This window comes from Coregonus lavaretus, assembly GCF_964263955.1.
Source record: "Coregonus lavaretus genome assembly, chromosome: 31".
NCBI lineage: Eukaryota > Metazoa > Chordata > Actinopteri > Salmoniformes > Salmonidae > Coregonus > Coregonus lavaretus.
Genome location: NC_140018.1, coordinates 13511365 through 13655543, shown reverse-complemented (window position 1 = coordinate 13655543; position 144179 = coordinate 13511365). Strand labels below are relative to the sequence as shown.

Here is a 144179-nt window from a genome sequence, read left to right as displayed (position 1 = left end):
AACTGGGAAACTATGTGTGTTTTAATGTTGTGGGGAGAACACATTCCTTTGTCTCAATAATATTAACCCAGACCTGAACAGACCGTGGGATGAAGCGGTTAGTGGTAGAGTGGACTGCGGAGATGGGGTTATCAGGGATCTTGACCATCACAAGCTGGTTTGATCCAATGGAAAGTCTTGTTTTGATTGTTTTCATGTTATTACGCATAAGCTGGAACTGACCAGACATAATAAACCCACTTGTCATGTTCCCCCCAAGCCATCAATTTATGGTTCAAACCTATATAGTTTAGTCTGCTCTGTCCCCAAGCAGGAACCATAGCTTGCTGGTCCCTAGTACAAAAATCATTTGAGAAATCTAACTGACACCACAGGATGTAGGGGGCCCAGGTATCTGATTAAAAGCTCTGGCCTACAGTATGTGAAGGTCCTCGGGCTCTCTCTCTCTCGCTATCTCCCCCCACATTGCTGTCCATAAGGCCTGTATTTGTCTGGCCTCTTTCCATCACTCCTGTTATGTCTACACATACTGCACTATTTTTGGCAACCTGTCATTTTAATATAAATTTGAAGTACCCTGCCAGGAGAGAGGGGGAAAGCGAAGGGGAGAGGGTGAGGGGAGAGAAAGGGGGAGAGTAGCCTCTTAAACAAAGTGGGGTGTGGAGGTTTGCTGTTTGGCTCTCCTGTTGCAAGAGTGTTTTGTGGCGATGCTTGGTTTGGTTAGTGGGATCCATGCAGCTGTATTTGGACAGTGCTCAGGGCTACAGTACCAAACAAAAAGACCAGGCCTGTCACCCCCCAGGTCACACCAGCTGTCTGTCTGCTAGATGGATAGGGGTTTAGACTAGGCCTACCTAACGCACACACTTTTTTAGCACACACACTTGTTTTACCCGTCGCACACTCGTTTTAACACGCGTACAATACGTAACACCTACTATATTACCTAAACATTTTATACCGGTTCTTAGGGACTGGATGTTATTTATATTGAGGGATATTTGGAGGTAATCTGACCTCTAAGAAATGAAAATGGATGGCCCTCCCCCTGAGGAAAATATATTTTTACCTGGGCCTCCCCCTGAGGAAAATATATTTTTACCTGGCCCTCCCCCTGAGGAAAATATATTTTTACCTGGCCCCCCCCCTGAGGAAAATATATTTTTACCTGGCCCTCCCCGAGCGTTTGAAAAAACAAATGTGTAACCCTCCCCCTCCAAAATGATAATTAAAACAAAATAGCAGGGAATATTAAATCCGTTTTTAGTAGGCTATCAATGTTGCAGTCGTGATTTCTATCAAATCAACCCGTGGTTGAGAACCCCTGCTGTATTCATACCATGTTCATGTTATCCGCTAGAAGGTGGCATTTACCAATGTAAGCTTTAAGGGCCAATCCACACCAAGGACGATAACTATAACGATAAATTATATATGAGTATAAAACAATGGCGAGCATACACACTAGAGGAAAATGTATCGTTCTACAGTAGCCTACACTGTCAATCAACTGATCAACTGATCCTACTTCACACTGTAGGCCTATTAATAAGGTGGTAACACAGATCATTTAGTGCTTCAGGGTGTGGTCATTGTCATAGTGACAACTGCAAATAATACTTCAATGTAGGCTACATGTAGCCTAATGAAAAAAATTATATTAGAAACTCGTATTTAAATTAAATGTAGAAATTCAACAACAAACGCGGTATAGCCTGCGCATCTTTTACATGTTGCTCAAGTGGTTTGCAAGCGATTTCCATCAATTCGTTTGGATATTTTTCACTGTGCTCCTCAGTCTGTCATGTGCAACCATTTCAATAGGCTACACAAGTGCAACAATGTTATTATCACTGGCCAGTGATGCACTCTCTCTCCGCAACTTTCCCCGGCAGTTCATTTGGCCTATTTTACATTCAGCTATTAGTAAGAGCAGCCTGCTTCTCTACGAAAAGCCTAGTAGGCCTAGTATAAAAATGGCAAAAAAGTTCATCTCCTATAGCTTTTGTAGCATATAGCTTTTGTAGCCTATAGCTTTTCCTGGGACTTCAGGAGAAGAGGAATAGCGGATGCTTGTGTTTGTAGCCTATAGCCTAGAAGAGCGAGGCGAGAGTTGTGTAGCCGAATAAGCAAAATATTAGCTAGATATTAGGCCACTAATTAGTTAAATATTAGGGCTATAAATATTTACCTGTGAAAGTGTAAGAAAAAAAGTTAGGTTATGAAATGGTAGAGCTGTGCATTCCTCCAGGCTGCGCTCTGCAGCAGTCGGGCATGCAAAGGCCTATGTTTTTAGACAAAAACATTATTCTACCTAGGCTACAACAACACAGTGCAATGAGGAAAGTATTATTGTTATCAAGTGAGTGCACAATTATTGTCTAGGGCTGTAAACTGCAGGGATGTAGGCTAATTTCGGTTTGTATTTTTTTATTCAATACGTAAATTCCAAAATGTTGACAAATACTGACATTTAATCGCTTACAAATTACATGATCCTCGCCTAAAAAAAAAACCTGCCCCTGACTGAAATTGAAAAAGCATGACCCTCTCCCATTTTCTTCGGGTAACAATTGCGTAAGTTTCGACCGGCCCCTTCGAAGTAATAAATGTGCATTCTACTACTAATATGGAATCCCTGAAGGCCCTGTTGTGGTGTACCATACATGTAAAGGAACATTCCAGGTTTAGACGGGGGTAAAGGTGAGGGTCCCACCTGTACCTCCTCCTCCTCCTGGTTTCATGTTAAAAGGCAGTGTAGGGCTGTCATCACCATCTCCGTGTTAAGCAGATCTGTCAGCGCTGTGCGTGTCCCGACTCTGGAGTGACACCAGCATTCTAATAAGGAACATTCCACAGAGAAGGGAATAGAATATACTTAATGGGAGGGGGGATTCAATGTAGACATGTAGTGTATCTTTGAGAGCTGGGAATGTGATAATATGAAATGTGCACTGTCGTCTGGATTTAAAAAAAGTAAACAATTTAATTTTCAAGATGCTGTTTTCAGTATGTTCTGGAGAGGATACTTAGCTATGAGTTGCACTTGTGCTTCTCAGAACATGTGATTGTATTGAATGTGTTTGTGACAGTATGCTGGGGGCTAGAGTGTTCCAAGAGGGGGTTGGTCACCCTTACTAAAGTATCCTAGACGGGACACAAACATAAAAGTAATTTATTTCACAGAGAAAAGAAAGAGAGGAACCCCCCCCCCCCCCCTCTCTTGTTTTCCTTTTTTCCTTTGGCTTCCCCTTCACCCCCCTCTACCACTCAGCAGCTGTTTCTCTCACTTTCTTTTGCCCCCGCCAACCCCCTTCCCTAAATCCCTCCCTCACCCCCTCTCTCCCCCCTGCCTGATGGCTTTGTGTGTTTGGCTGGAAACCCCCTCACTACGGCACAGGGGTCCAGTAACCCTCAGAACACTGGGCTGTAGCTGGTCTGTAACGGTGTTTATGAAGAGATAAGCAGAGGATTAGCACAGAGATGGAGGTTTGGCGTCTCTGTGGTGTTGGAGCTGTTGCATGTAACCCCTCTTTGGCTAAACACCTGCTTTATACTTTCATAGCTGGATTCATGATATTGTTGTATTGCGTTTTTGTTCAAACTTGAATTTCCGGTTACATTTGTGCACCAGAAATGTCAGTTGAAACATGTCAAATGAACGTGTTTTAAATGTATGGCCCTGGGCCGTATCCAGAAAAAGCAGTTTGAAACGGGGAGGTAGCCTACTATCCAACTTGTCCAATATGAGCCTACTGAACACAACCCTGATGTTGACTAGATGTTAGTGTTTGACACCCAGCTCTGTGGTTGTTTCAGTGTTGTTTATGGAAAAAGGGACTCATGAGTTCCGCTAGTCAGTGCCTAAATTGGAACTATTATAGTGGATTGGCTCAACTGATAAGACTGTTACACATTATGCCTAAATATCAACTCAAACTCAATGTTTTTTAGTACAACTTTGAAGAGGAAAGATGTAGCATATCCCTGAATGTATCACATCACTTTTCATGCCTCAGACTCAAACACATTGTTGTCATTGAAATATTCACTACAAAAAAAACAATGGACCGAAAAACACTCTCAGTTGAGGACAGGAAATACACAGCGGCTTCATCCGAAATGACACCCTATTCCATACATAGTGCACTACTTTTGACCAGAGACCCGTCTATGGGTCCTGGTCAAAGTATAGTGCACTACATAGGGAATAGGGTGCCATTTCAGACACACCCAGCGTTTATTTGTTGCGTATACGAACGACCATTTCCTGTACGGGGGAGGCAGAAACATTTATGGGGCCAAAAACAGCAGCCCTTCCTGCATTGCCAGCCTAGCAAAGTATCACCATGAAACACTAATGGTGTCTGTGGTGCTAGATGGGAAGGTTCCCAAGGGTGGTGTGTACGTACAGTATTCCCTCAACAGCTGATCTAGGGCCTGTTTGACTTGTTCTGCTCATAGTCGTTGAGGTTAAGTTTGCAATGAAGAGAGCTGATGTTGAAGTTGGCAGAGCTGATCCTAAATCTGGTGTTAAGGTCCCTAGTGCAGTGTTTCTCAGTCCTGTTCCTGGGGACACAAAGGGGTGCACATTTTAGTTTTAGCCCTAGCACTCACACACCTGATTCAAATCAAAGTCTTGATGATGAGTTTATCAGTTGAATCATGTGCGACCTTTTGCGTCCCCAGGAACAGGATTGAGAAACACTGCCTTAGAGGGTATCGGAAGCATTGTGACATGCCTAAAGACAGCACTCATTTACTGAGGTGGGTAGGTGCTTGGTTGGTGGGGAGTTCAGAGATTTTAAAAATCTGTACTCAGACCCTGTCCCACCCCTGGCAGTCTTAATGACCCTGGTGTTTACCCCACAGGGGCCACTTTGGGGCAGTTGCCCTCTCAAAGGAAATGACACAGAGTGGGGGGTGAACCGGGGTGGATGCCATTTTTTTGCTAATGGCTGGTGTTTCCACATTCACTGTGCTTTACATCTGTGCGTGTGCCCGGCTGTACACGTATGTATTTGCATAGTGACTGTGTACCCTGTAGTAAATGTGTGTGTCCCCCTAGGTGAAGGCTAAGCTACGGGAGGCTTTTTAAAGGCTTAAACTGACATCCTGTAATATTCACTGATATGAAACAGACTGGGGGTATAAACAACTGTCATCTGTGGCACTTAGCTAGGTATCCTACTGTACTAATACTAGCCACTGCTTAGCTGTGTGTGGTGTGTATGTGTGTGTCAGGGAGAGACAGAGATAGACGGAGCGAGAGAAGGGGAACGACAGTGAATGGTCAGTGTCAGTATGTAACAGGTGGCATCCGCTTTTGGAGTTTGTCAGTGCAGCCGAGACAAATAGCTGGGGATAGCTGTGAATGCTGGCTTGTCTGGCTCTTTGTGCAGCAGGAACCCAACAGATGTGTGTGTGGTGTGTGTGTGGTAGAGCGATAGAGGGAGGGAGCAATGGAGAGCGTAAGACAGAGAAATGATGGAGAAGTGTGGGTGTGGCCAGTGCTGTGGCCTGTCCATTGTGCCCTCAGCCCTCACCAGATGTGGCCTGAACAATGAACTGGGTCAATAAAAGGAAGTGGTGTATAAATAGCCTCTTACGTCTGCATGGTTGGAGTTTGTGTGTATAGTTTGTGTGTGATATGAATGAATGTGTTCTGGAAGTTCCCTGGCAGTGAGTGTTCTCTAGCTGCAGCATTCTAAACTAGAGTCAGGCAAATATGTACCATTTTTATGATGCCCTGCAGGTCTCTCCTTCCTGTCCTGTTCTTTCTCTCCCTCTCTGGATCTAAAGGTGGACACACTGAGCGGTAGTCAGAGGTGTTGGTTTTGCTTTCTCAGCCAAGGTCAGATTTCTAACCCCTCAGGAGGATGACACTTAGGGCTGGTTTCACAGACACAGGTCAACTAAATACATTTCAGAAAGCAAAAAAAATATTTTTGTGTGTGTGTGATTTACAACCGTGTCTTTTGGGCAACACTCACATTCTGACCTGTGACTGTATGAATAGGCCTAGTATAATATTTTCTACAGTAGCTAAGTGTTGTAGTGTAAGAGGCCTATTTATGAGCAGTGATTAAAGCCATGTTAGGAGCCTGGTCCTAAATCACATCCTGGTTATAAGTGTGCTAGGGCACACGGCTAAAAATACTCCTCACCCCCCCTTCTCTCCTTCCCTCTGTCCCTCCTTCTCTCCTTCCCTCTGTCCCTCCTTCTCTCCTTCCCTCTGTCCCTCCTTCTCTCCTTCCCTCTGTCCCTCCTTCTCTCCTTCCCTCTGTCCCTCCTTCCCTCTGTCCCTCCTTCTCTCCTTCCCTCTGTCCCTCCTTCTCTCCTTCCCTCTGTCCCTCCTTCTCTCCTTCCCTCTGTCCCTCCTTCTCTCCTTCCCTCTGTCCCTCCTTCTCTCCTTCCCTCTGTCCCCCCTTCTCTCCTTCCCTCTGTCTCTCCTTCTCTCTGTCCCTCCTTCTCTCCTTCCCTCTGTCCCCCCTTCTCTCCTTCCCTCTGTCCCCCCTTCTCTCCTTCCCTCTGTCTCTCCTTCTCTCTGTCCCTCCTTCTCTCCTTCCCTCTGTCCCCCCTTCTCTCCTTCCCTCTGTCTCTCCTTCTCTCTGTCCCTCCTTCTCTCCTTCCCTCTGTCCCTCCTTCTCCCCTTCCCTCTGTCCCTCCTTCTCCCCTTCCCTCTGTCCCCCCTTCTCTCCTTCCCTCTGTCCCTCTGTCCCTCCTTCTCTCCTTCTCTCTGTCCCTCCTTCTCTCCTTCCCTCTGTCCCTCCTTCTCCCCTTCCCTCTGTCCCTCCTTCTCCCCTTCCCTCTGTCCCCCCTTCTCTCCTTCCCTCTGTCTCTCCTTCTCTCCTTCCCTCTGTCCCTCCTTCTCCCCTTCCCTCTGTCCCCCCTTCTCTCCTTCCCTCTGTCCCTCCTTCTCTCCTTCCCTCTGTCCCTCCTTCTCTCCTTCCCTTCATCCCCTGGTCATCTCTCTGCGCCTCCTGTATCCAGGCCATATATAGTGCCATACACACTCACCCACACCTACTCAGTTTTCTAGGCCACCTCTTGAGCTGGCCTGCCCCAGTCGGGGAGCTTCTATCTGGGGCTGAACTAGCCAAGCCTCAGCCTGCCAACATCCACCAATGGCCAGTGCAGACATGATGATGGTACGGTATTGTATTATATTATGTTCATCTATAAGAGACAATGAGGTGGATCTCTCTCTCTCCCCCCTCTCTCGCACTCTCTCTAATTGTGGTAAATACTAAGTGGATCCCAGTGGGATGGTGACAAACGAGCTCCCAAGTCCTAATGAGCATTTAATTGCAGCTGTTACCGCAAACCCATACCCCCATACTAACACACACACACTCACACACTCTCCTTTCTGCATCCCTATATATCCCTCATTAATCCTGGCTATGCATTTCCTCTGGATCTCTCTTGCCCTTTCTCTCTCCCGTTCTGTCTGTCTTCCTTTCTCTCTGCAGGGAAGTTGCAGATTGTAGTGATAGAAGGTCTTTGTTGCCGAACAGATGCATTTCTGAGGCCGTGAACGAATTTCACCCACTATCTCGAGATGTTGACGGGGTGGACACACACCTCACGCGCACACACACACCTCACACACAAACAGCCACACACAGACACCCTTGACAAATGGATAAGGTTATATGGCTTCAACCATTAGTGCTACTGCTAAACCATACAGTCTTTTGTAGTTCTAAAGAGATATGAGTCATCTCGATGTATCATAAACGACCTGCTCTCTCAGACCAGGACACATCTATGATTGATCTCTAGGAGAAGTGGTTTAAATGAGGTCATACAGATCTGGACGATAGTGGGGGAGAGAAGGGAGAACAGTCAATGTGACCTGGAGAAATACAGGCCCTTGAAGAAAACTGGTGCATCAAACTATCTAGGTTCTACATGAAAACAAACAACCATGTAGTACTCAAATCAAATTTTATTTGACACATGCGCCGAATACAACTGATGTAGACTTGACAGTGAAATTCTTGCTTACAGGGCCTCCCGAGTGGCGCAGTGGTCTAAGGCACTGCATCGCTGTGCTAGCTGTGCCACTAGAGATCCTGGTTCGGGTCCAGGCTCTGTCGCAGCCGGCCGCGACCGGGAGACCCATGGGGGGGGCGCACAATTTGGCCCAGCGTCATCCAGGTTAGGAGAGGGTTTGGGGTATGTGCAGGGGTAATAGCTATATACAGGGAGTACCAGATCAATGTGCAGAGGCAAAAGCTATATACAGGGAGTACCAGTACCAGATCATTGTGCAGGGGTAATAGTTATATACAGGGAGTACCAGTACCAGATCAATGTGCAGAGGTAATAGCTATATACAGAGAGTACCAGTACCAGATCAATGTGCAGAGGTAATAGCTATATACAGGGAGTACCAGTACCAGATCAATGTGCAGAGGTAATAGCTATATACAGGGAGTACCAGTACCAGATCAATGTGCAGAGGTAATAGCTATATACAGGGAGTACCAGTACCAGATCAATGTGCAGAGGTACGAGGTATTTGAGGTAGATGTGTACATGAAGGTGGGGTAAAGTGACTAGGCATCAGGATACATAATAATAAGAGTAAAATATAGAACAGAGTAGCAGCAGCAAATGATAAGTGTGAAAGTGTGTGTGTGTGTGTATGTATGTATGTATGTATGTATGTATGTATGTATGTATGTATATATATATATATATATATACATACATACATACATACATACATACATACATACATACATACATACATACATACATACATACATACATACATACATACATACATACATACATGTGTATATATGTATGTATATATATACACACACAGTGGGGAGAACAAGTATTTGATACACTGCCGATTTTGCAGGTTTTCCTACTTACAAAGCATGTAGAGGTCTGTAATTTTTATCATAGGTACACTTCAACTGTGAGAGACGGAATCTAAAACAAAAATCCAGAAAATCACATTGTATGATTTTTAAGTAATTAATTTGCATTTTATTGCATGACATAAGTATTTGATACATCAGAAAAGCAGAACTTAATATTTGGTACAGAAACCTTTGTTTGCAATTACAGAGATCATACGTTTCCTGTAGGTCTTGACCAGGTTTGCACACACTGCAGCAGGGATTTTGGCCCACTCCTCCATACAGACCTTCTCCAGATCCTTCAGGTTTCGGGGCTGTCGCTGGGCAATACGGACTTTCAGCTCCCTCCAAAGATTTTCTATTGGGTTCAGGTCTGGAGACTGGCTAGGCCACTCCAGGACCTTGATATGCTTCTTACGGAGCCACTCCTTAGTTGCCCTGGCTGTGTGTTTCGGGTCGTTGTCATGCTGGAAGACCCAGCCACGACCCATCTTCAATGCTCTTACTGAGGGAAGGAGGTTGTTGGCCAAGATCTCGCGATACATGGCCCCATCCATCCTCCCCTCAATACGGTGCAGTCATCCTCTCCCCTTTGCAGAAAAGCATCCCCAAAGAATGATGTTTCCACCTCCATGCTTCACGGTTGGGATGGTGTTCTTGGGGTTGTACTCAACCTTCTTCTTCCTCCAAACACGGCGAGTGGAGTTTATACCAAAAAGCTCTATTTTTGTCTCATCAGACCACATGACCTTCTCCCATTCCTCCTCTGGATCATCCAGATGGTCATTGGCAAACTTCAGATGGGCCTGGACATGCGCTGGCTTGAGCAGGGGGACCTTGCGTGCGCTGCAGGATTTTAATCCATGACGGCGTAGTGTGTTACTAATGGTTTTCTTTGAGACTGTGGTCCCAGCTCTCTTCAGGTCATTGACCAGGTCCTGCCGTGTAGTTCTGGGCTGATCCCTCACCTTCCTCATGATCATTGATGCCCCACGAAGTGAGATCTTGCATGGAGCCCCAGACCGAGGGTGATTGACCGTCATCTTGAACTTCTTCCATTTTCTAATAATTGCGCCAACAGTTGTTGCCTTCTCACCAAGCTGCTTGCCTATTGTCCTGTAGCCCATCCCAGCCTTGTGCAGGTCTACAATTTTATCCCTGATGTCCTTACACAGCTCTCTGGTCTTGGCCATTGTGGAGAGGTTGGAGTCTGTTTGATTGAGTGTGTGGACAGGTGTCTTTTATACAGGTAACGAGTTCAAACAGGTGCAGTTAATACAGGTAATGAGTGGAGAACAGGAGGGCTTCTTAAAGAAAAACTAACAGGTCTGTGAGAGCCGGTTGGTAGGTGATCAAATACTTATGTCATGCAATAAAATGCAAATTAATTACTTAAAAATCATACAATGTGATTTTCTAGATTTTTGTCTCTCACAGTTGAAGTGTACCTATGATAAAAATTACAGACCTCTACATGCTTTGTAAGTAGGAAAACCTGCAAAATCGGCAGTGTATCAAATACTTGTTCTCCCCACTGTATGTATGTATGTATATGTGTGTGTGTGTGTGTGTGTATATGTATGTATGTGTGTATATATATATATATATATATATATGACATATACACTGCTCAAAAAAATAAAGGGAACACTTAAACAACACAATGTAACTCCAAGTCAATCACACTTCTGTGAAATCAAACTGTCCACTTAGGAAGCAACACTGATTGACAATACATTTCACATGCTGTTGTGCAAATGGAATAGACAACAGGTGGAAATTATAGGCAATTAGCAAGACACCCCCAATAAAGGACTGGTTTTGCAGGTGGTGACCACAGACCACTTCTCAGTTCCTATGCTTCCTGGCTGATGTTTTGGTCACTTTTGAATGCTGGCGGTGCTTTCACTCTAGTGGTAGCATGAGACGGAGTCTACAACCCACACAAGTGGCTCAGGTAGTGCAGCTCATCCAGGATGGCACATCAATGCGAGCTGTGGCAATAAGGTTTGCTGTCTCTGTCAGCGTAGTGTCCAGAGCATGGAGGCGCTACCAGGAGACAGGCCAGTACATCAGGAGACGTGGAGGAGGCCGTAGGAGGGCAACAACCCAGCAGCAGGACTGCTACCTCCGCCTTTGTGCAAGGAGGAGCAGGAGGAGCACTGCCAGAGCCCTGCAAAATGACCTCCAGCAGGCCACAAATGTGCATGTGTCTGCTCAAACAGTCAGAAACAGACTCCATGAGGGTGGTATGAGGGCCCGACGTCCACAGGTGGGGGTTGTGCTTACAGCCCAACACCGTGCAGGACGTTTGGCATTTGCCAGAGAACACCAAGATTGGCAAATTCGCCACTGGCGCCCTGTGCTCTTCACAGATGAAAGCAGGTTCACACTGAGCACATATGACAGACGTGACAGAGTCTGGAGACGCCGTGGAGAACGTTCTGCTGCCTGCAACATCCTCCAGCATGACCGGTTTGGCGGTGGGTCAGTCATGGTGTGGGGTGGCATTTCTTTGGGGGGCCGCACAGCCCTCCATGTGCTCGCCAGAGGTAGCCTGACTGCCATTCGGTACCGAGATGAGATCCTCAGACCCCTTGTGAGACCATATGCTGGTGCGGTTGGCCCTGGGTTCCTCCTAATGCAAGACAATGCTAGACCTCATGTGGCTGGAGTGTGTCAGCAGTTCCTGCAAGAGGAAGGCATTGATGCTATGGACTGGCCCGCCCGTTCCCCAGACCTGAATCCAATTGAGCACATCTGGGACATCATGTCTCGCTCCATCCACCAACGCCACGTTGCACCACAGACTGTCCAGGAGTTGGCGGATGCTTTAGTCCAGGTCTTGGAGGAGATCCCTCAGGAGACCATCCGCCACCTCATCAGGAGCATGCCCAGGCGTTGTAGGGAGGTCATACAGGCACGTGGAGGCCACACACACTACTGAGCCTCATTTTGACTTGTTTTAAGGACATTACATCAAAGTTGGATCAGCCTGTAGTGTGGTTTTCCACTTTAATTTTGAGGGTGACTCCAAATCCAGACCTCCATGAGTTGATACATTTGATTTCCATTGATAATTTTTGTGTGATTTTGTTGTCAGCACATTCAACTATGTAAAGAAAAAAGTATTTAATAAGATTATTTCATTCATTCAGATCTAGGATGTGTTATTTTAGTGTTCCCTTTATTTTTTTGAGCAGTGTATATACTACCATTCAAAAGTTTGGGGTCACTTAGAAATGTCCTTGTTTTCTAAATAAAATAAAATAGTCTTAAAATAACATCAAATTGATCAGAAATACATTGTTAATGTTGTAAATGGCTATTGTAGCTGGAAATGGCTGATTTAAAAAAAAAATGGATTATCTACATAGGCGTACAGAGGCCCATTATCAGCAACCATCAGTCCTGTGTTCCAATGGCATGCTGTGTTTGCTAATCCAAGCTGATCATTTTAAAAAGCTAATTGATCATTAGAAAACCCTTTTGCAATTTATGTTAGCACAGCTGAAAACTGTTGTGCTGATTAAAGAAGCAATAAAACTGGCCTTATTGAGACTAGTTGAGTATCTGGAGAATCAGCAATTGTGGGTTCGATTACAGGCTCAAAATGGCCAGAAACAAATAACTTTCTTCTGAAACTCATCAGTCTATTCTTGTTCTGAGAAATGAAGGCTATTCCATGCGAGAAATTGCCAAGAAACTGAAAATCTCGTACAACGCTGTGTACTACTCCCTTCACAGAACAGCGTAAACTGGCTCTAACCAGAATAGAAAGAGGAGTGGGAGGCCCCGGTGCACAACTGAGCAAGAGGACAAATATATTAGTGTCTAGTTTTGAGAAACAGACGCCTCACAGGTCCTCAACTGGCAGCTTCATTAAATAGTACCCGCAAAACACCAGTCTCAATGTCAACAGTGAAGAGGTGACTCCGGGATGCTGACCTTCTAGGCAGAGTTGCAAAGAAAAAGTCCAGTCTCTGTGTTCTTTTGCCCATCTTTTATTTTTATTGGCCAGTCTGAGATATGGCTTTTTCTTTGCAACTCTGAAGGTCAGCATCCCAGAGTCGCCTCTTCACTGTTGACATTGAGACTGGTGTTTTTCCGGGTACTATTTAATGAAGCTGCCAGTTGAGGACCTGGCATACTTCCAAAGTTGTGGCAATATGGCTTAAGGACAACAAAGTCAAGATATTGGAGTGGCCATCACAAAGCCCTGACCTCAATCCTATAGAATATTTGTGGGCAGAACTGAAAAAGCGTGTGCGAGCAAGGAGGACCCCCTCTCAATCAGAAAGATTTCTGGCTCCCAGGTGTCTTTTATACAGGTAACGAGCTGAGATTAGGAGCACACTCTGTCCACAGAATCAATCAATCAGATTCCAAACTCTCCACCATGGCCAAGACCAAAGAGCTCTCCAAGGATGTCAGGGACAAGACTGTAGACCTACACAAGGCTGGAATGGGCTACAAGGCCATCGCCAAGCAGCTTGGTGAGAAGGTGACAACAGTTGGTGCGATTATTCGCAAATGAAAGAAACACAAAATAATTGTCAATCTCCCTCGGCCTTGGGCTCCATGCAAGATCTCACCTCGTGGAGTTGCAATGATCATGAGAACGGTGAGGAATCAGCCCAGAACTACACAGGAGGATCTTGTCAATGATCTCAAGGTAGCTGGGACCATAGTCACCAAGAAAACAATTGGTAACACACTACGCCGTGAAGGACTGAAATCCTGCAGCGCCCGCAAGGTCCCCCTGCTCGAGAAAGCACATATACAGGCCCGTCTGAAGTTTGCCAATGAACATTTGAATGATTCAGAGGAGAACTGGGTGAAAGTGTTGTGGTCCGATGAGACCAAAATGGAGCTCTTTGCCATCAACTCAACTCGCCGTGTTTGGAGGAGGAGGAATGCTGCCTATGACCCCAAGAACACCATCCCCACCGTCAAACATGGAGTTGGAAACATTATGCTTGGGGTTGTTTTTCTGCTAAGGGGACAGGACAACTTCACCGCATCAAAGGGACGATGGACGGGGCCATGTACCGTCAAATCTTGAGTGAGAACCTCCTTCCCTCAGCCAGGGCATTGAAAATGGGTCGTGGATGGGTATTCCAGCATGACAATGACCCAAAACACACAGCCAAGGCAACAAAGGAGTTGCTCATCAAGAAGAAGCACATTAAGGTCCTGGAGTGGCCTAGCCAGTCTCCAGACCTTAATCCCACAGAAAATCTGTGGAGGAAGCTGAAGGTTCGAGTTGCCAAACGTCAGCCTCGAAACCTTAATGACTTGGAGAAGATCTGCAAAGAGGAGTGGGACAAAATCCCTCCTGAGATGTGTGCAAACCTGGTGGCCAACTACAAGAAACGTCTGACCTCTGTGATTGCCAACAAGGGTTTTGCCACCAAGTACTAAGTCATGTTTTGCAGAGGGGTCAAATACTTATTTCCCTCATTAAAATGCAAATCAATTTATAACATTTTTGACATGCGTTTTTCTGGATTTTTTTGTTGTTATTCTGTCTCTCATTGTTCAAATAAACCTACCATTACAATTATAGACTGATCATGTCTTTGTCAGTGGGCAAACATACAAAATCAGCAGGGGATCAAATACTTTTTTCCCTCACTGTATTTGTATAAGGTGTATATAAACTTCCGACTTAAACTGTATATAGCGAGTGTGCGTAAGGTCAGTTTAAGATGGTCTATTTAGCAGTCTGGCTATTTAGCAGTCTGGCTATTAATTGACTATTTAGCAGTCTGGCTATTTAGCAGTCTGGCTATTTAGCAGTCTTATGTCTTGGGGGTAGAAGCTGTCTCGGAGCCTGTTGGTCCGAGATCCGATGCTCCGGTACCGTTTGCTGGACGGTAGCAGAGTGAACAGTCTATGGCTTGGGTGGCTGGAGTCTTTGCCATTTTTTCTTCGGGCCTTCCTCTGACACTGACTGATATAGAGGCCCAGTCATGTACTAGGCTGTCCGCACCATACTCTGTGTAGCGCTTTGTGGTCAAGGGCCGTGCATTTGCCATACCTAGCGGTGATGCAGCCAGTCAAGATGCTCCCGATGGTGCAACGGTATAACTTTTTGAGGGGCCACACCGAGGGGGTGTGTGGACCATGTTATTAAGTCTGGGGTCTTCCTCTTGCTTACTTACTATTAAATTAAGAAAACATTTCCATGGTTACAGTTGCACAATATAAGATCGGTGTACGCTAAGCGGAAGCACAGCTCTGATCCAGAATATTTTTCCCAATAGCTGTCCAACGCCTGCTCTGTGATTTGGCTCTCGTTCTCTTTTTCTCTCTCTCGCTCGCCCTCTCTCTGTTGCTTGCCCTCTCTCTCGCTCGCCCTCTCTCTCTCTCTTTCTTAGCACTGGGTGTCCTAGATCCTGAGTTCTGTTACAGCACCTTAGGGAGCCAGGCGAGGAGGGGTGGGTTTGGGCTGGGAGAACTGGGTGTTGTCATTGAAGTCACAGTTGTCCTGTATTAGCGACACACTTCGGCTGAAACGTAATACAGGTAGCCAAGGCTGCAGATCAGTTTAATAAATAGTTATGGAGAGAATGAGGGGGAAGAGAGAGAGAGAAGTGTGGGTTATAGGTTGGAGTGGTGTCTGCATATACGTACTAACTACTGTATGTCCTTCTATTAAATCGTGACCACTGGTGTGATGGTGAATAAAGCCTTTGACTGTGTTCCCCCATATCTGTGTGTGCTTCAGAGTGAGGTTTGATGTGATGCAGTGCGAGAGCTCCTGTTCCCATTCGTTACCTCTAGGACTTGATCCAATTAACACATGCACATGCACACACACACTATCCACCCTGGCCACAGTGCTGCCTAGTTAATCTTACCCTTGACCTGCTCACACAGTAACTGTCAAAGGGGTTTTGAGTTCAGTGCTGGGCTCCTAGGAGAGGAGCAGTCTATCACATGATGCCTGTAGGAAATTAAGGGTCTGCATTGCATTAAGCTCTGACTCACTTCAGAATTAGACGTTCATCCATGTTTCTCAAACATCACATTTCGAAGTTGTTCCAAACGTCAAATTTCAAAGTATTTAAGGCTAAGTTTAGGCATTAACTCCGAAATCTTAAGGTTAGGCATTAACTTCAAATGGTTAAGGTTTGGGATAGGCTTAAAAACACAACAAAAACTTTTCATCACTGGATTCAAACATGCAACCTTTTGGTTTAAAGGCAGATGCTTACACCCATCCGCCATCCCCGTCCACAACTCCTTTTCAAAACCGAAACCTACTTGAAGGTAACAGCGCTCACTGTTGCCCCTTGTGGCCGGTTTCCAATTCATCTCCCGACGTCCTCAGACATGGATGGATGTCGAATACTGACTTGTATCACGGGTGACCTGGCTGCTGCATTGACGTTCTGTGTCTGAGGATTTGGGCTAGATTATTCTCAATCCCCCAATCCCTCCCCTCTATGGTCCATTTGGTTTAGGAAGTGATGTGTCAGGATATCTCCCCATGTTGAAGTGTTTTAATGCCCTTCCTCACTTAGACCTATTTACTGGATTTGGTTATGTGTTACTTCATCTGGATTTGGTTATGTGTTACTTCATCTGGATTTGGTTATGTGTTACTTCATCTGGATTTGGTTATGTGTTACTTCATCTGGATTTGGTTATGTGTTACTTCATCTGGATTTGGTTATGTGTTACTTCATCTGGATTTGGTTATGTGTTACTTCATCTGGATTTGGTTATGTGTTACTTCATCTGGATTTGGTTATGTGTTACTTCATCTGGATTTGGTTATGTGTTACTTCATCTGGATTTGGTTATGTGTTACTTCATCTGGATTTGGTTATGTGTTACTTCATCTGGATTTGGTTATGTGTTACTTCATCTGGATTTGGTTATGTGTTACTTCATCTGGATTTGGTTATGTGTTACTTCATCTGGATTTGGTTATGTGTTACTTCATCTGGATTTGGTTATGTGTTACTTCATCTGGATTTGGTTATGTGTTACTTCATCTGGATTTGGTTATGTGTTACTTCATCTGGATTTGGTTATGTGTTACTTCATCTGGATTTGGTTATGTGTTACTTCATCTGGATTTGGTTATGTGTTACTTCATCTGGATTTGGTTATGTGTTACTTCATCTGTGTGTGTGTGTGGGTTTAAGTAGGTATTACTCTGGTTTTTCTCTTGTTTTTTGTGTGTTCACTTATGTGTGTTCATATTAGTGCCGGGACAATACCAGTATCGCAATATTTCTTCCATGTCAAAAATGTAAACACGAAGCAGACCAAACTCTTTGGTCCTTTAAAAACCTGCTGTATGTAAAATATTGTGTGCTATAGCTTGGAAAATAAATACATGGGAGACTGGATGACAACATGATGTTTGTTTCCAACGTTAAGGCTGTTGTCCTAAAGAAGTGAAATCTGCTTTGTGTTTTTGTTTCCTTGCCACAATACTAACAAGTATCGCGATACTGATATCGTCCCGGCCCTAGTGCGTATGTGTGTTTTTATGTGTATGCATGCCTGTGTGTGTGTCTGTCAATGTCAGTGAGTATATGTGCTTGCATGGGGTGTGTCTTTGTATGTGTGTTATGCATGTGTGTCATAGAGTTTTTATTTGCGCGCGTGCAGTTTGTGTGTGTGTGTAAAAGTCTAAAAGTGGATCTTTAAGAGCAGTCTGGCCGTCTGTGTAGATAACCTCTCATTAAATAGACGTGTGACCTCACACTCAGTGGTTTGGTCTGGTCGCCCAGCCAACACACTGATGTAAGCCCATCAACTAGACATAAAGTACTGCTAGTCTACTGGAATACTGAGACCGATGGGCCTACTCTATAGCCTCTCATATACTGTATAGTCATTAGGTCTCTCAAAGGCCAGGCTGTTTCATAGAGGGTCTGTCTCTCTAATGGTGTTGGTTTCTCTTTTTTGAATGGCCCGCTGTTGATCATACTGTCACAATGGATGATGTGTGATGAGATTATTTTATGGTACTTGTGTGGTAAAACCAAAGGCTATTGTCTATATTTGGGTGGACAAAAAAGTGACATTCTACTTGTGGGGTAAGTTGAGCAATTATTTACATTGCGCATCACTCCGTCAAGGGAAATATAGTATTATTTCTAACAAAGTTATCTACATATAACACTGAGTGTACAACATATTAGGAACACCTTAACGTTGCAGTTCTTGACACACTCAAACCGGTGCGCCTGGCATCGATCACCATAACCCGTTCAAAGGCACTTAAATCTTTTGTCTTGCCCATTCACCCTGTGAATGGCACACATACACAATCCATGTCTCAATTTTCTCAAGGCTTAAAAATCATTCTATAACCTGTCTCCTCCCCTTCATCTACACTGACTGAAGTGGATTTAACAAGTGACATCAATAAAGGATCATACGCTACATGACCAAAAGTATGTGGACACCTGCTCGTCAAATATCTCATTCCAAAATTATGGGCATTAATATGGAGTTGGTCCCCCCTTTGCTGCTATAACAGCCTCCACTTTTCTGGGAAGGCTTTCCACTAGATGTTGAAACATTGCTGCGGGGACTTGCTTCCATTCAGCCACAAGCATTAGTGAGGTCGGGCACTGATGTTGGCCGATTAGGCCTGGCTCGCAGTCTGCATTCAAATTCATCCCAAAGGTGTTCGATGGGTTTGAGGTCAGGGCTCTGTGCAGGCCAGTCAAGTGCTTCCACACCGATCTCAACAAACCATTTCTGTATGGACCTCGCTTTGTGAACTGGGGCATTGTCATACTGAAACAGGAAAGGGCCTTCCAACTTTGTGGCAACAGTTTGGGGAAGCACAGAATCGTCTAGAATGTTATTGTATGCTGTAGCGTTAAGATTTCCCTTCACTGGAACTAAGGGGCCTAGCCCGAACCATGAAGAACAGCCCCAGACCATTATTCCTCCTCCACCAAACTTTACAGTTGGCACTATGCATTCGGGCAGGTAGCGTTCTCCTTGTATCCGCCAAACACAGATTTGTCTGTCGGACTACCAGATGGTGAAGTGTGATTCATCACTCCAGAGAACGCATTTCCACTGCTCCAGAGTCCAATGGCGGCGAGCTTTACACCACTCAAGTCAACGCTTGGCATTGTGATCTTAGGCTTGTGTGCGGCTGCTCTGCCATGAAAACCCATTTCATGAAGCTCCCAACAAACAGTTATTGTGCTGACGTTGCTTCGAGGTAGTTTGGAACTCGGTAGTGAGTGTTGCAACCGAGGACAGACTATTTTTACGCGCTACGCACTTCAGCACTCTGCTGTCCCGTTCTGTGAGCTTGTGTGGCCTACCACTTCACAATAACAGCACTTACAGTTGACCGGGGCAGCTCTAGCAGGATAGAAATTTGACGAACTGACTTGTTGGAAAGGTGGCATCCTATGACGGTACCACGTTGAAAGTCACTGAGCTCTTCAGTAAGGCCATTCTACTGCCAATGTTTGTCTATGGAGATTGCATGGCTGTGTACTCGATTTTATACACCTGTCAGCAAAGGGTGTGGCTGAAATAGCCGAATCCACTAATTTGAAGGGCTGTCCACATACTTTTATATATAAAGTGTAGCTTTCACCTGCATTCACCCGGTCAGTCTATGTCATGGAAAGAGCAAGTATTCCTAATGGTTTGTCCACTCAGTATATTTCATGATATTATTTGGTAAAATGATCAATTTTGTGTATGGTTTCCTAGAAGCAAGGGTGGCTCAACTTACCCCTTTGGCTCAACTTACCTCACTCTCCCCTACTCTGAATCATGGCTAACAAAGTCCACACATCAGCATAAGCATGTCTCTGTGCTGTGAATAACTTTGGGGTATATTGCTACTGCAGAGAAGGGCTTGCTCCCTCTGTGGCCTGTTCTGGTCAGAAAATCCACCGTTTCCCCCTCATTTGGGAGAGGGAGAGGAAGAATGAGAGCAGGAGGGAACGCTAAAGAGAGAGAGGGAGAGCAAGTTTCTTTTGGTACTGTAAATAATAGCCCCTGTTTGAGTTGGACAGCTTTCAGGGCTCCTTTTGTTCACAATGACATCTTAGGTTCCCTGAAGGCCTGGAGGGGAGGGCAGCAGAGGGCCCCCCCCAATACTGTAGGTGAAAAGCAAACTGACAACATTCCCCGGCTTCTTGATCTGAGGCATGCGCATACATGCATAAATACATGGGCGCACACACGCTATCAAACAGTAGCACACATACATACGGTTTTAGCTTTACCCCCTCTTCACCACCAGCAAATGGAGGAAGCTTCACCCCACCTCCCTAAAACTCGTTTTGGCCAGGATTTCTGAGTAGAAGGCTGTTTTCATGAGAACAGCTCTGTGGTAGCATTGTGGCCTTCTCTCTGTTCTACACTGTAATATAGACTTAAGGTTTTTAATTTTAATAGCAAACACATGGGTTCCCTCCAATGCCCAATTACACATCTATAGTGTGGTGGATTTGAGAGGGACTTAGTACTCCCTAGTTAGTAGTGGTTAAAAAAAGAAAATGTCCCCAAACTGGTGCTCTGTGATTTTCGAGCGTGCATGCTTGGCCTGAAATGGTCGACCACTTCACTTTAAACTTTGCTTACTCATTCAATGACGTTATCTCTTTATACTGCTATCACACACAGTCTAATTCCAAAGTTCATCATAATCTGACATGAGCTCATTCAGCAGAACCAGGAAGTAAACAATGAGACGTGTTAAACGACACCATCATCAGAACACAGCATGAGAATGGAAAATCCCAGATTAGACAGATAAAGGAGTGGGGTTTCGACTGACTCCTCCGGAGGGAAACTGCTACTAAACGGAGATGATTCATGTCCCAGGTGGATGACATCACTTCCTGTTTGACTCCTTAATCTCCAAACATCCGGAGCGGGACAGGAAGGGTTGGGGAGGCGTTTCCTGTGGAAGGTTGGGGCGAGTTCGAGGCTGTTATTCGCTCCTCATTACATCTACATTAGGGGTTTATTTTGACTGGCCACTGATTTTCCACCAATACCACCTCTAGTGTGCTGCAATGTCCCGCCTCTCTGTGACAAACACATGTGCGCAGCCAATGACGGTGGGTGCCTTTTACTCCTACACTCCTAACCTACTTTACATGGTAAATGCCTCTCCCAATGCATCTATATTCCCGGATGGTGCATGTGTAAGGTAGATCGTATGAAATAAGTAGTCAAAATATTGTGTAAATGAATACACTATCTGCCTCTCTGTAGGTCATTCTAGTATTCCCCTCATAATAGGACCCTTGGGGCATCTCCATTCCACCCCCCCAGGAGCAGTCCTTATTGTATTGTTTAGGTTATATAATCTTCACTCCCCATCTTTGGCATCCTGTGTTGTGCTAATACATTATTCTGTAGCCCAACCAAGGACATTGCCCAAGGATGTCATACGGAGCAGCTAATCTCTATCATCCTCCTCATCTCTAGTAGCTCTGGGGTATTGTGTGTCGTATAGGCCTGGCACAATTACCGTATCATCGGGTAACCGTTGATTATGGAGTCAAATAACAGTCATAACAGTCATTTTTTGGGGGGGCTTACAGCTGACTGTAGACGGGACGGCCCGGTATTCGTGCGGTTGAGTCCTTTTCCGCGTTAACATGGATTCTTTACAACGTGATGAAGCTTTGTTGCTCCTTGCTCAAACAAGCAAGGTATTGTAGCAAACAAGTCTTTGGTTGCCTAGGCACTGCCCCCTCCCTGCAGTCAGGAGTGGAGTCAGGAGTGGAGGAGAGGAGAAAATGTGCGTGGTATTCAAACGATTAATAACTTGACCGCGGTCATCTGGCTGACCAATAACAGTCATCCAAAATTCCATGAACGTCACAGCATTAGTGTCGTACACATATAGGTATATGTGTTTTTAAAGACAGTGTTTGTACTATGTGAGTGTAGGGTGTTGTGTATTGTGAGTGTAGGGTGTTGTGTATTGTGAGTGTAGGGTGTATTGTGAGTGTTATTCCCTGCTCTCTGGGTGTGGCAGCCTGGTGATTATACAGGTTAAGATAACAGCTGGTGACCCATATCCGACCTGCCCACAGAGTATGGATGGCCATGGTCGGGCACCACAGACTATATGTCATAGTCAATGGTTAACATTACTTACTGTAGTGAGTGTGTGTGTGTGAGACACACGCATGTGCGTACATACAGTGCATGAGTGATTTCCCCAGAAGGATAACATTGTCCATTCCAAGGACAGTTTCATATTCCTAGAAAATGAAAATCCTTCACAGAGAGGACATGGAAATGAGGAAGTGAACTGGTGTTGGGAACTGACAGGGCTGTGAGGTATCTGAATCCCAGGCAGCCTGGTTGAAGTCAGGAGTGAGGAACGCCATTGGCTCTCAGTGAGGGGACTTTCCTCTGGCCTGGCTGTGCACACTGCACTGAGGATCCAGAACAATGAGTCCCTACTACTCACACTCAATTCATTCAGATATGCAGGTATGCGTACTTACACACACTTATTCATATTCACTCACTCATCAAGTTGTAATGGATCTGAACAGTTTGCTCCTAACTCTGCAAGTTCAACTGTTCAAGTCCAACTGTCTAATGTAATCTTTATTTTCTAACCCTACACTCCAAAACTGAGTCAGGAATTGGGAGCAATGGTGGTAGAGAGACAGTGTTTGGGAGTGGTAGAGACCGATATTGGGACAGAAACAATGGTAGAGAGAGGGAGGGATTAGACTGATCTGGTGCCGTGTCTCAGGGTTCTGGGTAATGTGACCCAGTTGTGTTCTTTATTTTTAGGGGAGGAAGAGACTGCTGCTGCTCGTCCTGGGGCTGTCCTCGATATCTCTCACCCTCTCACCCTTTCTCACTACCGATCTCCATTTTTTATTTTTTTGCTATCCACTCTCTCATCCCTGACTTTTTAACTCTTATAACTCATTTGAAATCCTTCAATCCCTCTCTCCTTGTGCTTTCATTGACAACCTCTTTCTCTCTCACTGTAATTTATATCATTTGTGCCGCCTGCAGTGTTGGCTGTTCTCCAGTTCTCCCAATGATAATGAATCCCTTAGCGTGTGTGTGTGTGTGTGTGTGTGTGTGTGTGTGTGTGTGTGTTACGAACAGAGAGGGCAGCGAGAAAGACAGAGAGGGGGGGGGGGGGGGGTGAGTGAGAGAGGGGGAGTGTGAGTGCGAGAAGGAGTGTGTGTGTTAGTGAGGGAGGGGGAGTGTGTGAGAGAAGGAGTGTGTGAGAGAAGGAGTGTGTGAGAGAGGGTGAGTGTGAGAGAGGGTGAGGGTAAGTGTGAGAGAGAGGGTGAGAGAGAGGGAGGGTGTCTATTCTTTTGGAACTTTTGTGAGTGTGATGTTTACTGTTCATTTGTTATTGTTTATTTCACTTTTGTTTATTATCTATTTCACTTGCTTTGGCAAACATATGTTTCCCATGCCAATAAAGCCCATTGAGTTGAAATTTGAGAGTGTGTGATGGAGAGAGAGTGTGAGATGGGGAGAGAGTGTGTGATGGGGAGAGAGTGTGTGATGGGGAGAGAGTGTGTGATGGGGAGAGAGTGTGTGATGGGGAGAGAGTGTGTGATGGGGAGAGAGTGTGTGATGGGGAGAGAGTGTGTGATGGGGAGAGAGTGTGTGATGGGGAGAGAGTGTGTGATGGGGAGAGAGAGCGAGAGCTCTCTCTTGCAGCAGTAATTGGTCAGGATGTGGGCTGGCTGGACACGCGCTCCCTTTTCTCTTCCCTCCCAGTCCACTCCTTTCTGCTCACTTCTCTCTCTCTGAGCTGACTGACCTCATAGAGGTGGAGACCTGTCTTTCCACTGACCATCCCAATATACAGAATAGCTCTCCGCTTTAGAGCGTGGACGTGTTTTAGTGTGTGTGTGTGTGAGGCAAAACTTCCCGATGCATGGAGATGGAACTAAACAGTTAAAGGATACTGGGATATAATCAGCGGCTGGCTGCCTAGAGGAAAGACTAGCCGTTGGAACAGTCTCAAAGGTGAGGAGGGACTTCCTAACGCTGTTGTTTTGTAATATTGCTATATACTGTACACTTATGCTGTGTGACTATGAATCAGACTTTGTCAGAGAGATTCACAGCAGAGGTATTTTTGATACTGTGTAGCAGTTTTAAAGTAGTGAATTTGTAAGGCTGAAATATGTGATGCAGCTTCTGTGCTGAAGCTGATCTCAACATGACTCTCCTGTACATTAACTCTAGACATGGTTTTCCCCTTCCAGAGTCTCTGTGTTCATTTATTCATCATTATGGTGGTTGATGTGCCTGGGCTGCACTGATCTGAAATGACTCTGTCCAAGGTTTTAATTTAGCCTGGAGCTAATGGTAGTCTTGGATCCCCCTTTAATTAGATGGCAGTCCATTGGTCTTATAGCGATGATAGACGCTATCCTCTCTTCTGCAGATAAGGTGAAGGTGTGTGTGTTTGTGTATCACTGTCTAGTGTCTACTAGTTTCCAACAGTGTATACATCCTTCTGGTTCTCTGAAGCTTCATGTTTGTGTTTTGATCACGCGGGGCTGCAGTTTGGCAGGTACAGTATCCTATGTTTAGAGTGCCAGGATGTGTGTGTGTGATGGAGGGTTGTCGTAGGATAATATAATGAGATGTTAGTGGGTTTTCTGTCTTGTTTTATTGAAATGGAATGAAGATGTGGTTCTGGGTCTTCTACACGTTCTAAGCCCTCTATGAAAGAAATGTGAGTGAGTTGTTTGAAATTGTTGATTTTGAGGATGATGATGGATTGATAGGGGTTTGGGCTATTTTCGTCATGTTGAGGTTGTTGTTGTTGTCTGTCAATCCCAGACTCTAGTATCTCACCTTTTGAACACTAGTGTGTGTTTGTTTGTGGTTGTGTGTGTGTGTGCGCGCGGGTCCTTATTGTGAGAGGGCTAACTGGGACAACCAGCCTAACTGCGTCACACACGGAGGAGGAGAGAACAACTTGAAAAGTACTTTGTCTTTGGATCATATTTAGCCTTGATTTATTTTAACTTCTTTCATAATAATAAAACAGTATTGTTTTTGTTTACATTTTGATTTTCGTAAGCTTTTCCTCTCTCCCTCCCTCATTTCCACTCCTCTTCCGCCTGTAGTGATTTGTTTACTCATTAAGCCGTTTATGTGAATACTAAACACTATACTAATTACTACCTTTTATAGTATTGGATGTTGTAGTTTCTATTGTGGTCAAAGGGCTGCTGCTGCTGTTGTTTCAGTGGCAATGCTGTTTGTTGTTGCTGTTGTTTAGTCTGCTGTAAGGGAGAAGCTGCTCCTTGTTTTCCCGTGTCGGTTTTCCGGTTCCTCTGGTCATTCCGAGGGATCCCTGCTCTTATAGGAGTTTTATTCGCAGAGACGGAATTCTGGCCCCTGGACTCACATTCCTGGACTTGTCCCGGCACCGTGGCCAGACTGCTGCACGCTGCTCAGGGAATATGGGAAGCTCATAAGGCAGGAATCTTAGGAAAATAAATTAGACACATTATGGAGGCCACCAGGTGGAGGATACTGCTTTTTAATTGGTCTGTTTCAGTGTAGTAATTATTTTATTCACTGCTATTCATATGGACTTGTTGAATTGTTCTGAAAACCCATATGAAACTCTTGTTGCACTGTTAGGCTTAAGTGAGGAAGTTGAAGTGAAAGTTGATATACTGTATCAAACAGTACAGTCAAATCTCAGAGAGAATGCAAGAGTTGAGGTATGCAGAATGAATGATTGTTATGTTGGCTTTCCTACAGTGACATTTGGGGAATGTGGACGAGAAGAATGGAGCGTCCCTCAGATCTACAGGTGATCCATCTCTGGATTGACAGAGTGTAACAGGGTCACAGAAGGAGGAGAGGAGGGTATCTGTAAATAAATGAACCCTCCCACTCTATCTAGCCCTTTGTACATGAAGGGATTTGAACCCCCCCCCCCCCCCCCCCCCCCTCCTCTGCACCCCAAACTGGTTTACTGTAGAAACACACTGGCCTCATTGTGACTGGCACAGCTGGGAAAACGAAGGAGCTGTCAGGTCATCTGAGGAAGCGCACACACGCACTCTGTGCCGACTGCAATAACAACCACCCCCTTTCCCCTCTGTAGCCCCCCTCCTCTTGGGACAGATGCTCTGTTCTTGTAGTCATGTGGAGTACATACCACTTTTTTCCTTGGGCGCAGAACTTTTTCACAAAGTTTTGTTTGTCTCTTGTGTTCAAGCTCTCTGATTGTGTGTGTGTGATCGAACCCTTACCCCACTCCAAGTGTTTGTCTGTCTGAGTGTAATGAGGAATAGAGCGCTTTATTTGACGCTACGCTCTCGGAGCCACTTTTCACTCCCTTCCTCTTTTCCTCCGACTCGGGGGTGAGCTGAGCGCATGACTGTTGCCATGGTGACCGCAGCGCTATAGCCTCGATCATCCTGGCAACCACACAAACCCTCGAACCCTAAGTGTGTGTGTGTGTGTGTGTGTGTGTGTGTGTGTGTGTGCGCGCCCTGTGTTAGCCCTGAAGTGGAGAGAGGCCTTGTGATGAGCTGTTTTCTATTACAGGCCTTCAGAATAATCGTTTTGCTTCTGAAGAGCCAGAGGAAAAGGGGAGGTTATAAAAAGTTATATTAGTTAGGAGGAAACGGGGGTAAGAGACCTAAGAGCAGCTGTGCTGTAAGGTTGTCAGATAGGATAGGCTGTGACTGACTGTAGGGATTTGTCCTTAATGAACTGTCCAGACTTGGGAGCAGGAGCTCTGGTCAATGGTGTTGTCTATTTGCTTAGCTGGGGGTTCTCATTATGTGACAAGGGGAGAGAGCGGTCGATGTTTGGGGTTTGGGGTTAGGGGGAGAGGGTGGGGGCAGAGGCCTTCATGGGTCAGTGGGTTCCCTTAGTGCCAGAGAGGGGTCATGCTGCTGGAGATGGACTAGTTACTGGAGGCTGCCTGAGACCTGTTGGGGTGGGATGGGGTGGGGTCTCTAGTTAGAGTTCCCACTGAGATGGTTCACTGGCGTTGTACGGTAACCTACTGACCAGTGACCAGTAAGCTGCACTGACCAGTAGGGGGTAGGGGATGGGGGGTCAGTATTATTGTTTGGTCAGTAAAAGGGGGAGGGTTTAGGGGACGCCCTGCTGCTGGGACCAGTACCTCTCCTCTGGAGAAGGGGGACAAATAGCCGACATACTCGTGTGTGTATGTATGTGCGGCAGCAGCAGCTATTGTCTAAAACGTGTGGTCATCAGTGTGGTCATTAGCTGGTGTCTGTCCTGACGTGAGCTGAACTGTCCACAGACTAGGTGATCACTCAAGAGAATATATTGAAATTAAATATTTGTAACCGTTTGTAATAAACAAATGGTGTTCATTTGGAACATGTGGCGATTACCTTGGCTAATGATAGAAATGTACTTCCTGTTGCATTCCATTCTTGTTTGATGCACAGTGTACCTGCATGTGTGCATACGTACACTCTCTCACACTTGTCCCATTACAAACCCATTCTGCCTGTGAGAGAATGTGTGTATAGGGTGGAAAACTGAACACTAAACACAAGTAGTGGGCTGGGGGGAGGGGTCATTTTTTGTATTTTGTTTGGGACGGCTCCCAGCTATTGATCAGGGCTAACCCCCCTTGTAAAGAGTGTGTGTGTGTGTGTGTGTGTGTGTGTATTTGTGACGTTTGAGAGTTAATTCAGTTTTAGAGTACATTTCCTGCAATTCTACACATTTGTCAATGGGTCGCAGAGAAAATGTTGCAGTTTTAAAGCAAGTTTGCTGGAATTATACAACTTTTGCCATGGAGTGGAGAAAAGATTTGGCAATTTAACTAATTTCATGCAATTCTACTCATTTTGCCATGGGGCGGAGATAACAATTTGAAGTTTTACAGCTAATTTCCTGCAATTATACACATTTTGCCAATGCTTATGCCATGTTAACCATTTGACACATATGAACACATGGGTATGATCATTCTACAGTGGTCCCTGCAGTGTACGCTCAAACCGCTGTGATTAGAACACTTATTTAGAATGTCCAGTCAGCGTTTGAGGTGGCCACACAGAAACATTTTGCACAATGTTGGATGCAATGAATTGGTATTAGGATATTGAATTTGTATTTAATATTTTTGAATGTTTACTGCTCAAATTGAATCATTGAATTCATACATTGAACTTGTTTTTCATGATTTTAAACTGAATTGAATGAATATTGCGTTCAGTTTTAAAATCTAATGTAAATGTAATTGAATATTCAAATTCAATATTTATATATTCACTTTCAATATGGTAGATATTGCATTCATTGTCTATCAAGTTTACAAACCATAATTTAAACTTCTCATACTGGTACTTTGCCAGCCAGGAAAGGTAGAGGAGAAAATATAGAATCAAACACACTCTGTGGTAAACAGAAGCTTCTGGTGGTTTCTGAAGCCAATGTGGCATGTTTAATTTATTTTCTTCTTATGAATTTGGCTCTAGTGTTTGAAACGCTTTGGCTATGAGCTATTATGACCCCATTCCAGAAAGCTAAGACTCGTTGGAGCATGGATGTGCATTCTGTTTCCCTCTATGATGATCACAAGCCAAGTTAGAAGGGAGTGTCACAAAATAACGCAATTTGTCCCCCATAAGAATGAGGGCTGACCCCATTTTAGTCGATTGTTTGGTCAATAGGATGTTGGTCGACCAAGATTTTTTTTTTAGTCTAGCAGTCGCAAATATATCTTATATATATATTTTTTTATGGCACACGAGACACCTGTCTGATTCACGCCTGTCTCAGTGGACGAATCCATTGCGGAGGCCACGGTGATGGCATACCAGTATCACCATTAGTACATTTTACCGTTAATTCCCATAATTTCTAATCTACAGTGTTTGGTTACGGTAATTTCTGTTAATGCATTCAATATATTATTCGTCTTTTACCGTTCTCATTGTCAGAGTGGACACGTTGTTTGCGGACCGCACAACCTAGGCTACACTTGTGAGGAACAAGTTTTGGTTTATTTCATTCCATTTTTGAGTTGTCAATTCATTCACTGTCTTTTGTTTGTAGTGCTCCTGTCAATGTTGAGTAAGGACGCGCACCTGATTATACATAGAAGTAGGTCTAGGCCACCTGGCCCGCGTGCAAATGTAGGCCTATAAATGTGCCCATTTGGGGATCTGATAGTATTTCTGATTGTCTTAACTTACCACCACTGTGGAGCTTCTCAGTCGTTTTTTCCCCCACCTCAAACAGCAAGTAAACAGTCTGTTTTTACATCCATTGAGAATGACAGGAGTTCCTCACGTAGCCTATTTGAAAAATCTTTCCAGCTCTCTTTTGATAACCACTTGGCGTGAAAGGGGAAAAAAATATAATGCTCTGATCCAGTGAAAACTTCATAAAATAGGCCTACCCGGTTACTTCTTATCCCTTGCACAAATTGCCTACAGCTATGTCTGTCCGGAGCTCACTGCTGCAGGAAACTTTGAGGGCCCAGAATATTTTATACAATGTTGCAAGTTTGCTAGTGCCAGCATCAGGCTGGACCAAAGTTAATAGTTGATACAATGTTTCAAGTTCCCTGCAGACATCCATGCGTAGCCAATGTGATTTATAGGATATTTATTTTTAGCAGGATATTGTCTACCTGCAGGCTGCAATGCTTTTATTTGTTGGCTTTATGTAGGCTATTTTTAGAATTTTGATTAACATTTACATTTTAGTCATTTAGCAGACGCTCTTATCCAGAGCGACTTACAGTTAGTCACATGATAATGATTTTGAGATACCTGGGTAGCCTATTATCTACCTGCAACTTCAGGAGCGTAACAGCAGAATCTGCAAAGGCCAGCAGCAGCGGGAGGAAGAGGATCGGAAACAGTTTCTTTTTTTTTTTTTACTTCTGGTTAGGCTATCTTGATCTCTTGCTCCCTCTTCAGTCGTTTGTGTGTCTTCATTATTTAATCACAGTGTGCTTAAAGCATCAGACATGCTCAGTAGCCTACATATAGTTTATTTTATTAACAGATAGGGTGTGTCTATATAGGGAAAAATACACGTAAACATTTTTTTACCTATCGATTGGTCGAAAGGACAGACTACTCTAGGTCGACCAAGATTTAGTCGGGGACAGCTCTAATAAGAATATAGTTGAATAGCCCTTCTAAGGATAGCATTTCCACTCCAGATTTAATCTTGCTCTTGTGATTTGACTGGGTTCGAATCAGGTCTCCTGCATGTCACAAGACTGTGTTAGCCCACTTAGATAAAGCCCATAGGGATTAGATCAGGAAGCTAACACAAGTCTTCAAGTCTCCAGCAAGGTTCCTCAAACCACCTTGGTTACATTTCACCCCCCTTTGATTTCATACTCAGAGATCACGGCACCAATATAACTGACTGGGTTCGAAATCAGGTCTACAGCACAACAACACTTTCTGTGGCAGACAGAAGCAGAAGGATCTGTGCACCCCATTTAATGAGTGCAACAGGTGGTTTGGTGATCCATCCATATGATGAGTAGCCTCGTAATTACCAGACTGATTACCGTGTGTAGCGAACCATTCATGTAAGCTCGCGGGATCAGATGAGATGAGCATCCTTGGCTGAGACATGAAGACGTGTTAGTTTGACTGATGGGGTTCTACCTCAGGTCTCCTGTGCACCAGACAATGCAACTTTTCAGGTCTCAGACAAGTTAGATTAGATGAGTTTATTAGTCACATGCACAGCGTCACAGATGTAATTGCAGGGTACAGTGAAATTCCTAAGCTCCGAGCTCCAACAGTTACTCATCATATGAGTGTGGTCACTGAACCACCTGTTACATTTCACCCCCCTTTGACCTCCTCCTTGAAGAGACCCATCCAAGTCACAGGACCAATGCCTAGGCTTTAGCTCAACAGGCTAACACAGTCTTAACCCAGTCAGTCACATGTTAACCTTATAATGACTACCCTTGCCGGAGACTTGAAACTAGACTATGTTTAACACAAAATAACATGTCAAACTAACATGTCTTCAGGTCTCAGGCAAGGTTCTCATCACATAAGCATGGGTCACCAAACCACGCGAGTAACCTTGCTGGATCTTGAAGACTTGTATTAGTGTAGCAGATGGGAATCTGTGAACTCTGAAGTGTTGCCCCTTGCGCAATTGAAGAAGGCCTTTTTTAATAGCACGATGGGGTGGAACACTTCAGGAGGGCGGTCACGTGTGTTTGCGAGTTTGAGCTGTACTCGTTAAGCAAGCAGCGTGTCGTCCTTTACATGAACTTCCTGAACTTATCTCTATAGGCTTTAGCTAAATGGGCTAACACAGTCTTGTGATATGCATGAGACCTGTTTTGAACCCAGTCAGTCACGAGCAAGATTCAATCTGGAGTGGAAAGGCTATCCTTAGAAGGGCTGTGACGGGGCATTTCATCTATATTCTTTTGGGGCCAATTTTTTGTTTTGTGAAATTCCTTTCTAACTTGGCCTGTGATGATCATAGAGGGGACCAGAAGGCACGTCCATGCTCCAGAGAGTCTTAGGTTTCAGGAATGGGGTCATAATAGCTCATAGCCAAAATTGTTCAAATGCTAGAGTCAAAATCAGTGTAAGAAAATAAATTCAACATGCCACATTGGCTTTAGAATTAATGCAATATCTACCAAAATTGAATTTTAAAACTGAATGCAATATTCATTCAATTCAGTTTCAAATCATGAAATACAAGTAACATTTCTGGATTCAATTTTTTCATTACAAATAAAACAATATTACATTCAAATGTAATCCTAATACAAATTCTAAATTATGGAATTCAAATACAATTTCTGTTGGCACTGAAATCGCTCCGTAGGGCTAGCGGTGTTCTGTGCTGTACAATGTAGGCCTACAGTACAGGCTACATATGATGGCAGAGTTTACCAAACAAATGCCCTCCCGATTGATACAAATCATCATGATATCATTCTGCCGGGTAGGTCTACTTTGCAGTCAACATTTATTGGGAAGGTTTGTTGGGAAAGAAATGTTCATTCAAACATCGTATGATGACTGCATTGCGCATCGCAACGATTCAACCAAGACTTCGGACCAAACTTTTTCAATGCCTGGCCTGCATACCCATTGTTGCCTTAGTTGGCATTTACTGGTAGATATAAATTGAAACGTCTTTCCAATCCTACCGGGTACCGATGTTGTTCACTGTTCTACTTTGATACGCATCAGTCGGGATTAAGAAGTGAGTATACGCAATGCCTACTGAAAATAAAAATAAATAGCCCCCACTACACCACTGGCACGTGCCCTACATGCCCGGTTGATAATTCAACCATGATTACTACAAGTTTATATAGCTGGCTAGACTAATTTAACCAGTCTCAGATTATTTTGCTGACATGGGCTAATTGAGTCAGTGTCAGTGACTGACATAACGAGAGAGAAACTGCTAATGTACAACCACATTTCGAAATTGCACCTTGTATATTCTACTTTTCTAACTCTCAACAGAGACAATTGAGACACCGACTGAGTTCCCAAAAACATTTTGGGGGTCGGAGGGCCCCCTAGCGGCCGGGGCCCTAAGCGACCATTTATGTCACTTATACCTGGTGCCGGCCCTGGAGAGGGCACTTACTGTGGAACTCAGGTCCTTGTAATTTGCTGTGGGATAGGGGGGAGGAGTCAGGGGGAGGGGAAAGCCCAGTGGGGAGGGAACAGGGGAGCGCAAAGGCCATTCAGTCTGATACACACACACACACACACACACAGAGAGATATACACACATACACAGTGAATGTGCTACCACCAGAGAGAGAGAGAGAGAAATGTAGGCTGTCTGAAGGAGAGCGAGACCGAGAGCCCAATGAGACAGTTTTAGCAAGCCAGCAAAGGAGAAAGAGAGAGAAAGCTATAGAGAGAGCATCAGAGAGAAAGAAAAGGATAGCAAAAGTGGTCAGCTGCTGCACCAGTGAGAAGTCTGTGTGTGTGATAGGTGGCAGAGTGAGTGTGTTTGTGAGTGTGTTGGGAGCAGCGGATGGCACGCTTGCTCCCTGAAGAAGGAAATGTATTGGGCTGACTGAGAGAATGTGAGGTGTGCTATGGTAATTCTGCTGGCTGCGTGAACTGGGAATACTGCGATCAGAGTAGTCTGCTCCCTGTGGATATTTGAATTTTTCTGGACTGTTGTTTTCTTTCAAACCATTCACTCATCTTCAGGGGTTTGAACAAATCTGTTATTTTTGCTGAAGGAAAGTCATAGCCATTATGCCAACTGGTAAGCAGAATTTATTTAAGGTATTTCTACTGTAGACTGTTTTATGTCCTAGGCTATTTGAGAGCTCTTTCAACAGTAAAGGTTTAACATCATCAGTTTATTTTATTTTTTATTTTTATTTTTAATCTGCAGTCAAAAGGTGCATCAGAGTTTAGATTTCTTTATCTTTCATATCATTTTGTTTTTTTGTGGTAAACTGGGGGCCTTTTCATAACTGTCCTAGACCTCGTCTTTGAAAGTGAATGCCTTGATGGTGTGTCTGGTATGAATGAGTACTCCTGTTCATGTTTTTATTCACATGGATGTAAGAGCTGGCTCTGTTTTAGTTCAACATGTATTTCCTGCGTCTGGTAAAGGTCATTTGAATGAAACTTGTGTTGTGTGCTGTTATCGTCCTTGTTTGTTGGTTAGTTGTGTGTTGTATCTAGCCCTCTTATTGCTGTCAGTTGTGGTCTTCTCCCTGCTGACACTGTTGTGTGAAGGATGTGTGACCTCTTTGTCGAATGGTTCTCTCTCCTGTGCTGTGTGAAGTGTTTTCTAGTTGTTTTCCTGCTGTGGCAGTTGAATGGAACATGTTTGCTTTCTCGCAGGGTTGTTGGTTCTTGATATTGCTGCTATTCTATTGCTGATTACGAGCGATTTTAAATTTAGATCATCCTTAGTTCCTCTCCTGTAACTTGTCCCCCACAGTCGTTGTTCATAGGTAGAGCCTATTCTCACTGATTGAGAGGTAGAGATATATCCGGTATAGATACTTTCCTGTTAGTAAATGGAGGAAGCTTCTCACTGAGGCTGTTGACAGAGAAGTTTATACTCAAATATTTTTTTATATGTAAAAGTGTCTGGGCTAAATTGACATGGAGTTATTTCCATGCAACGTTGCTATGTAGAGTTTATTTTTCACATGGGCCATGAATGGGCTATGTCAGTGGTTTAGTAGTGCCTGGAGAAGTGGGTACTCTAATTTTGCAATAAAAATCCAAAACGGCTCGCCCGGCGAAGGCAAGGCGCCCTTGTGTGAAAACTTCTCTGACAAACAGTGACACACTCTGAATGACCTAAAATGATAAATCACATATTGGTCTTTCACAGTCAGGCCAACTCAAGCTGTACTGTGCAAGTGGGCTAATAGTATTGAAATAGATCAATGAGGCTGTCAGAAATTCAGAGGTTTCAGATGTCCTTTTTTAATAGAAAAACAACATAATTGGGTGTTCTAAGTCCACGACAAAGCTTAAACCACATTAGGGGACCACTTTTGAGGTCTTGGAAAAATCTAAGACATTTTTATTTTGGCATGTAGTTACCCTTTCATTAACTGTGCTGCAGGCACCTAGCACTGTTGTTTGGTTAGCATTGTTTCTGTAGCGCACATGAGATGGAGTTTGCTAAACAAATGGCCAGTGGATTGATGCAAATAATCATGATATCATTCTGCCAGGTAGGCATAGGCTACTTTGTAGCTAGTTAACATTTAATTTAGAAGGTTTTTGGGAAAGCCTTTCCATCTACCAGAAGATGGTTAGGCCTATCATTAGCATCTCTATATTTGACCTGTTACTTCATTGTTTGAAACCAGGACATTTTACTTCATAATATGAGGCATGTCTTACCTTGCTTCAAAGTAGCCTATAGCGTGGTGGCAATTATTTTATAAAGACTTTCTTGTATACGCTGTCCTGTTCTTTCATTGTCTAGCAGCCAAATACATTTTCCTAGTCATATAGCAACCCATAATAGTTGTTGCATCTTTAGATCTTTCCTCTTTCAAAATTTCTAACGGATATTTCCATCTTTGTCCATGAAACTGCTTGCAACCGCTTGCATGTGCGGTGCGCATTTTAGAATGGTGTTTTTCCGCAGTTGCATTTTGGAACATTTTGCGCGTGTGCATATTGTTGCTCTTAAACTATTATATATCTTTACATTTTATCAACATTTTAAGCTAAACGTTCTGATCTGTTCCATCAACCTTAGTAATTGATATGCGTATACCTCCACTACACTACTCTGATACGCATCGTGGGGATTAAGAAGTGAGTATACGCAATGCAATGCCGTATACCTGTGTATACCCTCCACTACACCACTGGACTATGTTGACTCTCTTTAAATTGTGTCTTATTTAATTTCTCCATCTCTGCACTCCTAGTATCTCAGAGGGCCATTTGTTAGTTGGTGTATGTTGGTTTCCTCTCCCTGCCTGCCTGTCTGTCTGTTTGACAGAGTAGCTGTTTGGCTAGTGCTGAGATGCCATTCTGCAGCCCATGACCCAAATTAGAGCCCTCAGGGGTGGCAGGAGGGGGGCGAGGGGTTGAGGCGGGGGGGCTAGAGGGGGGCATAATTACTATTGAGAGGCTTAGTGGACAATACACCTCCCTCCTACCACCACCCTACCCCAGCTCAGTAGGACATCTGCCCCCATACTTAGCTAGCCCTGCTGGGGTGGGGACGGGGGAGGGAGCATGGTGGGAGGGTGGGCGGTCAATTTGGGTGAAATCTCTCAAACAAAACAAATCAATATCTTCCCCTTTCACCCTCAAAAGCTCTCATGTCTATTGGTGTGTGTATTGTTAGAGGAGAGGTAGGGAGACTGAGGAAGGCTGAGGAAGGCTGTGGACGGCAAGCACAGGCTAGTGGGACAGATGCAGACATTCAAAATGTGAGAAGTTGTAAGGGATACTAGTGAGAGAGAGAAGTGGAAATCTATGTTGTCAGGCTTGATGAGAGGGAGGGATAGGATAGGAACACAACTATTTCAGTTCCTATGGTATGGATTTCTGTGGTGTGGTGAGATCCAATCACTTTTGAGAATAAGCCCAGCATGTCACATACTCATAGGAAGGGCGAGAGTGTGTGCCAGGGGGCTTGTTGGTGTCCCAAAGGTGGGTGTGTGTGTGTCTGAAAAAAGGGGGTGTGATTGGACTTTTCCCCACAGCGACTCTCTCTCCGCTTTCAGCTATGCCACACACACCCCCCTCTGAGCCCTGTCCCCCAGTTTTAATAACACACAATTAACACAATACTAATGTGTCCATATCTGAGGTGTTCATCTCTTTGGTAGGTGGTGTTGTTATACACTCTATACAGTGCATTCGGAAAGTATTCAGTCCCCTTGACTTTTTCCCCATTTTGTTACGTTACAGCCTTATTCTAAAATGTATTAAATAAATGTTTTCCCTCATCAATCTACACACAATACCCCATAATGACAAAGCGAAAACAGGTTTGTAGAAATGTTTGCAAATGTATAAAATAAAACAGAAATACCTTATTTACATTAGTATTCAGTCAGACCCTTTGCTATGAGACTCAAAATTGAGCTCAGGTGCGTCCTGTTTCCATTGATCATCCTTGATGTTTCTACAACTTGATTGGAGTCCACCTGTGGTCAATTCAATTGATTGGACATGATTTGGAAAGGCACACACCTGTCTATATAAGGTCCCACAGTTGCAGCACTCCACCAATCAGGCCTTTATGGTAGAGTGGCCAGATGGAAGCCACTCCTCAGTAAAATGCACATGACAGCCCGCTTGGAATTTGCCAAAAGGCACCTAAAGGACTCTCAGACCATGAGAAACCTAGATTCTCTGATCTGATGAAACGAAGATTGAACTCTTTGGCCTGAAAGCCAAGCGTCTCGTCTGGAGGAAACCTGGCACCATCCCTACGGTGAAGCATGGTGATGGCAGCATCATGCTGTGGGGATGTTTTTCAGTGGCAGGGACTGGGAGACTCAGGACCTCAGACTGGGGGAAGGTTCACCTTCCAACAGGACAACGATCCTAAGCACACAGCCAAGACAACGTAGGAGTGGCTTCGGAACAAGTCTCTGAATGTCCTTGAGTGGCCCAGCCAGAGCCCAGACTTGAACCCGATCGAACATCTCTGGAAAGACCAGAAAATAGCTGTGCAGCGACGCTCCCCATCCAACCTGACAGACCTTGAGAGGATCTGCAGAGAAGAATGGGAGAAACTCCCCAAATACAGGTGTGCCAAGCTTGTAGCATCATACCCAAGAAGACTCAAGGCTGTAATCTTTGCCAAAGGTGCTTCAACAAGGTACTGAGGAAAGGGTCTGAATACTTCTGCAAATGTGATATTTCAGTTTTTTTTTTTTTTATACATTTGCAAAGATTTCTAAAAACCAGTTTTTGCTTTTTCATTATGGGGTATTGTGTGTAGATTGATGAGGGGAAAAAAACGATTGAATCCATTTTAGAATAAGGCTGTGACGTAACAAAGTGGAAAAAGTCAAGGGGTCTGAATACTTTCCGAACATTCTCATTTACAGCAACGACCTGGGAATAGTTACAGGGGAGAGGAGGGGGGATGAATGAGCCAATTGGAAGCTGGGGATGATTAGGTGGCCGTGATGGTATGAGGGCCAGATTGAGGATTTAGCCCTGTGTGTGCCCGTGCGTGGCTTGCTTGGCTGCCTGTATAGAGATCTAATGAGTTTACCTTGTTGTGTCTGTGCCAGAGAGACAGTGATGTGGTTTATGATCAGTATCATCTCCAGTGTTTAGTCATGACAGGCCCTCTTCAGGTTGAAATACTATCGTGCAGATGTTGTTGCAACAGCATGCTTATGCAGAGCCGAAGAATTAAGTATGGAATGTTTTTTTCTTTATCCACTCTGACACACACGCATGCGAGTGTGCATGCACACACATGCAATCTCTGTAGTTCACTATGATTCTCTCCTCTGTCTCTCTCTTTCTGTGTCTAACGTCTGTTCTGTAATGAATTGCCCAGTCATTGTTCTGTAATGTATGGCCCAGTCATGGCAGGTCTGTGTGTGTCAGGTATTCTCTCCCCTTCTCTCCTCTCCTCCTCTCTCTATTCCTTCTGTTCCTTTTGGATTCATTGGGCTGCAGTGTGAAATCCTGAGTGACACTTTAAGTTGTTAAACGTCGGTGGAGATCAGCCCTGCATCTCTATCAGAGAGAGAGAGATACTTGGGAGGATGATATTTCAGAGCCACAGAGAGGAGAGATGATTGAGATCCACTCAGAGGTGTTTATTAGATGGATACTAGCCTAAATATCCTAATAGGTTGGAGGTAAGTCTAATAGTGCAAGAGAGCTTTTTCAGACTAAGTGAAACTTTCAAGGGAGGATTCCGAGTGATGGGAAGAAAGGGTGGGAGAAGGAGGGAACGAAGGAAGGGTGGTGTTTGACTGACTCTTTCTCTCCTCTTTTTTTTTCCCTCAGTCACTCATGTTCTCTCCCTCTTGGGTTAGTCCTTATCTGATTTAATCACAGTTGAAACTGTTACCATGACGTTGCTGAGCCGGAGAGACGGCCGTAACTCACGGCAACGCCTTTGGCCTATTACAGCTACTCATGTCCCCATGAGTGTCCTCCGCCCCTCCTCCCAGACCCAATACACACCCCACCTCTGGCACAATTTGTACTTGGATGTTGTTGTTACTTGTTTTTGTCTGTGTTCAACTCTCTTATTGCAGACATGTCAGACACCATCCATAATGATTGACTGTCACCATAGATTTAGCGCAATGAGTAGAGGGCAATAAACAATTGTGTGGCATAGACATTGCTACCAGTTGGCATTGTTGTTCTTCTCTATTGTCCATGCGGCAAACAAGAACACACAAGGTTGATGGAAGTGGAGTGTTTGTGGTCAGACCCTGCCCAGTCAGAGGTGTTCCTCTCTGGGGTGAAGAAACCACATTTGGCCCCTTGGTGAGAGAAGGGTTGGAATTCAGTCTGACTTGATTAAGAACCCAGTCCCAGATTCTCTCTACTTCTTTCTCTGTTGTCCCTCTCTATACAGTGGGGAAAACGTCAGAACTTCTGTAAAACATCACAGTACAGTTGAAAAATATTTTGCAAATAGAAATCCAATATGGATGGTGTTAAGAGATAGATGGGAGGTGTTGAATGGAGCTGAAGGATGGGACTAATAACAACAACTAATAACAACAAGATAACTAATGTAAAGCATACTGTCTCCATAATAAGTATATACAGTGGGGGAAAAAAGTATTTAGTCAGCCACCAATTGTGCAAGTTCTCCCACTTAAAAAGATGAGAGAGGCCTGTAATTTTCATCATAGGTACACGTCAACTATGACAGACAAATTGAGGAGAAAAAATCCAGAAAATCACATTGTAGGATTTTTAATGAATTTATTTGCAAATTATGGTGGAAAATAAGTATTTGGTCACCTACAAACAAGCAAGATTTCTGGCTCTCACAGACCTGTAACTTCTTCTTTAAGAGGCTCCTCTGTCCTCCACTCGTTACCTGTATTAATGGCACCTGTTTGAACTTGTTATCAGTATAAAAGACACCTGTCCACAACCTCAAACAGTCACACTCCAAACTCCACAATGGCCAAGACCAAAGAGCTGTCAAAGGACACCAGAAACAAAATTGTAGACCTGCACCAGGCTGGGAAGACTGAATCTGCAATAGGTAAGCAGCTTGGTTTGAAGAAATCAACTGTGGGAGCAATTATTAGGAAATGGAAGACATACAAGACCACTGATAATCTCCCTCGATCTGGGGCTCCACGCAAGATCTCACCCCGTGGGGTCAAAATGATCACAAGAACGGTGAGCAAAAATCCCAGAACCACACGGGGGGACCCAGTGAATGACCTGCAGAGAGCTGGGACCAAAGTAACAAAGCCTACCATCAGTAACACACTACGCCGCCAGGGACTCAAATCCTGCAGTGCAAGACGTGTCCCCCTGCTTAAGCCAGTACATGTCCAGGCCCGTCTGAAGTTTGCTAGAGTGCATTTGGATGATCCAGAAGAGGACTGGGAGAATGTCATATGGTCAGATGAAACCAAAATAGAACTTTTTGGTAAAAACTCAACTCGCGTGTTTGAAGGACAAAGAATGCTGAGTTGCATCCAAAGAACACCATACCTACTGTGAAGCATGGGGGTGGAAACATCATGCTTTGGGGCTGTTTTTCTGCAAAGGGACCAGGACGACTGATCCGTGTAAAGGAAAGAATGAATGGGGCCATTCTGGATTTTTTTTTCTCATTTTGTATGTCATAGTTGACGTGTACCTATGATGAAAATTACAGGCCTCTCTCATCTTTTTAAGTGGGAGAACTTGCACAATTGGTGGCTGACTAAATACTTTTTTCCCCCACTGTATATAGTATCTCTATGTATAGACTGGCACCTGACTCCTTGGTATGACAGGACAGCACATCATTGATTCAACTTCATAAGATCCGGGTGAAATCCCCTTTAACGTCTGATGACCAAGCTATGAGAGGAGAGGAGTCCATGGCACTCTTACGGCTCCCACACCACTCCTTTAGCACTTCATATCAATATCATAAATGTTTATCTGTCATATAGCTTCTTTAAAGTTTATGGACTGAAGATTTCAAGTGACAGTTGTAATTGACATGTTGTTAAGCAGTATAAGAGAACTCTTAGTGTGAGATTTGAGAAAGTGAACTAGACTTGGCCCACACATGTTCTCTGTATTCTATGTGCCCTGGTCTGTAAGTGTATATATATGCTCTGCCATGTGTGTATATTTTAATATGGTAAAGTATATGCTTGGAGCGGTTCGGAATGACTCTCAGAAACCCTCTGGAATCTCCCGGGCTACTTATAGGGAATGGTGGACTTGGCAAAGCTGTGAGGGGAGCCATTATATGACTTCCTAAACATCATGTCTCTATGGATGTCACTGACATAGAAGACCTGAAGAGGTGGCAGTTATATTTATGAGTTGGGGGAAAGGAGGTAGGAAGGAAGGAAGAAAGGAATGGAAGGAGGGAGAGAAGGGAAATAAGTCAGATGGAGAAAGGAAGCGGCCGAGAAAAGTGAGGAAGAAAAGAGGAGAGGGACACAGGGAGAAAGAAAACGAGGGAGGGGTAGGGGAGGCCTAGAGCTCACAGGCCAGACCATTGTCCTGAGTGGAGCTGAATTAAATTCCGTCATGTTTTAGAGTGAGTCTCTCAGCAGTAGCACTCAACAAGGGCGTTAGGGAAAGGGGGAAGGGCTCCCTCCATTTCTCCCTCGCTCCTTTTTTTATCCCCTCTTTCTTCTCTATCCATCTTAACTTTCTTTCTCTCTCCTTTTCTTGGGTTTAGACAGAGTTGATAGATTAGATATGAATGCGGGAGCTGCTTGTGGATGTTTTCTATTTTGGCGGGTTGAGGTGGGTGGGATCATGAGGGTAGGTAGAAAGGACGAGGTGTGCATGGAGGGTGGGGGGGTGGGTGCCCTTTGTGTAGTGAGAGATCTGACGGATGAAAGCTGACTCTGGCTGTATTGTGACAGAGGGGGGAGAGAGAAAAGAGAGATAGAAAAGAGAGAGAAAGAGAGGACAGCAGCTGCTCTATACACCCTATACAGACCTGTTTCTATCTGTGTCATCTGCTGACTACGAAGGCTCATACAGCATCCATAGGACATCTGACTGTCATTCATCCTTCAGAATCACCTTTATTCGCCAAAATACATTTGAATGTACAGGAATTTGGCTCGTGAAATGGTGCTGCCACTAAACAGAATATACGGACAGACAGTAAACCGAATATACGGACAGACAGTAAACCGAATATACGGACAGACAGTAAACCGAATATACGGACAGACAATAAACAGAATATACGGACAGACAATAAACAGAATATACTGACAAGATATATAGAGAGAGACTCTACAAAATCCACATACAGTATGTACACAATGAACACCAAGCTAAAAACTACAGACTACACTATAAACGCAATAAGCTACGTTATGAATTGTGCCTGTATATACAGTATGTATAAATGAGGCAATTTACAGGATGTGCAATAGAGTAAATATACTGTATAAAGGGTCTATTAGGATAAACTAAATGTATATTATGCTATAACATATGAAGCTTCATTGTGCTCCTGTAACTCTTACCACATTCATATAAGTGTTGATAATCTGTTATGAAGCTTTGTCACGTTCGTCGATAGAAGTGGACCAATGCGCAGCGTGATGAGTGAACATACTTTAATTATTATTCACCACGAAACAAAACGATACGTGAAGTCCTTGGTTTACAGACACAAACCATACACGGAACAAGATGCCACACCAAAACAATGCCAAACGGCTACCTAAGTATGGCTCCCAATCAGAGACAACGAGCTACAGCCGTCTCTGATTGGGAACCACCCTGGCCAACATAGAAATACCAAACTAGAACACAACATAGAAACTCACACCCTGGCTCAACATACAAGAGTCCCCAGAGCCAGGGCGTGACAAGCTTCAGTACTTGTAGATGGAATAGATGGAGCACATGAGGCTGTGAAGGTTGTGAAGAACGGGGAACCACGGATCTCATGGTTGTTTGTTGACCTCTCCCTGGTGAAGTGCACTTCAGCTGGCCATAGAGTGTGCGACTGAAGTAGACTTGTTACAGTGCCTTCAGAAAGTATTCACACCAATTGACTTTGTCCACATTTTGTTGTGTTACAGCCTGAATTTAAAATGGATTAAAGTGAGATGTTGTGTCGCTGGCCTACACACAATACCCCATAATGTTAAAGTGGAATTATGTTTTTAGACATTTTAACAAGTTAATAACAAAAGAAAAGCTGAAATGTCTTGAGTCAATAATTATTCAACCACTTTGTTATGTCAAGCCTAAATAAGTTCAGGAGTAAACATTTGCTTAATAAGTCACATAATATGGACTAACGGTGTGCAATGATTTTTGAACGACTACCTCATCTCTGTACCCCACACACACACAATTATCTGTAACGTCCCTCAGTCGAGCAGTGAATTTCAAACACAGATTCAACCACGAAGACCAGGGAGGTTTTCAAATGCCTCCCAAAAAAGGGCACCTATTGGTAGATGGGTTAAAATAAAAAAAAGCAGACATTGAATATCCCTTTGAGCATGGTAAAGTTATTAATTACATTTTGGATGGTGTATCAATACACCCAGTCACTACAAAGATACAGGCATCCTGCCTAACTCAGTTGCCTGAGAGGAAGGAAACCGCTCAGGGATTTCACCATGAGGCCAATGGTGATTTTAAAACAGTTACAGAGTTTAATGGCTGTGATAGGAGAAAACTGAGGATGGATCAACAACATTGTAGTTACTCCACAATACTAACCTAAATGACAGAGTGAAAAGAAGGAAGCCTGTACAGAATAAAACTATTCCAAAACATGCATCCTGTTTGCAATAAGGCACTAAAGTAAAACTGTAGAGAAATGAACTTTATGTCCTGAATACAAAGTGTTATGTTTCGGGCAAATCCAACACATCACATCACTGAGTACCACTCTTCATATTTTCAAGCATGTTGGTGGCTGCATCAGGTTATGGGTATGCTTGTCATCGGCAAGGACTATGTTGTTTATTAGGATAAAAAGAAATTGAATAGAGCTAAGCACAGGCAAAATCCTAGAGGAAAACCTGGTTCAGTCTGCTTTCCAACAGACACTGAGAGACAAATTCACCTTTCAGCAGGACAGTAACCTAAAACACAAGGCCAACTATACACTGGAGTTGCTTACCAAGACATTGCATGTTCAATGAGTGGCCTAGTTACAGTTTTGACTTAAATCATCTTGATGAACAACCAACTTGACAGATAATGAAGAATTTAAAAAATAATAATATGCAAATATTGTACAATTCAGGTGTGCAAAGCTCTTAGAGACTTACCCAGAAAGACTCACAGCTGTAATCGCTGCCAAAGGTGATTATGGTCCTTGTGGTCCTCTGTAGCTCAGCTGGTAGAGCACGGCGCTTGAAACGCCAAGGTAGTGGGTTCGATCCCCGGGACCACCCATACACAAAAATGTATGCACGCATGACTGTAAGTCGCTTTGGATAAAAGCGTCTGCTAAATGGCATATTATTATTATTATTATTATTATTATTATTATTATTATTATTATTATTATTATTATAACATGTATTGACTAAGGGGTGTGAATACTTATGTAAATGAAATATTTCTCTATTTAATTTTCAATAAACTTGCAAAAAAAATGTAGGCCTGGTCTTTGTGTCCTTATTGAGTTAGCCTGAATGTAGGCCAGATTCTGAGAGCCACTGGTTCACTGTGTTGCTGTTCTGGCAGGAAAGGTAGAGCTCACAGCACTAATACCAGTCTAATCCCTGAACACACACACAGGCACACACAGGCACACACAGGCACGCACACACAGACACACACAGACACAGACACTCAGACATAGACACATAGACATGCACACGCAACAGTACCAACCCGGAGGCTTTAGGCCCATAATTAGATATTATTTACACAGATCAGGTTGAACATTATCTGTGCTGAAGGTAACCCCAACCTCCCCCCTGCCCACCTCACTCACTCTCTCTACTTGTTCTAGTCCCATTTTACCACTATGTCACTCACACAGAGTTTGGGTGTGCGAGTGCGCGTGTAACAGGTTAAGTGTGTCCCAAACAGGGGGTCTGGGAGGTGCAGGGGAAGGTCTGGGTAAACAAAAGTTAGTAAGTCTTCGTCTGTTGTTTGGTTTTCACTAGGAGTGGAAACACAAATGGTTTCTTTGTGTGGATGTTGCTGGCCCTTGTCTAATAGCTCTAATGGCTAAAAGGAGTCCCACTAAAGCCATTAGCTCAGTTAGCCTTATCTCAGGGGTGATAAACCAAATGCATGTAAGAAACACACACACGAAACACACAGCGAGTTCTTCCAATCTCATGTGAGTAAGTACCGTGGAGTGGAGCAGCGTTGAGGCTGCCTCTCACCTGACTCACTGTCCCTCCATTCTCCCTCCCTCCGCTGAGAAAAGGGGACACAGTCTTCCAGCTGATGGCGAAACTCAAGTCGCACTGCATTATTTCTGCCTCATGCACCAATTCATGTTGTTACTCCTATGACCAGAGAAAGTGAAATATTCCTCGATATTAAAGACACAAGCTGCTAATAATAACAACACAAGCTTATCGAAACACTTTGCTATACTCATTCATTGCAGCTGCAGTGCTGGTTGTAGCATGAGTAGAAGTAGGGAGAATGCACATTTTATGGCTTATAAAAGTCTTGAACAAAGTTGACAGCACTGAATAGCAACTTAAACATGAATTTACTCATAAAAACAGCAGCTCTTTGCTGTATTCGTTGAGTCTCTCTAGTCATGGTTTTAAACGTTTTTAAATCTCACATTATCAACTTTGCTGTGCGTTTTAAGGTTTATTTTTATAGTCTATGGCTCGAGGAAACTGTGCAGACACGGTGATCTCAGCTATCTGATTGGCCAGAGGTAGGCCTATAGGTGCACTTGATTTGCTATCTGGGACTGCCTGGTAGGCAGAGTTCTACCTAAAGACACATGAAATGGTTGAAAATGGGAACACTGCCTTCCCGGCGCGAAACACATTTAAAAAAAAAATGGAACGCAAGGCTTTATCGTTATGTTTTTTAAAGAAATGTTTGGTGATCAACTAGGAATGCCTTGGCGATCGACTGGTTGGTGACCACTGCTCTAAGGCCTCTTAGTCAGGATGAGATACCAGATATACGGGGGTGGCATTCTTTGAGTGTGTTCACGGTTTCACATTTAATGTTTCTGATCGTGTGCCTTGAACTGCTTCTGATCCCACATGATCACGTGTTTTGATGTCAGATGGTCTAACTACCTGCCTAGGTAGAGACATGAATACATATACACACAGGCATCTTTATATCAGGGAGTTGATCTTCATGTTAGTAAAACATCAATGTTGCTGGGTAGCAAGATTTCCCATAGTAACAAAGATTGGTGTCGGGCATTTCCATCTAAAAGGACCCATGAGCACCAACATGTGAAGTTCATAGGAGCATGTCAAATTGGGTGTTACATGAAAGCTAAGAAAATTAAGGCATATATAAATTGTTCAACCATTTTCCATCTCTTTTTGAATAAGATGGAAAACAGATGGAAAAGGGGTCTTAGATAACTTCAACCTACTCATTCAAGGGTGTTTCTTTATTTTTACTATTTTCTACATTGTAGAATAATAGTGAAGACATCAAAACTATGAAATAACACATATGGAATCATGTAGTAACCAACAAAGTGTTAAACGAATCAAATTATATTTTATATTTGAGATTCTTCAAATAGCCACACTTTGCCTTGATGACAGCTTTGCACACTCTTGGCATTCTCTCAACCAGCTTCATGAGGTAGTCACCTGGAATGCATTTCAATTAACAGGTGTGCCTTGTTAAAAGTTAATTTGTGGAATTTATTTCCTTCTTAATGTTTGAGCCAATCAGTTGTGTTGTGACAAGGTAGGGTTGGTATACAGAAGATAGTCCTATTTGGTAAAAGACCAAGTCCATATTATGGCAAGAACAGCTCAAATAAGCAAAGAGAAACGACAGTCCGTCATTACTTTAAGACATGAAGGTCAGTCAATCCGGAAAATTTCAAGAACTTTGAAAGTTTCTTCAAGGGCAGTCTCAAAAACCATCAAGCGCTATGATGAAACTGGCTCTCATGTGGACCGCCACAGGAAAGGAAGACCCAGAGTTACCTCTGCTGCAGTGGATAAGTTCATTATAGTTACTTGCCTCAGAAATTGCAGCCAAAATAAATGCATCACAGAGTTCAAGTAACAGACACATCTCAACATCAACTGTTCAGAGGAGACTGCGTGAATCAGGCCTTCATGGTCAAATTGCTGCAAAGAAACCACTACTAAAGGACACCAATAAGAAGAAGAGACTTGCTTGGGCCAAGAAACACGAGCAATGGACATTAGACCGGTGGAAATCTGTCCTTTGGTCTGATGAGTCCAAATTTGAGATTTTTGGTTCCAACCGCAGTGTCTTTGTGAGACGCAGAGTAGGTGAACGGATGATCGCCGCATGTGTGGTTCCCACTGTGAAGCATGGAGGAGGAGGTGTGATTGTGTGGGGGTGCTTTGCTGGTGACACTGTCTGTGATTTATTTAGAATTCAAGGCACACTTAACCAGCATGGCTACCACAGCATTCTGCAGCGATACACAATCCCATCTGGTTTGGGCTTAGTGGGACTATCATTTTATTTTCAACAGGACAATGACCCAACACACCTCCAGGCTGTGTAAGGGCTATTTGACCAAGAAGGAGAGTGATGGAGTGCTGCATCAGATGACCTGGCCTCCACCATCCCCCGACCTCAACCCAATTTAGATGGTTTGGGATGAGTCGGACGGCAGAGTGAAAGAAAAGCAGCCAACAAGTGCTAAGCATATGTGGGAACTCCTTCAAGACGGTTGGAAAAGCATTCCAGGTGAAGCTGGTTGAGAGAATGCCAAGAGTGTGCAAAGCTGTCATCAAGGCAAAGGGTAGCCATTTGAAGAATCTCAAATATAAAATATATTTTGATTTGTTTAACACTTTTTCGGTTACTATATGATTCCATATGTGTTATTTCATAGTTTTGAAGTCTTCACTATTATTCTACAATGTAATAAATAGTAAAAAATAAATAAACCCTTGAATGAGTAGTTGTGTCCAAACTTTTGACTGGTACTGTATATATATATATATATATATATATATATATATATATATATATATATATATATATATATATATATATATATATATATATTATTATTATTATTATTATTATTTTATTTTTTTACTGATATCAAGTTTGATTAAAACTTGTAATTTTGTTACCAAATCAGAATTACTGCAATTGAATTGGCTACAATGGGAGATCATAGTAGTCACAAACCACAGTTGGGTCACCTGTTACTGTTCTCCCTTCCACTAGCATACTGTTATGTTCAGCTCATACGTTTTTTTTCCCCTTCTCTTTCAGTCGTCTAGTGGTCAAAACAAGACTGTTTCACAGTCTGGACAATCATTCCATCTTTCTCTCTCTCTCTGCCGCTCTCTCGCTCTTTTCTCTCCAGTTAATTTCACCTCCCCCGGCTCTTACTGACCACTACCATGACACCTACCACCTAACCTCTTTCCATTTACTGTAACAATCATCCTCACCCACTGAGCACCAGCGGACGTCCATGGACGTTGAAAAGTAGTTGAAATTTGGTCAGTCTGCCCTGGCAAGACCCAATCTGAACCAATCATAGACGTTTGTTTGATGGACAGTACAGTAGAGAACAGTACAGAAAAGTACATTAGAGTACTGTACAGTAGAGTTCAGTAGAGCACACTAGAGTACTGTACTATACTCTACTGTGCTTTACTGTGCTGTCTAAACTTGTGAAACATAGACGTATGATTGTTTCAGATTTGGTCTGGTCCGGACCAACCAAATGTGGGGGCGGAGCTCATTACAATAATAGCCAGTGTGTAGAACAATGGCCAAATATGCAAAGGAGGATATTGCATATTTCTACATATGTGTACCACATATTTCTACCTATTCAGGATACATCACCATGAAGAGAATGACATTTATATCCATAATTATGCATTTCTGTGTAGTACAGATCAGGGACCCATGATGTAATTCTGTTACCGTAGAATTGCCCTGTCACCGTCTACTGTACCTGGGATATAGAATCTCTCTCTCTTGCTCTCTCTCTCTCTTGCTCTCTCTCTCTCACCCCCTTCCTTCCTTCTCCCCTCACTCAAAGCTTTCTTTCTTCTGAGGGGAGAGACTCCAGTACAGTGCCAGTAGCAGAGAGACCCTGCCTGTGTGGTTTCACCCCCCCCCACACTAAATTGACCACCTCAGACAAACACACGCACATACTCACACACAGCCCCCTCTCTTCTGCAGAAATAGGTCTGTTAATCTGGTCATTAAACCACCTCTGTCTGTCTCTGGACTGGCTCCATCTTTCACACTCTCCCTCTCTTTCACTCAAGCACACTATGTCCCTCTTTCACTCACTTACGCTCTCTCCCTCTCTTTCAGACTGAATCCCAAATCACCCCCTCGCCCCTCAGCCCTCCATTTGTGCGTTCACGCTCCTCAGCCATTTGCACAAGTGTCCCAAAGCTGAGGGAGTGAAAATTATCTAGGCTGTACTGGCTAATTAGCCCCTCCGGTAGTTACTTCAACTGAGCCTGCAACGCTGCCGGCTTCATGGTGAAGTGGAATCCCATAAGGCACCTCGTTATTATTGAGTTTGCGCAATTTCACACAAAATAATGGAGAGGAGTGCCTAATTATATGACACGTGCATTTGTTTATGTAAAATATGAAATACCTCCCATATTAAATGATTAACTGTAACTGAGGTTTAGATTTTGTAAAACGACTGAGGATTTGTTCAGTTGAGGAGAGAGATGGAGAGAGAGAGGCTTCCAGTGTCCAGTTAGGCTGTGGCCTGACAAGCTTGCCACTTGGGGGTTCACATTTTAAAAACTTTTTAGGATGGTTGAGGCCTTCTAAGCATTTTCCTGTTTTGTGAGTATTAACATTGATTGCTCTGAACTTGATGAGAGGACAAGGATAAAGGTCTCAGTTCTCACTCTTCCTTTTCTCTCCCTCTCTCACCTCCTCCTTTCAGACGATTACACGGATGCCCTCCCTCCTCTCCCGGAGATTCCGGACGCCGGCTCGGTCCTGAGCTCAGTGGGCGTTCCGGGCCGCTTCCGCCACTCCCCCCTACGCTACTGCTCCGCCCACAGCATGGACTCCTCCCCAGACAGTGCTGAGCGCCCAATTAGCTACGGCTCCACCTCTTCCTCCGCCTCCTCCCGGGACAGCCACTGCTCACTGGGCAGCCGCTCCACCTTAGGCCCCTCCCCTCACTGTCATCCCGCTCCGGACCGCGACCGGGACTCCGGGGCGATCCAATTGGAGCTGGTTCCAGCCAGGCAGCTGGGATGTGGGGATGAGGAGGAGAGGAATGATGGAGGGACAGAGGCAGGAAGAGAGACCGTTAGACAGGTATCTGCCCAGACCCCCCAGTCAGACACCAAGGCTGGGGAGAGAAGCTCCCCGGGGCCCAGGGTGCAGTATGTGGACAGGGTGGTTCAGGAGATACTGGACACTGAGAGGACCTACGTACAGGACCTGCACAGCATCGTACAGGTAAGGAACATGGTACCACACAACACCACTGGGGAGACACCATGCATCACTGCACCTACATACAGCACAGGACTACATTTTCAGACCGTTAGGTGAGATGCAAACAGTAGGACAGCACATTAAGTATAAGTGTTTCCCAACTCCAGTCCTCCAGTACCCCCAACAGTACATATTGTTGTTGTAGCCCCAGACAAGCACACCTGATTCAACTTGTCAACTAACCATCAAGCCCTCAGTGAGTTGAATCAGGTGAGTTTGTCTGACCCTACAATAACAATGTGTTCTGTTGGGACTGCTGGAGGACTGGCGATGAAACACTGTTGGGACTGCTGGGGGACTGTAGATGACACACTGTTGGGACTGCTGGAGGACTGTAGATGAAACACTGTTGGGACTGCTGGAGGACTGTAGATGAAACACTGTTGGGACTGCTGGAGGACTGGCGATGAAACACTGTTGGGACTGCTGGAGGACTGGCGATGAAACACTGTTGGGACTGCTGGAGGACTGTAGATGAAACACTGTTGGGACTGCTGGAGGACTGGCGATGAAACACTGTTGGGACTGCTGGAGGACTGCCGATGAAACACTGTTGGGACTGCTGGAGGACTGGCGATGAAACACTGCAGTATAAGGGGGCAGGGGATGGTGGGGGGGTGGTGGGGGGGGGGGGGGCAGGGGATGGTGGGGGTGGTGGTGGGGGGGCAGGGGATGGTGGGGGGGGCGGGGGATGGTGGGGGGGGTGGTGGGGGTGGTGGTGGGGGGGGGGGGGGCAGGGGATGGTGGTGGGTGGGGGGGGGGGGGGGGGGGGGCAGGGGATGGTGGTGGTGGTGGGGGGGGGGGGGGGGGGGGCAGGGGATGGTGGGGGTGGTGTGTGAGTTTGTTGTCGGGGAAATAGTCTGTTTCCTCCTCCCTCCCGCCCTGTCAGAGGGACCAAGATTGATGTTCCCCCCATCCCTCCTCGCTCTGTTCAGGGTGAGGAAAAGAGGAAAAGGAGAGCGGTGCTGTAGGAAGAGGATTTAGAGCTGCAATAACAATGTCTAAAGTAGGTTAGCTAAACACTGAGCAGAGCTCACTTTAAAGATGTATACTCCCCTTACTTAGACCTGGACCCCCCTTACTCAACAAGACCCCCCTTATCAGATCTATGGGGCAGGACACCCTCTCTTCCACTACACTTTTAGACAGGACCATAATGTACCCCTTTCTCCACCCTTATTAATGTCAATCTCACTTAATGCTATTCATCACCATTGGATTACATTCAGAGCAGATTGCCCTTCTATATCTAGCACTTATCAGCAGGTCCCATATCACTTTACATTGAGTGGGTGTAACACATCGCACTCATTCACCACCATATTCACCACCACCACCAATGTACAGTATAGTGCTAATATCCACCGTGGCCACTCGGCATCAGAGCTTTCACCCTCCCCCCATTACCCAGAATCACTTGCGTGGCGCTTTCCGCAGGGTTAGAGGGGGTGACGGCCCAAACACAAATATTTAACCAGACTCCTGTGGGCTCACCTGCGCTCCACCTGTCAATGACTGACGGTGATGTGGCCTGCACAAGCAGTGTGTTTGTATTGGTATGTGCATTGATGTGTGTAGTGGTTTGTGTGTGTGTCACATGATGCATGTATATGCGTGTATATGGTGGTTGTGCTTGCAGCACATGCACATGTATGTGATGTATAGGTATGTATTCAGTGCATTAGGAAAGTATTCAGACCCTTTGACTTTTTCCACATTTTGTTACGTTACAGCCTTATTCTAAAATTGTATAAATTTTTATTTTTCCTCATCAATCTACACACATTACCCCAGAATGACAAAGCAAAAACAGGTTTTTAGAAATGTTTGCACATTTATGAAAAACATAAACAGAAATACCTTATTTACATAAGTATTCAGACCCTTTGCTATGGGACTCGAAATTGAGCGCAGGTGCATCCTGTTCCCATTGATCATCCTTGAGATGTTTCTACAACTTGATTGGAGTCCACCTGTGGTAAATTCAATTGATTGGACAAGATTTGAAAAGGCACACACCTGTCTATAAAAGGTCCCACAGTTGACAGTGCATGTCAGAGTAAAAACCAAGCTATGAGGTCAAAGGAATTGTCCGTAGAGCTCCGAGACAGGATTGTGTCAAGGCACAGATCTGGGGAAGGGTACCAAAACATTTCTGCAGCATTGAAGTTTGGAACCACCAAGACTCTTCCTAGAGCTGGCCGCCCGGCCAAACTGAGCAATTGGGGGAGAAGGGCCTTGGTCAGGGAGGTCCCTCTGACAGAGCTCCAGTGTTCCTCTGTGGAGATGGAAGAACCTTCCAGAAGGGCAACCATCTCTGCAGCACTTCACCAATCAGGCCTTTATGGTAGAGTGGCCAGACGGAAGCCACTCCTCAGTAAAAGGCACATGACAGCCCGCTTGGAGTTTGCCAAAAGGCACGTAATGGACTCTCAGACCATGAGAAACTAGATTCTCTGGTCTGATGAAACCAAGATTGAACTCTTTGGCCTGAATGCCAAGCGTCACGTCTGGAGGAAACCTGGCACCATCCCTACGGGGAACCATGTTTTTCAGCGGCAGGGACTGGGAGACTAGTCAGGATCAAGGGAAAGATGAACGGAAGCAAAGTACAGAGAGATCCTTGATGAAAACCTGCTCCAGAGAGCTCAGGACCTCAGACTGGGGCGACGGTTTACCTTCCAACAGGACAACGACCCTAAGCGCACAGCCAAGACAACGCAGAAGTGGCTTCAGGACAAGTCTCTGAATAATAATAATAATAATAATAATAATAATAATAATAATAATAATATGCCATTTAGCAGACGCTTTTATCCAAAGCGACTTACAGTCATGTGTGCATAAATTTTTACGTATGGGTGGTCCCGGGGATTGAACCTACTACCCTGGCGTTACAAGCGCCATGCTCTACCAATTGAGCTACAGAGGACCAGCCAGAGCCCGGACTTGAACCCGATCTAACATCTCTGGAGAGACCTGAAAATAGCTGTGCTGCGACGCTCTCCATCCAACCTGACAGAGCTTGAGAGGATCTGCAGAGAAGAATTGGAGAAACTCCCCAAATACAGGTGTGCCGTGCTTGTAGCGTCATACCCAAGAAGACTCGGCTGTAATTACTGCCAAAGGTGCTTCAACAAAGTACTGGGTAAAGGGTCTGAATACTTATGTAAATGTACTATTTCCGTTTTTAATTTTTAATACATTAGCAAAAATGTATAAAAAAAACGTTTTTTTGCTTTGTCATTATGGGGTATTGTGTGTAGATTGATGAGGGGGGAAAAAACTATTCAATCAATTTTAGAATAAGGCAGTAATGTTAAAAAAAATGTGGAAAAAGTCAAGGGGTCTGAATACTTTCCAAATGCACTGTAACTGTATGTGATTAGTGCATGGTAGATGCACCCTATGTATGGTGTCTGCCTGTACACTGTAATTGTCCTTCCCTGGCTGAATAACTGTGTTTTAATGAACATATCAGGCTTCTCCAAACAAACTCACAAAGAAACCTGGAGAACGGCTTTTATCCCATTTTGCCTGCTCCACTCCCAGACCTGGAACACATATTTTATCCCATTCCCCCTGCTCCACTCCCAGACCTGGAACACAAATGTTATCCCATTCCCCCTGCTCCAGCCCCAGACCTGGAACACATCGGAAGGCTGTTTGATGTTGACCAGGAAAAATCACAGCACCTCTGGGCATTCTCAGCAGAGGCTTGTGGGGTTCCAGAAATGGAATATGGATGTTTTGGAGTTAGCATGTCCTAGTGAACTGGCTTTCACATGGGCGTATGGAGTGAGGAGACGGTGTCTGTGTATGTTAGATTCAGAGAAATAGAGAGAAAGTGTGTGTGTCTTAATGTGTAACATGGGGAATCGTCAAATGCAGTTTATATTTAGTCTCAAACGTTTGAGAAGCTTAGCTGGGGGTGTGTGTGCGTTTGTTTTGGAATTGTGTGTGTTTTAAGATGTGTGTATGGTTTTGCTATCCTTGTGCGGACCAGAAGGGGTGGGGTTTAACACTTTGTGTGTGTGTGATCAGGCTCAGACTAGGCTGTGTTGATTGACTGGGTCAGGGCAGGTCACATGGCTAATAAAGTCTCACCTTACACCTTAACCATGGCCAACAACCCCAACCCTCAACATGACCCTGGTCCCCTACCGTGACTCCACCAACCACCATTATCCTAGCTGCAACCCAACTCTTACCTCCCAACCTGACCCTAAACCATTACCCCGAAACGCCCATATCTGCCTATTCACCCCGTGTAGCTCAGTTGGTAGAGCATGGCGTTTGCAATGCCAGGGTTGTGGGTTCGATTCCCACGGGGGGTCAGTATGAAAATGTATGCACTCACTAACTGTAAGTCGCTCTGGATAAGAGCGTCTGCTAAATGACTAAAATGTAAATCCAAACTGTCTCCTCTTACCTCAGAACCTTGACCCATGCTTCTCTTTTACACAATGGTTCAGTCAGAGTTCCCCCTCTGGGAGAGGATGACCTCACCAAACAATCTAAGAGTGTTGTGTGTGTTAGAGAGGGGGAGGGGGGTGTTGACGCAGTGTGTGTTTGGGGTGAGACGCAGGTTGGCTACTTTGTGTAGCCTGCAGATATAGATGGTATCAGTGTGAGAGAATGTACTTATCCCATCTGTCAACGAGACGGAGACGAGAGGAGAAACAGGATGAGGGAGAGACTGAAAGTGTGTATGCGCGTGCCGGACCGTGTCTGTGTACACGTGGAGAGAAAGCTGAGGCGTATAATCACTATTGGTAGCTGAACATGTCATGGCTGAGATGGTGGGATAAGAGACTGTCTGAACAGACACAGCTTCAGTTCCTTAAACACTTATCTACAAGCCTCTCACCAGTGTATCCTATCCTATTAGCTACTGTAGGCCCTAAGACATTTTGCTGTGCTGGTCAAACAGCCATCTGGACAAAGAGGAGTACCGACTGAATAGTCTCTAGTTAAGTAGGCGGATTAAGACTGGACTGAAGTCAGGGAGAAGTGGGCTGTGGGCCCAGTTGTTTTACTAGACAGGAACTCTCTTTATCTAAAGCAGATTGAATGTGTGCTGAATAAGTGTGAGAAGTGTGTGTGGTCTCAAAGAGTTTACGATGCTGTGTGTATCTATAAGTGGAGAGTATGTTTTCATAGTGTGTGTGTGTTCAGAGTGTGTGTTGGTGGGGGGTTGGCAGAGTGATGCCAGGGAGCATGTCAGGCACACTGTCCCTCTCGCATGGCTGTTGATGGGATATTCCTCAAAACACTTTGTTGTGGGTGTCATAACTGACCTCTCTCTCCCCATCGCTCTCTCTGTCTCTCTCTCTTGCTCTCTCCGTCTCTCTCTCTCTCTCTCTCTCTCTCTCTCTTGCTCTCTCTCTTGCTCTCTCCGTCTCTCTCTCTCTCTCTCTCGGTCTCTGGCTGTCTCTCTGGCTGTCTCTTGCTCTCACTTTCACTCAATTCAATATGCTTTTTTGGCATGAAATATATTCTGTCATTGCCAATGTATAAAACGATACATTTAGAAGTCGAAAGTACAATTGCATAAAGACACGTACATTGTTTCTCAGAAAACATATATTTTTCTCTCTCTCTGTAGGATTACCTGGAGTGTATCAGTAACCAGTCTTGCCTGGCACTGAGCTCAGAGGAGAGAGGCTCTCTATTCGGGAACATACGAGACATCTACCACTTCAACAGGTAAGCACACTCACAATCACCTACTGTACCACTTCAAAGAGGTAAACGCACACATACACACACACACACCCCTAAAACAAATACAGAGTGCGTTCTCCAAATAATCTACAGAATGAGGATAGTTTGTCTCACCTGTCGATATGTGGGGGGCCAGTGACCAATGGACATTGTGTGTCCATTATGTTTTGTCCATCTGAGGAGTGTGTGTGTGTGTGTGTGTGTGTTCAAGACCACCAGGCCTGCTGCAAGCCTAGTCACTCAGACTGTCAGCTGTCACATAAAGACACACAGCAACACAGGGACAGAGAGAAAAACCTAGAGAGAGAATTCACATAGTGGGGGAGTTTGGTTTGACACAAACTCCTTACAAACAGTCACAATGACCTCATTCCCTAGACATGTAACAATGGCTACACCAGTTGACCATGTTTCCATCAACCAAGAAGAATTACGGACACACGCACACAGAAACTATTTCAATTAACGGAAGTTACTTTTTGTTGTAAGCAGAGCACCCTAGGACCTAATACTGTGTCCCAAGTACATTTGTTCCTGAACATTTTTGTTGTTTATTACAAAGAGCAATGGGGAGCAGTTTGTATTCCAATGATTGAATTAAGTGTGTGGAGTGTGAGTGGTTAAAGTACTGATACCCTGATGTGATAAACATTTTTGTTTACAGAGATCTGCTTCATGACCTGGAAAAGTGTAATTCGGACCCTGTGGCCATCGCAGAGTGCTTCGTAGCCAAGGTAAGTCACTTCTTTCTTTCTTTCTTGTCGAAGCCTGTCTGAACAGCTGGTTCGGAACAAAAAAACACTCCAAGCATGTACGTACACACACTCAACCAAAACATTATTTAGGTTACAAACTAACCAAAATCGTAATCATACTTCGTCATACAGACAGAGAAGGAGAATTTCTGACAAAATTTAAGGGACGGCCAAATGTATAACCACCATTTACTGGTGAGGGCTAATAGTAATACTTCAACAACAACTGAGCAAAAAACTCTGCTCCTCTCGTTTCTCTTAGCTCTGTGTGTGTGGGTCTATAACTGTGTTTGGTCTTCTTTCCATTCCTTTTCCACATTAAATCATTATATTTCATGATAACTGCATATCAACACTTACTCAACAGACGTATCTCTATCAATACCACAATAAGTACACAGTAATCTGTCTGTAACAAGAGTTTATCAGTCAGGACATGCACAAACACACTAGTCATTTCACCATGGTCTGTGCCAGTGTGTACGATAGTAGCTCTTGTTGAAACACAAGTTTTATAGTTACCCAGTCCATGCTACACATATTCATTATCCCCATACCATTAATAATGCACTTCAGAAAGTATTCATACCCCTTGACTGATTCCATATTTTGTTCCCCCCCCCCCCCCCCCCCCCCCCCGACTTAGTCACAACTCGGCAAAGCGTTTGAAGAAGTGAAAAAACAGACCATAAATCCATCCCTCCCTCCTTCTCTTGGAGGTTAATCGTCTATCTGTCCTGATGTTCCTTACCCTGCTTTCAGTGAAATGTGTTGAGTAAGCAGCCTAGTCTTTATGGGTCCCTACATGCTGACTGCACCACTGTTGCACAATTAAAACAAGATCATAAAGTTTTATCATCTGGTAGAAAGAAATCTCTCCTCTTCAGCGTTTAGCTGATCTCCTAACCCCTAGCTCCTCAAGCCAGTCTAGACCTCTCAGCCTGCCAGCCGGTCAATACAGAAGCAAAACCAATTACTATATAACATCCCATAATGCTTTAGTCCTATCATGATGATGATGATGAGCAGCACAGTCTGGAGATGTACTATCTATAAATCTAAATCTATGGTAGCTCAGCAGAAATCCTCAGGTCCAGTCTCTGCCTTGCTGTTCTGAGATGATCTAAACTTCACTATCTATTAATTAAGGATGTTTAAAAAAAAAAAAAATTTCACTGTTTGAATAGTATGCTGAATTGTCGTCGCATATCCACATATTCGAAATACATGTTTGTTTTTTTAAACAGAAGTTTTTAACCTGAGCACTGCTGCAAAAGGGGGGAGTGGCTGGCGCTATATTGCTGCAGCTGCAGAGGTGGCGTTGTATGTAGCGAATAGACGGAGCGAGAGAGATGCCAAGGCAACTCGGCTACAGCCAAGAATAGCTAACTTGTAGCAGCCACAATGTTATTTATCATCCCATATAACAGTGCCTGTCTTGACTGGAGTAGCTGAGAGAAGCTAACTAGCTAAGCCAGCCAGCTTATGTCTCCTGAGTGGCGCAGTGGTCTAAGGCACTGCATCGCAGTGCTAACTGTGCCACTAGAGATCCTGGTTCGAATCCAGGCTCTGTCGCAGCCGGCCGCGACCGGGAGACTCATGGGCGGCGCACAATTGGCCCAGCGTCGTCCAGGGTAGGGGAGGGAATGGCCGGCAGGGATGTAGCTCAGTTGATAGAGCATGGCGTTTGCAACGCCAGGGTTGTGGGTTCAATTCCCACGGGGGGCCAGTATAAAAAGATATGTATTCACTAACTGTAAGTCGCTCTGGATAAGAGCGTCTGCTAAATGACGTAAATGTAAATGTAAATGTATAGCTAGCTAGGCTAATTGAGGCCACATGCTGCGCTTTCTCCCCAACCTCATTCAGATAAAACAACAGCCGTAACGGTTGGTTGCTTATTATAGCCTACTCCTTCTCATTTCGCAAACTTTTAATACCGTAATTTGATTCCATCTTGCAGTGCATTAGTGAACTCTCACTCCACTTGCTACACATTGAGCCTCTATGCCGCTTTGACAAATGCACAACATACACAACAACCTACGCACCTGAAGGCTACCTTTTTTTATGGGGCGCACCATGCATGTCATAACTACATTGGAAAGATTTTTGTTTTATTGACATAATCATTAGAAATGTCATGGTATATCCTTGTATGTACAGTGAAGGAAAAAAGTATTTGATCCCCTGCTGATTTTGTACGTTTGCCCACTGACAAAGAAATGATCAGTCTATAATTTTAGTGGTAGGTTTATTTGAACAGTGAGAGACAGAATAACAACAAATAAATCGAGAAAAAATTATGTTATAAAATGTTATAAATTGATTTGCATTTTAATGAGGGAAATAAGTATTTGACTCCCTCTCAATCAGAAAGATTTCTGGCTCCCAGGTGTATTTTATAAAGGTAACGTGCTGAGATTAGGAGCACACTCTTAAAGGGAGTGCTCCTAATCTCAGCTTGTTACCTAATTAAAAGACACCTGTCCACAGAAGCAATCAATCAATCAGATTCCAAACTCTCCACCATGGCCAAGACCAAAGAGCTCTCCAAGGATGTCAGGGACAAGATTGTAGACCAACACAAGGCTGGAATGGGCTACAAGACCATCGCCAAGCAGATTGGTGAGAAGGTGACAACAGTTGGTGCAATTATTCGCAAATGGAAGAAACACAAAATAACTGTCAATCTCCCTCGGCCTGGGGCTCCATGCAAGATCTCACCTCATGGAGTTGCAATGATCATAAGAACGGTGAGGAATCAGCCCAGAACTACACAGGAGGATCTTGTCAATGATCTCAAGGCAGCTGGGACCATAGTCACCAAGAAAACAATTGGTAACACACTACGCCGTGAAGGACTGAAATCCTGCAGCGCCCGCAAGGTCCCCCTGCTCAAGAAAGCACATATACAGGCCCGTCTGAAGTTTGCCAATGAACATCTGAATGATTCAGAGGAGAACTGGGTGAAAGTGTTGTGGTCAGATGAGACCAAAATGGAGCTCTTTGGCATCAACTCTACTCGCCGTGTTTGGAGGAGGAGGAATGCTGCCTATGACCCCAAGAACACCATCCCCACCGTCAAACATGGAGGTGGAAACATTATGCTTTGGGGGTGTTTTTCTGCTAAGGGGACAGGATAACTTCACTGCATCAAAGGGACGATGGACGGGGCCATGTACCGTCAAATCTTGGGTGAGAACCTCCTTCCCTCAGCCAGGGCATTGAAAATGGGTCGTGGATGGATATTCCAGCATGACAATGACCCAAAACACACGGCCAAGGCAACAAAGGAGTGGCTCAAGAAGAAGCACATTAAGGTCCTGGAGTAGTCTAGCCAGTCTCCAGACCTTAATCCCATAGAAAATCTGTGGAGGGAGATGAAAATTCGAGTTGCCAAATGTCAGCCTTGAAACCTTAATGACTTAGAGAAGATCTGCAAAGAGGAGTGGGACAAAATCCCTCCTGAGATGTGTGCAAACCTGGTGGCCAACTACAAGAAACGTCTGACCTCTGTGATTGCCAACAAGGTTTTTGCCACCAAGTACTAAGTAATGTTTTGCAGATGGGTGAAATACTTATTTCCCTCATTAAAATGCAAATCAATTTATAACAATTTTGACATGTGTTTTTCTGGATTTTTGTTGTTGTTATTCTGTCTCTCACTGTTCAAATAAACCTACCATTAAAATTATAGACTGATCATGTCTTTGTCAGTGGGCAAACGTACAAAATCAGCAGGGGATCAAATACTTTTTTCCCTCACTGTAACAACGTCACATGGATATTTTAATCTAAGTTAGAAAAGGCCTTTTCAGTGTTAAAATAGGACATACAAAAATTCTCTAAAAATGAATACTCACACTACTATTAATCTATATCTATGTTATATCAGAAGTGATTGATCATGTCATTTAGAAAATGTCCTCACTGATCAAAGCTGAGCAGAAATCCACAGATTCCATCTCTGCCTTGCTGTATGATGTCAGGGTTTCTACTGTAGTCCTTTCTAGCTCAGTTGGTAGAGCATGGCACTTGAAATGCCAGGGTAGTAGGTTCGATTCCCGGGACCACCCAATACGTAAAATATATGCACGCATGACTGTAAGTCGCTTTGGATAAAAGTGTCTGCTAAATGGCATGCATATATATATATATATATATATATATATATATATATATATATATATATATATATATATATATATATATATATATATATATACAGTGGGGGAAAAAAGTATTTAGTCAGCCACCAATTGTGCAAGTTCTCCCACTTAAAAAGATGAGAGAGGCCTGTAATTTTCATCATAGGTACACGTCAACTATGACAGACAAATTGAGGAAAAAAAATCCAGAAAATCACATTGTAGGATTTTTTATGAATTTATTTGCAAATTATGGTGGAAAATAAGTATTTGGTCACCTAAAAACAAGCAAGATTTCTGGCTCTCACAGACCTGTAACTTCTTCTTTAAGAGGCTCCTCTGTCCTCCACTCGTTACCTGTATTAATGGCACTTGTTTGAACTTGTTATCAGTATAAAAGACACCTGTCCACAACCTCAAACAGTCACACTCCAAACTCCACTATGGCCAAGACCAAAGAGCTGTCAAAGGACAAAATTGTAGACCTGCACCAGGCTGGGAAGACTGAATCTGCAATAGGTAAGCAGCTTGGTTTGAAGAAATCAACCGTGGAAGCAATTATTAGGAAATGGAAGACATACAAGACCACTGATAATCTCCCTTGATCTGGGACTCCACGCAAGATCTCACCCCGTGGGGTCAAAATGATCACAAGAACGGTGAGCAAAAATCCCAGAACCACACGGGGGGACCTAGTGAATGACCTGCAGAGAGCTGGGACCAAAGTAACAAAGCCTACCATCAGTAACACACTACGCCGCCAGGGACTCAAATCCTGCAGTGCCAGACGTGTCCCCCTGCTTAAGCCAGGACATGTCCAGGCCCGTCTGAAGTTTGCTAGAGTGCATTTGGATGATCCAGAAGAGGATTGGGAGAATGTCATATGGTCAGATGAAACCAAAATATAACTTTTTGGTAAAAACTCAACTCGTCGTGTTTGGAGGACAAAGAATGCTGAGTTGCATCCAAAGAACACCATACCTACTGTGAAGCATGGGGGTGGAAACATCATGCTTTGGGGCTGTTTTTCTGCAAAGGGACCAGGATGACTGATCCGTGTAAAGGAAAGAATGAATGGGGCCATGTATCGTGAGATTTTGAGTGAAAACCTCCTTCCATCAGCAAGGGCATTGAAGATTAAACGTGGCTGGGTCTTTCAGCATGACAATGATCCCAAACACACCGCCCGGGCAACGGAGTGGCTTCGTAAGAAGCATTTCAAGGTCCTGGAGTGGCCTAGCCAGTCTCCAGATCTCAACCCCATAGAAAATCTTTGGAGGGAGTTGAAAGTCCGTGTTGCCCAGCGACAGCCCCAAAACATCACAGCTCTAGAGGAGATCTGCATTGAGGAATGGGCCAAAATACCAGCAACAGTGTGTGAAAACCTTGTGAAGACTTACAAAAAACGTTTGACCTGTGTCATTGCCAACAAAGGGTATATAACAAAGTATTGAGAAACTTTTGTTATTGACCAAATACTTATTTTCCACCATAATTTGCAAATAAATTCATAAAAAATCGTACAATGTGATTTTCTGGATATTTTTTTCCTCATTTTGTCTGTCATAGTTGACGTGTACCTATGATGAAAATTACAGGCCTCTCTCATCTTTTTAAGTGGGAGAACTTGCACAATTGGTGGCTGACTAAATACTTTTTTCCCCCACTGTATACACACACACTACCATTCAAGGGCATGGCGGTTGGAACCATAAATCTCAAATTTGGACTCCAGACCAAAGGACACATTTCCACCTGTCTAATGTCCATTGCTCGTGTTTCTTGGCCCAAGCAGGTCTCTTCTTATTATTGGTGTCCTTTAGTAGTGGTTTCTTTGCAGCAATTTGACCATGAAGGCCTGATTCACACAGTCTTCTCTGAACAGTTGATGTTGAGATGTGTCTGTTACTTGAACTGGTAACCCTAATGAATTTATCCTCTGCAGCAGAGGTAACTCTGGGTCTTCCATTCCTGTGGCAGTCCTAGTGAGAGCCAGTTTCATCATAGCGCTTGATGGTTTTTGCGACTGCACTAGAAGAAACTTTCAAAGTTCTTGAAATGTTCCGTATTGACTGACCTTCATGTCTTAAAGTAATGATGGACTGTCATTTCTCTTTGCTTATTTGAGCTGTTCTTGCCATAATATGGACTTGTTCTTTTACCAAATAGGGCTATCATCTGTATACCACCCCTACCTAGTCACAACACAACTGATTGGCTCAAACGCATTAAGAAGGAAATAAATTCCACAAATTAACTTTTAACAAGGCACACCTGTTAATTGAAATGCATTCCAGGTGACTACCTCATGAAGCTGGTTGAGAGAATGCCAAGAGTGTGCAAAGCTGTCATCAAGGCAAAGGGTGGCTATTTGAAGAATCTCAAATATAAAATATATTTTGATTTGTTTAACACTTTTTTGGTTACTACATGATTCCATATGTGTTATTTCATAGTATTGATGTCTTCACTGCTGAAAAAAATAAAGGGAACACTAAAATAACACACCCTAGATCTGAATGAATGAAATAATCTTATTAAATACTTTTTTCTTTACATAGTTGAATGTGCTGACAACAAAATCACAAAAAAATTATCAATGGAAATCAAATTTATCAACCCATGGCAGAGCATATGAGCGGAGTGGAGCGGGAGCGAGCGTGGAGCGTGAGCGGACGGATTTTGAACAGAGCGCAGAGCGGCATTTTTAAAAGGACGGAGCGTCGCCCTATGTCCCGCTCCAATTTCGCTCGCTCACACCAAGAGTCTGAAGCATGCTCAAGCCTGACCCAGAATCCATCTGTTTAATTTAATTTGTGTCGTCCAAGAATTTGTATTTTATAGAGCGAGGAGCAGCAGCAGCAACAAGAGAAAAGCGTTGAGCAATTCAAAAGTTTATTCACTGCAGGCAAAGGCCCAACCATAACAAGGGAGAGAAAAAGAGAGCTGGATGTAGCATTTAAAAAAATGATTTTCATGGACTATGAACCGCTGAGTAAAGGAGAACGCGAAGGGATGCAACACTTCGCCAGCGCAGCTCAACCGGGCTACACCCCCCCCCCAAGAAACTATGATAAATCAGTACTTTACTTTGTCAAATTTACATCTGAGATGCCCCATTCACATGCTTCAGCTGGCGATCAAAAACGCCGTTAACGAGCACGACAACATTAATAGGCTGTTAGTGAAAGTCGGGCACCTGGTGAAAAGTGTACGCAAGAGCACAGAGGAAACCGACCAATTAGGTATCCGCCCCACAAATGCCTGCGCCATTCGATGGAGCAGCCAGCTGCGGATGATTCAGTCGTTCATCCGGTTGTTCCAAAAAGACCCGTTATGGCAAAACAAACTCAAGTCTAATGTTGCTAACATCACCCTGAATCAAGTACCGCAGCTGACGCACCTTGTCCGTGTGCTGACACCACTAGCAGACCTCACAGACAAAATGCAGAAGGAGCTGGGGAACCTGGGGATGATCCTCCCTGCTGTCACAGAAATCAAATCCCTGCTCACCGATTACACTCACGCTGCACTTCCAATGGGCATCGCTGCTTTTGCAGAAACATTGGCAAACAACGTGTCAATTCGCTATGGAATATACTATACTGATTAACATCTCATTTTAGCGTCAGTGTTAGATCCCCGTTTCAAGACAGAATGGATAATCCGAGATGAGTCTGTATGCAACAAATTCGGGGAGATAAAGTAAGGCTGTGGTTTAAGCTAAAAGTGAAATACATGCAGATTTCGTTCCTTTTTTGGAGTGAGCGGGGGCGATTTGAGTGGAGCGCGATGCAAACTGCGTTGAGCGCTGAGCGATAATGAGCGGACTGGCCTGATGTGGCTTTGAGCGGGGGGAGCGGAGGGGTGAACAACTCCGTGAGCGAGGAGCTGAGATTCTCACCGCTCCACTCCGCTCATATGCTCTGACCCATGGAGGTCTGGATTTGAAGTCACCCTCAAAATTAAAGTGGAAAACCACACTACAGGCTGATCCAACTTTGATGTAATGTCCTTAAAACAAGTCAAAATGAGGCTCAGTAGTGTGTGTGGCCTCCACGTGCCTGTATGACCTCCCTACATCGCCTGGGCATGCTCCTGATGAGGTGGCGGATGGTCTCCTGAGGGATCTCCTCCCAGACCTGGACTAAAGCATCCGCCAACTCCTGGACAGTCTGTGGTGCAACGTGGCGTTGGTGGATGGAGCGAGACATGATGTCCCAGATGTGCTCAATTGGATTCAGGTCTGGGGAACGGGTGGGCCAGTCCATAGCATCAATGCCTTCCTCTTGCAGGAACTGCTGACACACTCTAGCCACATGAGGTCTAGCATTGTCTTGCATTAGGAGGAACCCAGGGCCAACCGCACCAGCATATGGTCTCACAAGGGGTCTGAGGATCTCATCTCGGTACCTAATGGCAGTCAGGCTACCTCTGGCGAGCACATGGAGGGCTGTGCGGCCCCCCAAAGAAATGCCACCCCACACCATGACTGACCCACCGCCAAACCGGACATGCTGGAGGATGTTGCAGGCAGCAGAACGTTCTCCACGGCGTCTCCAGACTCTGTCACGTCTGTCATATGTGCTCAGTGTTAACCTGCTTTCATCTGTGAAGAGCACAGGGCGCCAGTGGCGAATTTGCCAATCTTGGTGTTCTCTGGCAAACGCCAAACGTCCTGCACGGTGTTGGGCTGTAAGCACAACCCCTACCTGTGGACGTCGGGCCCTCATACCACCCTCATGGAGTCTGTTTCTGACCGTTTGAGCAGACACATGCACATTTGTGGCCTGCTGGTCATTTTGCAGGGCTCTGGCAGTGCTCCTCCTGCTTCCTAAGTGGACAGTTTGATTTCACAGAAGTGTGATTGACTTGGAGTTACATTGTGTTGTTTAAGTGTTCCCTTTAATTTGAGAAAGGAAGGAGGGTATGGAGAGATGGACATTAGGTGAGGAGAGGGATAAGAAAGCTAGAGGGCTATAGACGGAACATGAGAGGGGGAAGTATGGAAAGATGGTAGGAGACATGTAATGGCATAAGTAGTGAGAGACTGTGATCAAGAGCGAAAGAGCGTGAACAGAAGAAACCGAGACATTCAGCGAGATGGAGGTAGAGAAAAAGGGATGAGGAGGAGAGCGAGGTTCATTCCAGCTTTGATAAGTCATGCTGCCTCTGATGTCTTTGAAGTACAGGGAGGCATGAGAGGTGGAAACGGCAAATTAAAGGGGTGGGTATGGGAATAAGAGGGCATTTAATCAGTGTCTACAGCATAGCGCCCCACATTGCCTTTAACGGTCAATAAGCAGTTGCTACATACATTTTGGTACTTATAAAAAAACGTATAAATTTGATTCTTGAAGAATATAACTTATAAATTCCTCATGAGTAGTTAAACTGTCGTACCCCATCAGAAATCAAAATATAAGCTTGTTTTACTCCAATGTTTGTTCATAAATAAAATGTAAACAAACACGGTATAGCCTCAAAACATGGTTAAACTATTCATTTGATATCATGGATAGCTCTGTCTATGAATTTGAGACTGGTTACATTTCTCCAACCCCGTCCCTCAGCTTTTTACCGAAACGGGCGGTGAGTAGCCTTTGTTATTGTTTCAACTGCTGATTGAAGCTTTAAGACATGGATACTGGTCATCAAGGTTCACTTTCATTCTCTGCCTTTAAACTGAGTTGAGAGGCCTCCTTATTCCCTGTTTCTAGATCAGTGAGCATAGCTCAGGAATGCTTGACCACTGACTCACCCAGTGCAACCTCCCCCTTCCCCTTGATACAAACACACACTCATCCATTTACTGTAAATGTAAACTCACTCTGTCTTCCCTTTTGGCACACATTTTACAAGGTTTTGAAAGTTCTCAAGTCAAGAGAGGAATTTAGGGAGGATAGTTTGTATCCTCTTCTGCTGTTACTGGTATGAGTGATTTCAGGGACTGATGCCATTGCAACATTAATGTAATTATTTGATCAAGGACTGATGCCAATACAACATTAATGTAATTATTTGATCAAGGACTGATGCCAATACAACATTAATGTCATTATTTGATCAGGGACGGATGCCAATGCAACATCAATGTAATTATTTGATAATGGACTGATGCTAATATAACATTAATGTCATTATTTTGTCTTTCTTTCCCAGAGTGAAGAGTTCCACATTTACACTCAGTACTGCACCAACTACCCAAGGTAAGCAACCCCAACTATGACTTCTGACACAAGATATCGGTTTTGCATATAGCACTTTTCATAAACACTGAGTATACCAAACATTAGGAACACCTTCCTAATATTGAGTTGTACCCCCCCGCCTTTTGCCCTCAGAACAGCCTCAATTCGTCGGGGCGTTCCTACAAGGTGTTGAAAGCGTTCCACAGGGATGCTGGCCCATGTTGACTCCATTGCTTCCCACAGTTGTGTCAAGTTGGCTAGATGTCCTTTGGGTGGTGGACCATTTCTTGATACACACGGGAGTGTGAAAAACCCAGCAGTGTTGTAGCTCTTGACACAAACCCGTTCGTCTGGCACCTACTACCATACCCCGTTCAAAGGCACTTAAATATTTTGTCTTGCCCATTCACCCTTTGAATGGCACACATACACAATCCATGTCTTGTCTCAAGGCTTAAAAATCATTCTTTAACCGGTCTCCTCCCCTTCATCTACACTGATTTGAAGTTAATTTAACAAGTGACATCAATAAGGGATCATAGCTTACACCTGGATTCACCTGGTCAGTCTATGTCATGGAAAGAGCAGGTGTTCTTAATGTTTTGTATACTCAGTGTAGTCTGCCCCACTTTCATTGTGTGTGCATCAGAGGATGCTGGTGGGAGGAGCCATAGGACGACGGGCTAATTGTAATGGCTGGAATGAAATAAATGGAACGGTATCAAACTTATGGAAACCACATGTTTGGCTCCGTTCCATTCATTCCACTTCAGTCATTACACTGAGCCTGTCCTCCTATAGCTCTTCCCACCAGCCTCCTGTGGTGCTTGTTTGACAGTCTGTAGTATGAACATATATACTAGTATTATCTTTCGCCTTGTTATCCAATGTGATCTGGATTTGCATACAGGTGAATCTCACGTTCACGTTCTTGATTCCCAGAGTGTCGTATATCTTTATAGAGCTACAGTACACCAGCCTCGCTCTCTGGGTAGCCCTGATATACAGCCCAACCCAACAGGAGTCTGTCTGTCTCTCCCTCTCTAATTCCTTCTTTATTTGATATGGAGCCTGTTGACAGAGTTACAGCCCCTACTCTGACAGATGGGTATTATACCCGTCACCTTATCATACTCAGTGGCTGGCTTTAATGTTTTATTTCACCTTGTGTGAACGACATCTTGTAATAGGAAACCATGTGCCCCTGTGACTGGGGGCCAAAAATGTGAGACAATGAAACCTAATGAGAGCAGTGTGTTTCACAATGGTTGTGCCACACTACAAGCAGCACACTTTTGGATGCGGCATGTCTGAAGTGTATTGTTTTAGCATTGTGATGAAACACACACATTACCCGCTACTACTGACAAGTGATTATTTAGTAGTTATCGATGATGGTGATTATGTAAGTAGTTAGAGATTGTGTGTTTGTGTGTGTGCGCGCGCATGTGTCCACATTCCAGTGCAGCTCCACACAGGCCTCACATTGTTGTCTCTGAGAAACCCGATCCGAGAGCTCAGAATGACCGAGAGACATCTACAGCCTCGGTTCCTACTGTAATTGTGTGTGTGTGTGTCGGTCGTGTGTGACCTTAGCTAGGGTCACCAGCTGTGTGGGGGGGTGGTTGACACACACACACACACACATACACACATACATACATACATACATACATACATACATACATACATACATACATACATACATACATACATACAAACAGTGCATTCGGAAAGTATTCAGACCCCTTGACTGTTTCCACATTTTGTTACGTTACTGCCTTGTTCTAAAATGGATTAAATATTTTTTTCCCCTCATCAATCTACACACAATACCCCATAAAGACAAAGCAAAAACTGGTTTTTAGACATTTTTGCACATTTATGAAAAATTAAAATACGGAAATATCACATTTACACAAGTATTCAGACCCTTTACTCAGTACTTTGTTGAAACACCTTTGGCAGCGATTACAGCCTTGAGTCTTCTTGGGTATGACGCTACAAGCTTGGCACACCTGTATTTGGGGAGTTTCTCCCATTCTTTTACTGAGGAGTGGCTTCTGTCTGGTCACTCTACCGTAAAGGCCTGATTGGTGGAGTGCTGCAGAGATGGTTGTCCTTCTGGAAGGTTCTCCCATCTCCACAGAGGGTTCTTGGTCCATCGGGTTCTTGGTCAACTCCCTGACCAAGGCCCTTCTCCCCCGATTGCTCAGTTTGGCCGGCCGGCCAGCTCTAGGAAGAGTCTTGTTGGTTCCAAACTTCTTCCATTTAAGAATGATGGAGGCCACTGTGTTCTTGGGGATCTTCAATGCTGCAGAAATGTTTTGGTACCCTTCGCCAGATCTGTGCCTCGACACAATCCTGTCTCGGAGCTCTACAGACTATTCCTTCGACCTTATGGCTTGGTTTTTGCTCTGACATGCACTGTCAATTGTGGGATCTTATATAGACAGGTATGTGCCTTTCCAAATTATGTCCAATCAATTTAATTTACCACAGGTGGACTCCAATGAAGTTGTAGAAGGATGATCAATGGAAACAGGATGCACCTGAGCTCAATTGAGTCTCATAGCAAAGGGTCTGAATACTTTTGCAAAATAAATTTGCAAAAATGTCTAAAAACCTGTTTTCGCTTTGTCATTATGGGGTATTGTGTGTGGATTGATGAGGGGAAAAAAATATTGAATCCATTTTAGAATAAGGCTGTAATTTAACAAAATGTGGAAAAAGTCAAGAGGTCTGAATACTTTCCGAATGCACTGTACATACATACATACATACATACATACATACATACATACATACATACATACATACATACATACATACATACATACATTACCGTTCAAAAGTTTGGGGTCACTTAGAGATTTCCTTGTTTTCCATGAAAACATACATGAAATGAGCTTGAATAGGAAATATAGCAAAATGCATAGGAAAGGTAGTCATTGACAAGGTTAGAAATAATGATTTTTAATAGAAATAATAATTGTGTCCTTCAAACTTTGCTTTCGTCAAAGAATCCTCCATTTGCAGCAATTACAGCATAGCAGACCTTTGGCATTCTAGTTGTCAATTTGTTGAGGTAATCTGAAGAGATTTCACCCCATGCTTCCTGAAGCACCTCCCACAAGTTGGATCGGCTTGATGGGCACTTCTTACGGTCAAGCTGCTCCCACAACAGCTCAATAGGGTTGAGATCCGGTGACTGTGCTGGCCACTCCAATATAGACAGAATACCAGCTGACTGCTTCTTCCCTAAAATAATTATTGCATAGTTTGGAGCTGTGCTTTGGGTCATTGTCCTGTTGTAGGAGGAAATTGGCTCCAATCAAGCGCCGTCCACAGGGTATGGCATGGCGTTACAAAATGGAGTGATAGCCTTCCTTCTTCAAGATCCCTTTTACTCTGTACAAATCTCCCACTTTACCACCACCAAAGCACCCACAGACCATCACATTGCCTTCTCCAGCATCTTTTCATTTGGTCTGCGTCTCACCAATGTTCTTCTTTGTGGTCCGAACACCTCAAACTTTGATTTGTCTGTCCATAACACTTTTTTCCAATCTTCCTCTGTCCAGTGTCTGTGTTCTTTTGCCCATCTTAATCTTTTCTTTTTATTGGCCAGTCTGAGATATGGCATTTTCTTTGCAACTCTGCCTAGAAGGTCAGCAACCCGGAGTCGCCTCTTCATTGTTGACGTTGAGACTGGTGTTTTGTGGGTACTATTTAATGAAGCTGCCAGTTGAGGACCTGTGAGGCATCTGTTTCTCAAACTAGACACTCTAATGTATTTGTCCTCTTGCTCAGTTGTGCATCAGGGCCTCCCACTCCTCTTTCAATTCTGGTTAGAGACAGTTTGCGCTGTTCTGTGAAGGGAGTAGTACACAGCGTTGTACGAGATCTTCAGTTTCTTGGCAATTTCTCGCATGGAATAGCCTTCATTTCTCAGAACAAGAATAGACTGATGAGTTTCAGAAGAAAGTTATTTGTTTCTGGCCATTTTTATCCTGTAATCAAACCCACAATTGCTGATGCTCCAGATACTCAACTAGTCTCAAGAAGGCCAGTTTTATTGCTTCTTTAATCAGCACAACAGTTTTCAGCTGCGCTAACATAATTGCAAAAGGGTTTTCTAATTATCAATTAGCCGTTTAAAATGCTAAACTTGGATTAGCAAACACAACGTGCCATTGGAACACAGGACTGATGGTTGCTGATAATGGGCCTCTGTACGCCTATGTAGATATTCCATTAACAATCAGCCGTTTCCAGCAACAATAGCCATTTACAACATTAACAATGTCTACACTGTATTTCTGATCAATTTGATGTTATTTTAATGGACATAAAAATTGCTTTTCTTTCGAAAACAAGGACATTTCTAAGTGACCCCAAACTTTTGAACGGTAGTGTACATACATACTGTCAATGATGCTGTAGGTGGGTGTGGTGGTGGAATCAGGCGCAGGACGCAGAAGTACAGTCCAAAGACTTTAGTGAAATATCCACAAGAGAAACGCACAAACTAGCCCGAAGGCGAAACTCCGCACGCAGGCGAAAACAAAACGGGCGCACTATACAGGTGCGACAAAACACTCCAACACAATGGAGAACAGCTCAACCGAGCAAACAGTAATACGTCCAGCAAAACGCACGACAGTAAAACAATCACACACAACACTAGACAAACACAACGAGAACTTATAGGACACTAATTACACTAAACGATAACAGGTGTAACAACAATCAGACAAAAGCAAACGAACATAGAAACATGCAACGGTGGCAGCTAGTATTCCGGAGACGACGAACGCCGAAGCCTGCCCGAGCAAGGAAGAGAGGCAGCCTCGGCCGAAACCGTGACAGTACCCCCCCCTTGACGCGCGGCTCCAGACGTGCGCCGACTCCGGCCTCGGGGACGACCAGGAGGACGCGGAGCAGGGTGCGTCGGGTGCCCACGATGGAGATATTGGAGACCCCCCATCCGACGTCTCGAATCCAAGATGGACCGCACGGAGTACGCCGGTGCCCCCTCGATGTCCAATGGGGGCGGAGGAGTCTCCCTGATCTCACTTTCTTGGAGTGGGCCAGCTACCACCGGCCTGAGAAGAGACACATGGAACGAGGGGTTAATACTTTTATACTCAACAGGTAGTTGTAATTTGTAACACACCTCGTTCAATCTTCTCAGGACTTTAAATGGCCCTACAAACCGCCGACCCAGTTTCCGACAGGGCAGGCGGAGGGGCAGGTTTCTGGTAGAGAGCCAGACTCGATCACCAGGTGCGTACACCGGTCCCTCACTGCGGTGGAGATCGGCGCTCGCCTTATGACGACGGAGGGCCCGCTGCAGGTGGACGTGTGCAGCGTTCCATGTCTCCTCCGAGCGCCGCACCCACTCATCCACCGCAGGAGCCTCGATCTGGCTCTGCTGCCAAGGTGCCAGAACCGGCTGGTAACCTAACACACATTGGAAAGGGGTTAGGTTAGTGGAGGAATGGCGTAGGGAATTCTGGGCCATCTCGGCCCAGGGAACGTACCTTGCCCACTCCTCCGGCCGGTCCTGGCAGTATGTTCTAAGAAACCTACCCACATCCTGGTTCACACGTTCCACCTGCCCATTACTCTCCGGGTGGTAACCCGAGGTGAGGCTCACCGAGACCCCCAACCGCTCCATAAAAGCTCTCCAGACTCTGGAGGTAAATTGGGGACCTCGATCAGACACAATATCCTCGGGTACCCCGTAGTGCCGGAACACATGGGTGAATAGTGCTTCGGCAGTTTGCAGGGCAGTAGGAAGGCCCGGCATAGGGAGCAAACGACAGGCCTTAGAAAACCGGTCCACAACGACCAGTATAGTGGTATTCCCCTGTGAAGGAGGAAGGTCAGTGAGGAAATCCACCGAGAGGTGAGACCATGGTCGTTGTGGAACGGGCAGGGGTAGTAACTTACCCCTAGGCAGATGTCTAGGCGCCTTACACTGGGCGCACACCGAGCAGGAGGAAACATAAACCCTCACATCCCTCGCCAACGTGGGCCACCAGTACTTGGCACTAAGACAGTGCACTGTCCGGCCGATACCAGGGTGTCCAGAGGAGGGTGACGTGTGAGCCCAATAGATCAATCGATCCCGAACCTCGAGCGGAACGTACTTCCGACCCTCCGGGCATTGAGGTGGACTAGGGTCGGTGCGTAACGCCCGCTCGAGTTCAGCATCGACCTCCCACACTACCGGTGCCACCAGACAAGACTCCGGCAGTATGGGAGTGGGCTCCACGGATGTCTCCTCCGTGTCATACCGCCGAGACAGTGCGTCTGCCTTACCGTTCTGTGACCCAGGGATGTACGTGATCTTAAATGTGAACCGGGTCAAAAACATATTCCACCTCGCCTGGCGAGGGTTCAGCCTCCTCGCTGCCCGGATGTACTCCAGGTTACGGTGGTCCGTCAAAATGAGGAAAGGGTGTTGAGCCCCCTCAAGCCAGTGCCTCCACACCTTTAGGGCCTGTACCACGGCTAACAGCTCCCTGTCCCCTACGTCATAGTTTCGCTCCGCCGGACTGAGCTTCTTGGAAATAAAAGCACAGGGGCGGAGTTTAGGTGGCGCGCCGGACCGTTGCGAAAGCACGGCTCCTATACCGGCCTCTGACGCGTCCACCTCTACCTGAAATGGTAAAGAGGGATCCGGATGCGCCAGCACCGGGGCCGAGGTAAACAGGTCCTTCAGCCTCCCAAACGCCCTGTCCGCCTCGGCTGACCACTGCAGACGCACCGGACCCCCCTTCAAAAGAGACGTTATGGGAGCTGCCACCTGTCCAAAACCCCGGATAAACCTCCGGTAGTAATTCGCAAACCCCAAAAACTGCTGCACCTCCTTCACAGTGGTTGGCGTTTGCCAATTACGCACGGCTGACACCCGGTCTACCTCCATCTTCACCCCTGACGCAGACAACTGATAACCCAAAAAGGAGACCGACTCCTGGAAAAACAGACACTTCTCTGCCTTGACATACAGGTCGTGTTCCAACAGCCTCCGCAACACTCGGCGCACCAGGGCCACATGCTAGACTCGGGTAGGCGAGTACACGAGAATGTCATCTATGTACACGACCACCCCCTGCCCCTGCATGTCCCTGAAGATCTCATCCACGAATGATTGGAAAACTGAAGGAGCGTTCATCAACCCGTATGGCATGACAAGATACTCGTAATGGCCCGAGGTGGTACTAAAGGCTGTCTTCCATTCATCACCCCCCTAATGCGCACCAAGTTGTACGCGCTCCTGAGATCTAATTTAGTGAAGAAACGCGCCCCGTGCAATGACTCCGTCATGGTCGCAATCAGCGGGAGTGGATAACTGTACTTCACCGTGATCTGATTGAGACCACGGTAATCAATGCACGGGCGCAAACCACCATCCTTCTTCTTCACAAAAAAGAAACTCGAGGACGCAGGGGAAGTGGAGGGCCGTATGTATCCTTGTCTCAGAGATTTGTCTATGTAAGTCTCCATAGCTCTCTTCTCCTCCTGAGACAGAGGATACACATGGCTCCGTGGGAGCGCAGCTCCTGCCTGGAGGTCTATCGCACAATCTCCCTGCCTATGGGGAGGCAACTGCGTCGCCCTCGACTTACTGAACACAATAGCCAAATCCCCATACTCAGGGGGAACGTGCAATGCGGGCACCTGGTTTGGACTCTCCACCGAGGTAGCCCCTACGGAAACGCCTAAACATCGACCCACACACTGGGCAGACCACTCCATCAGAGCCCTCTCCTGCCACGAAATAGATGGGTTATGGGTACTCAACCAGGGCATGCCCAGCACCACCGGATACGCAGGCGAGTCGATCAGAAATAGCTGGATCATCTCCTGATGACCCCCCTGCGCACACATCCTAAGTGGCGCCGTGACCTCCCTGATCAAGCCCGCACCCAACGGACGGCTATCTAGGGCATGAACGGGGAAGGGGACGTCAACAGGGAGAAGGGGAATCCCTAAGGCTAAACAAAATTTCTATCAACAAAATTGCCAGCCGCGCATGAATCTACCAGCGCCTTATGCTGGGAATGAGGTGCTACCTGTGGAAAACGCACAGGTAGACAGAAGTGTGCAACAGAGAGCTCTGGGTGAGTGGGGCGCCTACTCACCTGGAAGGACTCCCCAGTGCGGGACCTGTCGTCTTCTCCCCTAGGAGGCCATCCCCAGCACCTAGCCGCGGTGTGTGATTCTGTCAATGATGCTGTAGGTGGGTGTGGTGGTGGAATCAGGTGCAGGACGCAGAAGTACAGTCCAAAGACTTTAGTGAAATATCCACAAGAGAAACGCACAAACTAGCCCGAAGGCGAAACTCCGCACGCAGGCGAAAACAAAACGGGCGCACTACACAGGTGCGACAAAACACTCCAACACAATGGAGAACAGCTCAACCGAGCAAACAGTAATACGTCCAGCAAAACGCACGACAGTAAAACAATCACACACAACACTAGACAAACACAACGAGAACTTATAGGACACTAATTACACTAAACGATAACAGGTGTAACAACAATCAGACAAAAGCAAACGAACATAGAAACATGCAACGGTGGCAGCTAGTATTCCGGAGACGACGAACGCCGAAGCCTGCCCGAGCAAGGAAGAGAGGCAGCCTCGGCCGAAACCATGACACATACATACATATTATTATTATTATTATTATTATTATTATTACACATGCTCAAATCCTTTCATATGGCCTTTTTTTCTGTAAATCATGTCATAGAAAATACATCTACTTACAAACACTGATCTAACATTGGCCTTTACCTGACCTTGCACTGTTCTCTCAGACAGGACTGTGTGTGTATGTGATCTGTCATTCTGTATTTTAATTGGGCTACAATATCTGTCATTAATATCAGATTTCCTTTTTCCTTCTCTCCCTCCATCTCTCTCTCTGCAGGTCAGTGGCTGTGTTGACTGAGTGTATGAGGAATAAGGTGTTGGCCAAGTTTTTCCGGGAGCGTCAGGAATCTCTGAGACACTCCCTGCCTCTGGGCTCCTACCTGCTCAAGCCAGTGCAGAGGATCCTCAAGTACCACCTACTGCTGCACGTCAGTAACACACCTAAGCACACACACACTGACACCTACATCACACTAGCAAAACCCCACATAAGCCAAACACTCAGACCACAAAGAACTGTGTGTGTACAGTTATCTGTAATGTACTGTATATTAAGTTAGCCACCAGTCTATTTTTGAACAAGCTAACCCTACTGCCAAGAAATACCGAGCCAACATAGCTGGCTACTGCAGAAACAGATGGTACCCAGTCTAACGTACAGCTATCCGTGTACATTACCCACTCTAACCCTGGGTGTGTTTTCTGTCCCCTGTAGGAGATAGCCAACCACCTGGAGAAGGACACAGAGACATATGACGTGGTGCAGGAAGCCATTGACACCATGCAGAGAGTGGCCTGGCACATCAACGACATGAAGAGGAAACACGAACACGCTGTCAGGCTGCAGGTAAGACTACACTTGCAAATTAACATGCACACACACATATACACATAGGCACACATGCTCACACATACCTGCATATGCAGTCAGGACTCCGGTTTTTACTGTAGTCTGGTCATGGCAATTCACTTATGTAAAGCAGGTACAAGCACATACACACACACACCTGACATGTTACAAGTTGGTCAACACACACACACATTTATTCTGCTCCAACAAAGTACATTTGAAATAGTCTGCATCTTAGTGGTTTGAATTAGTTTGTGATATTAGTGGCTGTCCACAGATCCTCCCATTGTTTCCCTAGCTTTTACCAGTCTAGTCTGCTTCCCAAATGGCACCCTATTTCATACATAGTGCACTACTTCTGATAAAAGCCCTATGGATGGGTCAAAAGTAGTGCACTATATAGGGAATAGTGTGCCATTTGGGATGCACACTCTGTCTGTCTCCGCTAGGTTATGCAAGACATTGTTTTCCAGGGCTAATGATGGCCTTGCATAACACAGCCGGCAGATAAAAGAGAAAGTGTAGCTTTATTCTGTGGGGAGGAGGATGATCAGATGAGTGAAGAAATGTGTGCGGAAGTATTTACTCAGGATCTGAGGAAGAGTGCTTAGCTGACCTGTCTAATTCTCTCCGTCCTTTTTTGTCTCGCTCCTTTCCTTCCTCTCTTCTCTCCTCTTTCTCATGTCATTTCTTGTCCTTCTTTTGTTCTCTCACCTGTTTCTCTTAACTCATTCTCATCCTATTCCTCTCTCTTTCCCTCTCCTCACTCTCCCCCCTCTCCTCCTCCGCTCTCTCTTTCCCTCTCCATCTCACTTATTATTCCCTCTGTCCTCTTCCTCCTCTCCCTTTCCCTCCTCTCACTCACTCTCCCCCTCTCCTCTTCCTCCTCCCTGTCTTCCCTCCCCCTGTCTCAGGAGATCCAGAGTCTGCTAACCAACTGGAAGGGGCCTGATCTGATTGGCTACGGGGAGCTGGTTTTGGAGGGGACATTCCGTCTGCAGCGGGCCAAGAATGAGCGCACGCTCTTCCTGTTCGACAAACTGTTGCTGGTCACCAAGAAACGCGAGGAGGCCTTCACCTACAAGGCCCACATCCTGGTCAGTCACAACACTAATACCTCCCAAAACTTCCTAAGGTGTACCAGTCTTTATACTTCTACCCAAAGTGAGACATTCATCATACTAACCATGTCTCTGTCATTATATAGTGTTGTAACCTGATGTTGGTGGAAATCATTCCAAAGGAGCCACTCAGCTTCAGTGTGTTCCACTACAAGAACCCCAAACTACAGCACACTGTACAGGTAAAGCAAAATTACACCCCACAAACCCAAATTCTAGCATATTCCACAGTCGATTGTACAGAGGAAAAGTAGCCTGTACTATCCCACTTGTGCTCTGCCAAGCCCACCACTCCTACGTGCCCAGACATGTTGAATTGTTAATGGTGAATGAGAAGGGCTTGTTGTTTCTCAACATGAGTGTTTTTGAAGGGACTTCAAACACCACCATAATCTGTTTTATGTAACAAGATAAAAGAGTCGAAGGGCATATCCCACTATTGTTATGGGTTTGTCATAATCATGTTATACGTTGTTAAAGTTAGAATCCTTAATTTAAACAATTTCTCCCCGCTCCTGTTTAGCTAAAAAGCTAAGGGATTGGCCTGGAGAAATGTAACAACTCTCAAATTCATAGACCGAGCTATGGATGCAAGGACTGACCATCCATGATATCAAATGAATAGTTTAACCATGTTTTGAGGCTTTGTTTACATTTGTTGTTTCCAAACATTGGAATAAAACAAGCTTATATGTTGTGTTCTAATGGGGTCTGACAGTTGAACTAAGCTCATGAGGCATTTATAAGTTATATTCTTCAAGAATCAATGGGTATATATAATTAATTTATAAGTACCAAAATGGATGTAGCAACTAAGGATTCAAAATGTAAAGTCTAGTTTAATGTCTCTCTTCTTCTGTCCTCTCTGTTGTGCTCCGCCCCGCCCCCAGGCTAAGTCCCAGCAGGACAAACGCATGTGGATCCTACACCTGAAGAGACTCATACTGGAAAACCACCCGGCTAAAATCCCAGCCAAGGTGAGACACGGAGCAAGCAATGTGTGTGCTCACTAATGACATAAACACAACCCTGAGTGGGAGGAGGTGGAATGGTCTCACTCTCCCTCTTTCTTTTTCGATCACCCTCTCTTTCTTCTCTCCTCCTCTCCTTGGCTCTGGTTCATATGGAAAATTATGCTTTTGTCTGGAGGAAATCCTTGAGAGGGTTCATTGTAATTACAATAAAGGGATCTCTTGTTAAACTTGATGCTTGTAAAGTGGTCAGGTTCTGTTGGAAAAGACTACTGTCTGGCACCATCTAGTGTCTGGTAGCCCCATGTCCTCAACCTCAATTATAGGCTAACTGAACTCTGGAATATGGAGCTCACTTTAGTGTTTTGTTTTTTATCTTGATTTTCAGGCCAAGCAGGCCATTTTGGAGATGGATGCTATGCGTAAGTATTCATTTGATATTGGTTGAAGCCTCTTCTGACTATTGTCAGATCATTAAGTTTATTGGAGTTTATTTGGGTGTGTGTAACATTCCCTCTCTCCTCTGTCCTCTCCAGACCACCCAGGGTTCCACTACAGTCCCGACGGGGACAAGAGGAGCCCCCACACCAAGGAGGGCTCCAACCCTCGACGGGTCCGCAGGAAGTCAGGTGAGAAACAGGAGGGACAGGAACAAGGTACTGTAAATGATCAGTGCTGATGCCAATGGACGGGGCCAGTTTCTCTGACTGTGACTGACATGTCCTTTCCTGTCTGTCTCTCCTCAGAGCCTTTGTCCAAGTTACTGAAGAACGCTAAACATGGTGTAAAGGAAGATGGCTCAAAGGTGAGCTTAAACCCACATTAGTAATTTATGGATGGTGACACAATGCTACAGTTACACAAAGAAACAGTGTTATATCCATAGAGATCCTATTAAATTAATAGAGGGGCTATGTCATGAACCCCCAAAGTTCCAGAATGGTATGATAATGGCTGCTTTTGTGGTCAGGGAGAAATCCCTGTCTTAACATGCAGTCTAGACCGGGCACACGCGTGCGCCATAGCGCACATGTTGATTTTGTACATCCACACCAGACGCGATCCAGACACGCTGGTTGAAATATCAAAACGAACTCTGAACCAACTATATTAATTTGGTGGCACATGGACATTTAGCTAGCTAGCTTGCTGTTGCTAGCTAATTTGTCCTGGGATATAAACATTGGGTTGTTATTTTACCTGAAGTGCACAAGGTACAAAATCGTGTGTTCTCTACTCTGACATTTAATCCACAGATGATAAAATCGTTTCTAGTAATCTCTCCTCCTTCAGTAGTAGTCTTCTTCTTCTTCTTCTGTGGACTTTATGTCGGTTGGCAACCAACTTTAATAAATAATAATAATATGCCATTTAGCAGACGCTTTTATCCAAAGCGACTTACAGTCATGCGTGCATACATTTTTTTTGTGTATGGGTGGTCCCGGGGATCGAACCCACTACCTTGGCGTTACAAGCGCTGTGCTCTACCAGCTGAGCTACAGAGGACCATAATGCATTTAAGGTGCATTACCACCACCAACTGGACTGGAGTGTGGACCTCAGTTCATCTTTCAATCACCTACGTGGGTATATGCTCCTAAAAACCAATGAGGAGATGGGAAAGGCGGGACTGGCAGCGCATCTAGCGTTAAAAAAATATAACCAAATTCTATTTTAGCGCCTGGCTACGCATACGCTCGTGAGCAGTTTGGATGAAATGATTGAATAACATGTACACTAAATGTACACATCCATGTTATTCAATCATTGCATCCACACTGCTCGCAAGCGTCTGCGTAGCCAGGTGCTAAAATAGAACTTGGTTCTATTTGTGACACTTGATGCGCTGCAAGTCCCACCTCTCCCATCTCCTCATGGGTTTTTAGGAGCATATACCCACGTGGGTGATTGAAAAATTAACTGAGGTCCATTTGGTGGTGGTAATGCACCTTAATTAAACTATGAAATAACACATATGGAATCATGTAGTAATCAAAAAAGTGTTAAACAAATCAAAATATATTTGAGATTTTTCAAATAGGCACCCTTTGCCTTCATGACAGCTTTGCACACTCTTGGCATTCTCTCAACCAGCTTCACCTGGAATGCTTTTCCAACAGTCTTTAAGGAATTCCCACATATGCTGAGCACTTGTTGGCTGCTTTTCCTTCACTCTGCCGTCCGACTCATCCCAAACCATCTCAATTTGGTTGAGGTCGGGGGATTGTGTGTTGGGTCATTGTCCGGTTGAAAAACAAATGATAGTCCAACTAAGCCCAAACCAGATGGGATGGCGTATCGCTGCAGAATGCTGGGGTAGCCATGCTGGTTAAGTGTGCCTTGAATTCTAAATAGATTACAGACAGTGTCACCAGCAAAGCACCCCCACACCATAACACCTCCTCCTCCATGCTTTACGGTGGGAAATACACATGCGGAGATCATCCGTTCACCCACACCGCGTCTCACAAAGACACAGCAGTTGGAACCATAAATCTCCAATTTGGACTCCAGACCAAAGGACAAATTCCACCGGTCTAATGTCCATTGCTCGTGTTTCTTGGCCCAAGCAAGGTCTCTTCTTCTTATTGGTGTCCTTTAGTAGTGGTTTCTTTGCAGCAATTTGACCATGAAGGCCTGATTCACACAGTCCCCTCTGAACAGTTGATGTTGAGATGTCTCTGTGACTTGAACTCTGTGAAGCATTTATTTGCGCTGCAATTTCTGAGGCTTGTAACTCTAATGAACTTATCCTCTGCAGCAGAGGTAACTCTGGGTCTTCCATTCCTGTGGCGGTCCTCATGAGAGCCAGTTTCATCCTAGCTCTTGATGGTTCTTGCGACTGCACTTGAAGAAACTTTCAAAGTTCTTGAAATGTTCTGTATTGACTGACCTTCATGTCTTAAAGTGTCAAGGCGTCAGTGTAATGCGGTAGGACTAAGTCAGGCGCAGGACACAGAGCTGATCGAAAAACGTACTTTACTCGTAGGTATCTTAATGAACATACCTCCACGCAGGGAGGAACAAACCCGCTCACATACGACAACCAAAACATGAACAAACACGCACAACACACAGTGTGAGCCAGAGGGTTAAATAGGGAAGAAATGATTACATGATGGGAAACAGGTGAGACCAATACAGACAAAACAAGTAGAACATAGAAACATGGATCGGTAGCAGCTAGTACTCTGGTGACGACGAACGCCGAAGCCTTCCCGAGCAAGGAGGAGGGACAGCCTCGGCTGAATTCGTGACATAAAGTAATGATGGACTGTCGTTTCTCTTTGCTTATTTGAGCTGTTCTTGCCATAATATGGACTTGGTCTTTTACCAAATAGGGCTATCTTCTGTATACCCCCCTACCTTGTCCCAACACAACTGATTGGCTCAAACGCATTAAGAGGGAAAGAAATTCCACAAATTAACTTTTAAGAAGGCACACCTGTTAATTGAAATGCATTCCAGGTGACTACCTCATGAGGTGTGTCCAAACTTTTGACTGGTAGTGTATATTGCAACGCTCGCGCACGAAATGCAAGCGGTGTGGTCAGCATGTAAGGCTTGATATATCAGAAATTGTGTAATAGAATTATTGTCAACCTAAAATATTGTCATATAATTATAAATAGTTTATACTGGTTTTATATACAGTTCTGTATAAATAGCCTCTAAAATATATGTAAACATATATTTATATGAAAACTAAATTTGTGTTTTTTTGGAAAGCTGTTTTTTGCAGTGTTATTATATGATACAATATCAGTACATGTTGCATTTACAACTTGTCTAAGTCCTATCATCAACTGATTTCAGCCAGTGTATGGCTGTGTATTGACTGCGTTCTTTGAATGGAATATTGGCAGTTAATGTGAAACATTTATGGAATCATTCAACTTAAACTGGCTGGCTAGCTACCTAACAAACATACAGTGCAGATAATCTTCAAATTCATTGTTTTGCACTATATCTTATCACAGCACTGGCTGACCATGGTTGACCAACTCCCTTACCAAAATTGCTGACCTTATATACTGTCATAAGAAGGTTAATGTCCATTTTAGTATTATAATTCCTAATTCTATGATTATATTCCCATTATAGAGTAAAAGTTTCAGATAGTTTAGGTGTTATTTGCAACGCTTGCTAAACCCCTCAATCATGCACACATTTAACACTCTGGCTTATCACCCTCTCTCTGTAGCGGACGAGTCTGGGTGCCACCCTGCTCTCCCCCGTGTCCCAGCTGGCTCTGGGCACTATTGGTCGCAGCCGCAGCCTGGTCAACCAATCACAGGAGTCCCTGGACCCTGGCGACCATTTTGACCATAGCGACAGGGAGGATGGGGAGGAGCCACACCAGCAGGATGCCGACGATGAGGACGACAGTGGCCTGGTGAGTCTCTCCTACCTACCCACAATGCATCAGTTTGACCTTTTGAACCTCTTTCTCTTCATTCAAGTTTATCAGATTTGCCTGATTTGATTTCGATCCTTAGCCCCTTGCTCTAGCCCCTTTACAGGTATGAAGGGATTAGATAGGTAAAGGCATGTTCATTACAACATTTTCTAAATGTGTGTGTAGGGTGGGGGAAAGAGGCTGCGAGTCCCAGAGAAGTCTAGCAGGAAGAAGTTGAACCAACAGGCATCTATGGACAGCAGCATCGACCAATGGAAGACCTTCAACATGAGCGCTTCAGACCTACAGGTGACTGACCCGAACAGTGTGATGAGAATGACTAGTAGGAATAGTTGTGTACAGGACTTAACTCTAATTTAATAAAGTTCTACATCAACATTTGCACATTTACAAAATAATGTAATTTCTCCTCCCTCCATCTCTCCTCTCCAGAGGGCTAACAAATCTCTTCAGGGAGGTCACCACCCTCCTCTCCTCAGGACGCCCCGTGTGACAGAGGAACCCCCGGACACCCATGTCCCCTCCATGCTGGTCCCGGGGGGTGACCCGCAGACGGTGGGGAACATCTGGGCAGACCACCGTGTCCGCAGAGCCATGTTCCCCACGCGTCAGCGCACCATGAACCCAGACGAAGAGGACGAGGACATCTACCAGATGTTTGTCCCCACTGAGCTCGGCGGGCCAGAACCAGAACCACTTCCTGTTAGGTCAGAGGTCACATCGTCTCCCAGCAGGACCCAGGGGCGACCCTGCAGCTGGCACATGGAGCAGGTGCCCACGGTGCAGATAGACCCCCCGTCCACCGGGGACAGCAGAGGGCTGCGGAGAGCCAGCAGCGTGGGGGAGAAACAGACTGGCGGCCGACAGAGCCAGCCTGGTCAGGATGACGACCAGGAAGGGATGATCCACGCCGAATCCTCCAGCAATGACATCTCGGGTTCGTCGTCGGCCGAGCAGCTGATGATAGACGACATAGAGAACATTTACGACAACATCAGCTATGAGGACCTGAAGAGCATGGGGCTTATCAGGAGGGAGCAGGAGGATCGTGGGGCCCAAAGAGAGGCCCCTAGAGACACACAGGGGCCTGGGGCTCTAAACACTGGGGTCACTGGGGGTATTACAGAGCCTCTCATCGAGCCAGACTGCTTGTCTGACAGTAACCACTCCTCCACCGCCCAGGAGGGGGTGCCATTTGGGACGTGTGCGCTGAAGATCGTGGAGGAGGAGAACATCTATGACACTATCTGCTTTAGGGAACCCCCAGCCAAGGGTGACAGGGATGGGGACAGCCTGGGGGGCTTCGTGTCCGAGGAGAGCCTCCATTTTGGGGAAGACGAGGGGACGGCGGATAACTCCCACCCAGTCCACGGCACCTCCGAACCGGACTATTCCTCCTCATCTGCCTCGGAAACGTTCTCCCAACGTTCCCACACCGGTGACCAGATGTCGGAGCAGGTGGACGAGATCTGGAACGATTTGGAAAACTACATCAAGAAGAACGAGAAGAAAGCGGACCGCCTTCCTGCCGCGTTTCCCGTGAGTGCCAGTGAGGCCCCCAAGAAGACCTCGTCGGTCAAGAGCAGCCCCAAAAAGAACAGCTCCCAAAAACACAGCTCCCTTACCAAGAGCCCCCCAGCCCGCAATCCCAACCCCCCCACTGTGACCCCCCCTCACCAATTCACCATCCCCATCTTCCCAGAGCTGCTCAGAGAGGCTACCTTTGAAGAGGAAGACCATTACCCCTCCCCCTCTCCCCTCACTCCCCCGTCCCTCCCCTTGCCTGCCATCCCAGACCCTGCCCCTCCCGGGACAGTCAAGAGCATCCGTAACAGACTGGCCCGCCTCAGCAGTGGCAGCTTCCGTCTAGAGGATGATGATGAGCTGGGGGAGCTGCCCCAACGGGACCCCAGCCAGAGGGACCCCTCCATCAGGAACCTCCACAACCTGTTCCCTGGGGAGCTGACCGGGATGGGGGGTCTGGACTCCCCCCTGGCCGCCTCTTCTCTCCTTCCGGGGGACTCAGTGGACAGCTTCTCCCAGGAGCTCATGGACAAGACCAAGAACCGTGTGTTCCTGATGGCTCGCCAATACAGCCAGAAGATCAAGAAGGCCAATCAGCTGCTCCGCATGAAGAGCATGGACCCCGGCGACATGGGGTCAGGAGGACACAACAGGGAGGAGAAGAAGCAGCAGAAAGACCTGGAGAAGAAGCAGAAAGACCTGGCAGCCATTTTGGAGGATAAGAAGCAAGGCGGGGCTGCCATAGGTAACAAACATAATCAGTAGTTGTTTATCTAGTCATGATATGTACAGCTAACTACAGTCAGGTCCATAATTATTGGCACCTTTGATAATGATGAGCGAAAAAGACTGTATAAAATAAATAATACAAATACTGAGCTATATTGCATGCAACATTTTATTGGCACCCCTGTTTTCAGTACACCCTCCCCTTGCGAAGATAACGACACTGAGACATTTTCTAAAATGTTTTATGAGATTGGAGAACACATTGAGAGTGATCTTAGACCATTCCTCCACACATAATATTTTCCAGATCCTTGATATCTTTCGTCTGCGCTTATGGACTGCTCTCTTCAATTCAAACCACAGGTTATTAATGGGGTTCAAGATCGCCATTTGCTTCCAATGGTCCTGTGGCCCTTGTTAAGGTCTACGGCATCATGAACTTTAGTACCAGGACATTTTAGCCAAAAACCTGGTTGCCTCTTCAAGGAAGCTGACACTTCAATGGCCGCAAGTGGATCTTCCAGCAAGACAAATAACTCTAAGCACTAATCAAAATCCACAAAAAAATGGTTAATTGACCACAACATCAACATATTGCAATGGCAATCACAGTCTCCGGACTTGAACCCCATTGATAACCTGTGGTTTGAATTGAAGAGGGCAGTCCATAAGAGCAGACTAAGGATATCAAGGATCTGGAAATATTCTGTATGGAGGAATGGTCTAAGATCGTCCCCAACGAGTTCTCCAATCTCATAACACATTGTAGAAAAAGGCTGTGTCGTTATCCTTGTAAGGGGAGTGTGATAGAGTATTGAAAACATTTGCCTTTTTAGATTTTTTTTAAATTACTTGTTAAACAACATCTCTTTCTCTGAGCAATTGTATTAGTATAAAATAATAGTATTTCCAAAAAAAGTATTTATTTTATACAGTATTTTTTGCTCATCTTTATCAAGGGTGCCAATAATGGTGGACCTGACTGTGTTTGGTTAATAAAATGACTAAACATGAATTCTGTGTATTTTATTAATGTCACTTATTGTCTCCTTATCTCCTCTCTCTCTCTCTCTCTCTCTCTCTCTCTCTCTCTCTCTCTCTCTCTCTCTCTCTCTCTCTCTCTTCTCTCTCTCTCTCTCTCTCTCTCTCTCTCTCTCTCTCTCTCTCTCTCTCTCTCTCTCTCTCTCTCTCTCTCTCTCTCTCTCTCTCTCTCTCTCTCTCTCTCTCTCTCTCTCTCTCTCTCTCTCTCTCTCTCTCTCTCTCTCTCTCTCTCTCTCTCTCTCTCTCTCTCTCTCTCTCTCTCTCTCTCTCTCTCTCTCTCTCTCTCTCTCTCTCTCTCTCTCTCTCTCTCTCTCTCTCTCTCTCTCTCTCTCTCTCTCTCTCTCTCTCTCTCTCTCTCTCTCTCTCTCTCTCTCTCTCTCTCTCTCTCTCTCTCTCTCTCTCTCTCTCTCTCTCTCTCCTCCCCTCCTCCCTCCCTCTCAGGTGCGAGGATAGCCGAGTACTCCCAGCTGTATGACCAGGTGATGTTTAAAAACCCTTCAGGTCAGGGCTCCAGCAGCCCGGGCCCTCCTGGCTCGCACCATGCCCACCCAGGGCTGCCCTCCTCCCCATCCCTGCCTGAGACCTGCTCCTCCCTGGGCCTAGGGCTGGAGGATGACTGGCTCCTCTCCACCTACAGCAATGGGGAGCTGGCCAGCTTTGTGTCAGAGATACGGTCCTCCACCCCCCAGTGCAGGCTCACCGCAGCCTGCTCCGTCCCCACCCTAAAGATCCTACCTCCCTCCCCAGAGACCTCACCCACCCAGCGGTGGAGCTCTTGTGTCTCCGCCCCCAGCGAGAAGGAGGAGCATGTGTACAGTTCTATAAACGACACACCTCCTTTAACTCCCCCTCCTCTTCCTCGTCCTCCTCTAAACCACCTACCAGCCGCTGCCAGTCTATCTGCTCACTGGGCGACCGGCAGCAGGAGAAGGAGAATGACTGTACCAGGTCCAACCGTGGCCCGGCTGTGGTCCAGAGTTCCTCAGAAAGACTCCATGGCCCCAGCAGTCTGGGCCGGGCCGGTCGGCAGAGCAGCCTCCCGGAGCGGTCCAGTTGCGGTCACAGTCACTCTGACCTCACCCTGCAAGACGGTCAGCAGGTGGTAGTCCTGAACCGTGCCTCCCCACTGAGCATGCTCACAGCCACCCAGAACTACCTGGCCAACTTCAAGGACAATGGAGACGACGATGACGACGATTACGTAGAGATCCGCTCTGAGGATGAGAGCGAGCGCGAGCGGTACCAGGACTGCTCTGGGCAGCGTAACAGCGGTGGTGGTGTTGGCTCCAGAGGGCCAGCCCAGAGCCAGACCCAGAGTCTGCCCTGCACCCCGTCGAGGTCCTCCTGTGGGCTGACGGACCGGGAGCGTCTGCAGGAGTACCTGTGGGCGGAGCAGCAGGCGCAGCAGAACCAGCCCAACATCGTCCAGTCACTCAGAGAGAAGTTCCAATGCCTCAGCTCCAGTAGCTTCGCCTGAGTTGCCATGACCACCCATAACACACCACCATATGAATATACTAGTGCATGTAGTTTAAGCAGGTCTGTAGCTTTGCCTGTCTCATCATGACAGCAAATAACACCACACGAAAGACAAAAAATGACATTGTTTTCTTCCATCCACAACACGCTGGAGTTTTGTTGACAAAGAATGACACACTAAATGCTAAATTCAACACACTACTGTACACATAACACTACACACAACACAGGTCTCTAGCTTTGCCAATATGCATTTTTGCCTGATTCACTGTTACGACATCACACACAACATGCAATACTGCAGCTTTGCCAAAGTCACATGGTCAAATTTCCACATATCACAAAACAACATGCCAAATACCGCACCTGAGTAGTCATGGCAACATACATGTACAGGAACATATTAGTACTACAAAGGCACTCCACCGCCACAGCACTTCCTTACAGTCTTCCATGTCAAGCAGATTGACTTCCGTATCTATTTTAGATACGTTGAAAAATAACTATGAAACTGTAAAAATGATCATTTTTAGCAAACTGGATGAGTCCAACACAGTGTGGAAAGGGGCTCAGAGTGTATGGGCTTAAGGTTTAAAGGGAAGCATACAGGTCATCTTTTTGAGATGTTGGAAATGAGTATTCCATATACTGTACAGATATTTCTGTTATAAATAGTAAGAAATAGAAAATGATCCATTAATTCTAACTGTTCCCCCTTCAACAGAAACACTGATAACCCAAAAATGTAATTTGGTAGACTGCTGTAGTCTGCTAGCATCTCTTGATGAGGAAATGGCACTGGCTGAATTTGAGTTATGTTGCTGTAATTTCCTCTTCTGAACACTATCATTTTAGTAAACAACCAACTAATCAAGGTTTTTAACCTTTTGTTTGAGTTACTCTGAAAATATCTTCCTTTTTAAAGGTTGTTTTAGCATATTTAACTTCCTATAGCTGAGCTTACCCCTTATCAGAGGGATGATCCTATGTGACTAGTTGTCAGTGGTAGTGTTTTAACTGTGCATAATACAGTGTCAACCAATTTAACAATCTGTACAAGCAGCTTAATGAATTTGCAATTAGCTCAGGATTATAGGCTAGGTATGGACATCTTATCAGCGATAATATAAGGAAGAGGATCCACGTGCCTTTTTAAGCATGGAGCCTCCACACATAGTACCTTGCTGTTCATTAGGTTGAGTATATTTTACATTGGGCTATGGTGACGTCAAGCGTAGATAGCCTGTACCAGTCTTTCTATAATGATTGGGTTTTCTCAACCTGCTCAAACGCCTTGGTCATGACTAGGGGATCGCGCTTTAAACAGAAAAATCTTAAAATCAAGAGAAAAGTGTGTTGATATTTCAAAGATATTCAATAAGCAGCCGCGATAGGAGTTATCTATTTATTTTGAATCTGTGGGTCTGAAAATGTTAATAAGTATATATTAGTCTTCTGCGTACACTATGTAGGTTGAGTGGCATAATGCATCTTAATAAGAGAAACCTAAAATGTTATTTTATCTTATTCATTTTAAAATGTTGTTTCTAAGAGGGACCATGGAGGAGAGCGTTAAATGAGTGCAGTACTGTGTTTTGATGTACATTTCTCTTAAACCTCACAGAACTTCGGGTCAGATTTTTTGTTTACTTCATGGGACACCCCCCCACCTTCACACTACTGATCAGCACCCCACCCCTCCCACTCCCTTTCTAAACACGTTATGCCTGAATATCATCCAATAATCCTGATTCATTAAAATATTCACAATAGTCATATTAGGATAGATTGTCACATACATTGAGTTGACTTTTTGTTTTAACTCGGACGTCACTTTACAGTTTCAGTAGTGCGGATACACACTTATTAAGAATTTGTTTCATGTTTGATCTCATCTTCAACTTACAATGTCTTATTTATTTACAAAAAATCCCTATTCTTGACCGCACACATCGCTATTATGAAACGCCACAGCCAGTTTGTAAATTAGAAAAACATTTATTTATTAAGAGGTTGGCTTCTTGATGAATTTCGGGACACTTTGGATAAAATTTGGTTCATTTGTTTACTGTGAATGTTACAAAAATGTTTAGTTTTTTATTTTACGCACTGTTTGATATTTTCCTTATCAAAATAATAAATGAAAAGTTGGAATGCACAATATCATGGCCTACTGTTCAAATCAATGTAATGTATCCAAAACAACTTAAAAATATGAAGTATGTTTTTTGTTCATTGTATATTTTGTTTCTCGTGTTTCACTGGTGGGGATTGTCAACCTTCATTGAAATTGAATTGACTCTTGCACTTTTTCTTTCTTTTTTAACATTTGATTTGTAAACACTTTGTAAAGATGTACATTTTAGGAGAGTTATTATTGTATGCCATAGGTTTGCTTTATAATGATTTAATGTTTAACTTAAGTGTACTGTACATTTTTTTAACTGCTAGTTGGCATTGCTCAAGAAAACAAATGTATTTGAGGCAATAAATAAAAGATAAAATGTGGGTTTTGGTGACTTGTTGAACAATTATTCACTGATCAAATACACTTGAGCTACCCATTACTGAAAAACACTTGATGGATAATATAAATTCATACACAAGGTTGCATGAGAGCTATTCAGAGCATCAACTGAACCATGATATTGACATTATTTTAGCACAAAGACATCGACATAGGCCTAAGCAATACAGTAAGTAACTAAGTTAAAGAAGTCAGTAATGAAAGACTACTGTTAGCTGAGAGAAATAAAGATTGTATACAAATTACAGCCGGTTATGTTGGGCCTCATGAGGGTTTTAGGATGAGTGCTATATTTTTTAGAGAATTTTTTTATTTAACTAGGCAAGTCAGTTAAGAACAAATTCTTATTTACAATGACGGCCTACACCGGCCAAACCCGGACGACGCTGGGCCAATTGTGCGCCGCCCTATGGGACTCCCAATCACGGCCGGTTGTGATACAGCCTGGAATCGAACCAGGGGGTCTGTAGTGACGCCTCAAGCACTGAGATGCTGCGCCACTTGGAGTTAATCAGAATTAACTGATATAGAATACTTACTGGTGACTTGCTGTACTTGTTTTTGGTATGGAAAATGCTTGAGACTACAAGCAAGTGCTACAACACCTGCCAAAGTGAGCTGCTACAGAAAAAGAAAAAACACAAGACTGTCATTACTTCTAGGCTACTGATTACAAAGCATCACTATTATTTTAATTTACAATAACAATTACACAGCATTCGCCACCAACACTATAAAGTGCGCTGTGAAAACCTTGGCCAAATGGACAATTTAACAAGCTCTCCCTCAGTTTTTACAATAAGACTTGACAGTTGTCCTACAAATTGATACCATCTGTGTCATCGGTGGTCCAAAGTGAGTATCATATGCACAGCCAACCAGTAGAGGGCACACGCCGACCATGAGTAAGACCAAAAAAAGGAACAAGGATCTTTGAATGCTGGGAAATGTATTTCATCATATAGCAGTTGAATAAAAAGTGATACAAGTGATAAATGTATATTGCTATATACAGTCTTACGTATACATTGGTTTCGTAATTAAAAATATTTTTGTTTCGATGCCATTATTGTTTTAAAGTGTAATCTTCTTCTGGAACATTCTCTCGCTTCTTAATCTTTACCCAGAAGCCCACGTGCCCCACCGGTTTACCCATAGTTCATTACTTCGTTTCCTTTCTTCTGTCTCTAGCTTGTCCAAGATGTCGTTAATGGATGGAGCGTTAAACGTGTTCGGCACGAGAACGACCGGCGAGTCCGTTCGTTCTCAAAATGGTGAGCTATTTTGTTATCTCTTGTGTCGCAGTTTATGCCATTTCTGTTCTAATCGGTGTCTGAGGGAGAGTGGCAGGCGGGGTTCAATGGTTAGCTAACTAGCACTCCGCAGCACGTGCGGATAAAAAGATGCGTAGTTTCGCCTCCCTTTTCCTAAACTTGCAAGATATCCAACGTTAATCAATTAGGTACCTAAGCATAATATGTTGCCCACATTCATATAAAAAGCTGTCTAATAAATCAATATTAGCTACATTGTTGTCTAACGGTATATTATAGCTAATTCGTGCTAGTTAGGCTTGCTAAGTTGCTATATTAGCTAGCTAGCTAACGTTGGCTTACTAATACGCATATGTCATTGGCGTTAGGCATTCGCTAGTTATTAACTCGCAAACGCAGCTAGCTAGCACAATCAGCTACCTAGCCCTGTGCGTAACATGATTTTGCACACAAAAAACTAGGCGTTTCCCGTTTTTAGTACCGTTCATTCATCCATCCCAGAATGAACGGCTATGCTAATGGGTGAGAGAGAACACTGTCATCGTCTGACGGAGCGGCTGGCTTCGTCCACCCCTTCTAATAGAACTGACAGAACAATTTCCATCAGTTTGAACAGTTTCGGAATTGTGTTATTGTTTCTAGATTGGAATTGTTGATAGTTACTTGTAATAGTTAGCTAGCTATTACCATAGCTAGTGTAACGTAGATGTCACTGTTTGTAACACATACATTTTGTGGCAAGGTAATCAGCTTTGATTGTGTGCCCACGTCTCTTCTGCAGTCATGGCCGCATCATCCATCGCCAACATCGTCAAGAGCTCCCTTGGCCCCGTTGGTCTGGACAAGATGTTGGTGGATGACATCGGGGTAAGTACTTGTGGCCGATTATGGTCACCGCCCTAAGTCTCAGTGGATATGGCCTGTGTACCATTCAGATTATTGACGGAAGAAGTGCTTACAAATGCTCTAATGTTTAGGATGTGACAATCACCAACGACGGGGCTACCATCCTGAAGCTGCTGGAGGTGGAGCACCCGGCAGCCAAGGTGCTGTGTGAACTGGCTGAGCTGCAGGACAAGGAGGTTGGGGATGGGACAACTTCAGTGGTGAGTACTTCCAACAGCTGCTCAGAACAGAGGTCAAGGGAAAGGAGCTGTGGCCACTGACCAGAATGTTAGTCTGATTTATTCCTAGCTGAAAGACTGTCATTAAAATGTTAGACTTCAATTTGATCAAGTAAACATTATTTGGTGAAGGTTGGACTGAACCTGCCTATTCACTATTCACACTATTGGTTCAAATTACCTGCTTCCTGTTTTTAGTACCGCCCATCTGCCTCCTTTACAGATGTTCGGCTATGCTAACAGGATAGAGAGACTGTCCGTCATTGTCTGAAGGGGTTGGGCGGCCTCCATTCCGCCACCTCTATATGAAATAACGGCACATGTATATATAATTGATTGTCTTATTCATTAAATCGTCTTCCCTGGCTTGTTCATATTGTTCTCTTACCTTTGTTTTTAAAGGTGATCATTGCAGCAGAGTTGCTGAAGAGTGCAGATGAACTGGTGAAGCAGAAGATCCACCCCACTTCAGTCATCAGTGGATACCGCCTGGCCTGCAAGTAAGAATCTAGCCACAGTCTATCCATTTTCCCCATCAATGTTTTGAATATTATCATCCTTTTGACATCCTTTTCCCCTCCACACTCCTGGTTCATTACTTGGTTTACAAGTACATGGTTGTTTGCCTTTATGTGTTACCTGTCTCCAGAATGAATGTGTCAACCAAGGTATAAATTAACTCTTGTGGTTGTTTGGAAGGAATCACCATAGGTTCCTTTCAATAAGATCATCTTCAAGAACACACAACTGTAGCTAGCAATTGTAGCACTAATGTGAAAACAAATTCGAGGTTAACAAGAGCTGTGTTTCTGTGGATAGTGGAAGATGATTTGTTTGTATTAGAAGCAAATAGATGTGTGTTCATTCATAAAACAACCAGTTCGGATTTTAACTTTCATTTTATATTGACTTGTCTGTCCGCTGTGGGTGTGTTGTGAACTCTGCATGTCTTTCTCTGAAGAAAAATACAAAATGCTGTGTCTTTGGCTAGAGGGGAATCTCGGGTCCTCCACTACAAGGCCGAACCAGGCTGAACTATGAAAATCCCTGGTTCTGTAAACATGGAGCTCTTAATGGATCTTTCATTCCTACCAGGGAGGCAGTGCGCTACATCAATGAGAACCTGACCATCGCTACAGATGACCTGGGAAGGGAGTGTCTGGTCAACGCAGCCAAGACCTCCATGTCCTCCAAGATCATTGGAGTGTATCCTTTCTTCCCGCTCCCTGACTAACCTGAAACCTTCCCTTCCATGTGTATCTGTCATTTGCCATAAAGGATCACATAACAAGTAGGGCAGGGAATTGCTCACAATAAGATGTCACTTACTTGGATGCCAATACGATATGTATTGCAATTCTCACGATTTGTATTCCAAACATATTGCTCACTGTGTTGGCTGAAGAGAGACGGGAGCATGAGAGTTTTGATCAGTCATGAAAATAAAAGTGATGGGAACATGTTGGTTTAGTGCCACAATACCAGCATTTTGACTTCGATACCAGGTTTAGTATCACAATATTTGATCCCAAAACGATACCACAAAAAAAAGGTTTATTAACCAGTCACACACACGATACCACAAAAAAAAGGTTTATTAACCAGTCACACAATGGCACTTGATCCAGACAGAAACTCAGCTACTGCTCTGTTCAATCAGTGGGTGTCTTTTGAGTTCAATATCATTACATTTGAAAAATAATTGTAACTTCTTTAGGCAGCCATGTATGCATTAATTGAATCAATTGTACAATCAATTTGACTTAGTAACATTCTAACACCTAAAACAACAGTAATTTATTTGAATGGTGAATCTATTGATAAACTGGGTAAATCAAGTCTATTCACAATACAAGTGAATGCATATTATTCAATAGGAGTGTGTGCGTGCATTGAGTAATTGAGCTTGTTTTAGTTGATTTCATGGGGCTACAGATGACAAACAATCCCTTCCATTCAGGACTTATTTGATTGGCAACTGCTTAGAACATATTTTATTTTAAAATAAGCACTCTTTTATAAAAGTGTGTTTACTGTCTCTTTTAAGAAATGTATCTTCATTCATGAGGCAGAATTTGGCTATGGAATCTAGTGGAAACCAGACGGTAGGCGAGGGAGACGTCAATGAGTTTTTGGTGGTGAGGGATTCTAAGTGAATTAATACAGTTTTTGGTGACAGTCCACTTTGAAATCAGCATATTTTGCATTATAGTTTGCATATTATCACAAACAAAGTACTAGGGTAGTGAATTTGTTTGGTTCAGCTGTAAGCTGGCAAGGAAAGTTAGCTTACAATTAAAGCTGGAAGCTACCCGTATCGTTTTGCATTTAAAAATGTTCTATCCTATATGGACGTTGTTTTGCTTACAGTAATGAACAGTTTCTATATGCTGTGGTGCATTATTCAAGTGTGTAAACTTCTGTGCAGCATGAGTGGGGACTGGGGAGATGATGCAGCCCAGACAGCTTTAGCAATAAGTGGAGCAGGCTCTTGGTGCTGTAATGGGGCTGCACTGGTAGATCGACTTGATCCTCTCAAGTGAGACACATTTGACAGAAGTACCGAAACTAACGTTCTAGGACCGAAACGTTTTTCTTTGGGGGGGGGGGGGGGGGGGGTTGTATCAAAAGTACTGACTTTTTTTCTTCCATACCCCTAAATATTGTGTTTTCAGCTGTTTGAAGCTGGTGTACAAAACCGAAAGTAAAAGACACGAAAAATAAACGTAGGAACGGGAAGCATAGAAATAGCGCACGTGGAACAGATCTACCGCTTTTTAGACTTGCTTTCAATGAGAATGACAGATCTATAACTGACGTTTCTATGTACATTTGGTCAGTTTGCCCAAAAAGTAACATATTGCAGCTTTAAAAAAGATGGAGAACAAGGTTTTGAAACGGGTACAGCCGACCTAATGCGATCTAGCAACAACGAACATTATTTTTTACTAATTGATAATCGGAGTCAAAGTATCGACTAATATCGTCCAAAATAATATTGCGATACGTAACTATCTTTATCACTAATAAGTAAATGGTGTCTTGAGCTTCACATCTCCTGGTAGCTTTGGTCAAGTTTCTGGCAGACTAGATGCGCAGACATTGCATCAACCAATGGTTGTGTGTAACGTCATCTACTGTGCAGTCATGCATCAGATTGCTATATCATATCATATATGTGGTTAGCTGATATGTTAACCTATCCAGGCATGCGTCTGCAATGTAGTCCGGCAGGAACTCTACCATTGAATGCCGGGAAACCCTACTTCGTCCTATAGAAAAGCTTGAATCCTTGACCAGTGAATCCTCAGTGATGCAGACTTCTTTGCCAACATGGTGGTGGATGCTACTCTGGCAGTGAAGTTTGTGGATCAGAAGGGTGTGGCGAAGTACCCCATCAACTCAGTCAACGTGCTCAAAGCCCACGGACGCAGCCAGAAAGAGAGCTATCTGGTCAACGGATACGCACTCAACTGCACCGTAGGGTCTCAAGGTACATGTGTGTAAAACATTGTTGATGGTGACTGTTTAGTATGTGTAAGGATGAGCGCCAGTTCCATAACCATACAACCATGAAATTACCATCTGACGCAATTGACCGACTCCCATTTAAATTAGCAGCTATGCTTATTCTTGTCGCGTACGCAGGGATACGCGTGGGAGACAGAAAGCTGGCTTTGAAAAGTAATGGTTGCGGTGCTTCTTGTATGAACTGTGGCACTATTTTTCTACCCACACATGCCATGATGACTAGATTTGCATTTTAGTAATTTAGCAGACGCTCTTATCCAGAGCTACTTACAATTAGTGAGTGCGTACCTTTTTATACTGGCCCCCCGTGGGAATCTATATTATAAAGGTTTCATGTTGATGAATGTTTTTATTGTAGTAGGTTAATCCTGGCTTGGGCCACGTTCAGTAGTAGGTGAATGTTGCAGATAGAAATGTCATGAATAGAGCAGCTGACATGATTCCTAATTTTACATGTCAGAGGCAGGTTTGCTCTACGTAATAGATTTCCATCTGTACATTCCACATGCCCTGATCAACACGGCGACAAGGGGAATCAGTAATTGCTTGGGGATAGGTTTATCTTGACCAGCGATAAGTGTCTGTCTTGTTTAGTGGTGTGTGTGTGGTGACTGGGTCTGGTCCCGCTGTAGGCATGGTGAAGCGTTTGACCAACGCCAAGGTGGCGTGTCTGGACTTCAGCCTGCAGAAGACCAAGATGAAGATGGGAGTCCAGGTCCTCATCAATGACCCAGAGAAACTAGACCAGATCAGACAGAGGTGCGTTGGACATATACCACACACTGAGGCTATTTGTACGAGACCTACTGTTTTAAGATCAAGTCTTGCCACATGCATGACAATATAAGACTATTCCCATTTAAATTTGCTACTATACTTGTTCAGTGGTGTTAGTAGTGATACGCGTGGGAAAAAGAATTCTGGCTCTGAGTTCAGGCTGCAGCTCTTCCCTGAGCTGTAAGACTACTTTGGGCTGGACAACATTTATCTAAAGACAGGGTGATTTGTTCATGCACTCTGATGTAATCACAGCTTGTTGAGACACATTTACACAGGGTTTGTACAAAAGACACACACACAATGTTTTCATGTTGATTTTGCTGTTCCAGGGAGTCTGACATCACCAAGGAGAGGATTCAGAAGATTCTGGCGTCTGGTGCTAATGTCATCCTGACAACTGGGGGCATCGATGACATGTGCCTCAAGTACTTTGTGGACGTGGGAGCCATGGCTATCAGGAGGGTCCTCAAGAGGGACCTCAAACGCATTGCCAAGGCAACGGGAGGTAAGCCACAGGTTTTGTTTACCTTATGATAAATGCATCATAACTGTCAGGTCAGGTCAACACAAGTTCTGAAACAGTTTCTCTTTTTTCAATGAGTGATCAAAAGTATTTTCTGAAAGCAACCAAGTTTTCAGTTAACTTGTTACCCGGTGGTTTTGTTCTGTTTGGCCCTCAGCCACTATCTGTCCATCCCTGTCTAACCTGGAGGGAGAGGAGACGTTTGAGACGACCATGTTGGGCCACTGTGAGGAGGTGGTACAGGAGCGTGTGTGTGACGACGAGCTCATCCTGGTCAAAAAGTAAGAATTGGAACTGAAGTCATCTCATCTACAGTAATTATGTGCTCATGCAAAACCTTATTACATATCTTTGCAAATGTTTTGCTTTAGCACATTACTTATTTGTAACATTCTGTTCTAGTCTTTCTCTTTTCTCTCCTTATCCCTTGTTACTATTCACGTCTCCATCTTTCCCTATTTGCCGCCTCCTTCCTCTTCCCCACTCTCTCCCTCTGTTCTTCTCTTAGTACCAAGGCCCGTACCTGCGCCTCCATCATACTGCGTGGGGCCAATGACTTCATGTGTGATGAGATGGAGCGGTCCCTACATGATGCTCTGTGTGTGGTTAAGAGGGTGCTGGAGTCAAAGTCTGTTGTACCAGGAGGTGGCGCTGTGGAGGCAGCCCTGTCCATCTACCTGGAGAACTATGCCACTAGTATGGTAAGGAAATAAACCTGTGAATCACTGCTTCGTCATCTCTGTCCTGAGTGTCTAGATGGGATCAGCGGTATTGTTGCTTTTGAAACCCATCATGTTTCATGTCTTGTTTCCATCTGGAAAACCCATTTTAAGATATTAATTGTCCTAAATGACCAACACAGGGGGTAGAGCAGGTCTCTCATAAACCTGTAGTGAAGGCCAAAACCTCTGTGGATCCTGTTGTCAGAAACACAACTTGATACACTGGTTAATTTGTCATTTAGAATGACTAGGTTTTTCACTTTGGTCACCGGTGGCCAATCTACATTGTTTTGTGTGATGTTAATCTGTGAATATCTTGGCCGTTCCCAGGGTTCCCGTGAGCAGCTGGCCATAGCAGAGTTTGCCCGCTCCCTCTTGGTCATCCCCAAGACCCTGGCTGTGAACGCTGCTCAGGATTCCACCGACCTGGTCGCCAAGCTCCGAGCCTTCCACAACGAGGCCCAGGTCAACCCCGAACGCAAGAACCTCAAATGGTCAGTGTGCTACATCACTAGATATGAATTTCAACATGCGTGTTTGTGTTGATGTCATTAAGTGAATGTTTCTTTTTTTAGATGCCATTGAGCTTGAGACAAGTTTGATCAAGTTTTACCACAAGGATGCTTTACATTCCCATTTTAAATTTGCTGCTGTACTTGCTCAGTAGTGTATGCAGTGATACGCGTGGGAGAAAGCATACTGGCTGAGAGTGGCGGCTGCAGTTTTTCCCTGAGCTTTAATGCCACTACTCTGGGCTGGACAACATTTTAATGTCACAATGGTTTGTACATTCTGCGTTGGTATCAGTTCATCACGGCTTCACATAGTTGTGAAACCAATGAGCTTCAGTTGTATAAGTGCCTACTGTTCAGCAGTTTTCAATGCAGTAACTCTGCATCAGGGCTCTCCAACCCTGTTCCTGGAGACCTACCCTCCTGAAGGTTTTTGTTCCAACCCTAGTTGTAACTAACCTGATTTGAGCTTATCAACCAGCTAATTATTAGAATCAGGTGCACTAGATTAGGGTTGGTAGCTCTCCAGGAACAGGGTTGCTCTACGTTGATGGTGTGGCTGTGATGTTGTATCTGTGTTTCTCATCTCTAAAGTTATCCTCTCCCCTAAAGGATTGGTCTGGACCTGGTGAATGGTAAACCCAGGGACAACAAGCAGGCTGGTGTGTACGAGCCCACCATGGTGAAGACCAAGAGCCTCAAGTTCGCCACAGAGGCTGCCATCACCATCCTCCGTATCGATGACCTCATCAAGTTGTTCCCAGACCAGAAGGAGGGTGGGCCTTCGTACCAGGACGCCGTTGCATCAGGACAGATGGACGGGTAGACATTCCAGAATCCGATGGTTCCAGTTCCGGAATCTGCCCTGGGTTTCTTAGATCCCAACTGTAGTTCTGGTCCACTTGGCTTTGTCTGTGTATTTATACATACAAGCTCTTGGCTGTTCCGTCAGTGTCCGTCATAGGCTGTGCACTTTGCTTGTTTACTTTTGTTCCCATGTGGTAACTTGTTACTGTGGGAACTGTAACTGATTCTGTTGGACACTCACAAATAAACCCCGACGGTAGATTACCGTTGATTTAACTCATTTTGTCTGGTCTGTATTATTCTAAAATATTTCCATTTATGTAGTTGTCATAGAAAATCAATAAATTATACATCAACATTTTGAAAAAGCACGAGTTCAGTTCATTATATTCTGTATTGATAAGTCATACAATTGAAGAGTGGACAAAGGCATTCATCCCTATAACAGGCTATCTACAGGACACACTAAGGTACAGCAAGCTTACTCGGCTTCAGGGCACTTATGCATATTTAAGGAAGGCTGCAGTCTTCAGTACAGGTTCTCCTACAGTTCATAGAGCAGTAAGGTACATGGCTAGCATTCCATGAGCGAAAGAAAAGGGCAAATAGGAATGTTGGAAGGCTGAATTCTCTATTCTAAAAGTCTTATTAGGTCAGGTGTGAACAAGTCCAGTCAGTGGGCTTCAATGGCTTTCTTTGGCACACAAGGTATGTAAACCATTGTTTAGCTGATGAAAGACTAGCATGTGATGCCCATTGACTAGTTACACACAGGCAGAAAGACTTTCGCCTCAAAGCTTTATACAATCAATTTAATACATATGCTATGGAAAGCGAAGGACCAATATTGGATGATGCACAATACAGCTCGATTGAACGGAGACCTTCGCCACTTTCCTCACCTAGATTGCATTCACATTTTTCAGCGTAGTGACTGGTAGAGAAATGAATGATCAATCTAATATAACCTCCATTCACACCACTCCGTTGAAACAAGTTGAGTAATAAAGCATTCTAAACGTTCCCTTTAGGACCAATAACACATTGCCGATGTTGTGATCTAGAGACTGCATCAGTATTTGTATTCAGTCACACCCTTTCTACACACATGGCAATGCCCATCCCTCCCCCAATGCAGAGAGCAACCACACCCCTCTGACCCCCAGTCCTCTGGAGCGCGTGCAGTAGGGTGACCAGAACCCGACAGCCAGACATGCCTATGGGGTGTCCCAGGGAGATGGCACCCCCACTCACGTTCACCTGCATAGGGGAGAGAGAGCAAAGATGTGGTGTAACAACTGTTTGCCCTAAGCAATAGTGTGGAATTAATGGTTCATTAAATGAAGGAGAATAGAGTTACCTTATCTGGGTTGAGTCCAAGCTCTTTCACTACAGCGATAGACTGGGCAGCGAACGCTTCGTTTATCTCAAACAGGTCCACTTGATCCATCTGCCAACTGGCCTTCGCAACCTGGTAAAGAATCAATGAAAACTCTTCCTTTAAAATGAACAGGATTATACATTACAGTCATTCTAGAGTTGTACACATCTGAACATTTGCTAACTGGTTTCTGATTGGTTCTCACAGCTTTCCTGATGGCTGGGATAGGCCCAGTTCCCATAATTGCCGGGTCGAGGCCGGCTTGAGCCCAGGAGGTGATTCTGGCCATTGGCTTGAGGCCTCGCTTCTGAGCTTCTGATTGGCTCATGAGAACGGTTGCTGCGGCTCCATCATTTATACCTGAGGGAATGCATGGCAATTAATATAACACACAAAAATTATGAGTTTGACGAGATGCAACCCTGTTGTATATCCCACCTGAAACATTTCAAGGTCATGACCATGTAGACTCTAGATCACTATCACTATACCAGGAGAAACAGCAGAAAGAATAATGTCATTGGAGTGGTCAACTGGTAAGATTCCAAAGGATAATTGAGTTGAGGGATCTCAGTGACATCATCACTGTGCGTCAAGGATGAGTGCCCCCCTGCGTACCTGAGGCGTTGCCAGGGGTGACCGTGCCGCTGCCATCCTTTAGGAAGCAGGGCCTGAGTTTAGTCATTGCTTCCATGTTGCTGCCATGGCGAGGAAACTCATCTGTTTTCACCTCCACTGGGCCTGAGGAGAAAGGAATGTACAATACAGTTAATGAAACATCTACACTCATGTAATAATCATGTAATAAAGCAGATAAATAATAGGTGTCGATCATCTAATTCATTTCTAAGGAATGGTGGGTTAGCCATATAAGAAACATTGGGTCCACACCCAGCAGTAAGTAATTTGAGCACACTTGAGGTCTCAGGGGGTTCATTCACCAGCATAACAGATTCCTTGCCTTTTCTGGACGGCACCATGACCGGAACAATCTCCTGATCAAAATGTCCTGCTTTCTGGGCAGCCTCAGTCCTGTTCTGGGATTGGGCGGAAAACTGGTCCTGAGCCTCGCGACTCACACCCCACTGCTTAGCCACGTTCTCAGCTACATCCAGAAAATGAAGAAAACATTAGCCTACTGGATTAAGACACCCCAATGTTCCTCCTTATTGAACTGACAAATATTAGTTGCATTGTGTAATGGGAATATTTAAGATGAATAAAGTTCATATTCAGTTAAGAGTGATTAACACAATGTTTAGCATATTTCCCTTTCTGCAATACACCTGATTTCCAGTGTTCTGTTTGTGACACGGGTTGATGGTCACTAGACCAGATGCTGTATGTTATGGATTAAACTCATATCTGTTGATAGTGATTGACGCCAGACTGGAGGTACAAGGACCGAGGACACACTGATTCTGTGAAACACTGTGATTCTGTAGCAGCTGACAACGTCAATGCATTTTGTTTTTACTTCATACAAGCCTCTCGGGCTGGTGTTTAGAGAACACTTGGTACTGTCTGATTAGAATATAAAAGAGCCTGTCTCCAAGAGGCCAGCTAGACATTTTCTCTGCTTCGGTGCAACCGGATTGATTTTTGATTTATATTAACAGGGACTGCTCTCCTTTTGTTTCACCTGGAAATTCCCATTACACATTGATATCAATAACTCTGTATCTGGTCCCCTGACCTGTGATGCCCATGTGGTAGCAGTGGAAAGCATCAGTCAGTCCATCAGCGATGATAGAATCCTGCATGGTGGCGTCGCCCATCTTTACTCCAGCCCGCATCTGCACTGTGTGGGGAGCCTGGGGGTCAAAGGGGAAAGAGTAATTGCAGATTAATGGGGAAATTTGGTAGAATGGTATTGATTTCACCCCATCTTTCTCTCTCTCTCTCTCTCACACAACCCCTCCCTCTCCACCATCTCTCATATCCCTCCTTCTCCCCCCATCCCTGCTCCCTCCATCTTACCCGGCTCATGCTCTCCATGCCTCCAGCCACCACCACGGTTGACTCTCCAGTCTGGATGGATTGAACGCCCAGACACACAGCCTTCAGCCCAGAGCCGCACACCATCTGGCAGCTCCAGGCAGGCACCGGGTAGGGGATGCCTGCCGCAACACTGGCCTGTCGGGCTGGGTTCTGCCCTTGACCTGGGGAGGAGAGGAGAGGAGAGTAAATGAGAGGGAGCGTGAGAAGTGAATGATTGCAAGAGAGAAGGCTTACAATGGCTAGTACACTAGATCAGTGGTTCCCAACCAGGGGTACTAGAACCCCTGGGGGTACTCGGCCCATCCACAGGGGGTACTTGAGAAGACTCATGGGACCATAGGCTTACTGGTAAGATGCATATGAGGGGGTACTTTAGGGGAACTCCGGGCAGTGCAATATTCAGTTGGTGGTACAGTAACCAAAAAAGGTTGGGAACCACTGCACTAGTTCACATGACACAGCACTGTTGTTATGAATATTACGTAATCGGACCTTTCACACTAATTACATTTGTTTACATTTTTGTCATTTAGGAGATGCTCTTATCCAGAGCGATTTACAGTAGTGAGAGCATAATTGTTTTTCCTTTTTAATACTGGTCCCCGTGCAAATTGAACCCACTGCCCTGGCATTGCAAGTCCCATGCTCTACCAACTGAACCACATGGGACTATTAACTAAGTAGCAGGTAAGCGCTAATAAGTAGCTATGATAAAAGGACAGGGTTCCGTTCCAGGTGGTCTTTACCTGCTGTCAGAACATGCCCCATGATGACCTCAGACACCTCCTCAGGCTTCAGGTTGGCTCTCTTCAGGACATCCTTGATCACCACAGAGCACAGGTCTTGGAGGGGCACGGTGGACAGAGCACCATTGAAAGACCCTGTGAAACAAGATAATACAGTTGAGAGAACTATATCCAGTATCCACAAAAAGAACAGGGCATTGATTGTATGAAATCATGGGTTCATAACGGGGTAGCTGGGTTTTGAGAAATGCACTTGGCCATTGGTATGATGATGACTGATTCTATGGTGTGACAGCACTCTCCCATTGCATTACATCAGACAACAAGATAACAGACGTTATCATCAACAAACGTATTGATTGCAAAGTTGCAACAGTTGTTGCAAAGACACCATCCAACTAAAACACGCCCAACCCCATTCATGGTTTTATCTCCAGCCTATCGCGAATACTGTAGCTGCTGGTCCATGGTACTATGACCAACAGCCAATCGCTGTTTCGAGAATCTGGGCAGAGGGTGAGGCAACCAATCAAGGTTCAGCATAAGAGAATCCATTGAAAATCCTGGTCAGGAGGTAGCTCGCGATAATGAACGACAGTAATGGTCTATTCAATTCATAGGTTCAATTACATTAAAAAAAGTTGTTAAAAAAAGAACATTGTCAATACACTACACTCAAAACCAGGACTGGAAAAATGTGCACGATCGTTCAAGCAACGTCAGCATCGCTACAAATCCAATCTCGTGTGATAAGGAAATGCAACAAATAAACATACATACAGGCAATTATTATTGATACAGGTAGTCACCTATGTTGCAAAGGATTGCCTTAGTGTGGAATCAGACAGATTCAATAGACTTATTTACCAATGGGGGTCCTTGCAGCAGAAACGATGACAACAGACTCAGTGTTCATATTGACAGCTAGCTGGTAATCCTTCAGATTTCACTCTGTGGGCTGCTCGGTCGCTTGTCTCTTCCGTGGTGTTGTCAGTGTCGTAGTGGCCGGCTAGCTAGCTAGCTGTCTCAAGCACTGAATTTGTAAATGGTCTCAAGCATGTTGATTAATTTGAATGACAAAAGAGATCCTCCTTCGGCAACGAGCAAGAATAGCCTTGGCAGTAACAGAGACAGATATTTGACGAAAGCACTACCTAATGGCTAGGAGGACTTCGGACACGATCTTGGCAGCCACACAGGCTGTGAAGCAATGTCTGTCTGTAGCTCAGTCTGTAATCCATACTGGTGTACCACACAAGGCGGAAGGGGGCACGGGTAGCTTTCCCCAGCTAGCATATGAACACTTCATAAACCATGGCAAAAATGTGTAAAATTACAGGAAATTAGCTGTAAAACTGCAACATTTTCTCTCAGCCTCATGGCAAAATGTGTAGAATAGCCGGAAATTAGCTTTAAAAATCTAAATTCTCCCAGCAGCATGGCAAAATGTTTAGAATAGCATGAGATTAACTATAAAACTGCAAATGTTTCTCTTTGCTCCATGACAAAATGTGTAGAGTTGTAGGAAGTTATCTGTTGCTTCTCTGCTTCCCTACAATACAGGAAATATACACAGTGTACAAAACATACTGAACACCTGATCTTTCCATGACAAACTGACCAGGTGAAAGCATGACCCCTTATTTATGTCCAGGGGGCAACTTTGGTTTTAGAAGTGGGGGGGGGGGGGGTTATTATTTTATTTTTGATCCAATCAGATAAACACTTAACAGCCTACCCAACTGCTCGGAGGCGTCCGCATGGTCCTAAAGCACACCATTGCCTAGTTTTGTATAGCCTAGTTTTGTATCACATTCCAATGATCCCCCCCCCCCCGAAAGTTGCACCCCTGTTGATCACTTGTTAAATCCACTTCAGTCAGTGTAGATGAAGGGGAGGAGACGGTTAAAGGAGGATTTTTAAGCCTTGAGACAATTAAGACCTGGATTGTGTATGTGTGCAGTTCAGAAGGTGAATGGGTAACACAAAAGGTTTAAGTGCCTTTGAACAGGGTATGTAGTAGGTGCCAGGGGCACCGGTTTGTGTCAAGAACACATACGTTTTCCGTGTGTATCAAGAATGGTCCACCACCCAAAGGACATCCAGCCGACTTGACAGCGGTGGGAAGCAATGGAGTCAACATAGGCCAGCATCCCTGTGGAACGCTTGACACCTTGTAGAGTCCATGCCGAGACAAATTGAGGCTGTTATGAGGGCAAAAGTGGGGGGTGCAACTCAATATTAAGAAGGTGTTCTTAAATGTTTTGTACACTTTCAATTCAATTGAGAAAGGCTTTACAGTCCCTCAGTTGAAGGACAAGAAAAATCCAATCATGGTCATATTTAAGTCTTTATTGATATTGGTCAGTACATGAAAAGGATGGAAGTCAGAATAATGAATTCAACAAGGTACATCGCGTAGAAACTACACAAGTCAAACTGAAACTTATTATTTGCCAAGGATGGAAACTTAGAAACTGAATTTTTAAAAACAAAACACAGGCCAACATCTAAAAGACGAAATCCTTGAACACTGCAATGCTCCTAAAGTGAACTGTGGTTTATTGACTTTTATTGAACATGAATACACCACCAGATGCGTGACGATTGGAGTTTGTCAAGAGTTCAAACAAGAATGTTATGGGTTCAAATAAACAAGTGATGGAAGAAAAATAATCTCTCATTTACATTTACATCATTTAGCAGACGCTCTTATCCAGAGCGACTTACAAATATCTAGCTTGAATCATACAAAAAACTCAATTCAAATCTATATACATTACACGTAATGTCCCGGTTTAGCAACGCAATTATTTTCTTTAAGTTTTGGCAGAGGTATCACGATAGGCAAAGGAAAGAGGAGAGAAAAACTAATGCTGGACAGCAGTACTGTTACCGACTATGTGTTCATTGTTTTTGTTTGGTTTTCGTATAAAAAGATAAAGACATACGTGTTATTATAAAGTACATTACAAAACTGCGCCCCCGTTCGAGTCCAGGCCATTCTGAGCATGCCGCAACCCTGCAGTCCTGTTGCCCTTGACGACCGGGACTGCCTTTTCCTCATGGGGGTCGGTGTTGGAGTCTGTGTCATTCGAGTGCTGCGTCAGGGACGTCTCACTGCCAGTTGGGGAGTCCACGCTCTCGTACCCTGCGCTCAGCTGGCTCCCAAAACCCACTGCACAGTCACTAGTCTGGCCCCCCGCCGCTTCTGAGTGGTTGGAGAGTTTAGTCTCGCCCTCGCCGGGGCTGGAGACCATGGGAGACGGAGGAAAGTCTTCCTCTGTGCTGCTGACCTCACGGTACAGGCTGGGGGTGGCCGCTGCGCCTCTCTGGGAGGACGAGCTACCGTTGCTAGGTCCGTTGGAGACCCTCTCGCAGTCTTTCCCTGGCTGGGCGGAGGAGGGGGTGAAGGTCTGCTCGGCCTGGCTGGGGGGCTCGGCAGAGCCGCTGGAGGGTGAAGTCCTGCTGGGCCCTGCCCCAAAAGAGGCAGCCTGAGCTGGGTTCTGGGAGAGCTGCAGACGGGTCTCCCTGAGCTGCTGCTGGAGGACCAGGATGGTGCTCTGCATGCCCTCCACCTCCTCATCCAGCTGGATGATGAAATCGTTCAACTCTGAGAGGGACGGAAACAGACAGACAAAGCCACTGGTCAGAATACAGGGAGATGGAACACAGTCAGGATCAAGACAAAAATCCCAAGTTAAATATAGGCAAACGGCAACAAAAAAAATTAGCCGGGAGGAAAATACATTTGGTTTAATTGAATATTAGAAACATGTCTAAGAAACGCTGTCACAAAGTTCCTGCATCTGAATGTACTGGTCTGCTGAATACATGTGGAGGAGAATATAGCTCCTCCAATGCAGAGGTTACAGACCACACTTTACTGTTGCACAGTTTAATAACCAGGGGAGCTACAAAGCAAACATGGGTCTTCACTGTGCTGAAATGTAACATTTCATGCTTAACCTTTTTTATGGCAAAATATAAATGCAGATGCTATTTGACGAAGTAGATGGAGGTGGGCTATTGTGTTCTCACCATCCTGGCTGCTCTTCAGCTCCTCACTGTACTTCTTCTGCAGGGCCAGCTCTGCCTCCAGCTGGGCGATACGGCCTTGGGACAGCTGCCTCCCCAGCTCCTGGTTCTCCTGGATCAGCATCCGGCACTTGGCCATGAGCTTCTTCCCCGTCTGGCTGCAAGGTAAACAGACCTCACATCACAAAATGAACCAGGGCACAGCCAAACACCACTCACAGGCAAAGACAGGGACAGCCCAATCAATCAGTCCAGTGATCCAACCAGGTGGTCACTGTGGTGGTGTTCCAGGTTGTCATTTTTGCAGTCGCGCTGCAGATTATCAGATTACCACGCATTGCTTGGAGAGTTGCTTAGCATTGCAGGAACCACATTGAGATCTGAGATGTGCACCTGCACGACTGCAAAAAAGAGGACCTGGAATACCACCGTCCCATCCACTAACACTATGAATCTGGTCCATCCATACAGCAAGTTTCCATTTCCAAAAGGAGTACAGTTGTAGATACAAATACCGGAGACAGTTTGGGATCGGCCAAGGATACCAGCAAAGTCCCCATAGATGACAAAACAGCAACATTCTTATGAAGTAGCATACAGTACCTTTACCTCTTGAGTACCCCTATGCACATTCTACTACTAGAAGCAGGCCTACCCTGCTCAGCAGGATGACGACCGACCAAGTTAAAGTACCCAATTTCAGCAACCATACTTTAGGTTTCTACACGCCCAATTGTACTTTCAACAGCAAACCACACCAACAAAAATCAGAGTCTGTCACAACAGACCAGTGAGTTACTCAGTCAGCACTTTGGTAAAGGTCACCAGAGGTATTAATGTAGTAACCATGACAAAACATTTTATTTCTCTATAGTACTCAGGGCTCAGACACACCAATAGCCGTTTGCTGGCTGAGAATACTTAGCACCTCTGAACGCAATTTGCGAACAGAGTGCGCACCGATTTTACATGTAGAATCAGGTGACAAATGTTGGGCAGTCAGACGTCTACAGTGGACGGTCCCTAAAACACAGCGCGCTGAACGATCGACAGACGAATGCTAGATCCACATTCGGTGCGAGCCTTTAGGAGAAACTGAAGGATTTGAAGTCTAAAGGATTATAAAAACACACAATCTTGTTACTTTGGTTGCTACCTGAAAAGTTGAAGGGCTATCAACTCTTTTTGCTTGCCATAAGCAAATGTAATATGTTACTCCCACTGAATCATACCTCATCATTGCTTTAGCAGACCACACCTCAGAACCTTGTAATTTTACCGGCTGTTCCCACCCAATCTCAATCTTTACTTTTGAACTCTACCCAATACAAGGCAAGGTATTATACATTACAAGACCAATAATTCAAATCACATCATTCGACATTGCAAAGAAAACTGAGGACAAAAGCTTATTACTCATGTGCAGTTTTCTTTTCTTTGGGAGTTCTTGTAATTCTTACTGTACGAGTGTTGTAACTAGCCTATGTTGATGACCAGATATCCAAGGCTGGATTTAGGCTGTTTACCTAGTTGTGCTGTTGTTTGAAATTGAAAATCAATCAATTAATTTCAGATTGCCCACAGATTACTATGACTAAAAAATTGTCCAATTCATATCATCTCTAGAATGTTAACTGGAATTGACCCCCCCCCACATAAAAAATAAAAGTTCAAAGGTAATTGGCTAGGGGGGGGGGGGGGGGGGGAGTGAGGTGAACAACAAATTACACAAATAACAATATATTGCACTGAATAAATACATTCTCATGAAGTTGTAACACTACTTGTTTCACAAATTTGTAATCATTATGAGAAAATAACACTCAAGAACCAACTGCAGTGTGTATGTTCTAGAAATAACAATTTGGAATCATCGAGCATCAAAATAATGTAGCATACCGGTTGTTCTTTTTTCAAGGGCACCAAATCTAACAGAGCAAATATCTCTGTTGACACACTGCAGCAAGCGCAAGAGCATATCAGAGAACCAAAAGAGGAAAGTAAATGAAACCGCAGCAAATGAAACTCACAAAATAAAACATGTAAATACACTCTACCAGTTTGCGGGCCCATGCTCAGACACAGGCGATCGGACCCTCGCTTGCCCATGCCTCAACCATAGTCACTTCTGGACTGAGGGTCTTACAGCTTATCCTAGAACTTCCCCCACAGTATTTTCATTGCATTCTAGAATCTGTCCAAGAGTCTTAGAGTCTCAGGAGCACTAGCGGGTAAGAGTGGGGTGTTTTCCACTGTAAAATGTCTTTACCTAGCGGGGGCAGTGTCTTTAAAATGTTCAATTGGTGATTTAGGCTAGGGGTGCTCTCCCTGCTCCGGCAGCTTGCCCAAGACTGCCTCATTCTCCACCATAACCCCCCATTTAATAAGGCAACTGTCTGGCTTCGGCTGAGAGGGGGGGGGCAGGGCATATCCATGTCGGACGTGACCACCTCTTCAGGAACTGTTCCGACTCCTTCAGGGCCCCTGGACGGTGAGGGGGGGAGAGAGAGCTGAAACAAGTGTCACCTGACCATACTGTCTTTTTCATTCAGTTTAGATTATGTGATATGTAGCTGGGGGTCAGTACAAGAGTACACAAAACATGGATGGCAGTTTGTTTTTTTGTATTTGGGTTTGAGTTTTTGGTAAAGTCTGAGTCTTGTGGTGAGTACAGCATTTCTCAGCCTTGCCCCCCCCCCACCATGATTCCTGCATGGCTGCAGTGGGGTGGGGGGTGTGAGGAGGTCTTGGCTTTTTTGGGGGGAGTTATTTTGATCGTCTTTACCTATCTGGTGTAAATTTCCAGGCACTCAGTTCATTTTGGGCCTGCTCCAGTTTATCTTTAGTCTGTTCCAGTTCGCCCTTCATTTTGAGGAAAAATAAGTTTATGGCCGGGTCTACCATGGACGACCGCAGTTGGGCTGCACTGGGCTGCTGGACTTGCTTGAGGTACTGGATCTGGGTCTGCAGGTTGAAAAAAAGACAAGTGTCAAAAAGGCACAAGCACATAAACTCCATTTAGAAAATCCCTCCTTAGGTTTGTACAAGTTCCCAATAAAACTACATTGACAATTTACATAAGAGCAGGGGTGAAAGTAATTTCTTACTGGTATGGGACACCCAAGTGAACGCATGCCTTATTATTTTTTTAATACTACAAAAATTACAGGGTAGCCTACTATGCTGACACTGAAAAACAGATAAATAAAAATGATGTCTGAGCCATATAATCGGCTGCCATATAATCGGCCGACGAAAAGGGGTGACACAAATACAATATGACGTCCATCTAACCTGGAGGAGGAAATTATTGTCCAAAAACAAACAAAAGTGGCACTGACCCAATGAAAAAGACAGTGAATATGCACACTCACCGGGGATATGGCCAATGTTCTCCGCTGGTGCAAATAAGATAGGCTATTGCTGAAGAGCAGCCAGGATGGTGAGAACACAATAGCCCACCTCCATTTATATTTTGCCATAAAAAAGGTTAAGCATTAACTAAAAGACAGATTGGAGTCTTTTCATTGTCATCTCTTTACAGCAATAGCCATTTGCTTTCCAAACAGTTTTTCTGCGACTGTATTTTTAAATATTGCAATATGCCTGGCTGGGTCTCTCTGCTTTTCACTCGACAATCATCTATTTGGTATTTGCAGCACACGCTGCCCAAATTGCGGGCCCTTCCGACTGTAGGCTATGCAATAAAAAAAAAAAGAGGAAGCTTGTTTTAAGTAGCTAATGATCCTCTGTGGCCAAATCATGCTTTCTGGTGTAGTAGCCTATTTTGAATTATTGTATTTATTTCTGCATAGACAGGAGTACGCTTTTAGGATATATAATTTTGGCAATTTAATTCAACTTATTTTAGGGAAAGCTTAGCTTCCTTAGCCTTATAGACACACTGCCTATTTTTATTTATTTAACCTTTATTTAACTAGGCAAGTCAGTTAAGAACAAATTCTTATTTACAAATGACGGCCTACACCGGCCAAACCCGAACGACGCTGGGCCAATTGTGCGCCGCCCTATGGGACTCCCAATCACGGCCGGTTGTGATACAGCCTGGAATCGAACCAGGGGGTCTGTAGTGACGCCTCAAGCACTGAGATGCAGTGCCTTAGACCGCTGCGCCACTCGGGAGCCTATGCCCTTTAATGTGGCAGAAACACAACCAGTCATGATGTTTTCATTGGATTGTCAAACAATTACTTAACAAAGGCGCTCCTGTAGGTTACCGGCGCACATTCCTTCACTCACAAAATGATTTCAGCATCCAAACCACAACAGTGCACCCGCAATTTGATGACTGGAAAAAGACATCAGTTATAAAACACCTACATGTATTGTAATGACATTCTGCAATTGTCATTAGGCCTACACTTGTAGCCTGAATTGATGCATCCACTGTTGTCCGCATGCCTCGGTCTCGGCTACTCATCAGCCCGCAAGCATCTCGGCCACTCATCTCCGCCTTGGCAAAATGTGAGCGTTCTCCTCAAACCACAACACAATTTAGAGCGTATACCACCCAGTTTCCAGTCAATTCGCTAATTTTTCATGCGGCTGACATGCAGTAATGTTAAATAATGGTGTAATAGCCTATAGTTTTTGGGGCATGTTGTATTAATTGTGATAAGCTCACGTTTTACTGGTACGGCGTACCCTCACTATTTATTTTGCCGGGACGCCGTACCGGACCGCCTTACTTTCACCCCTGCATAAGAGGCAATGGATGTGGCTACTAACAGAACTATGAAATCACAGTGGCCATTACTGTAGCTGAACACAATAACATCATGCTTACACAATATTCATATACCTTTGTAAATCATTATTGAAAAGTGCTTGACTTCAAGTCACCTTGTTAGACTACAGTGTAAAAGACAGCTTTGGGTTGATTATTGGACTTGTCTTGTGCACCATAACTCTTAGATTTGTGTATATTGTTGTGAATTGTTAGACACTACTGCACTGTTGGAGCTAGGAACACAAGCATTTCGCTACACCTGCACTAACATCTTCTAAATATGTGTCTGTGACCAATAAAATGTGTTTTGATCTCAGCTTAGCATTTTATGCACCCAACGGTCCGAGTCAGTTTGATTGACCTCATTTGATCGACAAAAGGGATGGCATTTGCTGCTGTAAAGCTGTTGGGTGAGCCACTGTGCTGTCAGTCAGAGTGAGAGCTCTGCCAAGTAAGGAATCACATTGTCCATATACTATACCCTCCTTTCCCTGCACAGCTTGGATTTAGCTTGACTAGGGTCAAGATCCACACTTGTATCCAGAAGGTTGAGGTCTGTTGTGCAACTAACATCTTATTACAAAAATAAAGGCGTTTCTATTTTCCTGCCAGAACTGTAATGCCCTGCAACAGAGTGATTATCATTGAAGACCACCAAATCAACATAATGGTTAGATTTGCCATTGAAAACAACTTTTATAGTAAGATGTCAGTAGTCCCTCCTTAAAGCTAAAACTAGCAGAATCCAAAACCAGCCCTTCGCCCCAAAACACTTGCTCGGAGGGCCCTCCTTTTGTCACAGGGACGAAACTCAGTGTGACTTCCAGAGCAGAGTATGTGAGTGGAGTGGAGCGGAGCGTGCCCAATTTCACTGGAGCGAGAAGTGAGTTTTCCAAAGGCCTTCTCACCTGCGCCAATGTCGCTCACTTCACAAGGTCCTCTGTAGCTCAGCTGGTAGAGCACGGCGCTTGTAACGCCAAGGTAGTGGGTTCGATCCCCGGGACCACCCATACACAAAAATGTATGCACGCATGACTGTAAGTCGCTTTGGATAAAAGCGTCTGCTAAATGGCATATTATTATTATTATTATTATTATTATTACAAGCGCAAGGCATGCCCATCCCAGCATGCATTTGTATGCCACTTGTGTGCTGCTATAGCCCCTTGCTTTAGCTACTGTCATGGAGTTAGCTAAATATTTTCAATAAAGAAACTAATAAAACACAGCGGTGCAAAATTAAGGTGACTTACAAAGATGAGGACCAAGAGACGGAGTGTGGCAATGTAGTGTTCACAACTAAAGAATCATTGTGGAATCTGAAAAGACACATATCCCAAAAGCATGATGTGTACTACGTGCACATACTAACAGAAAGGAACAAGGTGGATAGCTAGCTAAGTGTGTCATTGTAGCAAAAAAATCAGATCTTTAAAGTTTAGTTCATTTTTGTTCTATTCATTTTTGTTCTACAATAGGCTATCATTGATTTTTGCCCAACAGGCCTGACATATGACCTCTTTCAAGGAGCTTTCCGTTTTGATGGGGTTATTTTGGCTAAAAACCTGTAGGCCTACATATATACAAATAATAATAATAATAACAACAACAACATCTGCATCCCTGCCCAGCCTGGCAAGAGCAGCCCGAAGGGTGTTTGGCATCTCCAGTGGCTCTGCAAGCGTGGAGAAGGTACTCCGCTGCTGGCTTGCTCTTCTTTGTAGGCTATAGCCTTGAAATAACAGGCTAATAATATAGCCTAAATAATTAATTTTAGTTCCTTTGCTCCTGACCTATTTAGTGTTTATATGCTGTTTAATATGACATGTAGCCTATTTGAAATGATGAGCGTTTCTTACAGTCACCTTTTCATGTTGTTTATGAAAATACTTTACATTCAAATCATATGGTTTGGTTTCAATCTTTCAAAACCAAATGGTTGGTCCAGGTAATCACAAAAATAGATGGGTGTTGGTTAAATGGTGATTTTAATGAATGGAGCGAATTTGGAGCGGTAGTTTTTTTTCTTCCTGTGAGCGAGGAGCGGTTTTTAGCGGCGAGGTTGGAAAGGACGATGGGCGGGTTTTCTGACCGCTCAACTCTGTTCCAGAGAGGTGAGGGGATCAAATAAACCTGGTTTCACGCCTCAAAATCAGATACAAACAAATGCACATGTCATAATTAGTTACGCCTCTCCATTCTTCTGTATGATATTGCGCAAACTCCAAACATTTAGTGAAGCATGTTGGGATACCACTTTGTTGTGAAGCCGGCAGCATAGCTGGCTCACTCCAAGTGGCTATCAAAGATTAGATAGATAAGATAGAAATAAAATTAGCCCCTACACCCTTGATATTTTTTACTCCTTCAGCTTTGGGACATTTGTGCATACAGTGCATGCGGAAAGTATTCAGACCCCTTGACTTTTTCCACATTTTGTTACGTTACAGCCATATTCTAAAATGGATTAAATTGTTTCCCCCCCTCATCAACCTACACACAATAACCCATAATGAAAAAGCAACAACAGGTTACAAATGTTTGCAAATTGATAAAAAATGTAACTGAAATATTACATTTACATAAGTATTCAGACCCTTTACTCAGTACTATGTTGAAGCACCTTTGGCAGCGATTACAGCCTCGAGTCTTCTTGGGTATGACGCTACAAGCTTGGCACACCTGTATTTGGGGAGTTTCTCCCATTCTTCTCTGCAGTTCCTCTCAAGCTCTGTCAGGTTGGATGGGGAGCGTTGCTGCACAGCTATTCTCAGGTCTCTCCAGAGATGTTCGATTGGGTTCAAGTCCGGGCTCTGGCTGGGCCACTCAAGGACATTCAGAGACTTGTTCCGAAGCCACTCCTGCGTTGTCTTGGCTGTGTGCTTAGGGTCGTTATCCTGTTGGAAGGTGAACCTTCGCCCCCAGTCTGAGGTCCTGAGCGCCCTGGAGCAGGTTTTCATCAAGGGTCTTTCTGTACTTTGCTGCGTTCATCTTTCCCTCGATCCTGACTAGTCTCCCAGTCCCTGCCTCTGAAAAACATCCCCACAGCATAATGCTTCCACCACCATGCCTCACTGTAGGGATGGTGCCAGGTTTCCTCCAGACGTGACACTTGGCATTCAGGCCAAAGAGTTACATTTTGGTTTCATCAGTCCAGAGAATCTTGTTTCTCATGGTCTGACAGTCCTTTAGGTGCCTTTTGGCACTCTAAGCAGGCTGTCATGTGCCTTTTACTGAGGAGTGGCTTCCGTCTGGCCACTAACATAAAGGCCTGATTTGTGCTGAGATGGTTGTCCTTCTGGAAGGTTCTCCCATCCCCACAGAGGAACTCTGGAGCTCTGTCAGAGTGACCATCAGGTTCTTGATCACCTCCCTACCCTTCTCCCCTGATTGCTCAGTTTGGCCGGGCGGCCAGCTCTAGGAAGAATCTTGGTGGTTCCAAACTTCTTACATTTCAAAATGATGGAGGCCACTGTGTTCTTGGGGACCTTCAATGCTGCAGAAATGTTGTGGTACCCTTCCCCAGACCTGTGCCTCGACACAATCCTGTCTTGGAGCGCTACGGACAATTCCTTTGACCTCATGGCTTGGTTTTTGCTCTGACATGCACTGTCAACTGTGGGACCTTACAGTGAGGGAAAAAAGTATTTGATCCCCTGCTGATTTTGTACGTTTGCCCACTGACAAAGAAATGATCAGTCTATAATTTTAATGGTAGGTTTATTTGAACAGTGAGAGACAGAATAACAACAACAAAATTCAGAAAAACACATGTCAAAAATGTTATAAATTGATTTGCATTTTAATGAGGGAAATAAGTATTTGACCCCCTCTCAATCAGAAAGATTTCTGGCTCCCAGGTGTCTTTTATACAGGTAACGAGCTGAGATTAGGAGCACACTCTTAAAGGGAGTGCTCCTAATCTCAGCTTGTTACCTGTATAAAAGACACCTGTCCACAGAAGCAATCAATCAATCAGATTCCAAACTCTCCACCATGGCCAAGTCCAAAGAGCTCTCCAAGGATGTCAGGGACAAGATTGTAGACCTACACAAGGCTGGAATGGGCTACAAGACCATCGCCAACCAGCTTGGTAAGTTCCTTTCCTGAAGATGGCTCACCCCTCACAGTTCTGGGTGACTTTAACCTCCCTACGTCTACCTTTGACTCATTTCTCTTTGCCTCCTTCTTTCCACTCCTCTCTTCTTTTGACCTCACCCTCTCACCGTCTCCCCCTACTCACAAGGCAGGCAATACGCTTGACCTCATCTTTACTAGATGCTGTTCTTCTACTAATCTCACTGCAACTCCCCTCCAAGTCTCCGACCACTACTTTGTATCCTTTTCTCTCTCGCTCTCCTCCAACACTACTCACTCTGCCCCTACTCAGATGGTAATGCGCCGTTGCGACCTCCGCTCTCTCTGTCCCGCTACTCTCTCCTCTTCCATCCTATCATCTCTTCCCTCTGCTCAAGCCTTCTCCCTCCAATCTCCTGATTCTGCCTCCTCAACCCTCCTCTCCTCCCTTTCTGCATCTTTTGACTCTCAATGTCCCCTATCCTCCCGGCCGGCTCGGTCCTCCACTCCTGCTCCGTGGCTTGACGACTCATTGCGAGCTCACAGAACAGGGCTCCGGGCAGCCAAGCGGAAATGGAGGAAAACTAGACTCCCTGCCGACCTGTCATCTTTTCACTCCCTCCTCTCTACATTTTCTTCCTCTGTTTCTGCTGCTAAAGCCACTTTCTACCACTCTAAATTTCAAGCCTCTGCCTCTAACCCTAGGAAGCTCTTTGCCACCTTCTCCTCCCTGCTTAATCCTCCTCCCTCTCTGTGGATGACTTCGTCAACCATTTTGAAAAGAAGGTTGACGACATCCGATCCTCATTTATTAAGTCAAATGACACCGCTGGTCCTGCTCACACTGCCCTACCCTATGCTTTGACTTCTTTCTCCCCTCTCTCTCCAGATGAAATCTTGCGACTTGTGACGGCCGGCCGCCCAACAACCTGCCCGCTTGACCCTACCCCCTCCTCTCTTCTCCAGACCATTTCCGAAGACCTTCTCCCTTACCTCACCTCGCTCATCAACTCATCCTTGACCACTGGCTATGTCCCTTCCATCTTCAAGAGAGCGAGAGTTGCACCCCTTCTCAAAAAACCTACACTCGATCCCTCCGATGTCAACAACTACAGACCAGTATCCTTTCTATTTTTTCTCTCCAAAACTCTTGAGCGTGCCGTCTTTAGCCAACTCTCTTGTTATCTCTCTCAGAATGACCTTCTTGATCCAAACCAGTCAGGTTTCAAGACTGGTCATTCAACTGAGACTGCTCTTCTCTGTGTCATGGGGGCTCTCCGCACTGCTAAAGCTAACTCTCTCTCCTTTGCTCTCATCCTTCTAGACCTATCTGCTGCCTTTGATATGTGAACCATCAGATCCTCCTCTCCACCCTCTCCGAGTTGGGCATCTCCGGCGCGGCTCACTCTTGGATTGCGTCCTACCTCACAGGTCGCTCCTACCAGGTGGCGTGGCGAGAATCTGTCTCCGCACCACGTGCTCTCACCACTGGTGTCCCCCAAGGCTCAGTTCTAAGCCCTTTCCTATTCTCTCTATACACCAAGTCACTTGGCTCTGTCATATCCTCACATGGTCTCTCCTATCATTGCTACGCAGACGACACACAATTAATCTTCTCCTTTCCCCCTTCTGATAACCAGGTGTCGAATCGCATCTCTGCATGTCTTGCAGACATATCAGTGTGGATGACGGATCACCACCTCAAGCTGAACCTTGGCAAGACGGAGCTGCTCTTCCTCCCGGGGAAGGACTGCCCGCTCCATGATCTCGCCATCACGGTTGACAACTCCGTTGTGTCCTCCTCCCAGAGTGCAAAGAACCTTGGCCTGACCCTGGACAACACCCAGTCATTCTCCGCTAACATCAAAGCGGTGACCCAATCCTGTAGGTTCATGCTCTACAACATTCGCAGAGTACGACCCTACCTTCCACAGGAAGCAGCACAGGTCCTAATCCAGGCACTTGTCATCTCTCGTCTGGATTACTGCAACTCGCTGTTGGCTGGGCTCCCTGCCTGTGCCATTAAACCCCTACAACTCATCCAGAACGCTGCAGCCCGTCTGGTGTTCAACCTTCCCAAGTTCTCTCACGTCACCCCGCTCCTCCGCACACTCCACTGGCTTCCAGTTGAAGCCCGCATCTGCTACAAGACCATGGTGCTTGCCTACGGAGCTGTGAGGGGAACGGCACCTCCTTACCTTCAGGCTCTGATCAGTCCCTACACCCAAACGAGGGCATTGCGTTCATCCACCTCTGGCCTCCTGGCCCCCCTACCTCTGCGGAAGCACAGTTCCCGCTCAGCCCAGTCAAAACTGTTCGCTGCTCCGGCACCCCAATGGTGGAACAAGCTCCCTCACGACGCCAAGACAGCGGAGTCACTCACCACCTTCCGGAGACACTTGAAACCCCACCTCTTTAAGGAATACCTGGGATAGGATAAAAGTAATCCTTCTACCCCCCCCCCCCCCCCAAAAAAAAATACATAAAATAAATAAATAATAATAATTTGATATATTGTAAAGTGGTTGTCCCACTGGCTATCATAAGGTGAATGCACCAATTTGTAAGTCGCTCTGGATAAGAGCGTCTGCTAAATGATGAAAATGTAAATGTAAGGGACAAGACTGTAGACCTACACAAGGCTGGAATGGGCTACAAGGCCATCGCCAAGCAGCTTGGTGAGAAGGTGACAACAGTTGGTGCGATTATTCGCAAATGGAAGAAACACAAAATAACTGTCAATCTCCCTCAGCCTGGGGCTCCATGCAAGATCTCACCTCGTGGAGTTGCAATGATCATGAGAACGGTGAGGAATCAGCCCAGAACTACACGGGAGGATTTTGTCAATGATCTCAAGGCAGCTGGGACCATAGTCACCAATAAAACAATTGGTAACACACTACGCCGTGAAGGTCTGAAATCCTGCAGCGCCCGCAAGGTCCCCCTGCTCAAGAAGGCACATATAAATGCCCGTCTGAAGTGGACGGGCCATGTACCGTCAAATCTTGGGTGAGAACCTCCTTCCCTCAGCCAGGAAATTGAAAATGGGTCGTGGATGGGTATTCCAGCATGACAATGACCCAAAACACACGGCCAAGGCAACAAAGGAGTGGCTCAAGAAGAAGGACATTAAGGTCCTGTGGAGGGAGATGAAGGTTCGAGTTGCCAAACGTCAGCCTCAAAACCTTAATGACTTGGAGAAGATCTGCAAAGAGGAGTGGGACAAAATCCATCCTGAGATGTGTGCAAACCTGGTGGCCAACTACAAGAAACACCTGACCTCTGTGATTGCCAACAAGGATTTTGCCACCAAGTACTAAGTCATGTTTTGCAGAGGGGTCAAATACTTATTTCCCTCATTAAAATGCAAATCAATTTATAACATTTTTGACATGTGTTTTTCTGAATTTTGTTGTTGTTATTCTGTCTCTCACTGTTCAAATAAACCTACCATTAAAATTATAGACTGATCATTTCTTTGTCAGTGGGCAAACGTACAAAATCAGCAGGGGATCAAATACTTTTTCCCCCTCACTGTATATAGACAGGTGTGTGCCTTTCCAAATCATGTCCAATCAATTGAATTTACCACAGGTGGACTCCAATCAAGTTGTAGAAACATCTCAAGGATGATCAATGGAAACAGGATGCACCTGAGCTCAATTTCAAGTCTCATAACAAAGGGTCTGAATACTTATGTAAATAAGGTATCTGTCTTCTATTTGTAAATACATTTGCAAACATTTCTAAAAACCTGTTTTCACTTTGTCATTATGGTGTATATTGATGACGATTTTATTTTATTTAATCCATTTTTGAATAAGGCTGTAATGTAACGAAATGTGGGAAAAGTCAAGGGATCTGAATACTTTCCGAATGCACTGTATGGTGGAGGCACGCGTGAACGTGTAAATGGAGGGCCAAGGGGAAGGATTTGGGATTCAGCCTGAGCCTACATATCCCACAGTCTCCTCATTTAGGAAAACAGCAGGACGCATTGCAGTGGGATACGTACTGTACACTCTTGCATTTCCTGCTCCTTGGTGGCGAGCCGCATGACCAGGATGTTCCCCCTGCGTGACGCCTCCTGCTGCTGCGGCTTCAGCTTCTCCTCAGACTCCTTCAGCCCTGTCACATTGTTCGCTGAGACAGTGAGTGGACAGAAACAACACAGTTAACCTCATCATGTGTCAACTGAAAAGGAGCAAAGTCATCAACACCATAACAAACATAAAACTTAAATAGTGTTGAGTGTGGGTATTTATACCCCCCAAAGTTTGGTATTGAATGATGACTTGATGAAATGTTGGAGTAGGCCTACATTTTGTGGAGCACTTACAATTCAGATCAGCATATTTCGCTTCCAGGACCTGGACATAGGTTTCATGTTGTTTCCACCTAAAGGACAAATAATAAACATGCACATGATGAACACATTGAACATACTTGTCATCACATCCAAACAGAATCATCCCATCCTCCATCTACTGTAGTGTTATCCATTTACCTCACACACAGTTCCTCTCGGGTCAGGGTCTTCATGTCAGATTCACTGAGGCGAACCTGAATGAGGAAGATGGGAATACAAGAGTCAGCAAGTAGTCTTTAGCTGCATAACATTATCAATACAGGGACATTTGGTTTCCTAATAGAGGCTCTCTCACACCTTCTTTGGAAGGGGTTCCTCATTCGTCATTCTGAGCTCTGAAAGGGAAGTGAAATAAGTATAAATTAATAATGTGGAAGCATCAAAAGCAAGACGTTCGGTTCAATAATGTAGCTGTCATTTTAAAGTATAGGTTAGCAGGATACATATTCAATGTGACCAGACAACTGTTAGCTAGCTAGCTAACGTTAACGGAATAGCGAGCATGTCAAAAAAATAATTAACACCTCGCATTGACTAGCGTCACGATATGAGCCACTTTTGAATTTAGTCTACAAGGAAGTGTTGCCTACTTTTAATTATGACCTCAAATCAATGTAAATGTGCATCGGCTTAAATTATGTTTGACCCCCAAATGTTCATCTAGATAGTTACCTGTGGCCAGTTCTTTGCTAGCTATGTTTTCCGCTTCTTGTTGTCACAAAATGGCGGAGAAAGACGACTCCTATCCCCGTCCACAAATGAGCGTTCCCTTTTCCTTTCGCGCAAAACCCTGCTGCGAATGAACACTTAGCGGACGCGTTTGTTTTAATATACGAAACCGTATGTTTTGAACACCCACCTACTAATATTCTATTTACAATCCGAATTTGCTAATTTATTAGTTCAGGGATGCCAACTTTTGAAGATACAGTAGCTTGGAGTGTGACTTCCTATTGTCAATGGCTCCACCCTTAGCCGGGGGTCTGGGGGTCCCCCCAAACAATCTATTTTAAAGCTAAATTCATGCAAATCTACATATTTTCACATGGTTTAGGCCCATGACCAGAGCAGAATAAACATGTTTTAAAAATCACAGGTCAAGTTTATTCAGGATTCTTTTAAAGTTGAATACACACTCAAAACTGGAGGACTTGGTTTGAAGTTACTTTGAGATTATTTGGCCATGAAATTTAGAGTATGCTAACTGGGGACATTGAATTACATAGTTTTTTTGTTAGAAAATGCTAATATTAACCATTGGTGGAAGTGGCTAACCATAGGATGGATTGCAGTCTCTCTTTGTCCATAAGAAACTGTCAAAGTTGCGTCAATTCAAATCTGGCATTAGGAACAAAAGAGGTCAACACGACTTCTAAGATATACTAGTTATTTTAATTAATGCAAAAACCTTCAATGGTAAATATGATGTTTCGTATATACGGGCTCTTTGAAATACCTCGCAGGGCACTTCAGAGAACTAATCCATTGTTCTGGGTTCATGCTCAAATACTCTGACAGAGAGAGTTTCCCACCTCTCTGCTGGCCAATTAGAGTAAAGACTTGAGCGTGGTTTAGACTTACTCAGCCAATCCGTTGATGCACCCCTGTTGCCAGGCATAAGTCCATATCATAACAACCTGTCATAGTGAGAAGAGCCAGCTCCCTTAGACACCATTCCTACGTCCAAGGAAGGTTCACAGATCACAAAGAACCAGTATATTCCAGTATCTGGAGACAAAATCCTTATCTCATTTTACCCCCTAAAATAGCTCTTCACATCAATCACAGCCTGCCAGGTGTCACAACCTACATTAGCCCAGTCAAGAATGCATTCTTTCTAAGTTAGTCATCCCATCAATTATAAAAATAATAAATCTCTCACAAAACCAACATGTAAATATGTAATTCATTTGGGTAAACTATCCCTTTAAAATAGGACCATAGAAAATCCTGCCTAGAGGCACAGTAGTTCTCCAAGAGGGTTGGCCGCCAAAAACGGCGGCCACCCCTGATCTGTTTCCCAAATACTGGGGGTTTGAATATGTTCATGTGACAAATTACCCCACATTCAAGAAAAATCGACTGAATATCAATCTTCAGGCGGTTGAGGCTGACCATCATCTTACTCTATAGGCAAGATCTTTTGCATTTCTGCCTACCGTTTCTGCCTAGCAGCTTGTGCACAATACTAAAATGTCAAAACAGGATATTTGATGCAAGGGGCATTTAAATATAGCCCAATCTCATTTCATGACGTAGCATATAGATCAAATCAAATCAAATGGTATTTGTCACATACATGTGTTTAGCAGATGTTATTGCGGGTGTAGAGAAATGCTTGTGCTTCTAGCTCCGACAGTGCAGTAATATCTAACAAGTAATATCTAACAATTTCACAACATATACCCAATACACACAAATCTAGTAAGGAATGGAATTTAAGAATATATACATATATGGACAAGCAATGACAGAGCGGCATGGACTAAGATACAGTAGAATATTATAGAATAGAATATAGTATATAACTACGAGATGAGTAGTGCAAGATATGTAAACATTATTAAAGTGACTAGTGTTCCATTTCTTAAAGTGGCCAGTGATTTCAATAGGCAGCAGCAGCCACTACAGTGCTAGTGATGGCTTTTAACAGTCTGATGGCCTTGAGATAGAAGCTGTTTTTCATTCTCTCGGTCCCAGCTTTGATGCACCTGTACTGACCTCGCCTTCTGGATGATAGCGGCGTGAACAGGCAGTGGCTCGGGTGGTTGATGTCCTTGATTATCTTTTTGGCTTTCCTGTGACATCGGGTACTGTTTTAGGTGTCTTGGAGGGCGGGTAGTTTGCCCCCGGTAATACGTTCAGCAGACCGCACCACCCTCTGGAGAGCCCTGCGGTTACGGGCGGTGAAGTTGCCGTACCAGGCGGTGATACAGCCCGACAGGATGCTCTCAATTGTGCATCTGTAAAAGTTTGTGACCACACTGTCTGCGTGGGTGGACCATTTCAGTTTGTCAGTGATGTGTACACCAAGGAACTTGAAGCTTTCCACCTTCTCCACTGTGGTCCCGTCGATGTGGATAGGGGGGTGCACCCTCTGCTGTTTCCTGAAGTCCATGATCATCTCCTTTGTTTTGTTGACGTTGAGTGAGAGGTTATTTTCCTGGCACCACACTCCCAGAGCCCTCACCTCCTCCCTGTAGGTGGTCTCGTCATTGTTGGTAATCAAGCCTACAACCGTTGTGTCGTCTGCAAACTTGATGATTGAGTTGGAGGCGTGCTTGGCCACGCAGTCATGGGTGAACAGAAAGTACAGGAGGGGGCTGAGCACGAACCCTTGTGGGGCCCCAGTGTTGAGGATCAACGAAGTGGAGATGTTGTTTCTTACCTTCACCACCTGGGGGCGGCCCGTCAGGAAGTCCAGAACCCAGTTGCACAGGGTGGGGTTCAGACCCAGGGTCTCAAGCTTAATGATGAGCTTGGAGGGTATTATGGTGTTAAATGCTGAGCTATAGTCAATGAACAGTCAATGTACTTACATAGGTATTCCTCTTGTCCAGATGGGATAGGGCAGGGCAGTGATGACCGCCGAGAAGGAGCTGAGTGTAGCTGAGTGTAGAGGGAAGCTGTGTGGTGTAGTAACTCAGAGATGGAACCTGACAAGAGTATGGCTGTAGTACATGCGGTGAGGACCGCCAAGTTCGGGCCTCGTCCCGAGAATGAAAAGGATGATTCTGGCCCAGTGGGAGTGAGGTTTGTGGAGAAAATGAATCCTTGCATTTTGGCTGATCCATACGTATGTGGTGTCAGGTTGGGTGGAGAAGAGGTTGGGGAATGTTGAGTTGGTGAGAGTAACTCTGAGTGGATTGGTGATGATTTATTGTGTTTCTTCAGTCCAGAGGGAATGGGCGCTCAGGATTACGCGATTAGGGTCAAGAAATGTGACATTGTTTGGAGCGAGAGAGGGCTAATTGTTGGCAGTGCTATTTTCCTTTTTCCCAATTTTGTATTACCATATCAATTAATTAATGTAGGTAGGCCGTGAATGGCCTCACACACCAGTACAGTAGGTGGCGCTGTATGCACCTAAAAGTTGGACGCTGGCGCATTAAAGTTCTTGCTATTCGAATGCGCCACGGTATGGACACAGAACAATGAGACAGATATTTCACCGAATGTATAAATGTGAAACAATCGCTTGGTGTTTCCACTCACTACCAAATATGGTAGTGAGAGGAAGCCCACTGGCCGGCAGTGGGAGAAGATAGAAGGAGATGGATTTTGGCCGGCATTCTGCACATTTTCTCACCGATTAAACATTTGATCTCAATACAGTTTTCTGTTCCCAAAACTACAATATGTTATGAACAGAGTGGACTACGTTTTGTAGACTTTGCCCTTTGCAAAAGTTTTTAAAAATCACGTTGTTTAGAAGGAGTGCAACGGCGAATTGAGTTATTGCACACGCGCTCTTCACATACTATGTTTTTTCCCATTGGAAACGACAGGCTATGGTCTATCTTGGTTTAGTTATAAAAATCTTTGGTATGGATATGGCGTCGCCGCCATCATCTGAGATGGCACCGCAGCAGCGCATCTAAGCTCTCTGCTTACCACCCTACAGTGCTGAAGGAGGGGCGGGACGAGTTCACATCAGAGTATGTTAACGTACAAGCAGAGATGCTAGGCTAGCTAACTTTGTCACCTCAGAATCACATCCATTTCAATTACTGTCCATGCAAACATGTTTCATGTTTTGAACTAACCAGATAGATAGCTTTTCAACATCTTCAGAAAACGGGGGAACTTCGCATGCATCACTACTTCATGCTGTATGTGCTGTATGTGCCTATGCCATCAGCTAGGTAGCTGGAAAGTTAGATGTGTTGAAGTATTAGTTGAAAGCATTACACAATATAAAAAATATAAATAAATTGAAAAATAAAAAGTCAACCAGTCATTGCCACGAGTTCACCTGTAAAGTTCTATTAGGACAAGTTTGGTAAGTAAACATGTGAAAAATGCAACTTAAAAAAATAAATAAAATAAATAAAAAATAAAATATATATATATATATATATATATATATACATATATATATATATATGGGGCGGCAGGTAGCTTTGTGCCAGTAACCGAAAGGTCGCTGGTTCTAATCCCCGAGCCGACTAGGTGAAAAATCCGTTGATGTGCCCACTTAACCCTAATTGCTCCTGTAAGTCGCTCTGGATAAGAGCGTCTGCTAAAATGACTCAAATGTAAACTGTAATTCAAAGCCATACAACAACTCCTTGCCTGGTGGGCAAAACAACGAAAAAACGCCACATGATGGAGGGAGACAGATTTCCCGCCGAGTTGGGCTTCTCTTTTCCTCTCGGGTCAAACTCATTCCACGGAGGGCCGAGTGTCTGCTGGTTTTCGCTCCTCCCTTGTACTCGATTGATGAATTAAGGTGACTGATTAGTAAGGAACTTTAATTGAATGGAAAAACCAAAAACCAGTAGACACTAGGCCCTCCATGGAATGAGTTTGCTACCCCTGCTGTATACCATCTAGTCTTCACCCATCCGGAAAGGAAATGGGATGGGTGGAACTATGATATTGTAATTTCGGTCAGGCGATTGGGGACTATGTGGTGGACCAAATATTTTCAGATAGAAGACGAAGGCCAAGATGGATAGAATAGATGCCAGAGGGAGCAATGAAGAGATCATTGTGGACTGTGAGGTTGAGGATAGAATAAACGACGGAAGGGAAAGGAGGGGGGAAATGGAGTCCTTTGAGAAGGCAAGAAATAGATATTGGTTAGGAGAAATGCAGTATTATCATAAGGAGACGTATACTTGGATGAATGAGGAGGAATGGAGGGAAAAAGAGGCAGAGGAGGTCTAAGAGAGAGAGGGAGGAAGACTGAGTTTGAGTCGATAAAAAATGGCGGGAAAAAGGGAGAAGGTTTGTTAAAGAAGAGTGGTAGGAAATGTAAGCAAAGTGAGCTGAAGACAGGAGTAGAAATGGAAGAGGGTGAAGTATCGGAGGTGGTAGGTGTGGTGAAGTGCTCGGAGCCAGAGGCTTGCGCAGAGGGTCAGGATAAAGATGAGTCTGTGACAGTAGGAGTGAAGTTTGTGGAAAAAGTGGATCCTTGCCTTTTGGCTGATCCATTTGTGGTTTCAAGATGGGTGAAAAAAGCGTTGGGTATAGTGGAATCAGTGAGGGTAACCAGAAGTGGTCTAGTGATAATTGTTTGTGTTTCTGTTGGGCAGAGGGAGAAGGCGCTTAGAGTTAAACAAATGGGGGAAAGAATTGTGAATTGTTTCGCTCTTAAGAAAAGGGTGCCATTGAGAGGAGTGATTACTGGGGTAGCAGTAAATGTAAAAGTTGACCAACTGAAGGGTTAGATTCCCGGTGTGTGTGATGCTCGTCATTTGGTGCGACGTAAACAGTGGGGCGAGAGTGGGGAAACAGAAGAGTCATTGTCTGTTCTTTTGAGTTTTGAAGTTGAGTCTTTGCCGGATAAAGTGAAGTTAGGATATATAAGTTATCCAGTGCGAGCGTATGTGCCGAGTACGTTACGATGTTACAGGTGTCAAACTTATTGGCATGTGGCAGCAGTATGTAGGAGGGAGATTCCAAGGTGTGAGAAGTGTGCAGAAGGGCAAGAGACTAAGGAGTGTGAAGCAGTGGGGAAAGTAGTGGTATGTGCTAATTGTAGGGGTGGCCATGGGGCTGGGGATCAGACATGTCCAGTGCGAGAGAAGCAGGTTGAGGTTTCCAGGTTAAGAGTAGAGAATAAGTTGTCATATGCGGAGGCAGTGAAGAAAGTAGAGGAAGGGGGGGAGTGGTGAGAGTAGGAGATATATACCAGTACAGTGGGATAGGCAAGCAAGTGATATATGTTTCAGTAAGATTGGGTTTTTAGCGTTTATAGCAATGGTTATTAATTGTACTGCAGGGATGGAACGCAAATCAAAGAAAATTGAGGTTGTGGTGGCAGCTGCAGAGAGATATTTGGGTGTGCGAGACCTGACAGCAGAAGAGTTACAGGGTGTGTTAAGTGGTGATGTCCCATCATTTCAGGTTCAGGGCATGAGGTAGGAGTGACTATATTTAAATAGTGGAGAAGGGTGGGGTTAATTATTAGTAGTAGGTTTGAAGTTGTGAGTGTAGTGTTAGATGGTAGGATATTTCTTTGCTTTGTTTTATTTAATTTTTCAAGAAAAGATAAGGGAGTTGTACTCCAGTATAGTAGGTGGCGGTAATGCAACAAATTGGATGCCATCCGCCGTTAAACCTCATTGAAGAAGAAGAAGAATGGTATGGCGAACTCAACTGTATTGCATGCATGTAGTGTGAAGTAACATGAGCGTGCTAAGCAGAGTGGGTCAATTTCGCAGGTAAAACTATGCAATGAAGTTACCCATTCGTTAACAAGCCAATACAAAGCTATGAGTTATATATGAACGGAAGATAAGGCTGACAAGGATGGGGAGAGAGGGTTGGAGGTCGGAAATGGCGGCGAGTAGTGCGGACGAAATTGATAAAAAGTTGGTGAAGCCACAGCTGTGCTGGAATGCGAACAATATATGTCAGTTCTGATGGTATGGAGCGGGAGGATGATGGTCAAGGACCGGAATGGTCGGTAGTGGAAAGACATAGGAAGAAGAGAGATCATGATACAGAAAGCAGTGGAGCGTCTAGTAAAGAAAACATAAAGAGGGCCAAGGTAGGAAGCAAGAGTAATGATGGAAAGTGGTGATAGTGTTTGATGAGACCACAGGGCCTCACTTACACCCTATCCGACTAACTAATGCCATAGAGAAAGAGGTAGGTGAAGTGAAATTAGCCTGGTTCATTGGAAATGGTAGATTGTTAATATTGTGTGTTAGCCAGGCTCAGCAATAGAAGATTCCGAAAGTGGAAAAGCTTAATGGGAAGAAGATTAAAAGCCATGTCCCTGGTGCTTATGCTAGATTGAGCGAAGTCATCACTGGGGTCCCAATATCTATGTCCACAGATGATATTAAAGAAAATGTGAAGGGAGGCGGAGTGATTGAATCCAAAAAGTTGATCAGTTGGAAAGAGGGTCAAAGAAGCGAAAGCTTATCAGTGATGCTGAGGTTTGAGAAAGTCTTGCCGGGAAAAGTACAGATAGGATTCCTTAGTTTCAATGTTAGAGAATTTGTCCCATATGCGCTGTGGTGCATATGATGACACAGACAGTGTGGTGAAGAAGGCGCAACAGAGCCTCTTCAACCTCAGGAGGCTGAAGAAATTTGGCTTGGCACCTAAAACCCTCACAAACTTTTACAGATGCACAATTGAGAGCATCCTGTCGGGCTGTATCACCGCCTGGTACGGCAACTGCACCGCCCGCAACCGCAAGGCTCTCCAGAGGGTGGTGCAGTCTGCACAACGGATTACCGGGGGCAAACTACCCGCCCTCCAGGACACCTACAGCACCCGATGTCACATGAAGTCCAAAAAGATCAACAAGGACATCAACCACCCGAGCCACTGCCTGTTCACCACGCTATCATCCAGAAGGCGAGGTCAGTACAGGTGCATCAAAGCTGGGACCGAGAGACTGAAAAACAGCTTCTCTCTCAAGGCCATCAGACTGTTAACCCTCCCGTTGTCCTAGGGTCAAAATGACCCGCCACTGTGTTGAACCAACTTTATTTAATTTTTATATTTTTGGGATCATTTGTGAGAAGGAGGCAGTGAGACTTTAAAGAAAGTATCACTGCCTCCTTCTCACAAATGATCCAAAAAAGCCATCACTAGCACATTAGAGGCTGCTGCCTACAGACATAGACTAGAATCACTGGCCACTTTAAGAAATGGAACACTAGCCACTTTAATAATGTTTACATATCTTGCATTACTCATCTCATATGTATATACTGTATTCTATACTATTCTACTGTATCATAGTCCATGCTGCTCTGACATCGCTCGTCCATATATGTATATATTCTTAATTCATTCCTTACTTAGATTTGTGTGTATTGGGTATATGTTGTGAAATTGTTAGATATTATTTGTTAGATATTACTGCACTGTTGGAGCTAGAAGCACCTGCATTTCGCTACACCCACAAGATGGCGTAGCAGTGCGGTCGTGTTCTTTGTTGTGTGTCTGTGTAAATAGCCAGTTTTTTGTATTTTTCGTACATATTTCCCTATCACACTTTTCATCCTTCTACTAAATATACTTTCCTGCAACCCGCCTCACTCAATGTGGAACGGATTCTATTATTTACTCACCTTTATCTAGAATCTCCAATTGAAACTAGCTAGCCAGCTAACTAGCTACTTGCTATTAGCCACCGTTATTAGCACCAGTTAGCCTTGAGCCAGGCCCATATCCCGGCTATCTACCTCTTTGTCTACCGGACGAGAGTAGCCAGCTAACTAGCTACTTGCTATTAGCCACCGTTAGCGGTTTTTCACCATTGTCCGTGGCCTGCACTACCTACCAGCCAGCTCTAGCCTGGACTATTATCGGCCAGTCTGCACTGTCTGCACAGCGCATTATTGACCCAGAACATATTGGATTTTCTGCCGGAATCACTAAATCACTGGACCTTTAACACCTGATCATCGCAACTAGCTAGCTGCAACCAAATGGATGTTGTTGTTGGCTAATCAACCTTGAGCTAGCATCGAGTTAGGCACATCTCCCGGCTATCTACCTTTCTGTCAACCGGTCGAGACCTCCTAGAGTCAACACGGAGCCCCACCGATCCATCACGACTGGTCTGCCGACGTAATCGTCTGTGGTTTCAACAGGCTTCCCGTTGCGACGACCACGAAGATCCATCTGCTAGCCCCGGCCCGCTAGCACACGCAAACAACAGCCGTGCTTCCTGCTCACTGTGCTTTAGCACCAATTCGAACTGCTCTCGGACTCACATATTGCTGTTCACTGGACCTTATGATCACTCAGCTGCACAGCTGATGCCTGCTGGACTGTTCCTTTACACGGTACCCTGTCCTGTTTATCTGTTTAGCCTCAGCCCAAACTTTCATCGCCATTACCAGTTGTTGTCTTAGCTCTCTCTAATAACACATGTGATTGCTTTATGCCTCTCTCCCATGTCAATATGCCTTGCCTATTGCTGTTCTAGTTAGTTCTTATTATACAATTTCAATATAGAACCCCAAGTCATTCTCAAACTGCCTCAAATAGCTCCTTTGTTCCACCCCCCATACACGCCGAGACCGGCTCAATCGGTGCCTCCAGTGATGCTATCTCTTGCATTGTAACCCAACGCTTAGGTTTATCTCCACTGTACTCATATTCTTCCATATCCTTGTCTGTACATAATGCCCTGAATCTATTCTACAACGCCTGGAAATCTGCCCCCTCTATTCTCTGTACCCAACGCAATAGAAGACCAGTTCTTAAAGCCTTTAGCCGTATCCTTATTCTAGTCCTCCTCTGTTCCTCTGGTTATGTAGAGGCTAACCCAGGCCCTGCAGCCCCCAGTATCACTCCTACTCCCCAGGAGTTATCATTTGTTGACTTCTGTAACCGTAAAAGCCTTGGTTTTCTGCACGTTAACATCAGAAGCCTCCTTCCTAAGTTTGAGTTATTCACTGCGTTAGCACACTCCGCCAACCCAGATGTTCTAGCAGTGTCTCAATCCTGGCTTAGGAAGGCCACCAAAAATTCAGAAATGTCCATCCCGAACTACAACATTTTCCGTCTAGATAGAACTGCCAAAGGGGTTGGAGTTGCAATCTACTGTAGAGATAGCCTGCAGAGCTCTATCATACTATCCAGGTCTGTGCCCAAACAGTTTGAGCTCCTACTTCTAAAAATCCAACTTTCCAGAAATAAGTCTCTCACTGTTGCCGCTTGCTACAGACCTCCCTCAGTCCCCAGCTGTGCCCTGGACACCATATGTGAATTGATTGCCCCCCATCTATCCTCAGAGTTTGTACTGCTTGGTGACCTAAACTGGGATATGCTTAACACCCCGGCCATCCTACAATCCAAACTAGATGCCCTCAATCTCACACAAATTATCAAGGAACCTACCAGGTACAACCCTAAATCCGTAACATGGGCACCCTCATAGATATCATCCTGACTAACTTACCCTCTAAATACACCTCCGCTGTCTTCAACCAGGATCTCAGCGATCACTGCCTTATTGCCTGCATCCGTAACGGGTCCACGGTCAAACGACCACCCTTCATCACTGTCAAACGCTCCCTAAAACACTTTAGCGAGCAGGCCTTCCTAATTGACATGGCCCAGATATCCTGGATGGATATCGATCTCATTCCGTCAGTAGAGGATGCCTGGTTGTTCTTTAAAAGTGCTTTCCTCTCAATCTTAAATAAGCATGCCCCATTCAAAAAATTCAGAACTAAGAACAGATATAGCCCCTGGTTCTCCTCAGACTTGACTGCCCTTGACCAGCACAAAAACATCCTGTGGCATACTGCATTAGCATCGAATAGCCCCCGTGATATGCAACTTTTCAGGGAAGTTAGGAACCAATATACATAAGCAGTTAGGAAAGCGAAGGCTAGCTTTTTCAAACAGAAATTTGCATCCTGTAGCACTAACTCCAAAATGTTTTGGGACACTGTAAAGTCCATGGAGAATAAGAGCACCTCCTCCCAGCTGCGCACTGCACTGAGGCTAGGAAACACTATCACCACCGATAAATCTACAATAATCGAGAATTTCAACAAGCATTTTGCTACGGCTGGCCATGCTTTCCACCTGGCTACCACTACCCCGGCCACCAGCTCTGCACCCTCCGCTGCAAATTGCCCATGCCACCCCCCGCTTCTCCTTCACACAAATTCAGACAGCTGATGTTCTGAAAGAGCTGAAAAATCTGGACCCCTACAAATCATCTGGGCTAGATAATCTGGACCCTTTCTTTCTAAAATTAGCCACCGAAATTGTCGCAACCCCTATTACAAGGCTGTTCAACCTCTCTTTCTTAACGTCTGAGATCCCCAGAGATTGGAAAGCTGCCGCGGTCATCCCCCTCTTCAAAGGGGGTGACATTCTAGATCCAAACTGTTACAGACCTATATTCCTCCTGCCCTGCCTTTCGAACATTTTTGAAAGCCAAGTTAACGAACAGATAACCGACCATTTCGAATCCCACCGTTTCCGCTATGCAATCCGGTTTCCGAGCTGGTCATGGGTGCACCTCAGCCACGCTCAAGGTCCTAAACGATATTATAACCGCGATCGATAATAGACAGTACTGTGCAGTCGTCTTCATCGACCTGGCCAAGGCTTTCGACTCTGTCAACCACCGCATTCTTATTGGCAGACTAAATAGCCTTGGTTTCTCAAATGACTGCCTCGCCTGGTTCACCAACTACTTCTCAGATAGAGTTCAATGTGTCAAATTGGAGGGCCTGTTGTCTGGACCTATGGCAGTCTCTATGGGGGTGCCACAGGGTTAAATTCTTGGGCCGACTCTTTTCTCCGTGTATATCAATGATGTCGCTCTTGCTGCTGGTGACTCTCAGATCCACCTCTATGCAGACGACACCATTTTGTATACAGTGGGGAAAAAAAGTATTTAGTCAGCCACCAATCGTGCAAGTTCTCCCACTTAAAAAGATGAGAGAGGCCTGTAATTTTCATCATAGGTACACGTCAACTATGACATTGGTCACCTACAAACAAGCAAGATTTCTGGCTCTCACAGACCTGTAACTTCTTCTTTAAGAGGCTCCTCTGTCCTCCACTCTTTACCTGTATTAATGGCACCTGTTTGAACATGTTATCAGTATAAAAGACACCTGTCCACAACCTCAAACAGTCACACTCCAAACTCCACTATGGCCAAGACCAAAGAGCTGTCAAAGGACACCAGAAACAAAATTGTAGACCTGCACCAGGCTGGGAAGATTGAATCTGCAATAGGTAAGCAGCTTGGTTTGAAGAAATCAACTGTGGGAGCAATTATTAAGAAATGGAAGACATACAAGACCACTGATAATCTCCCTCGATCTGGGGCTCCACGCAAGATCTCACCCCATGGGGTCAAAATGATCACAAGAACGGTGAGCAAAAATCCCAGAACCACACGGGGGGACCTAGTGAATGACCTGCAGAGAGCTGGGACCAAAGTAACAAAGCCTACCATCAGTAACACACTACGCCGCCAGGGACTCAAATTCTGCAGTGCCAGACGTGTCCCCCTGCTTAAGCCAGTACATGTCCAGGCCCATCTGAAGTTTGCTAGAGTGCATTTGGATGATCCAGAAGAGGATTGGGAGAATGTCATATGGTCAGATGAAACCAAAATAGAACTTTTTGGTAAAAACTCAACTCGTCGTGTTTGGAGGACAAAGAATGCTGAGTTGCATTCAAAGAACACCATACCTACTGTGAAGCATGGGGTGGAAACATCATGCTTTGGGGCTGTTTTTCTGCAAAGGGACCAGGACAACTGATCCGTGTAAAGGAAAGAATGAATGGGGCCATGTATCGTGAGATTTTGAGTGAAAACCTCCTTCCATCAGCAAGGGCATTGAAGATGAAACGTGGCTGGGTCTTTCAGCATGACAATGATCCCAAACACACCGCCCGGGCAACGAAGGAGTGGCTTCGTAAGAAGCATTTCAAGGTCCTGGAGTGGCCTAGCCAGTCTCCAGATCTCAACCCCATAGAAAATCTTTGGAGGGAGTTGAAAGTCCGTGTTGCCCAGCGACAGCCCCAAAACATCACTGCTCTAGAGGAGATCTGCATGGAGGAATGGGCCAAAATACCAGCAACAGTGTGTGAAAACCTTGTGAAGACTTACAGAAAACGTTTGACCTGTGTCATTGCCAACAAAGGGTATATAACAAAGTATTGAGAAACTTTTGTTATTGACCAAATACTTATTTTCCACCATAATTTGCAAATAAATTCATTAAAAATCCTACAATGTGATTTTCTGGATTTCTTCTTCTCATATTGTCTGTCATAGTTGACGTGTACCTATGATGAAAATTACAGGCCTCTCTCATCTTTTTAAGTGGGAGAACTTGCACAATTGGTGGCTGACTAAATACTTTTTTCCCCACTGTACATCTGACCCTTCATTGGACACTGTGTTAACAAACCTCCAAACGAGCTTCAATGCCATACAACACTCCTTCCGTAGCCTCCAACTGCTCTTAAACACTAGTAAAACTAAATGTATGCTCTTCAATCGAACGCTGCTGGCACCCGCCCACCCGACTAGAATCACTACTCTCGACGGGTCTGACCTAGAGTATGTGGACAACTACAAATACTTAGGTGTCTGGTTAGACTGTAAACTCTCCTTCCAGACTCACATTAAGCATCTCCAATCCAAAGTGAAATCTTGAATCGGCCTCCTATTTCGCAACAAAGCCTCCTTCACTCATGCTGCCAAACATGCCCTCGTAAAACGGACTCTCCTACCGATCCTTGACTTCGGCGATGTCATTTACAAAATAGCCTCCAACACTCTACTCAGCAAATTTGATGTATTCTATCACAGTGCCATCCGTTTTGTCACCAAAGCCCCATATACTACCCACCACTGTGACCTGTACGCTCTTGTTGGCTGGTCCTCACTACATATTCGTCGCCAAACCCACTGGCTCCAGGCCATCTATAAATCACTGCTAGGCAAATCTCTGCCTTATCTTAGCTCATTGGTCACCATAGCAACACCCACCCGTAGTATGTGCTCCAGCAGGTATATCTCACTGGTCATCCCCAAAGCCAACACCTCCTTTGGCCGCCATTCCTTCCAGTTCTCTGCTGCCAATGACTGGAACGAACTGCAAAAATCTCTGAAGCTGGAGACTCTTATCTCCCTCACTAACTTTAGGCGTCAGTTGTCAGAGCAGCTTACCGATCACTGCACCTGTACACAGCCCATCTGTAATTAGCCCATCCAACTACCTCATCCCCATATTGTTATTTATTTTGCTAATTTGCACCCCGTATCTCTATTTGCACATCATCTTTTGCACATCTATCATTCCAGTGTTAATACGAAATTGTAACTATTTTGCACTATGGCCTATTTATTGCCTTACCTCCATAATTTACTACATTCGCACTCACTGTATATATTTTTTCTGTTGTATTTTTTACTTGTGTTTTGTTTACCCCATATGTAACTCTGTGTTGCTGTTTTTATCGCACTACTTTGCTTTATCTTGGCCAGGTCGCAGTTGTAAATGAGAACTTGTTCTCAACTGGCTTACCTGGTTAAATAAAGGTTAAATAAAGGTTAAATAAATAGAATTGTGGGGGAGAACACAGTGCAGCATTTGGTGGATGCCAGGTACATAGAGAGGCTCAGAGATATAGGATCTGTCATGATGTATCATATGCAGAGGCCGTAAAACAGATTGGTAGAACTACAGTGCAGACAGATGGAGCTTACATGGATGTACCTGTAGTAAGTGGACCTATTGTCAGGGCTGGTGCTTCTGATGGTCCTGGCATGGTTTCGAGGCCTGTTCAGAAATCTTGTGCTCATGAATGTGCGGTGTCAAAGGACACTTTGAATAAAGTTGACCTCATAGCTTTTATTGGCAAGGTTATCAATACGACTTGTGTTGTGGAAAGCAGAAATGCCAGGTTGAAGGTTATTGTGGAGACGGCAAAATAATTATTGGGGGTAACAGATGTTACTGTTGTTAAGTGGTTGTTGACATGCTGAGCAATCCTAAGGGTGGAGGGTTTCAGCATGATATAGATCAAGTTTAATGGGGTTGGGGAGGGGCTTTTTTGGGGAGGGGGGAGTGTGTGGTAGAAGTTAGGGATTTATTTCGTTTTTAATTTTATTTTCATGGTAGTACAGAATTGGGCAGATCATGATTGATCGTACATTCCAGCACAGTAAACGATTGTTTCGCCATAATATCATAGAAGAAGAAGAACGGAAGATAACGTGAAGAGATGTTGCAATTGTTAGCTAGGTACGTTGATTGTTGTTGTCAGCTTCACGTGAGGCTTGCTAGCTACGAAATGTTAGTTGTCTAGCTAACCTGTGTTTAGTAGCTTGCTAGCTAGGTACTCCCTAGCTGAGGAATGCTCAACTCCGTTCTCTTATATCGAGGCGGAGTTGAGTTTTGATAACTGGTTGCAGGATTTGCTAGCAACAACATTGAGCCACCATCAGTCGATTCTTGTAAAATGTCAGTTCTGAAAACGCTAACATGTACCTATGTTTGTCCTGTACAACTGCGGTCCTTCCGCGGGGTGCTGAAATTCATGCTTTTAATAAAAACTTTTAGCGAATACAACCACCAACTTTTTCCTCATTGGTCGTAGTACGTAAACTGAGATTCAATTGGGTCTGTGCTATTCCGGTTCCTTGGGACATCTCTACCCCTAACCCTTACAGGTTGGTTTAGCACAGTGGAGTCTAGATGAAAACTAGTTACGAGTTGCCAATAGACTATTGTATGGGTGGAGCTCCAAACAGAGGTGGTATTTCTGTTTTTTTTTTCCTAGCACAAGATACAAAGCATAATGAAACATAGACCACTAAAACTTTTCCCAACCCGGTAAGAAAATAAGTGTGGACAAAAAAAGGAAAAACAAATGGGGAAAAACCCCCGAAATGCCTCGCCTGAGGGGAAACATAATTTATACTCAGAGCCAATCAAATGCAAGCGTTAACAGCCAGTGTGCCCATTAAAACGTAATGTTCTCTAGACTACCAGAATTGTAAACGACACGAGAATTGGAAGGTTGGCCTCTACATGGTGAGCCGCACAGTGGGAGTCTGAAGCAGCAGTTTCAGATACTTATTTTCCCTACTCTCTGTTAACCTTAGAACTAAAGTCTTGCATAATTGGTCAGCTGCTCGATTAAGTTGTGGGTCCATATGTTAAGAGAGGAGATTAAAAAGACGCTAGAACGAGGAGCGGAGCCTGAACGAGGAGCTCCACCCTCTCTCTTTGCAAATTAAGGGCAAGTCTATGGGCTGAGTGTCCCCTCTTTCTGAAATTCGAAAGATGCTAACAATTGCGAAATCTTGATTTATCTTGATTTGTCCCAAATAACCAGTGAGGAAAAATCCAAGCACCAGAAATATTTATACTCGGTACACATGATATAAAGACAGATCTACAGTACATTTACATTTTACAATACCATATGTTTACGTAGTCTGCCCACAAGAGATTATCTTTCCCCTAATCTTTCTCTTGACCTATTCTTCACACGTTGTTGTACATTGACATTTGAAACTGGGGTTTCTAAAATTTGTGGGAAAGTAGCAATGATAGCATACAGGCTGAGTATACCAAACATTAGGAACACCTTCCGAATATTGAGTTGCACCCCCCTCCCCTTTTGCCCCCAGAACAGCCTCAGGTGTCAAGCATTCCACAGGGATGCTGGCCCATGTTAACTCCAATGCTTCTCACAGTTGTGTCAAGTTGGCTGGCTGTCCTTTGGGTGGTGGACCATTCTTGATACACATGGGAAACTGTTGAGTGTAAAAAAATCCAGCAGTGTTGCAGTTCTTGACACAAACCAATGCGCCTGGCACCTACTACCATACCCCGTTCAAAGGTACTTGCATTTTCTCTCTTGCCCATTCACCCTCTGGGGCGGCAATGTAAATAGTCTGGGTAGCCATTTGATTAGATGTTCAGGAGTCTTATGGCTTGGGGGTAGAAGCTGTTTAGAAGCCTCTTGGACCTAGACTTGGCGCTCCGGTACCGCTTGCCGTGCGGTAGCAGAGAGAACAGTCTATGACTAGGGTGGCCGGAGTCTTTGACAATTTGTATGGTCTTCCTCTGACACCGCCTGGTATAGAGGTCCTGGATGGCAGGAATCTTGGCCCCAGTGATGTACTGGGCCGTACGCACTACCCTCTGTAGTGCCTTGCGGTCGGAGGCCGAGCAGTTGCCATACCATGCAGTGATGCAACCAGTCAGGATGCTCTCGATGGTGCAGCTGTAGAACCTTTTGAGGATCTGAGGACCCATGCCAAATCTTTTCAGTCTCCTTAGGGGGAATAGGTTTTGTCGTACCCTCTTCGTGACTGTCTTGGTGTGCTTGGAGCATGTTAGTTTGTTGGTGATGTGGACACTGATAGAAGAATTTGGTAATGACTAATTATTACACTCCACTTTGTGAAATGTGTTAGAATCATGAGACCATAATCTAATAATGTGTGTGCGTAGGACAAGTAAAGATTATGACATTGTGTTACTATTTAGCAATGTGAGTAGGAGTTAGGCCAGACAACAAAGGAGAAGGAGAACTGTTAGGACAGACAACTTGAAACTGTGAAACCAATAATAGGAAATAGGCCTCCCAACTCAGGGAGGGGAGAAACCGTTAGGCTCGGAGAAGATTATGAAACATGTTGCAGAATTAAGATAACAAATGTGTGTACAGTGGAAAAATACAGCCCGCCTAAAGCGGGGAGGGACTTTTCCTCTGATGTGTGTGTAAAAGATGGACTCTGAACTTGAGAGGGCAGAGCGCTCTCAATGAATAAAGGCTGACCATTGCAGGATTGGGTCTTTGTTTAATTAATTCTGGGAATTATTCAAAGATTTAAGAAGTGTTTGACTTCAACCATTGAGATAACACAATTCTTGTGACAGACACCAAGGAACTTGAAGCTCTCAACCTGTTCCACTACAGCTCCGTCGATGAGAATGGGGGCGTGCTCGGTCCTCTTCTTTTTCCTGTAGTCCACAATCTTCTCCTTTGTCTTGATCACGTTGAGGGAGAGGTTGTTGTCCTGGCACCACACGGCCAGGTCTTTGACCTCCTCCCTATAGGCTGTCTCATCGTTGTCGGTGATCAGGCCTACCACTGTTGTGTCATCGGCAAACTTAATGATGGTGTTGGAGTCGTGCCTGGCCATGCAGTCATGAGTGAACAGGGAGTACAGGAGGGGACTGCGCACACACCCCTGAGGGGCCCCCGTGTTGAGGATCAGCGTGGCGGATGTGTTGTTACCTACCCTTACCACCTGGGGGCGGCCCGTCAGGAAGTCCAGGATCCAGTTGCAGAGGGAGGTGTTTAGTCCCAGGGTCCTTAGCTTAGTGATGAGCTTTGAGGGCACTATGGTGTTGAATGCTGAGCTGTAGTCAATGAATAGCATTCTCACATAGGTGTTCCTTTTGTCCAGGTGTGAAAGGGCAGTGTGGAGCGCAATAGAGATTGCATTATCTGTGGATCTGTTGGGTCGGTATGCAAATTGGAGTGGGTCTAGGGTTTCTGGGATAACGGTGTTGATGTGAGCCATCACCAGCCTTTCAAAGCACTTCATGGCTACAGATGTGAGTGCTGCGGGTCGGTAGTCATTTAGGCAGGTTACCTTAGTGTTCTTGGGCACAGGGACTATGGTGGTCTGCTTGAAACATGTTGGTATTACAGACTCAGACAGGGAGAGGTTGAAAATGTCAGTGAAGACACTTGCCAGTTGGTCAGCGCATGCTCGGAGTACACGTCCTGGTAATGTTGACCTGTTTAAAGGTCTTACTCACATCGGCTACGGAGAGCGTGATCACACAGTCGTCCGGAACAGCTGATGCTCTCATGCATGTTTCAGTGTTACTTGCCTCGAAGCGAGCATAGAAGTAATTTAGCTCGTCTGGTAGGCTCGTGTCGCTGTGCAGCTCACGGCTGAGCTTCCCTTTGTAGTCTGTAATAGTTTGCAAGCCCTGCCACATCCGACGAGCGTTGGAGCCGGTGTAGTACGATTCGATCTTAGTCCTGTATTGACGCTTTGCCTGTTTGATGCTCCTTGAAAGCGGCAGCTCTACCCTTTAGCTCAGTGCGGATGTTGCCTGTAATCCATGGCTTCTGGTTGTATCCCCCCTTCATCTACACTGATTTGAAGTGGATTTAACTAGTGAACTCAATAAGGGATCATATAGTAGCTTTCACCTGTATTCACCTGGTCAGTCTGTCATGGAAATAACAGGTGTTCTTCATGTTTTGTATACTCTGTGAATGTTCCACTTGTATTTTACATTTAGACTCTTTCCTGAATTTATTAAATTGTTCATATGGGCAACACATTGGGAACTTGAATGCAACTCCTCAGTCTGACTGTTGTCTGTTTGTCTTTCCTGTCACAGGTGAGCTGGCGGTGGCCATTAAGTGTTACTTTGGCTCCTTCCAGGCGATGAAGGACAAGATGTCTGTCGCCACTGTGGCGGTCCAGGGCTCAGGCTGGGGCTGGCTGGGCTTTGACAAGGCGAGCGGGAAGCTCCGTATCGCAGCCTGCCCTAACCAAGACCCACTGCAGGGAACCACAGGTCAACTGGCTGCTAGGTCCCATTGCCAGTAATCAATGTTATCATTATGTTAGTATACTGAACAAAAATATAAACGCAACATGTAAAGTGTTGATCCCGTGTTTCATGAGCTGAAATAAAAGATCCCCGAAATATTCCATACTCACAAAACGCTTTTCTCTCAAATGTTGTGCACAAATTTGTTTACATCCCTGTTAGTGAGCTTTCACCTTTGCCAAGATATCAAGAAGCCGATTAAATAGCATGATCTTTACACAGGTGCACCTTGTGCTGGGGACAATAAAAGGCCACTCTAAAATGTGCCATTTTCACACAATACAATGCCACAGATGTCTCAAGTTTTGAGGGAGCGTGCAATTGGCATGTTCATGTCTCTACCATAAGCTGCCTCCAACATAATTTTAGAGAATTTGGCAGTACGTTCAACCTGCCTCACAACCGCAGACCAAGTGTAACCACGCCAGCCCAGGACCTCCACATTCAGCTTCTTCACCTGCGGGATTGTCTGAGACCAGCCAGTCGGACAGTTTATGAAACTGGGTTTGCACAACCGAAGAATTTCTGCACAAACTTCCTGTCTTGTTGCAAGAATCTGTACACAATTCCTGGAAGCTGAAAATGTCCCAGTTCTTTCATGGCATGCATACTCACCAAAAATGACACCCATTGAGCATGTTTGGAATGCTCTGGATTGACGTGTACGACAGCGTGTTCCAGATCCCGCCCATATCCAGCAACTTTGCACAGCCATTGAAGGAGTGGGACAACATTCCACAGGCCACAATCAACAGCCTGATCAACTCTATGTGAAGTAGATGTGTCACACTGCATGAGGCAAATGGTGGTCACACCAGATACTGACTGGTTTTCTGATCCACACCCCTACTTTTTTTTATGCCTCTTTTGGTCACAGATACCTTATCTGTAGTCCCAGTCATGTGTAATCCATAGATTAGGGAATAATTAATTTATTTAAATTGACTGATTTCCTTATATGAACTGTAACTCAGTAAAATCTTAGAAATCGTTGCATGTTGTGTTTAATATGTTTGTTCAGTGTAATAACCATATAGATGTCTGTCCTGTTCAAATACTTTGAAGATGCATCATTCTTTTACTTAAATGTTTTTCTCCCCAAGTTTGGTCCCCCTGCTGGGAATTGATGTATGGGAGCATGCCTACTATCTCCAGTACAGGAACGTCCGACCCAACTACGTCAAAGCCATCTGGAACGTCATCAACTGGGAGAACGTGAGCGAGCACCTCCAGCCCGCCAAAAAATTAACTATTCCCCCTCAGAACACACACACTAGCACTTCCTTCCTGCCCCAAACCATATCCCCTCAAACCTTAACTCCCCTAATGGCTTACTGTCACGCCCTGGCTCTGGGGACTCTTGTATGTTGAGCCAGGGTTATGTGTTTCTATGTTGGCCGGGGTGGTTCTCAATCAGAGGCAACGAGAATCAGCTGTTGCTTGTTGTCTCTGATTGGGAACCATACTTAGGCAGCCTTTTGTGCACTTGTGATTCGTGGGATCTTGTTCCGTGTAGGTCTGTGTGTTTATGACCGAGGACTTCACGTTTCGGTTAGTTGTTTTTGTTGTTTGTATTCGTGTTGCCAGTACACTATTAAAAAGATGTACGCATATCACGCTGCGCCTTGGTCCAATCATTATGACGATCGTGACACTTACTGTGGTATCTGGACAGTTTATGACTTTGCTAATGGTTGCAAATGGTCTTAGAGGATGTTGACTAAGCTTAAAGGGAGCATCTGGAGAGTAGTTCTATAGGGGCACCCTAAAGCCGAGGAAGTCTGTTAGGTGGAGTCCTGGGATTGGTCTGTAGGGGAAAACACCCATATTATGTTACATAGGGCATAGGATATAAATACCATGGTTAAAACAGAGGACGGGGAGAATAACATATTACATATTGGAGCCGGTTATTCTCCAGATATCGGCAGATATCTGTAAATTGACGCTGGAATACTTTGATATAATAAACCTTTATAATCAAAGTACAGAGTCAGCGGATTTCCTTGTTCTCACAGCATAACTAGCATCGGTTTCTCGACACCACACTTACAAAATACTGTCATAACCCAAATGAAGATGGCTGTCGCATACTGTACCATGTAGGTGTCAGATGTCCAGAGAGCATATTCAGTCTGCAAAGCTTTTTGTCTGACTGTGTTGCACCAATATCAGGAAAATGTGATGGAGGCAAATGTTTTTGATGTAATATAATAAAATATTTAATTTGAGTTGTATCTGCTTGTTTTGGGTTTTTGTTTAAAGGTCAGTGTAACTCACTTACATGTAGTGTCTAGGTGGCAGGTAGCCTAGCGGTTAGTGTTGGGCCAGTAACCAAATGGTTGTTAGTTCGAATCCCTGAGCCGACAAGTTGAAAACTGTCAATCTGCTCTTGAGCAAGGCACTTAACCCTAATTGCTCCAGGGTCGCCGTCAATGGCTGATCCCTGGCCGTGACCCCACTCTCCGAGGGGGTCTCAGGAAGAGTTAGGTAAAAATAAATGTCCATTCCTCACTCGTACAGGTTACCCACTTGTACATGCAGTGAAACAGGACAAATGTAAGCACCCCCTATTTTACCTTTAATAGCAACATCATTAATCAGCTTGTCACACTACCAAGCTGTTTGTATGTCTGTGTACAAATATTTTGCAAGATTGATAGCCACTGTCCTGATGTTCAAAGGTGTGATTGACAAAAAGCCACAAATGAAAACAATTGATCAAAGAATATTGAGAGCTATAGAGTATAACTGATGGTCAGTGGGGTGGAGCTGCTTATTGTTTTAATTTAAACTCAGACATCCACACACACCAGGTCTGGGGAAACGCCTCTTGGCTTCTGAAAAGTCCATAATGATTGATATTCACTGGCAAGAAAGCATGTTCGGAAACCATTTTCATATTCTAC

At 44.7% G+C, this 144179-nt stretch overlaps 5 protein-coding genes across 5 annotated transcripts; 2 read left to right on the top strand and 3 right to left on the bottom strand.

Annotated features, from left to right (window-relative positions):
* The first annotated feature begins 49668 nt into the window (after positions 1-49668).
* On the top strand, positions 49669-90322 carry LOC311106972 (pleckstrin homology domain-containing family G member 1-like). Its single transcript, XM_084149389.1, is given in 17 exon segments — positions 49669-50140; positions 55788-55888; positions 56571-56640; positions 66975-67021; positions 75957-76107; positions 76395-76526; positions 77444-77626; positions 77737-77832; positions 78541-78627; positions 79010-79043; positions 79158-79250; positions 79368-79426; positions 82826-83017; positions 83207-83329; positions 83474-85310; positions 86777-87154; positions 87157-90322. Coding segments are annotated over 17 exon segments (4644 nt in total). The 5' UTR covers positions 49669-49735; the 3' UTR covers positions 87813-90322.
* Positions 90323-91297: 975 nt separating this feature from the next.
* LOC311107114 (T-complex protein 1 subunit alpha) lies at positions 91298-99894 on the top strand. The gene is made up of 12 exons (XM_084149598.1): positions 91298-91615; positions 92397-92482; positions 92593-92721; positions 93142-93239; positions 93835-93945; positions 96051-96232; positions 96903-97029; positions 97380-97555; positions 97731-97854; positions 98082-98274; positions 98626-98789; positions 99420-99894. The coding sequence occupies exons 1-12, from the start codon at positions 91543-91545 to the stop codon at positions 99631-99633; spliced, it is 1677 nt and encodes a 558-aa protein (XP_084005724.1). The 5' UTR covers positions 91298-91542; the 3' UTR covers positions 99634-99894.
* Positions 99895-99989: 95 nt separating this feature from the next.
* LOC311107115 (acetyl-CoA acetyltransferase, cytosolic-like) lies at positions 99990-105285 on the bottom strand. The gene is made up of 9 exons (XM_084149599.1): positions 104610-105285; positions 103743-103877; positions 102976-103157; positions 102692-102809; positions 101957-102100; positions 101614-101736; positions 101201-101355; positions 100975-101085; positions 99990-100874 (listed from the first exon to the last, which is right to left on the bottom strand). Exons 1-9 carry the CDS (start codon positions 104656-104658, stop codon positions 100704-100706), a joined length of 1188 nt encoding a protein of 395 aa, XP_084005725.1. The 5' UTR covers positions 104659-105285; the 3' UTR covers positions 99990-100703.
* Positions 105286-106078: 793 nt separating this feature from the next.
* LOC311107056 (pre-mRNA-splicing regulator WTAP-like) lies at positions 106079-110113 on the bottom strand. Its single transcript, XM_084149517.1, has 3 exons — positions 110050-110113; positions 107784-107938; positions 106079-107355 (listed from the first exon to the last, which is right to left on the bottom strand). Exons 2-3 carry the CDS (start codon positions 107917-107919, stop codon positions 106712-106714), a joined length of 780 nt encoding a protein of 259 aa, XP_084005643.1. The 5' UTR covers positions 107920-107938; positions 110050-110113; the 3' UTR covers positions 106079-106711.
* LOC311107058 (pre-mRNA-splicing regulator WTAP-like) lies at positions 108623-121934 on the bottom strand. The gene is made up of 6 exons (XM_084149519.1): positions 121649-121934; positions 121274-121311; positions 121115-121170; positions 120947-121005; positions 120623-120750; positions 108623-110744 (listed from the first exon to the last, which is right to left on the bottom strand). Exons 2-6 carry the CDS (start codon positions 121301-121303, stop codon positions 110562-110564), a joined length of 456 nt encoding a protein of 151 aa, XP_084005645.1. The 5' UTR covers positions 121304-121311; positions 121649-121934; the 3' UTR covers positions 108623-110561.
* Between the last annotated feature and the right edge of the window lie 22245 nt (positions 121935-144179).

Coding starts and splice junctions, on each gene's coding strand:
- LOC311107056 (XM_084149517.1), bottom strand. CDS start 107,919: ATGGCCAAGTGCCGGATGCTGATCCAGGAGAACCAGGAGCTGGGGAGG. Junction 107,356..107,783: donor GCTGAAGAGCAGCCAGGATG/GTGAGAACACAA, acceptor CGTCCCTCTCAG/AGTTGAACGATTTCATCATC.
- LOC311107058 (XM_084149519.1), bottom strand. CDS start 121,303: ATGACGAATGAGGAACCCCTTCCAAAGAAG. Junction 121,171..121,273: donor AGGAACCCCTTCCAAAGAAG/GTGTGAGAGAGC, acceptor TTCCTCATTCAG/GTTCGCCTCAGTGAATCTGA. Junction 120,751..120,946: donor GAAATATGCTGATCTGAATT/GTAAGTGCTCCA, acceptor TCACTGTCTCAG/CGAACAATGTGACAGGGCTG.
- LOC311107114 (XM_084149598.1), top strand. CDS start 91,543: ATGTCGTTAATGGATGGAGCGTTAAACGTGTTCGGCACGAGAACGACC. Junction 96,233..96,902: donor CTGCACCGTAGGGTCTCAAG/GTACATGTGTGT, acceptor GTCCCGCTGTAG/GCATGGTGAAGCGTTTGACC. Junction 97,855..98,081: donor GAGCTCATCCTGGTCAAAAA/GTAAGAATTGGA, acceptor TTCTTCTCTTAG/TACCAAGGCCCGTACCTGCG.
- LOC311107115 (XM_084149599.1), bottom strand. CDS start 104,658: ATGAACACTGAGTCTGTTGTCATCGTTTCTGCTGCAAGGACCCCCATT. Junction 102,810..102,975: donor GCATGGAGAGCATGAGCCGG/GTAAGATGGAGG, acceptor TTTGACCCCCAG/GCTCCCCACACAGTGCAGAT. Junction 101,356..101,613: donor CACCCCTGGCAACGCCTCAG/GTACGCAGGGGG, acceptor GCATTCCCTCAG/GTATAAATGATGGAGCCGCA.